This window comes from Anas platyrhynchos, chromosome 5 (genome assembly GCF_047663525.1).
Source record: "Anas platyrhynchos isolate ZD024472 breed Pekin duck chromosome 5, IASCAAS_PekinDuck_T2T, whole genome shotgun sequence".
NCBI lineage: Eukaryota > Metazoa > Chordata > Aves > Anseriformes > Anatidae > Anas > Anas platyrhynchos.
Genome location: NC_092591.1, coordinates 4,365,287 through 4,484,756, shown reverse-complemented (window position 1 = coordinate 4,484,756; position 119,470 = coordinate 4,365,287). Strand labels below are relative to the sequence as shown.

The 119,470-nt window shown below is 47.6% G+C and overlaps 1 protein-coding gene and 1 long non-coding RNA gene across 17 annotated transcripts; both read right to left on the bottom strand.

Moving 5' to 3' along the window:
* Positions 1–20,645: 20,645 nt before the first annotated feature.
* On the bottom strand, positions 20,646–27,816 carry LOC106020016 (uncharacterized). The gene is made up of 4 exons (XR_001195322.5): positions 27,315–27,816; positions 25,820–26,074; positions 23,296–25,131; positions 20,646–22,671 (listed from the first exon to the last, which is right to left on the bottom strand). It is a non-coding gene; the product is annotated as an uncharacterized lncRNA (long non-coding RNA).
* An 18,867-nt stretch (positions 27,817–46,683) lies between these two features.
* On the bottom strand, positions 46,684–119,091 carry KTN1 (kinectin 1). 16 transcript variants are annotated; one of them, XM_072038116.1, is made up of 45 exons: positions 118,955–119,012; positions 114,330–114,408; positions 99,122–99,676; positions 97,454–97,591; positions 95,286–95,453; positions 92,739–92,869; positions 90,305–90,421; positions 87,793–87,933; positions 85,803–85,909; positions 84,149–84,281; positions 83,059–83,146; positions 82,589–82,755; positions 82,086–82,154; positions 80,134–80,171; positions 79,445–79,535; positions 79,053–79,121; positions 78,259–78,296; positions 78,058–78,148; positions 75,551–75,640; positions 74,417–74,451; positions 74,188–74,278; positions 73,228–73,296; positions 72,315–72,352; positions 71,548–71,638; positions 71,310–71,378; positions 69,657–69,694; positions 68,948–69,038; positions 68,763–68,840; positions 67,813–67,850; positions 66,711–66,801; positions 66,519–66,587; positions 66,071–66,108; positions 65,020–65,110; positions 62,931–63,017; positions 61,018–61,107; positions 59,849–59,929; positions 59,328–59,417; positions 59,148–59,240; positions 57,989–58,060; positions 57,418–57,501; positions 57,136–57,219; positions 54,657–54,740; positions 52,918–53,010; positions 48,260–48,383; positions 46,684–47,191 (listed from the first exon to the last, which is right to left on the bottom strand). In XM_072038116.1, the coding sequence occupies exons 3-45, from the start codon at positions 99,642–99,644 to the stop codon at positions 47,187–47,189; spliced, it is 4,113 nt and encodes a 1,370-aa protein (XP_071894217.1). In that variant the 5' UTR covers positions 99,645–99,676; positions 114,330–114,408; positions 118,955–119,012; the 3' UTR covers positions 46,684–47,186. The 16 variants fall into 16 exon arrangements, with proteins under 16 accessions (XP_071894217.1, XP_038035778.2, XP_071894218.1 ...); XM_038179850.2 differs by lacking the exon at positions 114,330–114,408 and having other exon boundaries at positions 118,955–119,091; XM_072038117.1 differs by lacking the exon at positions 114,330–114,408 and having other exon boundaries at positions 99,128–99,676; positions 118,955–119,091.
* Between the last annotated feature and the right edge of the window lie 379 nt (positions 119,092–119,470).

Below are 119,470 nucleotides of genomic sequence, written 5' to 3'. Positions count from 1 at the left end.
TAGGACGCAGGCTGGGCTGCGTTACCTTGGATCCACATCCACGATCCCACCGTGGAGCCAGCGGGGTGCCACCTAAGGACCCTCCTGTGATGCTCAGGGGTCTGTCCTTGTCAAATACAGCTTAAAAAACCACTAATGCATATTGCAATTACTGTATAAAAATGATTTTAGAATCCAAACTAGACCTTATATAGGACACAGCCCACGTAGAGCACGTGGACCATATACAGCACCTGGGCCACATATAGCACCCGGCCCCTATGCAGCACATTTCTGTGGCAGGGAAGCAACACGAAGGCAAGAGGACTGCAAAAGCAGCAAACGAGGCTGGAAAAAGTACCTGTGGCACAACAAAGCTGACCAGATACACGGATCGTAATTTAAGCTGAAGGCTTTGCAGAATGCAAATGTGGTTTGCAATTTCTTACGTTCACAGCCAGAAGCAGGAGTCACGGCAAGAGGGAGGAAGAGGAGGGCACCAGGGATCCCAGCTCACCTCCAGGTTCAGTGCCGTTGGGTCTCTTTTCATGAAGTGCACCTGAAGCAAAAGGGATGCTGGTTTTGCAGTCCCAGAAGCTAATTAGCATTTTTCAACCTTTGTTTTTTTCTCAATTTTCCAATACCTTTTCTTCCTTGCTGCAACTGGGCTTGGCTTGCTGTTCCAGGACCAACTGAAACTCTTCGACTAAAGAAATAATTATTAACTAAAGAGTTGATTTTATTGAACGAATGCACTTCACCATTCGAATTGAGTCATTTTTGACCAGCCTGTTGACAGTTTCTGTTGGAGCACCGCTGTTTTACTCATGTATGTGTGTGCACACATACACGAACCCTTTCCATCTGGGAACAGCATCTTACTACGGTAGGTTTATCACGCAGAGAAGTAAACACAGTTGTCAACCTTTGTAATACAGATGAGGGCTCTGGTGCGGATCCAGGCACAAAATACTGCCCCAGATCCCCTGCTAAGCTGAATACTGTCAGGTTTCTCATGTGCATATCTTTCTGCTCCCTTTCCCAAGCCCTGATGAAAAAGAAGCTGCAAGGATGAAGGAGAAGGAATAATGCTGCTTCGCCTACAAAGAAAACAGATTTTTTTTTTGCAAGCAAAGCCAAGCAGCGGTGGATTTTGGAGATGCTCTCAACCAGGGAGCTGCTCAATCCAGAGCTCAGCCCCCATGGGGCCATACAGGATCCTCTCCATTGCTGGAATTATTCAGGATTTGGGGTCCAGAAGAGCATTTTCTTGCTATTTCTGAGTAGCTCTGAGTGCAGACTGAGCTACTTAGTTCTGGGCTCCACATTCACACCTGTACTCCCAATGGACTTGTAACCACAGGAGAGCCCTAAAGATTTCAGGTGAGAGCTGGAAGCACTGGGCTTGCCCAAGCGCCCCTTGTCCCCTGTATTTTCCAAGACTGCAAATGCTGAATGGGAATGGTGAATTTATTTATATTGCAGTGGGCAGCTGTATTCCTTCTGGTTTGCTGCACACAAGTGTTATTCTTCCAACAGAGCCTCTCCCTTCGCCTTGGCCCTTTGGATTACCCAAGCCCTGAAACGCTCCCTCCTGTTTCCCACAGCCCTGTGCAAACAGGACAGCAAGGCAAACACCGTGTCGCGAGGGCGCTTATCAACGTTGCCAGCTCTTAAAAATGCTGGAAAAGTGCTTTCTGTGCACTTTCCTGTCCTGCTGTGCTAATGCAGGGTGTGCCCCCAGCCCAGGCGTCTGCCCTCGGGAGGGGAGCATCGTCTGGTGGTTGCGCACGGTCGGATCCTGAGCTCCCCGCCTGCCCTTTTCAGACAGCACGCCGTGCCAGGAAGGGCATTATAAATTCAATTTAATAATTTAATCTTCTCTCTCTTCGAATTCGGAAGGGCTTCCTTGAACTCCCCGATGATTTTGCTGCGCCGTGGTCAGCCTGCTGTCCCGGTGTCTCGCCGGCCGCTGGCTTCAAACGCGGCACAGCCAAATGGGAGATGACATCTCAGCACTGCACATGACCAGAGGCACAGCTATTTAATGTATTTATTTTAAAGCCCTTTTTACTGGTCCATTAGTCACACGCACGTAAACCAAGCACGTTTCTTGGGACTGGCTGGCGGCACGGACAGGCAATTATCTGCCCTTGGCTACCAGCAGCAGCGCTTGCTGCCCAAATTTGTGCCAAATTGGCAAACCGTCCCGGGATTATTTGATTTGTTGAGTGGTTGTGGCTGAAAACACAAGGAATTTTGTGAAATAGAGACACCATGGGCACAATGTAGGATCTTGGGAGCCCTCCAGGTCAACTTTGGAGACCTCACCAGAGGTCCCAGGATAAACCCTAGCCCAAGGGACATGGCCAAAAACTCCTCTTTAACCTCAGCAGGGCTGGGGCATCATTTCACAACCCTTAAGAAGGTTTCACTCTCTTCCTGAATCCTGGATCAGCTTGACTGGGGATTCCCGTGACAGTCCCAAAGCTGAACTGTAGGTCCTGCTATGGAAACACGCTGGGAGGTTTTCCAAGGAGGAGGAATCCCATTTGGCACGGGTTCTCCAGGAGGCTCAGGCACCCACGGAAAGGCTGCTGCTCAAGAGGGCTCAGCAGCAGCAACACCAGGCTCAGCCCTGGTTATTTGGGGATGGCTGCAAACTTTCTTATCCCCCCCTAAACCTGGGAAAGGCCATGACAAGCAGAAGTGAGTCTGCTTCTGGGTGCATTTGGAGCTTGTCACCGGGCACAGGAGAGAAGCAGCAGAGCACTTGCTGGTGCACGCAGCCAGCTTGCCAGCCGAGCTCATCCATGGCAGCCAACAGACAGAGAGATGGAGATCTGCAGTAATTGAATGGAATAATATCCTGTGCAGGGATTTTAAATATTTTTCATTCAGGGATAAATTAGGCTTTAATTAAACGGTGTCATTTAATGCACTGCCCAATAGATATGGTAATTGCTTTCTTTCTTTTTTTTAAGAGGCAGCGTGGTTATAGTTACTCATTCGTAAAGTGCCAGCGATGCTAATTCAGCCTGGTGGATGTACAGACAGCCACGCTGAGCATCACACCCCGGTGAGACCAAACCCCAGAGCTGCCTTTGATCACCACCGCTGCAGCTTGTGCACCCTCTAATCCCCTCCTGTTCCCATCCAAACCTGCCAGGAATGAGCACGGGCCTCAAGGGGAGAGATGTGGCTCCTCGCTCCTTTTTGGCACCAAAAGTAGACTGTGCTCATGCTGGGGACACCCTTCTCGTGGGGCTTGTCTTTAAGGATGCAGAAGGGAAAGGGGATGCCTTGCCCTTAGCTGCCTGCTGCCTGTATGTGTAGGAGCACCAGTTACACCAGTGTAACTGCTGGAAATTCAGTGCTGGAGCTGGTGAGGAGCCCTTTGGTTTGGTGCTTTATGTGAGGCACATTGCACTTACCCAGAGTTGCTCACAGGTATCTCCCTCCCTGGAAAACCCTGGTTAGAACAGCATTTCACAACATTTTAAGGATTACCCAAAAATGCCTTTTACCACTCCACTCCCAGAGCCCCCCGTGCTGGATGTCACATCTCCCTCCATCTGCTCCCTGCTGGGTTAATTCCCCTCGCTCCGAGCTGCCCTGCCTTTCATCCCTGCTTTAATGAGCTAAGTCGTGGTTAATGATGCTCCTCTCTAAAGCAACAAAAGAAACCGGGTTAATATTCGGGGCTGTTCTCTCAGGCTCCCTGCAAACTCAGTCTGGATGGACGGCGTAAATCTGCCAGGCGAAGTGGCAGGTGAGGTGATTTATGGCACGGCTGCGCCCTCCGCACCAGCAAAAGGAGAGCCAGAAATATTTTGATTGTGCAGCCAGCACCACTTCACACCAAGAGCTTCCAGGTTTAGCACTGCTGATTTTTCTCCTTTTTTTTTTTTTTTTTAATTTCAGATTGAACGTTTATTTTGCAAAGAGGGCAGCTAGGGACTTGGGAATAAATTACTATAGACACACACCAGGATGGGTAGCTGGGGAGTTTTTGCAGCTCCAAGAGTTTTTTGTTTGTTTTTTGTACCTCCGGCACAAGGTTCAGGACAACAGGACCAAAGCTTGCACAAGGTGAACCCAAAACAAGCCCCAGCTTGGAGAGGAGCCGTGGTGTTTACTGCGGCGGCGGCGGAGGAAGGATGGAGAGCAGCCCTCACCAGTTACTTTTAACAAAGCGCGCATTTTCCTGGCTCTACAAGGCACTCGCATATTTTAGCTCCTATCTTCTGTTCAGCAGCTAAAAAGAGACTTTTCATGCCAGTTTTGGCTGCCGCGCCGCGTTCCCCATTCACAGGCTGCTCCACAGCACAGCCGGCAAGGGGAAAGTCAGGGTGTGGGGATGTGGGGACACCCCAAAATCTCCTCCGCAGGCAGCTGGGCTTTTCGGGCACGGCGCTGCACAAACCCTCACTGTGATGCCTGCAGCGAGGCAGGAATGCCAAGCAGCACCCGGGCTGAATTAGCTTTCTGCCCACAGCTCGTCCCAGGAATCCTCCCCAACAGAGATATATTTGTATTGAACAACAAAAAAAAGATTATAGGAAACCACATAAACGCAATCCATCACCCACAATTAGAAATAAATGAGGGCAGAATCAAGAGAAACTTTCTTTTTGCATGTCCTCTTACAGCAGCATGCTGATGTATATGTATATATTCATATATTCAAGGACTTTCGTTAAAGATAAAGCGAAGAGAGTACATATACATTTACATAGAGAGTGTGCATGCATATACATTTATATGTATATCTATATCTGCATATAAATATAGAGCCATAGAATATCCCGAGTTAGAAGGGACCCGCAAATGTGAAGAGATATATAGAGATGATATAGATAGAAATATAGGTATATAGAGATGATATAGATAAAAATATAGGTGTATATATCAATAGAGATACAGATGATGGTATCTAGCTATAGCTAAATATAGATATATAGATAATTATAGATATAGATAGACAGACATACACATTATAGATATACACAAGCAGCCCAAAGATACAGACCTTCCTGGCCTTGCTAAAGCCCAGGCACATCAACACCCAAAGTCAATTTTATCCCAGCAATTCACCTATTTTACCCTTTTTTTTTTTCTTCTATACTTTTTTTTTTCCTGCCAATAAAGACCCAGCTCCAGGAGGCAGGTGAGCCTTTCATAACCACGGCATTCTTCGGGAAAGCAACCAGAAAAGATTATTCAACCAAAAATACCTCCCGTCAGAGCACGGGATCCTTAATCCCCCGTTATTGCCTGTGGGTAAAAACTGGTGAAAAGTAGAAATTACTCTCGCTTTAATGAGGGGCAGACCCCTGCAAAGCCCAAATAGCCAGCACAAGGCCCCAGCAGCCCTCTCACTGCCTCTCCCACTTGCTGCAGAAGGCACTTTCAGGAGCACTAAACTTACCAAAACCCCTTTATAAGATAATAAAAAAACTTATTTACTTGAAGAGAGTGGGAGGTGAAAGGTTTCTTTAAGTAGATTTAAAGTGAAAACCATTAGAGGTGCATTGTTCATTGAGTTCCTTTGCCCATGACATGAGAACAAAATGATCTGATCTAAGCAAAACTTCTGGTTTCATAGCAACAACGAATATATATTTTTTGTGGGGAAATTTAATGCAAATCAGCGCTTAGGTGCATAACTTGTGACTACTTTATTTCCTGTAGTCAAGTCTGTTGAATCTCTATTAAAATATAATTTAACTAAATGGTTTCCTGGAAAACAGTAATAATAAAAAAACTCTTGTTTTAAAGTCAAAAAAATGTCGACAAAAAAAAAAGCTTCTGAGGTTCAGTTGTTAAAAATAATGCTATTTAGGTCTTTTAGCTCACTTTGCATGAGATCTCAGAAAACTTTTGGGAGATATCTGGGTGCCTTAGCCCTCTCCTAGTGCCGGGAGGCAGCAGGAGGGCAGCATCCCTGAGGTCTGTAAGCATGCTGCGAGTTCACCACTGATGCTACACATCTTCAATGAGACACAGGAGCTGGGAAATGCACCTTTTCTGGGTTTATTCCCATAACTCTCACAATATATGGCCCAGAACATGTCCCCTTGCTCCACAGACACAGCCACCATCATCCCGTCCATGCCATCCCTCTCCAATGGCCACCTCACTTTGGAAACCAAAATCAGGTTCCTGCAGGATGCAAAGCATCTTCTGTGCTGAAGAACAGACATCTCCACCAAATTTTCTATCTCCAGGTTATGATACAAATACGAGTGGTAGCAGCTCCTCCTGGACCCAAAATTTGGGTGAAAGTGTCCACATCTCCCATGCTGAGCTGGAGCTCGGTGCTCCGGACACAGACAGCCAGGACACCATGTATAGAGGCAAAAATATAAGTTTCTTTTGCAGTTTTTTAGCCTCAGTCTTCAGATACAAACCATCAGACTCTTTCGTACACATGGTCTTCAGTCCAACCAGGGAGATGATGGTTAAAATATAGGGGAGTGGGAGCAAGAGAAACTGGACTGTGATTTCTGGGCAGCTCATGTGTAAGCTACATAAAGAACCTAACGTCCTAATCAAAGCAGAATTTAGCCAGTCTATGTTTTGCCTTTAATCTTCTTCATTTTCTGCAAAAGAAAGGAAATAGTTCCTTCAGGGCAATCAAATCTATGAGTTTTCAGGGCTGTTTTATCAGAAATTTCTCCCACAGGCTGCTGCTTCTGGAGTTTCCCTTCCCTGAGGGGAAAATGGGGACTGAAGGGAGTTTTGCTGCCCTCCCCATAAAAAAAAAATAAAATAAAATAAATGCTCCTGGCATTTAATTTAAACTCCCCTGCTGCAATTTAAAACCTTTATTTCTTTTCCCGTCCCTGATGAACAATAACAGAGAAATATTATCACACAATATAAAATATTAAACACCTGTTGTAAATATTAAATTATACACAAATACAGCCTGCAAAGATAATGCTCAATACATTGTTTACATTGCTACTGATTAATATTGGAGATTAAAATTAATACTCACATAATATAAACATCAACATGCTTTTAGTGTGCAATTAAACTGACTGATTTCATCAGCACAGAATGTTCTCATCCTTGCAAAACAAGACACAGTAAAACCAAAACCGAAAAGCAGGTCTGAAAATATTGCCAAAACCAAACTCCCCGCTACAACAGCTTTGGATTGCAGATTTTTTTTTTAATTTTTTTTTTTTTCCACTTTGGAAAATAATTTTCTCAACCTGGCAGGCGTTTGGTCTCCTCCACGTCAGGGTCCATCCCTGGCTATGGATGGGGTATCCCAGGGGCCGGGAGAGCCACTGATGTTTTCTTTCCTGAAGAAGCCTCTAAAATGGGATGTGTTAACACAGCTGCTGGGTGTAAGGCACGCTGAGAAGCTCACGTCTAACAAGGTCTCACCTGGAGAGCACCACCAAGGGAGGATGGAGACAAAGAGGGCAGAGCCCCAGGCGGTGAGGGAAGGGGGATCAGAGGAAGGGAAAGCAGAACCCGGTGAGCAAGGTCTGAAGGAAAAAGGGAGAGAAATCAGTGGGAAGGCTTCTCAACAGTCCTCAGGGGTGTGAGGTCCCCTGGAGAAAGGAGCACACAGCCCTCCTCTGTCTGTGATGGGCAGATTGAAGCACAGCACACTTGGGTGAGACGTGAGGAAGCCTTTCTAATGACAAGGCTAATTAGGCACCTGTATAGATTAGCTGGGGAAACAAAAGACTAAATCATTGGAAATCTTTGCAAACAAGTTAAGCAGACACGTAGGAATGCTGCAGAAAGGCAGGTTTCTTTTCCAGCCGGGGAGAAACCTGGCGCTGTGTTAAATGGCCATCTATTTTCTCCGACTGCTCCTACCCTTGGATTTTTATCTCCCCGGGAGCCCATCCTGCTGGATCTCAGCAACAGGAGCTGAGAAGCCGTGCATTAGCTCCTCTTCAGGCTCCCAGACACCAACCAGCATGAGGGGAGACCGAACCCAGCAGAGGTCTGTAGGAAAACCCCTTCTTGCTGTCACCACGCCGAGATGCAGCAGCGCTCCGTGTGCCTGCTGCCTCCGCAGGGGCGAGCAGGATGAAGAAAAAATGAGGCTGTGCCATTAGGTAATGGCACACATCTTGGCAGATGACTGCGGTGATAAAGCACGCCGTATGTCCCAGCTCCTGTGTAAATCTTCCTCACCTGACGTTGCTGTGGAGCGTTTGAGAACACGCTCTGGATGTTTTCTTTGTCCCCACTACGTGCCACACACCTAAAGGCAGTTAACCTCTGACGTGGCCTGGAAAGGATCTGCTGCATCCTCAAAGTGCAGGCTGGTCCTCCCAAATCTCCTGCTTCAATGCCTCCAGGGAATGTTGCCCTCAAGAGCCAGAACAAGTCCATGTAACACATGGTGCACAACGCAGGCGATATTGGCTGCTCTCTGCCAGGCTGCGAGGGCTCTGGAGGAGCAACCAGTGCCTGGGCATCCAAAATTTGCATTAGCAACCCTGCTGACAGACTGCAGAGCGTGTTACAGAGCGTGCAGATAACTCTGGGCTAGGAGGACTGCAAGGTTTTTGGAAGGCAGCTGGCTAGAAATGATCTGAATAAATTCGGAGCGATTATTTTAAATGAGCTAGACAACATTCGGAGAGGCTAAGAGCTGTGCTTGGGATGGGTAACTGAGACACCCAGATCCAAGCTGGAAAGCAGCTTTTGGAGAGGCTGATAACCCAAAATAAAGGCGGAGGCAGTGGTGATGGCCCAGGCTGGGATGCTGAAGAGCAGCCAGATGTGGTCAGCCCACGTGGGATGGATTAAAGGACGGGAGGCTGCAGGCCCGTTCACCATCTGCTATTAAAAAATAACAACCAAAGCTCAGGTTTTAATTTGCCAGAGGAAAAAAAAAAAAAAAAAAAAACAATAATTGGATACATCCAGCTGTGGATTTCCCAATAAGCAGCCTCATGTCAGTGGTTAGGCCCCCAAAAAGGGGCTCTGCCCCGCAGAGAGCTCCTGGCCAAGGTTTCCTTCTCAGCAATCCAGCACCAAGCTTGGTCACAATCCTGTTGCTGGTTGCCCTCAGGTGCTTGCACACTCCTGCAGCTTGCAGAAATGCCAGCAATGAGATTCCTTCATTTTATTCATTTTATTCAATTTGTACTGTGGGCACAGGCACGTCACCGTACCTTGCCTGGAACAGCTGCTTGACCTTTTCCTTCATTCTGTTGCTGCTCGCCATGAATTTTTGTGAAGTCCTTTTCAAAATCACTTCTCTGGTGAGATTTTTTCCCTCGTTTGGGCTCCCTGAAGTTGATTTATTCCCGGCTGAGGCCTGAGCATCAGCACTAGGGAAGCAGGATAGGTCCCTGCAGCACAGGGTGGCTGGAGCAGGCATCGTAGCTATTGTTCTCCGCATCCGCTGCTGCTACGAGGGGAGGAAATCAGCTCTACCTAAAGCAAAGAAAGACATCAATTAAGAAAATCATTAGAAAAAAAAAAATGTCTGGCAGTAGCGTAGCAATGCACGGGAATAGGCAATGCAGGCAGCCACAGAAAGCAGATGTAAGGGGGTGAGGGTGGGCACCCCTGCAGGGTGTCGGGGGGCAGGGGGTGAGGGTGGGCATCCTGATACCTTTCCTGAGTGACTCTCGGATGGGGCAGGCACACGGTGGCTCTCACGGTGAGCTCTGGAGCCCACCCAAGCACCACCCGCGTGCAGGGAGTCCTCGCTAATGGGAAAGCCACCTGTTATTCCCTTACAAGGGGAAAAAAAAAATGTTTTCCTTCTGCTAGCCCTAGCAAAGCAAACAAGCCAACGACCCAACAAGGCTCTTTTGACCTAATCTCCCCCTCTGAATAAAATCTCGGGGAGAAAGCGGGGTGCTGTGCTAAGCCCCGTGCTGCTGGAACGCCTGCTGCTGCAGAGCAAGCCTGGGCAGCCGAGGGGACCCCTAAAAAAGGGGGCTGCCAAAGCTCCTGGCACTGCCCCCAAAATCCCCATCTATTTCCTAGCAATCCCGTAGCCGTGCTGACAGCACAAATGCTCCTGGATAGAGATATTTAGGGGAGCGTCTTTTCCCCTGAGCCTGTTGGGCCCTGATACCCCCTGCCTCGCCTCCGCGTCTCTCCATCTCCACCTAATGAATTTGCACTGCTGGGATCCCACTCCTGAAATAAATATCGCACACCCCGGGCTCCCTGGGCTCTGTCAGGGTTGGGGCGGCTCGTGTCAGGGAAAAGCCAGCGCCTGCCAGGGAAGGAAGCTCCGGAGGGGAGATGTATTTTTGTTACTGTGGCTGTGTTTGAAGTTTCTATAGCTACCAGAAGCGAGCTGTTGGGAAATGCTGCTGCGCCCTTCCCCACGCGACGCTTCGGAGCGGAAAAGCAGGAAACGGGACCCATCGAAATTGGGGTTTGATTTCCCTTCTTTAAGCATCTCTCATCTCCGTGCCCCCTTTCTGGCTGGGCCATTTGGCCGCGTGTTAGCCATGCTCCACAGAGCCCGGCAGTCAGATTGCAGGGGCAGATGTCTCGCAGCTTCCCCACAGAGCTGCAAGCCACGGTGGCCAAGGACCCCAAAACCAGGTAGGGAGCAGCCTGCCAGGCTGAGCGGGGGCTGCCCAGCCCTCAGCATCTCCTCATCCCAGCCATCAGCATCACATGCTGCTGGGCAACCCCGTCGGGATCCTGCATTTCTATTTTTCCTCCTTTTCCCCGTTTCCATCAGTCCTTCAGCATTTACACACCCACCCACAGGCGCACGCAGCACGCAGCAGCAGATAACCTTTAACGAAGCTGTAATTCTGCTTTCTGATGCTGGCGACTCCAGCCCTGAGACCAGAAGGAAAAGAGACCAGATAAAAGAGGCAAAACCTTTGGAAAGCCAAAAGCACTGCCCCGAGCCCACGCCAAGCCCCGAGACCACCTTTGCATCCCCAGCTCACTGCTGGGATGGTTAAATCCACCTTCCCTCGTAAAACAACGAGCCAGTCTTTCACATGTGCTGGGGAATAATGCTCACTCTGTTATATGCGGAGCCGAAATTGCTCCGGGGGGACAGAGGGGTACTCAGTTACACGATGATAAATGGGGTGTAAGGCCCATTGCCTCAAAGGGGTTCAGGTATTCGAGTCCTGGCGGTAACAGGACTCGTTTTGTTCGCGGGCGGAGGCGTTTCTGGAGGCTTTATCTAGACCCGAGGCGTTTCTCCTCCTGCTGCCAAGTGTTGGGACGCAGCAATCCAGAACATTGCACTCGCCTCCCTGTTATTTTACGTTACCGAAACAATTCGGTCGCCTTTCCACAGTGCAGACACGCACGTACAGCGAGGGGCTGGTCCCTCGGCGCTGATGAATTTCTAAAACGCGCTGCTCGGGAGGTCAGGGGTCGGGTGCGTGCAAACATCCTCAAGTTCAAATGTTTCCCCAAAGCTGGCCTGAACTTCGCACGACCTTCCTTGGTCTGGAAACGCGAAGCAGCCGGCGCTGCTCGTGAGATTACCAACACATCGTGAATCCAGCACCCCCGGCACAAGTTGCTTTTCCTGGAGCATCCGGCCCTCGGCCCCAGCTGCTGACCAAGACCTGGAGAGCTGGGCTGGAGGTCGTGGCCGAATGCCAGGAATTGCTTCAGATGGCTCCCAGGTGGTCTCTGACGGCGTGGACGCGGCCTTCAGACGTTTCTCCACCTGCTGTCAAGATCCAGGGACCAGAAACAGAGGGGAGAGATTTTGTTATCGAGCAGGAGCTGCCTGCCCTCGGCTCGGGTCAGTGTTTTAGTTATAATTTGCCTAACGGCACGAACTATTTCTGCTGTTGCTTCTAACAAGCAATTTGCCACTTTGGCTGTTGCCTGGAATGCCAGAAGATTAACAATCTCTCTCCTGGGCCCACAAAATCTCCTTTTACTGCTGAAACTAATTATGCTGTTAACCACTAATGCTGCCGAAGGAGAGCTAATGAGTTGCTAGACGGTGGGCGTTTTATCTCCCGTGCACAAGGAGCTGCAGCGACGCAAGGAGCGGCACCACCAGGAACCTTGTGCAGGGCCCGCAGGCTGTCTTGAAAAAGAGAAAACCGGGGAGGAGAAAAAGCCACAGCTCCTCTCACCGTCCCCATCACCTGCGACGCTCGGAAGAACAGCCGTGGAGATGGAAATGAAAGGACATCCCGCTGCTTTTACACCCCCAGGGCGCTGTCAGCCTTAATGAGTTAATATCGTTAAGCCCTTCTGCTATCATCAGCTGGGAAGTAGTGGAAGGGAGGCTTTTCTGAAAACAACCCCCCCAAGACAGCGTTTGTATGTTCTTGAAACAATTTTTCCTCCAGCCGTCTGCTGCCTCTCCGCCTTCCCCCAGGAGGTGTGACCTGCACCTTGCACCGCTGCCAGCGCTGCTGGTTTTATTACTACTGCCATCACCATTCCTTAATATTAATATTAATATTAAGTGGCTTGGAGTGCTAATCATGGTCCTGACCCCCTCGTGCTTTGTTTTGCACAAGTGTTGGCACAGCTGTGAGCTGTCCTGGTCTCGGGCACTCTCCGGTGCACACCAAGTAAAGCCACGGCTTTGCTGTGCTCAGTGCTGCCTAAAAATCCCCTACACCCATCCATAAAGCTCCCGTGGGTTTGCAGCCACAGAGCAGGGCAGAAGCGGTGTGCAAGGGGGTGAGTGAGATGTCCCCTTTGGGGGGCTGAGCAGGAGGATGCCCAGGAGAACCTGCACGATTTGGCCCCCCCATCGCAGCAGCTCTCCAAATTACTAATTTAGGAACTGAATTACCACTGCACTGGAGTTCAGAGGTGAAAAATCATCACAGGTGTTGGCGATACTGCAAATTTTACATTGGGCCTTCCTCCCCATTTTTTCCATATGAATTCTTCCTTGTCCCCACAGCAGCACCGGTGAGGAGATGCTCCTGGGAGCAGACCCACAGCTGGGGAAGGTCTCCAGCACCCTAAACCTGCCCTCACACCTCCACCTTACCGAGCATCCCACCCAGCCCCACAGCAGCTGATTTCCCTGCACATCACCCGTTTTCAACCTCCACATTCAAGGCATTAATTACACCCAGCACAATTATTCTCGCCCTCACACAACAGCCTCCACACCCGCCTGCCCTCCTGCCCCGCTCACGAAACTCCAAATCCTCTGCGCCCAAATTTCCTCTCCATGCAGCCTTTCCCCATTTTGAGCACATTTTTATTTTTCTTTCTTTGATGGATCATTCAAAGGCTTCAACAGCCGTGTTTGGGTTTTTTTTGTAACCTTTTCTGAGCACTGCCTACTGCTCGTGTTTACAGCTGGGGCTTTCGGCTGCTCAACAGTTCCTCCATAAAAGCATTAGCTCCTCGCACTTGGGTTGAATGCTTGGCTTGAAATCGGGGCTTTCTATACCTTTGTATGCATTTTCTGCACCTGACTTGGCTAGACGGCAGCTCGCCGCGTCCTGGGGAGAAATTGCCTCTTCAAGAACATCCGCTGCATTGTTATGATGAATTTTGAAGGAAGAAAATAAAGCGTGCAGAGCCAGCAAGGTAGGAAAAAAGGAGGTCGAAACACTTCAGGGACTCGCACAGCCCTCGCAAGCTCCTGGATGTGGAGTGGGGAGCATTTGCAAGGTGGGCATTGCTTAGGGGAACTCGTTTTCCCCTAATTTACCCTTCCTCGTTGCCTTGCCCACGTTCCCAAGGGACCTGCAGGGTGCCTCCCCTTGGGAAAGGGGCTGGTCCCATCGCACCAAACCAGCAGCCTGTTTCCCATCTTTACCAAGCCCCACAGCCGATTTCTGGCCCTCGGGCTGATTTCTCCCCTTCTCCTCCTCCTCATTTGCTTTCTCATCATGTTTCCCCTTTCGCCTCCATCCTCCCAGCTGCTGCTGTTAGTGCTATTGCCCTCTTCCCTCTGAGCCTTGTTAGGTGCTTACACGAGAGCCGAACTCTCCCAAAATGTCAGGGAGCACCACGCGCTTGAAAACCCAGCCCTGCAGTGCCCTGGAAATCTCACTGATTACTGCAGAGGTTATAAAAACAGGGGAAAATACAGCGAGCCTGGCCTCGGGTGATTCCCAGCTTCCTACAACAGCAAGCAACAGGCAGCAAGGGAGGAGGGAAGCCACATGGGAAGCCAGGATGGGAACATTGCAGGCAATCCTTGGTGCCAGGGGACAAATCCTGCTGTGTAGATGTGAGGATGGCAGCCAGGGAATGGGTCCCAGTAAGCCCTTTCAGCAGGCTGGCCACGATGTTCCCCAGGGCCAAGGGTTTTCTGGGTGCTGCAGCTCCCCTCTGCTGTTGCACAGCATCCCCTGTCCATAAAAAATACCCATCCTAGAAAATGCCCAAGTGGTCCTCCCCTTCTCCTTGCTCCTTGGTCTCTCTTTGCCCCTCTCTCCCTGCTGTTTGCACTCCTATTTTCCCATATCTCCAGAGCAAGCAACCGAGTTCTTCATTTGGGATAGAGGAAGGAGCCTCCATGCAACCCCATCCATAGCCAGAGCTCTCCACCAGCCTTATTAGAGATGAAAAATTAATGACCTTAATCCCAAAAAAAGCCAGATTTCTCCTGTTTTTCCACAACAGCCAACAAGAGAAACAGCCCCTGAAACTTCAGGGCTTTCTTGCAGTAGCTCTTGTTACTGCTGGGGAAAATGGCAGGGGCTGGGGTCTGCGTTTTAAGTGTGTGGACGCACATTGAGAGAGCCCGTGCCACCCCAAGAGAGATTTTGGTCCAAACAGACAAAGAGGAAGAGGGACCTGAAGCGCTGGAGAAGAAGCAGGACCAAATCTTCTGTTTGCCAGCCCGGTGACCTGCTCATCTTTAGTGCTTCTTCTGAATTTTCCCCCTATGTGGGCTGTATGGCCACAAATTGTTGACTTTGCCCCTCTTCAGGACACGTGAGGTTTGAGTTTTATGGACTTGCAGGACAGAGCTCTGCTCACAGCGGGTTTGCTGCCTCCTGAGGAGTTATATTTGCTCTTCCTTTCCCTGCTGTTTCCTTAACCTAAAATAAAACGTCCCAGACTGAAAAAGAAAGAAAAAAAAAGGAGCATGTTTTGCTCCCAGTGTCTGGACAAACATCTCACTTCCCAAGCCCTAAATAGAGCTAATGGGAGCTGACATGAGCTGGTGGGAGCTCGCTGAGATGCTGCAGCTTCAGAGGGTCACGAGAAACGTGGGGCAATGCAGCCCATGGGTCCCCTCCACCCACCCTGCCAGACCCACAGGAGAGGGCAGCCTGGCCGTACCCCATGCCGTGAGCCTTGAAAAAACAGAAAATCAGCCCCCTTGAAAAATCAGCCTTCCCCTGGCTGTCCTTCTGTGCTTCTCATTACGATTGTGTGGCTTTAATTAGCGCAGCCCATGCTGCTCACAGCCCCTCCTCGGGGACAGCTGTGGCTGTAGATATTTATTTCTTCCCACCAAAACCCAACATTTGTGTGCCAGCAACTCTTCTGCTGGGCAAGAGGGCTCCACACTTTGCCTCGGGTGAGAAGCAATGGTCTGGTTCAGCATTTTTGGAGGAGTTTGTAGTTTTTTGTTGGGTTGATGGAGAGGAGCCACCTGCACCATCCTGCACGGGGATGGCACAGCTCCTGTGCCATTTACCGCTTATTTACCACCAGGATTTAAGTTACACACTCAGGGATGGACGTGAAGGGTGCCCAAATTGCACTGACTCAGCTCTGTCCAGCGGGGCTTTCACCTGGGAAGAACAGGCATCATATCCATCAGCCCCAGGGCAAAAGTATTTAAGGGCAAGCTCTTACCCAAGGAGAACCCCACAGTGCTTTCCAAGCTGTCCTTGCAGCCAGCTGGCTGGAAAACAACCCGCACCGAGTGATACCAAGGCTCAGGAGCATTCGGTCCCTGCTCCATTCTGTTTCTCAAGGCAGAGGCCCCTGGGCTGCCCACATGCTCCATGTGCTAAGCCAGGTGCCTGAGCTGCCCAGCGTGCTCTTGTATTTGGGAAAGCCTCGTGATGTTGTCCTAAAATACAGCGATCTGTTTTCGAACCTTTCCTTTGCACAGCTCTTGTCATATAAAGCTTTAAAGGCAGGCTGTAAAAGCAGGGCAATACACCCCCCGATCATTAATGCACTTCCAAAAGGTGTTCTCACTTCTCTGCTTTGCTTTTCACAGCCCAGACGACAAAACGGCTGATGTGAGCAAATCTAAAATTAATCACCTGAGTGTCTTACAGGCTTCCAGGTAACGAGGGCAACTGCAAATTGCTGTCTTTGCGAGATGCACAGACCCTCACAGATTGCTCATCTCCTTGCTCCTCCTGTTTCTGCCGTGGGTTTGTTGCTCTAGGACTAGAGCAAACCTCCTGTCCTTATGTGCGGGTGTGAGAGGCAGAAACTGGGCGGCTTCTCTGCCTCACATGGACAGGAAGAAGCTCGTTAATTAATTAATTAAGAATATTAACACTGTTCTTCTGAAGCAGGTTCTGCACCAGCCAATTCTGCTCCAGCCCTGTTCTTTCTCCAGCAGCCAGGGTGCTCCAGAAACAACCCCAGAGCCAGACAGAGGTGATGAAGCTGAAGAGCTTAGAGGATCACTACTGTGATGAGCATCATTTACACAACAAAATAAAGTGTTTAGATGTGACAGACCAGACAGAAGGGTGCACGGAACTGGAGCCTAACAGGGTGCAGAGCCGCTCTCAGGAGCACGCACCCAGGCTGTCAGAGCTGAGCTATGCGAGGGAAGGAAGAGATTTAAAAATCAAGCATGCATTAAATGGTGAGCAGGCTGGACATCAGACTGCTCTGCCAGCAAGCTCAAAGTCAAAGGTTTCACCTACAAAACTGTCCATGGGTGAAGAATGTCCTGGCGAGAGACCTGCCTCAGACCCAGCCGATGGAGAATTACCGTCTGCAAGCGCACCGCCACTGACTGCTTTGGGAATGAGGGAGGGATTTAAGGGTTTTGTGCGAACCTGAGCACTGGGACGGGCGTGATCCAAACCTCTTGGAGTTCAGAGACACCTTGAACCAGACCCCAGACCAGTCGATCTCCAGAAATCCTTACTGGATTGCGAAGTCCTTTGGGCTGCCAGGGATGTTTGAGCTCACAGGAAGCCTTTGCGAGCAGGGATTAATTTGCGAGAGGAACTGAGAGCTGGAGCTGTAAGCCAGGGCCCTGACCCAGCATGCCAGGCTTCTTTCATTGCCACTGTTCCATAATTATTTGAGCAATGGCTGCGTTTTCCCAGATACTGCCTTGAAAACTGGGGAGAATTTGATCTACGGCTTGGCAGAGGGTGCGCCTGCTGCCTACCTGCAGCAAAGGCAACACTCGCCTGCCAAGAGCATGGTCTGGATTCACTGGGATTCGGGCTGGAATTTGCAATATCCCGTCTGCCAAGCACATATTCAGCTTTATGTGTGCTTTGATTAAAGAGGGGGGAGAAGCCTTTGCCGTAGCTGATGTCTTCTGTTGCCCTGAGAACACCTTTCTGGAGGCTCTTTCCCCGTTTCATCCAGCCTCTTCGTTCTGGCAAGGTTTTCCACCCTGCTGGGTTTCCCAGAGCTGTAAATCAGTGTGGCGTTGGCAGATTTCATGAATCCATCGTGCCCAGCTTTCTCCTGCCTGACTACAAGCAGAGCTCATCTTTTACAGACCACTCCGAGAAACACCGGCAGGGTGAGGACAGGCACCTCGCCACATCTGGAGCTCCTTCCACCCATCCCCGAGGCATTAAGGTTAAACTTTGCAAGCTTCTCCTTGCCTTTCCTTTTTTTTTTTTGCCACAGAACAGGTAAATCTGTATTGCTCCGACTTCTCACAGCACCTCCGGGCTGTGAAAACCATCCACCAGGAAGCATTTGCCAAAGCTCTCCATCTCCAGCATCCCGGCCGCGTGCCGTAAGCACTTGTAATCCTGGATACTGGAAACAAGGGTCTGTACGTGGTGCCTCTGCAAACCAGATGTCTGTAAATTTAAAATCAGTTACAGGATGTTGTTCCTCATTTATCCCATATATTTTCAGTGGAGACAAGAGGACAGGCACTCCGCAGGTGCCCTGAGGAGTCGGCTCCCCATCAGACTGCACATTCTCCTAGAGAATATGCCCTTACTAGCAGTTACTTATTGGCTTCAGGAGATAAATGCAGACACCAGGAGCGCCGTATTTTCTTGCCTTTCCAACAAAACATGTAAGGAAGCAGCAGTGTAAAAGACTCCTGTGCAAAGCTTACCTTAGGGCAGCACCTGGGGCTATGACGTGTCCCAGCTGGGTCCTTTCCTACCAAACCCACTCCCGATGTTTCCCTTTTCCTGTCATCACCCCCTTTCTATTCAAAGGCTGGAGGCTTTCCAGACCAGCTTGGGGTCACTTTTTGTGGCCATCCAGGAGGCAGGAGAGGGGCAGCTTTGCCTGGGACAACTTGTGGCCTCCCTGGCCCCAGCACCACTCAGTCCCTGTGCAACCCTGTCCCATCAGTGCAGTGCCTTACAACAAAATCATAAAAACACAGACTCACAGGCTGGTTTGGGCTGGCAGGGACCTCACAGCCCATCTAATCCCAGCCCCTGCCATGGGTAGAGACCCCTCCCACCAGCCCAGGCTGCCCCCAGCCCCATCCAGCCTGGCCTTGGGCACTGCCAGGGATGGGGCAGCCACAGCTCCTGGGGGCAGCCTGCGCCAGGGCCTCACCACCCTCTGAGGGAAGAATTTCTTCCTCAGATCTAACCTAAACCTACCCACTTTTAGCTGAAAACCATTGCTCCTTGTCCCACCAAGGGGATTCTCTCACACACGGGATGCTGCAGATGGCATCCATTCAGGGCCAGCACAGGCAGCATCCCCCTGCTTTTGGCATCCCCTCTTTTCTGGAGCTGAGCAGAGGTCGGTTTCCAATCGGTTCCCCAAGTGTCTTCATTAGAGGCTTCTCAGAGGCTCCAGGCTGCTGCAGCACGGCCTCTGCCAGCTCCACGGTGGACAGGAGAACCCTGCAGGCTCGGTGTGCTTGGTCTGAGAGCAGGGAGACTGGCTTAGAGCTCTCCAGTCTGGACACCATTTATCATAAACTCCTAAAGCTCCTTTTTTCCCCAGCCTAACCCAATCCAGCACATTTGTTACTCGGCTAAGATCCAGCAAAGAGTTTTATTTTGAATGCCAACAGCAAATTTTTATGACCACAAAATAAACCTTGAAATATGATATGTTTAGATAAGCAATGGGAATGCTAAGAGACTCTCGGCAAATTGAATCAAGAGGTGTGAACAGCTCTGCTTAAAGGACATTCAAAAATAATGGCACCGGGGCTGTGCTGCGAGTTCCAGGAGGAAATATGCTGGAGGCAACAGTCAGCAGACCATAATAATGCTCTTTGAATTATGGCTCTGCAAAGATGAGCTATAAAGGAGCAAGAGGAGACGCATAACGAGCAGTCCTGAAGCGAGGGCGAGGTCCCAGAAGTTCAGGCCCCAAAGAGATGCCCCAAACCTGCCTCCCAAAGGCTCCTTCCAGAGCTCCTGAGTGGCACAACCAGATTGGAAGAGACACGACGAATCCCAAGGGGCATGAACATGAGCTATAGCCTCTGCTCTCTTATCCAGGGCTCCTCAAAAGGCTGCGGTGGCCACAGCATTGGTCTTCTTCCCTAGGTGCTACACAGCCCAAGAAATCCCAGATGTGGTTTCAAGACATTCAGCAGCCCTTGACAAAGCTGCAGGGCTGTTGTGGGTTCTCACTGCTAATGCAGAACAACACAAATGCTGAAGATTATTATGGTTGAGCATTTAGCAAAGCTCAACATCTGCCCAGAAAAGAAAACAGGAGACACTTTCAGGACATCACCTGGCTCCTGAGTTCCCCCTGACGCCAGGCTCAGGCACCAGGGCGGCACCCCCTGATGTTCAGACAATGCTGAGTGGGCAAACACCCTGCCCAGACGATGACCTGCCCTCAAGCAGGCTTTTTGCCATCCCAGGGCTGAATTGCAGCTGCGGCACAGCCCCAAGCCCAAACCATTGTCAATCCGGATACCCCAGGGGGTGAGGATGCTGCGGCTCACGTCCTCCATCCCCGCCTGTCCTCCCCTCTCTCTGCCTTCTTCCCCTGGGGATTTGGGGTCACCGGCTTTATTTCTGAAGCAACCTCGTGGTTGGGCTTCAGCCCAGCTGAGCAAACCAGTAACAAGCTCAGCCAGTGGTGTTTGTGCAGGGGGCAGAGCTCAGCTGTGCATTAGCAGAGCCTTCTCGGGGGGGTCGTTGGCGACGGGGATGAACTCCCCCAGGAGCCGTCGCAGACCTCCCCATCGCGTGCAGAGGCCGTTCTGCTCACGTCGGGAAGCCAAAACAACACGTTCTCAAATTAACAGGGAGCAAACCACACAAACACTGCCCCGGAGGGGAGAACGAGGCGGCACACACCTACCAGATGCCGGCCACTTGGCTCCAGGCGCAACTCGGGGGCACTCGGTGCTGCAGCGAGGAGCGAGGAGCTGTAAAATAAATCTGGGCTTCGACTGCCCGATGCTTTGCTGTAACAGTGATGTTGCCAAAGGGAACAGGAATCAGTGTGGCTTACCCCCAAATTCAGGTGCACCGCTCGGCAGGGTTAATATTTCAATTAAAGCCCCGGGTTCTGGAGTCAGCGCGGTGATGGAGAGGGCTCCACTCTTCATTTTATAACCAAGTTCAGCCCCTGAAGCCTGAACTGGAGCTGGAAACACAGAGTCTTAAATATTTTAACAAATCCATATTTTGAAGCCAGACCCAAGGGCAAAGTTAAAGCCACCCCAAATTGCCCCGTGCACACCTCCAAGGCACAGAAATATTCTGGCACTGAGACCCTGCCCGGGTGTCCTGAGCCTTGCGTTGGCTTTCACTGTGAATTTTGTGAAGGAATGAGCCCGAGCCTGGGACTCCTCTCTATTTTAATCCTGTTCCATCACTCCCAGCAAGAACCAGACAAGCAGCCCCAAGAAATGCCTCAGAAAGTCTGGAGGACAAAAATAAATGCCCAGACTGTGGTTAGAGGGGCTGAGCTTGGCCAAGCCAGCTTGGGCTGGAAAACAAGCGGGCTGTTTTCTTTTAAAATAACTCCGGTGCCCCAAGACACAGAAATGCTGTCCCGTGAAAGTGTGGCTACAAAAGGCAAGGGAGGAGGACAGGGATGGACAACCCTGGCCTGGATGCACCCAAAACTGAAGCTGCCATAATCCCGGGTGCTACATCAAAGTGCTTCCTTCTTTCCCTTCTGCATCCTCCTTGCCCTCCTCCTCCCTCGAAGTCTGTACCTGGATGAGCCAAAAATAAGCTCGGAAATTCTGCTTTTGCCAAACTTGAGCCACCCACAGGTTCTTTGCTCCCCTTATCCCCCAGATGCTTAAATCGTGCAGGTTAAAATGAACCAGATGGATATGATAAAAGCTGACAAAGCAAAACTTGTGGCATCTCCAGTCCCAGTGGAGGTAAAAACTGACCCCATCGATGCTCTCCAAGCCAACACACGGAATTAAGCAACCCATGGCCAGATTTGGGCCAGGCTGTACCTCCAGCTGGCCTTGCTGGCAAAGCAACCTCCTCCTGCTCTTTGTCTACTACAAATAAAGCCACAGCCCACCTAAACTCTTCCAAACTCTTGGTGGCTCTTAAGAAATTCATGCAACCCTTAGTAGTCAAAATAATGAGATTGTCTCCTAATGTGAGATTTCCTTTGCAGGATAAAGTACACCTAAGGGCTGCTGCTGTAATTCTCTCATACTAAGCTGATTAAATGCTGAGGAGTTAGAGCCTTTTACAATTTTATTACATTAGATTCCAGAGATGAAATGAATAGAAATGACCAGACACTGAAGGAGGCAGAAATCTGTGTCCGCAGATTTTCGAGGCTATAAATTACATTCAGCCAGTATAGCTAGGTGTCTGCAAGAACAAATCTAATAATAGAGTGTCCGTCTGTTCGACAATATGGATAAACTTGGGCTATCGGTATCGTACAGCATTAAAAGGGGAATTACAAGCAGGACCACAGAGAACAAGTAAAGGTCGCCGGATCCCAAGGATTCGTGCCATCCACCCGAGGAAGATCAGCAGCCATAAGTACTGCTTAGCAACTGACTGCAGGCTCTTATTACCACCGCTAATTACTTGTGGTGAGAGATGAAGGCTGGCTGGGCTGGACAGGGGAATCGACATTACAAATCCATCGTCCCTGCCCAAAAGCTCTGAGCTGGATCCAGCTGGAGCACATCTGTATATACAGGCTTGTTACGTCCTAGATTTGGCTGAGATTGGAGAGAAATGAGGATTGCAGCCCCCCTGAAGGAGCCTGGATGCCTCTCAAAATCAAGGCAGGAACAGCAATATGCTTCTAGACATGGATTGAGACGAGGTTTTGACTTTGGGTGATTTGTCTCCTTTCAATAGGCTCTGACCTACATGAGGCAGCTGGGGAGGGCGATTAGCACCAAGGCTCCTGATTCTTGAGCTCCTTCCCGTCTCCCTTCTCAAAGAAAGATGGATTCAAAAACCACTTCCAGCCATCTTTCGTGCACGCTTTTGGTTCAGTATTGGCCACACGACCTGGTTTGTAGTCACCAGACGGGGTAATTTATGCAAGTGATCAACAAAGCAGCCAGTGTGAGTCGTGCGACCTAATGTACAATGTGAAATTCGAGGGATATTCATGCACCGATGCTTTACATTTTTTCTCTGGGCACTGCCGTCAGCAAAACGCTCCGGTATTCAGATGAGGGTCCTACGAAAGGTCAAATTGAAATTTGCTTGCATATCTGAACAAATATTTGTGAACAATTTTCCCCATTATTCTCTAAGCTTTACATATGGCCCATTCAGCTGAGAAGAGTGGTCCTTTTCAGGCTGTCAGGAGGGATTGCAATGACTTAAAAGCAGCCTGAAAGCAATTAAGAAGCCGACTATTCAAATGCATTTTCTGCAAACAAAAGTTTATTTGCTATATATAGATAAATGCTGCCAGTGGGCTAATTTGGAAGCATTGTTGATTACCCATTGTAATGAGGCCTATTACATAATTAAAAGAGTTTTCTCCTAACTGCATTTTGCTGCTAATTAACATTTTATGCCATCTACAATGGACACTTTGGGCTGCATCAAAGACATTATTATGCAATTTTATCCTACGAGCAGCCTATGAATTATTAATTAATATTAAATCTGTTGATTAAAGGGTAATTTGTAAGTAAGCCAGTCATAACTACGAACATGCTTGGCCCATAAGTATTCCCCTGAAATCAGCTCCAAAATTACACGGACTAAACAAAAGGTTAACCAAAAAAAATAAACAACAACATCCAAAAGGTTTGAGAGTGTGAAACATGGGATACCGGGAGAATTTATTTACAAGGACCTCTGATGTTTCTCCAGAAATTCCAGTTGCTGGCGTTTTAATTAAATAGAGTCTTCTGAGATGCTCCGTCATGTCCCGGCAGGATGCACGACGTGAAGGCAATGCAGTCCTCACTCACAGCCCTTGCTCTTCGTGCACATCAAATAACGACAAAGCCACACTGCACAGGTTCACCACAACCTGGAATTTTGGGTCAGGAAATGCCCATCCCTGGGGCATGGCTGGGATCGGGAAGTATCTAAAGAGATGCCTTTGCTGCAGCATCACCTTAAAAATTAAATGTGGGCCAGACCAGGGCTGAACATGGGGACATATTCAAAATAGGAAAATGGAGCAAGTCACCCTGAAATGTCACACTCAGGGCATCACCAAAGGCCAGCACCCTGCAGCCAGGGCTCATCCATCATACTCCGAGGCACGGCACTGTCCCGTGGCTCCAAGGCAAAGCCACAGCCCCACGCGTCCTCCCCAGCCCCAGCATCTGCTCAGCGCTGCTGCAGCCCCTTTGTGCTCAGGCTCACCCCGGGTGCACCCCGTCTCGAGGTCGGGAACACTATAATAGCGATAGCAATAGCAATAACAGCACTGATAATAACAGCAATAATCAAAATAATCATTGTCATCATCACCGCCATCATCCAGCAGCCTGCTGATGCGCATGCTGTACCGCAGGGAGAGGCAGCCAGGCTGCTTTTTCTCCAGCCTGGCAGGAGAAACGACCCGCAGCTCTCTTGTTTACCACCACGAGCAGGCTGCGGGAGTGCCACGTGTTACCAGGATGCAATCAAGCCCTGTGTTTTAATTATAATGGGGGGAACATGGTGGGAAGCACGCCGGGGGTGTTTGCAGCACGGCGCAGTCCTGACTCTGTGCAGTGGCTCGTGATGCATCTCACACCCAGTGTGAGCAGAGCGGCACATGACTCGGGTGAGAAAAGTAGCAAAATAGGTCAAAAATAGAAAAATAGGTCAAGCAGACAGCCACGCTTCAGCTCTCGGACATACGCAGATGTCTTGGATGGAAAGGGCATTCTGAAGGCTAACAGGGGACCCATGACATCCCTGCCTCAAAACCAAATCTAGCATATTCCCACTCTCAAAAAAAAAGGTGAAAATGACCCAAATTTCTGGCTGAAACAGATCCCAGTGCTGAAGGTCACTGCCCTGTCCATCCTCACTGCAGTAGCTGCTCTCATGGACTCACCCCCCTGCGAGCCTGCATCAATTAGTCGCTGCCTTCCTCCCAAGAAATGTACACAGAGGAAATAATAGTTTGAATTCATAAGCCCTTGGATACCGAGATAATTAACGAGAGCGTTAACTATAGAGACGTGCAGGAAGATACAGCTATGTTTACATCAGCCTTTCCCATTGTGTTTTCCTCGCATTGCCTTCTCCCATTACCCTGGAAGACCTGATGCGGAGCTCCTCGCAGTTATGCAGAAATGAAGCCAGACAGTTCCCGAGGTTTACAGCTCATAGAGGACCTGGAAGGCTTTTCTTTACAAGACTTAAAGTAATTTTGAAGAAGGCAGACTGGAGGAAAGGGGTGATTGCATCATTTCTTTGCGCTGTGTGGAGTCATCTCACCTTTGGCTAGACGTTTTGCACTTTGGATTAACCGACAGCTCCGTGGGAAGCAGAAGGTATCAGCGACACAGTCTCTCACTGCTTTGGGTGCTTTTCTTTGGTCCCCAGCACCTTCAGCCCTGCCAGACCCCAAAATCAAGGAGTTGCTTCCCAAAACTGCAGGGACACTCATGCGGCAGTCCATGGGAGCTGCGCCGTCCAGAGGCCATCTTCTTCCCTGGCACACTTCTGGCCATCAGGGCTGCAGAGGGAAGCAGGAAAACATCAACTGGTTGCACAACCAGAAGAAAAAGAGCCTATTAAATGCTGTTTTTCAGATTTTAGAAGCAGTCTCTCCTGGCTAATTTCTGCTTTGTGACTGTAGGAAAGTGGAGAGCATTGGGGTCACCCATCCACCACCCGACGCGGCTCCAGCCTCAGCATTTCCACTCCTCCCTGATAGCTCTCCCAACGAGACTGACCCCTTCATTTTCAAAGCCACAAAAACACGGACAGCAGCCTCCTCTCCCACCCCTGCAGGCTCTCCGGGTGGTGAAAGCCATGCCATATTTCCTCCTTCTGCCAGACGAGGCTGTGCACTTTCTGACCCGGGCCACTGGCAGAAAGCCAGGCCAGCCCGTGGACTGCAGCATTTATTTTTTTTTTAAATAAACATTTCGCTATGTGAAGGCCTATAAATACCCGGGCGGTTCACTGCAGATTTACCACTCTCCATTTTTCTGATCTCAGCGCTGACGCTCAAAGTTCAGCCCCCCCCCTCCAAATTAATACACAGCAGTAGCTTTGCATGTCAATTAGAGCGAGAAGGTTATTCTCGGGCCCGACCTCGGAGATCAAGTGCTAATGCACTACAGGAAAACGCGGTGATTTATCACCCAAACTCCAGCAAGGAGCACTTTTCCCTACGAGGAGGGCTCGCCATAACTTACGTGGCACGATCAGTCATTTCTTGGCCTTCATCGCGGGGGCACTCATGGTATTGCGTCCGTGTGCAGGAGCATTGAGCCCCCCGATGATGATTGAATGCAGCGTGTTGTTATTCATTTTATGGTCATAGCTTCGCGCCCCGGTCATGGAGCCAGACCCAGTCGTGGAGAACAACAGACCTTGTGCACGGAGACTTTGTGGCTGGAGGATGTGCTGCGTTTTCATGGCAAATTGTTACAGGGCTGCTGGATAGGGCACTGGGTAAAGGAAGAGAAAGTGAAGTGGTGAACAGTTATGGCTGGAAGTGGTCAAAATGCAATGTTTTTAAGCCATCCTGCTGCCACGTGTCGTGCTTATTGGTAATCCCAGGGGGGTCAGGCTATGGCACAGAGCAGGAGTTGCCACCATCAGCCTCTCCTGAGCTGTAAAAGCAGCCCCACGCACGGCTGTGTCACAAATTGGTGGCTGGGCTCCCTAAGGGCCAGGACGAGCAGGCTGGGCGCATGTCCCACAGCTGCAAGGACAAGATTCGGAAAGCCCTGCTGGAGCCAAGCTTAGCTGAGAATGGTCTTTATAGGGAATATTTGGAGGTGAAAAGGAAAACTTAAAAAAATATATCTTAATTTACCATCTTGGCTTTCCTGCTCTTTCGCTTTTTTCCCTCCTTTCCTCCTGCTTCCCAGTGAAGCAGAGCAATTTGCTCTGGAAGCAGCAGTGGGAGAGGACTCACGGGCAGGCAGGGCTCTCTGGCCAGAGAGCTCTCCACGTGCCGCTGCGCTTTGAGGAGCACGGCACCATCCCAGGTGCCCGTCAGGGTGGCTCAGAGCCTTGTTTGCCTTTTCTCCCCAATTGCATATTCATCTGCTTCATCTGTAAATCCCCGGAGCCTCGTTTGTCCAATTAGTGCTCGCTGAGTCTCTCGCTGCTGGCAAATAATAGGCTCTTCCATGCGCTATTGCATTACCCGAAAGAAAATTACTCAGTGGCTCAGAGCTGAGCATCTCGGTGCCACGAGTCATGGAAGGGAGGGGAGGCAGCTCCTGCCCTTCAGCCCGCCCTGGCACGAGCCCTGATGGGGTCATTTCAGTGCTGGTTTGGTATTCTGGGAACTGGGCTGGGAGAAAACCCTGCCATGAACAAACTGCGTTGGCTCCATCCCTCCCCATCACCCCGTTGCAGGGGCTGTAGCATCCCGCAGCTCCTCGGCAGCATTTTTGCTTTGCTCCCCATCACTGCTGCTGAAAGTTAATCTGCGCCTCCCCTCCAGCCAGACCTTTTGCAGAAGAATAAATCATTTGAGTGGGTTAAAAAAGACTCCCAAGCATTTGAAGAATGAGGACGCATTTGGGGCCAAAAAAAAAAAAAAAAAAAAAAAAACATAATGAAAACTTATTTTTTTCCTCCTCCGCCTGCTGGTGCGGTGACTCCAGCAGCGAGAAGGCTGTTAGCACCACCAGCATCAATATTGGAGGTACAGGTGGAAATTAAGCTACTGACCTTGACTTTTTGGGGCTGGGGTACCTAACTCCACAGCAGGGCATCTTGCTGGGGACCCATTACGTGGCCAAAAACTCAGCATCCAGATTCAGGAGCAAGGAGAGTGATATAACTGATGAAATCACCCGTGCTGGGACATAGCAGGACCACAGAGCTCTGGTTTTCTTTCCTCCAGCCTGACATTCAGGCAAGGCTTATATATATTCCTTGACAGAGGTTTGTGAGCAATTTGACCTGTGCTAATTCCTCACCCTGGCTGGGAGCGTGCTGCACACCAGAAATCAATCTGCCCGCTCGATTCCCTGTCCAGCTGCATGCAGTTCCTTCAGAGGAGGCGAGCGAGTCCTTCCCTGATTTATCATACAACTCTAATAAGTGCATTTTATAGTTTAGGTCATATCCTTTCACGACTGCCGTTATTTTAGACTGGCTTTATAGCCAAAAAAATGTGTCGTAAAAGTGTCTTTCTGGAGTGGAGTCAATTAGCCCTCAGCTCAAGCCCCCCTCAAGACTTGGAAAGAAGGAATTTTGTTTGTCAGTGGCAAACGAGGCACCCAGGTGACGATGTAAGTGCCTGCAAGAGGTGTCTAATGCAATTACAGCTGCAGCTGGAGTGTGTTGAGCCCAACATTGCTCGCTCCCCAGGATGGGATGGGTGTGCTGCCCATTTGCAGCTTGCCAAATCACATCCCTGGTGAGGGTCCTGTGCCCACAGGCCTGCCCTTGGCTTGATTTCAGCTTTACACGGGTGTAAAGGAGAACAGAACAGGGCTCAGACCTGCTGGAAGATCATCCATCCACCAGTCAGCTTGGTATCAAGAAAATTCAAAGTTTCATCAAATATTTCAGTGGACGTCAGCTCGAAGCCTTTGTTCTTCTCCGGAACTGGAAATAAGCCAGAGTCAGAAATACCCACCCAAATTTCGGAATAATCTGACCTAAAACCAGGAGTTCAACCTAAAGCAGAGATTGATCCAAGTATAACCTCCAGATCCAAACCCACCTGGCCTTTCGGGACAGCCTGGCACAGGAGCTAACAGCATTTTGGGAGACCTTTTTGACACGATGCCGGTCTGTACCCTGGTGCGAGGACCAGGGACCTTTCCAGCAGGAGACCAGAGGGTGATATGGGGACAAGCCCATCCTCTAGCTTTTAAAACTGTGTTTCCAGCTGGTACAGACGGGGAAGAAGGAGCTCTATATTTAAAAGCCATCTCAAATTAGCGAACATGAGCCAAGCCAGACTGAAGGATTAAATAAGCCAAAGGCTGACGGTGCCTGTTAACCTGCTCTAAGTGGTTGCACGCTAGGTCTGTTCTGCTCTTCCAGCAAACATCTCCCTGTCAGATCCGAAGCCAGGAGATTTCACCACTCCGACGTGCTCTGAGGTCTGCCTTCACCACGAGGATCCCATCTCCCTCTTCCCTTTGCTTTAGCACAGAAAGAAGCAGAGACCCACCTACAGAGGACGCGTTTCCCTGCTTTTCTGTACCCCAGAGGCACGGTAAGGAAGAGCTATGAGCCACCAGTGTTCCCAACCCTCCCAGCCACCCACAGATCTCCTCCAGCTGGGAAATACTCGGTCCTCACCAGCCCACGCACCCAACGATCCTTTTGCAAGCAGGAGCCGAAGCCCACGGGGAGGTGCATTTGCTCCATCGCATTTTAAGGTTCCCATCTCTCTTCCTCACAAGCATTAAAGGCTGGAAAACCACTCCCCTACTCAACCACCACCCCAAGCTCTCCAGCAAGGGACTGAGGCCATGGGCTCCCCGTTTAATTAAAAAGCAGGTGAGCGTGGAATAAAAATAATTCGGCTCCACGCGACTTTCCCTGCGGAGGCTGCACCCGTCGGCTGCACACCTCCCCCAGAGGCAGGCAGAGGAGCGCCCAGCATCAAAGTGGTTTAAGGCACTTTTCAGAAGCATTGGGTGGAGATGCTCTGCTCCATTTCTGCTGTTAGTAGTGAAAAGAGGCCATCAAATATCCCCATGCAGACTAACAGGGTATAGATAAATCCATTCCCAAATACTCTCCCTTCAGCAAAAACCAAGACATCTGCTTTTGAACCACGAACTCAGCACCATGCAGCAATTATTCCTCGTGAGCCTCAACAGGTACCGAGTGAGTCACAGCTCCGTTGTTGAGCCGTTTTGGCTGTATTTTGCAAATATTTGCTCTCGAGCAAAAACTTTATGCTTGTCGCACCAGGAGACTGGTTCCTTTGTGGAAGGAGCCTCACCGTGCACGAGGAGACACACAGGAGACACACAAAAGACCTCGACGAGCAAATGCACACATACGGAGAGGGCTCCGGGGTGAGCTGCTTGCAAATCCAGCGTTGTGTCCCGGCACAGGGCGGCCACAAGAAAAGCTCCCCAGAGCCACCACTCTCCCTCCAGGCTTCTTCCAGATAAAGCTGTTAATTAGGTGGGTTAAACGCCATCGTCTTCGCAGCCCTCATTACTGTCAGCCTCCGTTTGGCAGCGGAGAAGGAGGAGAGGCTGAGTCTGCCTGAGTTGGATCTGATCGTTGGTGGATGTCATGAGGTTGTGGACACGGAGCCAGGGATGTCAGGCACTGCTTTGGGCTTCACGTGCACCAAAATGCTCGGGGAAGCAGCAGCTCTGAGAAACTGGGGGCTTTCGGGGTGTCTGTGTGTGGTGGGTGTCAGAGCGTGGTGTTCTCAGCCCCCAGATTTCAGGAGGATGAGCTGAAGCTGGGCTGGAGTGGCACAAATAAAATAAAATGCCAAAACTCCACACCAAAAAGCAGCAGTCTCCTCCCCAGCAATGCTCAGACTTCAATGCATAAATCCCAACCCAAAACCTGAGCCACGGGGACCAGGGAAGGACCCGCAGAGGATCCCAATGCCGCTGCCATCAACCCTATGTTTGGGCACGTACCCAGCCACTGCAAACAGCCACAAAGCCCAAAATAACGATGCAGGTTGTGCTGGGAACAGAGAGCCCCTGTTCCTAACGCTGCGTGAAAGCGCCGAGCGTAGTGCTGTAACAGGTTTTTCAAACATTTCTGGCTCTGCTCTAATATTTTAATAGCGCTGATAGTGTTTCTCATGCGGCTGGGGATGGTTGGGCTGGGACAAGCCATGACTCCAGCTGGCAGCCACACCAGGAGGCAAGAAGCGACTCTCACTCCTCCGCTCATGCACCCCAAATCATCCCTGGGATGAGAGCAGCACAGAGCCCTTTGGGATGAGCTTTTTAAATGTCCCCGATGACCTGAGCACATAATTCAATATAAAATCAAGGAGGCTGAAAGCCAGAATTTTTTCAAAGCATTTCCAGGACTGCAGCAATCAGGTTCCCGTTCCAAAAAGCTCTGTATTAATCAACTTTTTCCGAAGAGGGCTCTTTCCACCAGGCAGCTCCGAGGAGGCGTCGATCCGGCGGCAGCGGTGCTTGTCTCAACGTGCAGCTCGCCTCGGGGAAGCCGGGGTTACGTTTGCAGGATATTCCCCACGGGCAGCACTTGCATTTACATCCCGGTGCGGGCAGGAACGAGGCAGGATCCCAGAGAGGAGGATTTTCCACAGAGGTGGACGGAGCCCGGGGCCGTGCTTTTCCTGTTATGCAAACAAAGTTTTAGGTGGGTTTCTTTGTGTTTTGTTTTGTTTTGTTTTCCATTCCTCTCCGACATTCCAGAGTTATTTGGTTGATTCAGGCTCTGTAGTCAAACATCTGAGTGCACCACGCCTCTCTATCGGGTTTCGCCCTGGCTTCGGGATGTTTAATGTGCATACATTTGCTTGCGCACATGCATCAGCCCAGGAAAATTTTCACGCTGCTCAGAAAGTTCTCACTGGCTGGAAAGGACTCCTCCAGAGACACCACCACGAGAAGGAGCAAACAGCATCAAGCAGAAAATTATGAGCTATGACACGAGCACGGAGCATCGCTCGGGCTCCTGCTTGCATGGTCCACCTGCCCCACCAGCAGCTCCGGGGCAGGCACACAACCCCTGACCACCATGGGCTTGCAGGAGATAAATCCAGGCCCACCACCAGGTCTCCTTGGAGGTGCTGCAGCATCTTAACCATGCAGGAGACCACGCACGGGGTAATTGAGCTGTATTCAGCAAACAGAATGTGCTCACCAGCAGATGATCGCTCTCCCAGGACCTGCAGCATCCACCCAGGGGGACCCAGATCCTTGGGGAAGGTGATTTGCAGCTGATAAACAGGCTGGCTGCAATTTGCCTTTTTACATCAGGAACTGAGCCGGGAGGGCACAGAGTCAACATCTGAGTGGGAGAAATCGACCTTTGTCACCTCCTTTGGCCATGCACACAATACGTTTGGAACATCTCCTGGTGCAGCACAGGCACACCGGGAGGCCTGGGTTAAACATTGCCTTTTTTTTTTTTTTTTGTCATAATAAAAGCAGGAATGTTCCATGATGGATTATAGGGTTTTAATGAACGTGTACCTTTGTCGTTGGAAAGAATTAATGCAGCAGGAAGCAGCGAGGTGGGAGGTTGAGCACTGGGAGTCAGAGCCTCGGCTGGCGTAGCAGGAGCTTGGTGAGGATGGGCTGGGTTATTGGGGCAGGAAACCCAGCCTGCCAGGGGAAGGAGCAGCCAGCAGGGAAGCGTGGAAAAACCTTTTTAACTAGAGGGTATGAGGCTTCCGAGCAGGGACCCCACAGTCCCCCAGGAAGTCCTGTTGTGAGCATTGCTCCCTGAGCACAAACTTTTAACAATGACAAAACCAGCAAGTGCAAGGTTTATCAAGTGTCCTTCACCCCTCTTTTGGTGGCACGAGGAGTTGGGTTGGGGTCTGGTGGGGTCTGCAGGCATTTGGTGTTCACAGCTGGCTTCAGAAAGCTCGTTGTTCAGCTCCCCAACCTCTGGGCTCTGTTTTTTGGGATCGCAGCTCACAAGCAAGTGCCTGGGGCTGCAATATCGAAAGGAATCCAGAGCAGCAATGAATTTCGCTGGGATCTGAGCGCCGCCTCCGTCAGGTCCCTTTCCAAGCCCCACCCCGGCAGAAGCAGGGTTTTGGGAACCAGAACAGCCCCGGGGGAGCATCGCTTCGTCACCTGCACACGCACGCTTCGTACGCAGATCTGCTGGCCCCAAAATGTGCTGCTGACGGGGCAGCCAGCTCCGCAGGACAGACAGCAACCACAGGTCTCTGCACCGATGGACGCACACATCACTGACCTGCCGCCGCTAATTACCCTTGATATTAATGCTGTGGAGAGCTCGTAAGGCTGTAATTAGAAGGAAAAGGAGGAGATGGATGGGTGGAGGGGGGAAGAGTGGGAAGCGTGCGAGGCGGCGGGTCAGCTGGGCAGGCTGGAGAACATTTGCAACAAGAGACCTCCACGGGCGTCGTTAATCCAGATCTTCTAATTGGGAGTTTGGAAGAAGCCTCTTCCATCTGTTCTCAAGGAGGGAGGGCCAGGGCTGCCCAAGCTGGCCGGAGCAGCGTGCGAGGGATGGCTGCCGGCCCCTGCGAGGCTGACATCAGCTCTCCTGCGAGGATTTCCACCTTCTCTCACCTCCAGCAGCTCCAGGATGAGGGACACACGACATGGCACATCCCCAGCCTGCTCCATCTCCCCACATCCCCAGGGGAGGATGAATTTCTAACGCTGCTTTCAAGTCTTGCTGCTGGTTATTGGTTACCGCCGTATCAGCCATCAAAGTTCCCATGAAGCCAGTGAATAGGACACAAATTGCAAATTAGGCTTTAATTAGAAGCTGGCACCTGCTTTCTGACCAAGAAATACAATGAAGATGTCTATATGTTGCTATGGCAGTCCAGCAACATAGATTTCTCTTTCAGGACCCTTTGAAGACAAATTTACTCAGCACTATAAACTTGTATGCCAAAGTGATTAACACTTTAATGCTAATATCAAGCTGGACCAGTTACACACATTTTATTCATTAGAAGGCATCATTTTTCAACTGTGTCTTATCAGTATGTAAATGAGATTTTGACTCGGTCGTTGTCTGCTCCCAAAAGCACAGCCAAAGTGAATTCAATTAATGCGATTTACATCCCAATGTGACACGCGAGGCTGCGCGGGGCTTGATAAGGCAGCCCAGATGGGAGCTGGGCCCCCGGCACCGCCGTGCCATCACCCCCAGCTCCCCCAGCTCCACGGGGCTGAGGACGTAAGGAAGGGAGTGGGGAAAGAAGCTCGGCTTGGCCAACCCGAACCCAAACCTTATGTCCTCGTCGGTGCCCCCACTGGCATCCTAATGTGTCAATAACCACGAATATCTGGTTATGGTCCCTACAAGTCAGCAAATTCACAGGCTGACAGAAGAGGGTCCAAAGGCTGAAGGAGCGAGGTATTTTCACCCTGGAGAAGAAAAGGCTCAGGAGGGACCTCGTTGCATTATTCCAGCACTTCACGGGCAGCTACAAAGAGGATGGAGGCTCTCTCCTGCTGCAGCAGGAGAGGTTTCATCTTGATACAAGACATTTTTTACTGTGAGAACAATCAACAACGTGGTACAACCCCCATCCCTGGAGGCTTTCGAGATGTAAATGGACAGGGTGCTGGAAAATCTCACCTAGGGTCCCTTTTCCCATGAAAGGTTGGACCTGATGATCTTCTGAAGTCGCTCTACAATTTCATGCTACATCCCACCTCCCCACCACCGCCCTGCTGCCCAAACCACCGAAATGGCACTGAAAGCACCAGTGCCATCACGGGTCACACTGGGGTAACTGAGGACAGATTTACCCTTTTTCCAACAGGCTCTGCAGGTAGGGAACATGACTGGAGGAGCAGCTGGAACAGCACAGCCAGGTCCCCATGAGATCCTGGCTCTCCTTTTTTTGCTCAGTTGGCTCCAGCAGGGGCTGTGATGGGTGATGCTGCTGGGCCATCATGTGCCCGACCACCGGGACATGTCCGTCATCATTGGTGAGGTGGGAAACCACAGGCAGTCACCTGTTGGGAATGGTCTCATGGGCCCCATGAAAACAGGAATGAGGTTGGTTCTGAGCATCCAGAACCCCTAAATGGTGTTTGGTGCCTGCTCGTGGCAGCCTGGGCTGGGGGCATGAGGCCGAGAGCCACCGTCCCGCTGCTCACCGGGACGATTTGTGCACCATGCAATGAATTTTCTTGTGCCGGAATGAGCCCTTGCTAATATTTCTCAAGCAGGCAGTATTTACAGCTTTGTTTGTGCAATGCTGCTCGTGTCCAGGTAAATCACCGGTGTCTCACCCGACCTTGGGAATAAATACGAGGGAAAGGTCCCTGTCTGTGGGAGAAGCCACTGATTTAGGGCTGGGTTCGGGCAGCACCCAAACACCTGCTGTCCCGATCTGGGGACAAAATGAGGGCACGGACAGAGCCCAGAGCCTGCCCCCAGCCCACCTGCCCCTTGTCCACCCTGTGTGGATGCTCATGTCTGGGCGCTCCCCTCTTCTTTGTGCAAAGCAGGAAAGCTTTTTCCAGCCTCAGCAGGCAGCGAGCAGTTTGTTATCACAGCTGGGAGTGGGTTTAACCTTTTTTAAAGACAGACAGAAACTTTCCACAATAATTATTCACCTTAACAGTCTGATTGTGGAGAGGAACAAAGAGGAAAACATGTTTCTACAGAGCTAAAAATCCTCCTTGGCGGGGTATAAAGGACAGGCAATATGCGAGCTCAAATTATTGTCGTGCATTAATGAAGTTTTACATGGTCAGAGCAGAATTACCTGCTTATTCACGTGAATTCACTGCGACCAGCTGAAGTGCATCAGCACCAATTTCCATGTCTCCTTCCCACACCACTGCAAACTTTAAAAGCAAAGCCTCTGTTGCTTGTGTCACCTCAGGGAAGGATCTACTGCCACTGGCTTTTTAGGGCAGTCTCAAAGCAGGGCCAGGGCATTCCCAGAGCACGTGGTGTGGCTAACAAAAGAGACGAGCACCGTCAGCTCTCGTGTGCAGAGCGATTAGTGCACAGCTTCAGGAAAGAGGGGCTCCTTTGCAAAAATGTGATTTTTCCATTTGTTGTTTTCCTATGTGACGAGGCTGTTGCAGGAAGACAAATATCACCTTCCTTTTCCCTTATCAGCTGGGGCAAATAAAACCAACACGCTGCTGACCCCGGCCAACCCCGGCCCACCTCAGCCAGCGGCAGTGATGCTGTGTGCACGTGCGCTGCTCCCCGTGGCATCAGCAGCCTGCTGATTTATTGCAGAGCCAAAAACATCCCCACTGACACAAAACAGCAACTGAGAGGAGAAGGGGGCTTGTTTGTAATGAAATGTGTTCGAATTTTCGGGTGCCAAGAAAGTGAGGAAGAGCGGAATAATTCCAAGCCAGCTTTGAGGGTCTAATAACTCAGAAAGGGCTCAGGGCTGGGTTGTTTTAGGGCTTGGTGCCCAGCTGGAAGAGGCTTTGAAGTGTCAGTTCAGGCACTTTCCAGGGTTTGGGGAGATTTTTATTGCATGGGAGTGCAGGGCCAACTCACAGGTTCTTCATCATTTTGGCCAAATGATGACATTGGTGCAAAATGTGTATTGAAGTTAAATTTGAAATTTCACTCCCGTCCCTAAAAAAATAACAAAACACAACCTATTTCAGAATATTTCTAAAGCCTACCTTATTTCTGCTGAGCCTCACATCAGGCCATCACCAACTTCAGTGAAGGTATTTGGCAGCACAGCCAAGGCTCACAGTGAGACTTTCCTTCACCAGAGCACTGCTCCAGGGTGGTGGCACCTCCATCCTGGATGGTTTCATGTTTTCAGGACCCTAAAATGTTTTGTTCCCATTGAATTCACATTGTTCCTTGGGGAGATGTGTCGGTCACAAGGTTTGCAGCTCACCGTGCCTGCTAAGGAAGCCACGGCTGAAGAGCAACCTGCCCTTTCAAGCTCTTGGGATTTTATCCTTGGCAAGCTCCAAGGACAAACCCAACAGCAAATGGGGCTGGGAAGCCAAGAGCTGGGACATCACCATGGCCTGTCCACACATCCCACGGGCAGCTGCTGCCCCATTTCCTCTACAGGGGTTATTTTTAAGATGATTTGTCCCTTATCACCCCTGTCCCCAGCAGGGACTGGTGGTCGGGGTGCCCCCGACCCACTGTGTGCAGGGTGTGCCCCCATCCAAAAACCCCTGCTGCAGAAAGGTTGCTCCGGCTTTTTTTTAATATTATCATTATTATTTTTTCTCTGACTTCCTTCCATGCATTCCATTCAAAAATAAAAGCAACAGCAGCTCCCTTTAGGAGCAGAGAACAAAAGAGCTGTAAAATTAGGCGGCTGCATCTGAAAAGCTGCTGTCTGTGCTGCTCGGGAGTTCGTGGTGCCCTTGCTTCCCTTTTGAAGTCTTCTTGTAAAATCCCATTATTCTTCACTCAAACACACAAAACAACTGCAGTTGGGCCCCTGTTAAAGGAATAATATCTTTGCCTCAGTGCCAGCACTCTGCCATTAATGTTTTATTGCTTTTAAAGCAGTTTACAGCCTCCCTTTCCTCCTTCCCCAAGAGGTTTTACACCTTGGAGACACGGGAGATGTTTCTACCAAGCTGCCCTCCAGCCCTTCATCCTCCCCAGCCGGTGCCTTTCACAGGACCAGGGCTTTAACGGATAAAAGCCCAAAAGCTTCTGGGAACATCAGTCCCCTGATTGCTGTGGTCTCCTGGGTCGAATCCAGCTGTCCTGCTCTGTGCTGGCCAGCTGAGCTGTTGTGAGAACCATCCCATGGGGAAGGTGATGCTCAGGGATGAGTAGGGCCTGGGATGGGCAAGCACCACTGTCACTTCTGCTCTGCTTGTTAAGCAATTAACAGCTGCTATAATCAACCTGCAGCAGCAATACTGTAACAGCACCACTAAGCCCTGACCTCGCTCACCCCACCGCCCCGGAGATGGCAGGATGACATTGTCTTGTGTTTATTCCCCATCTATTTTCTGAGCTTTTCCAAAGGCCAGGGCAATCTTTTAATTCTCTACACCTTTCTACGGTGACTCCGTAACTTCTACTACAGCCCGTGACTGGTGGGCATGCAGCCACGTCGCCGGATGGATGGCAGAGCAGGAGGGTGCTGAGGAACCAGGCTGCTCCTGTGGGCATGAGCATTGCTGGCCAAGAAGGGAAGGGAATGCCTTATCCATGCCAGCACATGCTGAAGGTGTTTTTTGGAAGCCCGTTTCGACCTGGAGGAAGGTTTTGTTTCATAGCAGCAGTCCACCAGGCCAGGTGAGGCCATAGCAGACAGGGGACGAGCATTGCATCTGGTTCCTGCCACGATCATCCCATAGGTGGTCTTCTGGTGGGGGGCAGGATGGCTGTCCCCTCACCTGGGCCAGACCCTGGCCTGTGAAGAAGTCACCAAGAGCAGAACAGCCACCCCCAACCCATTTATAAGTCAATGATATCGCTAGCAGCATCATGTCCTGTGTCCCCAGACCGCGCCGGTCACGTGCGGGGCAGAAAAATGCAAAGCACAGTAATTATCTGTTGCAGAGCCCTGTTAATGATTAAGTTTGGGAGCTGCTAACAATCAAGCCTATTGAAATGACTACAAGGGTTTCAAAGTGTTTCCTCCGAACCATGTGACGGCAAATTGTTCTGGGTAGACGGCTCTTAATTCAAATGCTGGTTGTCATGGGGACGGGATAACACCCCTCCTATTCAAGGATGCCACACAAGAAGCCTACTATTTGCTACAATAGGCTTTTTAGTTCGGGCTACCCTGTATAAATAGCCAAAAAAAAAAAAAAAATCCAGAGAGTGATATCGGCGCTGACCTTCCCTAACACGGCAGAGCCCAAGGGCCAGCAGGCACCGGGCCTGGAGGAGTTGCTGCGAGCACACGGACAGACAGACGGATGGACGGCGACATCCCGTGCTCTCCCCATGCTGATCAGGCTCAGCCATGTGAGCGTGGGCGAGCAGTTTCTTTTTAATTCCCAAATGTCACCGGCAAGGTTGCCTCCTACTCGCGCTGGGGCCAAAAAGCCACCCAGATCCTGTCAGGCACCGCTCCTGCAGCCCTGGTTGGGAAACCCAGCGGTCACAGAGACCCCCATTTAGAGCAACCACACCTGAAAACCTCTTCTCTCACCAATTTTATGGACAACAACAGAGGCCCGATGGCAGAAGACGGCAGCCCTGTGGCCCAGGAGGAGGCCTGGATGCCCACCTCAATGTACCGAAGCAGACACCAACCCCAGGACCCCCGGGGCCGCTGCTCCAGCCCCTCCATGGGCACATCACCACAGGACTGAGCCCACCGCTCATGTCCAACATCCACAAGTTCCCTCAAGCCCACCTCACCCCATTCCTGGGCCTCATAAGACACCAGGAGACACATTGGCCTACGCTCATGCCCGCCACACACGGATCTGCCCCCACTGCAGATGAGGCCAGTGATGAAGGCCTCAATATCGCCTTTCCCCTTGGGAAACTCCTATGGGACTTTTTTGGTACATAAATGGGGCTCCAGCAAAGTAGCCCCAAAGAGAAAAATGTGGAAAAACAACAGCCAAAAGCATCTCTTATGTTATCCTGAGCAAAAAGACAACGGGCCTACTAGAGTTGTGTGTGACGTTTCCACCAAAGCACAGCCCTGGTCCCCTCTGCAGTGCTCCCCCTGCCCTGGGCCACGTTCACGGCCCCTCCTGGGAACCCATTTTGTGTCTACAACACGCCAGGAATTTCTAGAACAAGGCTCCCAGGCTTAAAGAGCTTTGTTCACAGCTGGGGTTACAAATGCAGGACCATTTGTGCAGGACTTCACGATGAATCCCTTCAAGGGCAGGTGTTTGATGGGCAGAGCTCCTTGCTGCAGGACACCGCTTATATGGGCTCCAGGGGGGCAGGAGAAGTTTAGGGGTGGTCACTAAACACACCGATACCCCATGCAGCCCAGGAAATCCCATGTCGCAGCTCACTGGCAGCTGGAAAGCATCACTACAGCCCTGCCTCTCAGCTCTGCCCTGCACTGGCAGCTGTGGGAAGTGGGGTAAGGGGTTTGGGGGGGCTCATCCCCCAAAGCAGCTGGGGCTTCAGGCTGCAGGAGAAGGCACGGCAGATTTATCGCTTCCCCTGCTCGGGAAGGAGGAAAACCACCCTCCTGCGTGGGAGCAGCGCTGAAGGGCAGAAGCGACCTGCGAGACGGATGACTCATTTCCATTGCCACCTCCTCCTCCAGAGCCTAGCACCCTCGGAAGAGGAGCACTAGAGGCAACTCTTCCCTTTCAGGCTCCTGCTTTGCCTTCAGGAGGACACAGCGCAGAGCTGCAGCCCCCAAGCCCCATCCCTGCAGCCCCCAGGGCAGCAGCTTCACTGTGAGGGGGTGAAAACCCTCAGAGCATCACCCTCACCCATCAGCATTGCCCACAGCAGCAGGCTTGGACCAGGCTTTGCCCACAGCAGCAGCCAGGCAGCAACCCCACGGAGGTGATTTCCCAGCCGAGGGCTTCCCACACTGCCTGCAGCAGTGTCCCAAACCAAGAGGACATGGGGATAACCCTGCCTGTGACCAGCAGCAGGCCCCAGCCCCAAAATCCCCTCCAGCTTCTCCCAACACGCAGCAGGGGCTGCAGGCAGGGGGCTGCTGCAGAGCCAACGCTGCCCTCGCTGCTCACAGCTGGTGACCGGGCAAATTTAATGGGGTAGGAAGAGAAAAGAATCTTCCAAACCATCTTAAAATTAGGAGGATGGACAAAACTGGCCACAGCTTTGTTCCACGCAACTGCAAGCACTCCAAATGCAAGAGGAAAATGAACCAAGGGGCTCTTGGCAAAGCATTGGTGCTGCTGCTCTGGGAGATGACATGGGGTAGGAAACACAGGGTGCAATCGTGCTGCTGCATTTTCAGCCACCAGCACATGGGATCTATCGTCTGCCAGCACGGGAAGAGAAATTGCACACACTGAGTCAGGAACATCGCCTTCTGTCAAGTAACAAAGCATTTTTAGTCTTCCTACCTCCAGGATACCTCATCCTCACCAGTCAGCAGCAGCAAGAAGAGACCCCAGGGTTTCACATTAAAGAGTTTTGGGGCTGTGTTTTTTATTGTGGAAGAAAAGTAATGGAAGGGGGAGAAAAATAAATGAGTGGAAAACACTGAATAATGTCAGGATGCAGCATTTCAAAGTCTCTGTGGCTGTTGATCCATGTAAGCTTAGCTGCTTTAATCTGATCCATCATCTCACTTTCATAAGATGCCCGTTGCTCTGCTCACGAGGTACACAGTGTGTTTGTTATGCAGCCGGTGAGCAAATGGTAATGGAATATTTTAATTAGGTTTAAACAAAATTCACGTCCATGCACCCAAGCGGGAGAGTAAGGCAAACACCAGAAAGGAAGGCTTAGCTTGACTTTCTGTCTCGTGAACCTCAGAGCTGCTACGGGGATGAGTGGCGTTCATCCTGGTCCAGCACAGACGGCAGTGCCACATTGGTCTGAGCTTCAGCTCTCAGCAGGGTTTGATGCCAAGGATGGCTGAGGACGGGCAGAAACCATCCTGGGGAAAAGATGCTGTCCCTGAGGACAGCCTTCTCCACCCCTACTGACAGCCCCACCGCAGGGGTACCAACCTAGCTACTGGGCTGGGCTCACTGAGCCACACTCCGGGATGATTGCATGGGGGAAGCAGCGATTTTCCAGCCGAAAAGTAGGAATAAAGTTATAATATGAGCAGGATACGAGGAGAGGGGTTGGCCAGGGGCCGATGGCCATCACAGCTCTTGGGTGTCCACTAGGAGAGCAACTCCAGCAACACCCACCAGGCCTTCCAGCTGGGGAAGGAGACATCACCTGCATCCCCACTGTCACATCCATCCTGGCTCCAAGCCTCGTGCCACCCCCTCTCTACCTGCTGTTCCTCCCCGCTGAACGCATCTGCCTGGTGGTGGGGGACACAGGGACACGGAGGAGGAGGCTCCCATCTCCAGAGGGACAGATTAAGGCAGGATCTCCCTGTTACCGGGTTAGCGCTCCCTGCTTTTCCTAATTGACGCGACGCACCTCCATCCTCAAAACTTCAAGGATGGCAGTAATTAGCACAGCGAGCCTTCATTACCGCAATCATCTCTCCCCTTCAGGAAGTACAAGATCTAACACACCAGCCACGAGCATGAAGAGCGACGTTGCAAGGCGGGCATCGGTGAACCTCGCGAGCCGCCCTGCGATCTTGTAATGAGTGGATTAGCACAGAATACATATGTGTCCCTTTCAGAGCGAATATTTATTAAAAATACATCAATATATCACTGCTGCGGCACACACGCAGCTTATTAGCCAGAGACCCCCTCCTGAGCTGGCTTTTGGCAGCAGCAGAGCCGCAGAGATGAGCGGTGGCTCCTGTAATTAAAAGTAGCCCTTGCATTAATGCTGATTGCTCGTAGGGCAGCACCTTGTTCCTGCTTTGATTTATCCATCCTTGGGCAACGTTAACTCAAAGCATGAACCTAACACCCGTAGTTATGGGTTAAATATATATACACACACACAAATAGATGCACACACGTAGAAATGTGTTGTATACGCGTGTGTGATATATTTCAGAGCCCCCGCTGGGACAAGCTGTGCCCCACACCGTAGCGGTGGGGCTGCCTTTGGGATCAGCCCTTCAGGACTCGTCCCTGCACCTTCAGCTGCCGAAAGAAGCCGTGACACTGGTTGCACAACCCCACCGAGAGACTTGCCAAAAGCTGTTGAACGCCGCAAGATTTACGATAAACTTGCCGAGACCGGCAGCAAGAGGAATTCAAGAGGAAGGGAAGCTCTGGGACGATTTCATGTCACGTATTTATGGCTATGCACACGGAGAAGTACACCTGTGCGGCTCACTTTCCCCAGGAGTCACGTTTTTAGGCTCTTTTATTTCCTTACAAACACTTGTGAAACCAAGGAGCTGGCTTCCCCCCTGCAACAATAACAGGTTGATCTCGCTGGCTTTCCCCATCAGGTTGCAAAGTGGCTTGAGAGGGGAGAAGTGTCACCATCACCGCCCTCCAGGTGGGAATTGTGATGATGGTGTCCATAAAATGCCCGCACACCGCTGCTACTCAGTCTTTTCACCCAGTGCTATCACTGCTACACGAGGCCAGGAGCTGGAAAAACACCACGCAGGAGCTATGTTACCATCCAGGAGTCAAGTCCTGCTGCACGAGGCTTTAAAAAGCCAGGGATAAAAGCAGACAACCTACAAACCAGCTCCTTTTTTTGCATCTTGCTGAAGGCTGCCGGTCCCATTAAGCCTCGCTGAAGAGCCAGCAAAGCCATGCTTTTCCCCAAACCCCTTCCCTATGCAGAGAAAAACATCTTTGGGCCAAGCAGTGCTTGGAAAGAGCAGAAAAAAAGAGGAAAACCCAACAAATGAGAGCCAACAATTCCCCTGCAAAGCATCTCAGCGAGGCTGCGGGGAAGCAGCAGTTGTAATTTCGGCTGCTGTGCGTCCTCAGCCTATTTACAACCACATCCATTGAATTAATAATGATCAGCTGGGACTAGCGTCGCTGCTACGAAGCCGCTCGCACGGCTCCTGAAATATTTATTGATTTTAGAGAACAACAGCCCAGCGCCCCGCGCAGCTCAGGTTGGTCTCAGTAGGGTTGGATTAGGACAAGTCTATTTGCTTAAGCAAGAGATCAGAGCTCCGAGGCTGTCCCCAGGCAGCCCAAATGTACCACGGAAAAGCAGCTGGCCCTGAATGAGAGCTCCGAAATGGGCTCGAGCTGCTTTTTCTCTAGGCTTTAAGCTTGGCTGAGGATGGGATGGGTGTTTTAACCCAACAAGAGAGCAGCCCAAGGGCAGAGTCCCTGAAAAACCTCCCCAGGTCCCCGTCCATCTCCTGGCTTTGGTCCCATGGCTGTTTGTGTTGGCAAAGTCACCCCTGCGTTTGATTGCTGGTGGGCAGCCTGGAGAGAAAACAGCCACCAGGTCCCTCAGCACATCCAAGGGGGATGTTAACTCCAGATGCCCACATTAATAGGATGCCCTTTTTCAGCCCCAGCCCACCAGGAATAGGGCTGCAGCAAACTGGGGCTGAAGCTTCAACAGGGAAAAATTGCAAAAAGGAGGAAAGAAGCAGCTCCAGCACTAGGGAACAGGCCCAGTGACAAAGCCTGCCTTTCCCCCCTGTTTAATTAGTGCTTCATCGACACAAAGGCAGAGTCTGCCTTCCCCCGGAGCCTCAAAATGTATTTTTAGGTGCGAAGGCTCCAAAAATAGAAGCAGCCCTGCAGGAAAGCCAAGAAAAGGCTGCGAGGAGCCCACGCACAGGTTGTGCTGCAGAGGCACGAGCCAAGAACAAACCTGGGAGCACCCGAGCAGGGGGGAGACCAAAGCACACGGCCTCTGAGCAGGGGCCAGGGGGGCATCCCACACAGGGCTAGGCCTGAAAATAAAAACAAAAATAATTTTAAAAGCCTTTTTCCCAGCTCCAGGTGCCACCATGCCTGGTGGTGTTTCTCCCAGGGAGGAGATGGGCAAAACCAGGCCCAAGCTCTTATAAATCATGGTCGGAAGCATTTCAGAAGGGAGGTATTTTGTTTTCTTTCCTAGAAAGAATATCAGATGGGGAGGAGGAAAATAAAACAATAACTTTTTCCCTCCTCTTCCAACTGAAACACAGGAATTCAATTTTTTTGAAGGGCAGGGGCGGTTTTGTTGTTTTGGCAGAGTCATTTTTCATTTACTATTGTTTTCCATTGACTTTTTTTTTTTTTTTAAACCAAAAAAAAGAGCCTCATCCTGGTGTAAAAAACACAAAGGCAAGTTCCTCAGTGCTGGCTTTGGCTCTGGCTGCAGGAGGCACCACAAGGGCTGCAGAAAGGGGCCAAGGCCACACGCTGAGCGAGGGGGACGCAGGGGACCCTGGTGGCACCAGCACCCCCGTGGCACCAGCAGCCTTGGGGAGAGACGGCAGCAGCACCACTGCGAAACTGCTTTTACAGCAAAATTATTTGGGCTTGAATTAAAGTTGCATGAGATTTCTTTTTTTAATCACGATGACAAAACGCTGAGTGAGTCACGGCCCGGGAGAAGCCAGCGGCGGCTACGAGACGAAGGGGGCTGCTCACGGCTGGGCAAGGGGAGGAAGAGGAGGCAGCACAGCTCCAGAGCTGCTGTGAGATCAGGCAGGGGAAGGTTTGGAGCTGCTTTTCAGCTGCTTTTCTCGTTTCCATTTGGAGGAGCAGAGCGAGGGATGCCGCTCGCTGCGGATCCAGCTCGAAGCTGGGGAGCGCTCAGCGCCGCACGTGGCTGGCGGCGTGCGGCTTCTCCGGGAGCAAATCGCCCCGGCACCGCAATTATTAAAAAAAAAATAAAAAAATCTATTGCTAACATCTGAACACCCAATGCTTGGCCTTTTTCCAACAAAAGCATCTCTGCATCCATTAGCTATTGTCTCCCTCTAGCGCGGGCACGCACCAGTGGCTCCGCTCGGGGCCAGGGGTGCTCGGCCCTGGGGAGAGGGCTGGGAACGTGGGCAAAGCGTCAGCTGCCCCTGCACCCCCTGATTTTTCAGCTTCATCCTCCAGAGAGGGGAATGGGGTTTGCTCAGCAGGGCTTCCAGCTGCCTTTAACACCTCTGTACATCTCCTAAAGCAAAACAGAAAGCCTGTACTGGAATTTGAAGAAAAAAAGATGTCCTGCATCCTCTCCTGGGAGGATTTCTGCCAAGAGAGATGTGAATGATGCTGCAATTGTCTCTCCTTTTAAACCAAGCTCTGCAGCACCACTGAACCCCCTGCAGCTTAACCCAACAGAACTGAGGACCTAGAGACAGCACCAGGTTTCAATTTGGTTTCCATTTCCATTGGTGTTTTACTCCTAATGCTGCACACAGAGGCCCTCCAGGCACCACCATCACTTCCAGGAACATTTCTTCCTTACCTGAGGCACCATGAGCACCTGCAAAGCAATCTTTGAGAAAGAGGAGCCCTCACATCACCTAGAGACCTGTTTTCAGTGGGACAGTGCCTGTGCCAAGCTCCAGCCAAGCTGTTGGAGATGGAGGAGACCAGGAGGCTCCTCAACCCGCTCTGAATTCATGGCTCAGCACCTGGGAGGAGCAGGCTGTCTCCTGAGAGATGCAGGCAAATCAACCCTGCTCCACTTGCTGTCTGTGCAACCTGCTTCTTTCTTACCATCAGTTTTTCCACATCCAACAGGCTCTTGCAAAGCAGCTGCCCTGACCTGAAGACAGAGAAGACCACGATGGAAGGAATTCACTGGTGCCCATCCACATGGGCATCCACAGGGAGAGGAGCAAAGAAAGCCAAGACCCAGACCAGCCAAAGGAGAGCATCTAACCCAGATTTCCATCCCAATGCATGCTAGAAAGCAAACAGGACAGCCAGGAGGATAACCAAGGCCACAAATCAATTGTTCCATGATGGAGAGGCCCCCGATTCCTTCCTTGCCCTGGAAGGATTTGTACCACAGACCCCAGGCCAACACTGCCCTGAGAAACCACCGAGTGGGTGCATGTCCCAGCCCCACTTCTCTGTCTCAGTGCCACAAAATGCAGGTCTGCAGACCTGCACAAACACTCCAACCAGTATCTGCCTCCTTATGATGTGTTTTATCACATGAAACTGCTTTAAAGTGGAGCTGGGGTGCTCATGGGGATTCTGGCTGGGTAAAGCCAAAGCACAACACCCCCAGCTCTGAATAACCCCACTGACACTCACGGAATACATCCAGAAGTAGTTTCAGATCAAGCCTGCGTGGATCCACTAAGCTGCTGCCCACCAACAAAACAGGCACCCCGATACCTGCTGAAGGACCAGCACCTGACCATAACCTGGGCAACCAAGGAGCACTGCAGGCCTTGGGTTTCCCTTAGGTCAAGTTGTAAGGGATGGCCCTGGCACCAGAAGTGCTTTTATTGCTGCAAAACACCCATGAAACAGTTTGGCTAAAGGTCTTTGTGTTTTACTTGGTGAAATAACATCTCTAAGGAACTGACTGTTCACTTAAGTTTCAGCTGCAGTCAATGAAAAGTAGCTTTTGTACATGTTTTTTGTACAAAACCATGTTTTAGAGTTCTCTTTCCCTCTTCTGAGCTGTTCCTTAGCTCTCAACAGGATTTGCATCATCCAGGAAACCACCGAGTCCTTGTCAGGATGAAACATCTCAAGCCTTCTGTCTGGTCAAGGGGGCTGTGTGCCAGAAGAACAAAATATTAACAAAAAGAACACAAAAGCAAGAGCATGAAAAGCTCAGGGTGAGCAGTTTGAACCGTTCTACCTCTACAATTAATTCGCTTTGGCCCCCAACTGTTTTGTTGCCTTCCCTCAGACAATCACGTCCTCGAGTGTTATCCAAAACTCAGCACGAACATCTCATTCTGCTTATTTAAGAACCTCACGCAGAACCGAAGGCTTCCTCCAAGCTCAATGAAAAGAACAGAAACACCTCGCATAATAGCATCCCTTTATTTGCTGACACCATTACAAAAACTGATTACATTAGCAACCAAAAAAAAAAAAAAAAGAGGAGTGTTTACTTGAGGTTGAAGTCAGAGGCAACTAATCCCAAAAAATGTATTTAAGTAAAACAGTGTACAACATCAGTATTAAAATGTTATAGCCCATTGGTGACTTTACCGTGTTGGAGATTTCTGAACAAGTTTTATTGAGCAAAATAAGATAGAAGATTACGTGTTTACTGTCTCTCCAGGAATGTAACGGTCAAATTATCCAAACAGGTTTTCTTTTTATTATAAAACTAAACTCTGGAGGTGTCTACAGAGTTGGGTTTTTTCTTTAAATCAGTAGTCTAACAAGGATTAGAAAAGACAAAACTCTGTTCAGTGTTTCTGACGAAGTAGAAAGGGTGAAAACATAAATAAGGCTTTAATTTGGCAAAATATAATACAATGCCTTCTGCTATCCTCAAATCAGCGATTCCCCCGTGACTTCATTCTGCAAAAGAAAGAGAGAACACCACGTGAGCCCAGCACTTTCTGGAGGGAGCACTCAAGCAAATCCACACCCAGCCAGCAGTTCAGCAGCTCACACCCACTGCTTCGTTAGCGTTGGTCAGTGATGAGCCTGGCACTGATGGGAGGCTGAACAAAAGCAGCCCCACAGAAGCCAGGATGCAGGCAGCACCTACCTCCCACAACCCCGAGGCAGCCCTACAAAACCAGCCTCATCCACTATGAATGAGCATCCTAGTACTGGCTGCCCATGCTGTATTACAGGCAGGAGCAGAAAAAAAACCCTTAAATTAGGAAAAAAAGCCATCCTCAGTAAGTTTAAGAGGGAGTTCTGACATGTCTTGCACACTCACTGCCAACACTTTGCTGCTTCCCATATTGAGCAGTTCACAACCCGCCTTCAGAGCTGCTTCCAGCTCATCTCGCGGGGCTCGCTCACAGATTCCTGAGGAAGCTCAGTGTCCCAGGAACCACCCTTACCCAACCCTTAGCTAACTTGGGGTCCTTTCAGAAGTTTACCAGCATGATGTAAGTCAACCACTGAGGCACAGGTTTCAAAGCTGGCTGGATATTAAAATAAAAGCCTTGCTCGTGTGCCTGTAATTGGATCAAGAGTTCATGCCAGGCTGCTGCTTTAGATATTCATTATCACCGTGACCACAGCAAGCCACTGCTGCTAACTCAGTGGAGCCCAGTGGGGTTACTTGATATCCTCCATCCCAAAGTGATCACAGCATGGAAGCACAGACACTTTACTCACATAACTGGGAAGGAGGAAACAAGGCACAGGCGTTGTGTTTTGCAGGAGACAAAACTTTGGGAAGCTTGATGCATGGGGTGGTGAGAAGTGGAAAGGGATGGATAAAGAGTTACATGTCCAGAAAGGGACATGGGGTATGAAATTAGTCCCACCTAAATGAAGTCTGGATCTAGAGAGGGATAAATCTGGTGTGTACTGGCAGCTTTAGATGCGGTGCACGTAGGCAGTTTCAGGTTTTAACGCCCGGCTCATTAAACCTGGACAAAGCCATCGCGGACCAGCAGCACCTACCTACTAGCTGGTAGTGTTCCCGTCCCTTTGACAGCATTTGGCTTACTGACACGAGCAGCTTCTTGAGATGACCTACATCCTGGTTAAGATTCACCGCCACATTTAGTCTTTTATCAGTCAATTCCTGGAAGAAGAAAAATCATTAAAAGCTCATTTACAATCTAATTACCAAGAAAGTCTGGAATTAGCTCCTCCATATAAAATTACAACTCCTCGCACAGATGGGAACAATTCGTGTAAGTCAGAGGGTTATGGCCACATTTAAAGAGAACATTGTTCACAGGCAAGAAGCCATTTCCCAATCCAAGGGATTACCTGCACACCGCACACACCGGTAAGAGCATCACTGATCCCCGGCTCCCACCCTACCTAGGGCTGCACTGACTCACTGCTTCCAGGAATTGTGCTCCTAACCACAGCTCACCCAGCCTCAAATCCATGCCAAGTGACCACCACGCGTCCCTGCAAGCCGTGCTCCAAACCCCAGGCTGAGGAGAGCGCGTGGGTTATCAGGCAGGTGGCTGAGAACGGCGGTGGTGGCCCCATAGGGAGGATGGTTGGAGCCCACAGCTGTACCAGCGTGGCTGTAGGACCACCAAAGGTTTGGTTTGGACAGGGAGAGCAGGCAGGCAGCTCAGGGGAGAGGTGGACAGTGGTTATTTCAGCAGGCTGGCGCACGTGTATCACTGGCTGAAGTCAGCAGGAACCACAGCTGGCTGGTGTCCCTGCATTTTGATATTTTTTTTTTTTGTCCTGTGCCCTTTTCAAGGAGCCGAAGGAGCCACTGAAATCTTTCATCTGTAGGTCTACTGCCCTCTGTGGGATCCTGTCCTCAGCAGGACGTAATAACCGAGCACCAGGCAGCTCCAGCTGTGAGTGCTGACAGCTTCCCCTGCCCACACTGCAGCACCAGCGCTCCCGTTCAGGCTCAGACCTTGGACACTGGCTCTGCCCCTTGGCCTCCCACGGGTTCCTGCTCTGCTCCAAGCCCCCAGCAGATTCCTGCTTGCCAGGGGCACCCAGGCTTGGAGAAGGACCTGGCAGAGCAGTGTAGGCACCAGTCAGCATGGAGACACAAAAAAAGGGCTGCCCAGAGCTAGAAGCCTGGTTTCCTGAAATGAAGACACCAAGCTTGCTTTTTTTTTTCCTTTAAAAACAAGGAGCTCATCAGTTTAATATTAATAGGGAGGTACAACTCTAAACAGACTTCCCTTCCTGCCTGCCCTTCTCCCCAAAGCCACTCTTGCTGCGCTAACGCTGATCTAATCCCCGCTTTATTACCCTCATTGATTACCTCCTCCAGAGCCACACAAAGGGCTCCACGTTCACATACACCTGCAGGAGAGCTTCCCTCTGCAATCCAGCAGCCACAGATCAGCAGATCTGCCTCGGTGCCAGCGATGCAGAAGCGCCCAGCTCTCCGTGTGAGCACAGACATTTCTGCAAGCGCTCAGCACCAGCTGAGAGCAGCCTGCCAGAAGGAGACCGATGCAAACGCCGGTGCCAATCTCTCCCTGGGGTTTAAGGGAAATTAGAGGGAGTTCACGGAGAGCCACTTCCCCAGCTCCCACTTTTGCAGAGCTGCTGCAAGGCACAGGGCAGTAAATCAAACCCAAGCACCTGCCCCATTACGGAGACCGCTGCGGGCTCAGGCAGAGCAGAGCGATGCATTGCCAAGCTCTCACTCGCACGCCACTGCCCTAAAAAAATCATTTTTCTGCCCTAAAAATCATTGGGAATCTGTATCAGAGTAGCTTTAACCCATCTCACCCTTATTAAGGTAGGAAATCAGGGCTGTTAAGGCTGAGAATTTGCTTAACGGCCTCCTACAGGTTGATGGAAGCGGAGAGGCAAACGCAATTAGCATCGCAGCAAATGACTGAGTCATGGCACTGGCCGATGGTGCTGGCAATAGGGCTGTGTGTGTGTTAGAGGAACCAGCACGAGCAGAAGCGATGAAGGAGCCTTTCCGTTCACCCTCAGCCCTCCCCTCCTCTCCTTTCCTCGCTCCTTCCTCTTCTCCCCTCTATTTTGTGGCTCTGCTAATACTGCTCGGTGTTTACCCGTGAGTTACAGGCACATCCCCAGCCCTCCTGGGATCCGATCCTGACCAGCAATGGATGAATTTAGGCCAAAAACACACACACAGCAGCTTCTGCTAACCCAGGGCTGTGAGGCTGCCTTATGGGGCCAGTGCTGAAGCATCATTTGCCCTCTCTGGTTAAGCCGCCTGATGTTTGCACGCACTGCCCCAAATCCCCTGGATAAGCAGAGGTCTGGAAGATCTCCTGGGGTCTGGAAGATCTCCTGGGGTCCTCTGCAATTCCCATGTCCCTTCTGCCAGGCATCGAGCTGACAGATTCAGCCCTGCCATGCTCTCCATGTACAGCACCTCCCATTTCCAAGGATGGGGTGTTTCACACAGATTTGGGGAAGAAAGCACGTTAGATGGCACATAATCCTCAAAATAAGTTCGCCACCGAGGAGAGCTGCTGAATATAAACGACCTCCTTACAGCACACTGAAAGGCAGCCTTTAGTCATCATCCAGTCCCACAAGTGACAAGGAGGCTGATTAGAAAACCCAAATGCTCTATTTTTAAATAGAAAGAAAAGGAATCTAAAGAAAACACCGAGTGTCTGAGGGTTTACGCAAGCATCATTTCTGAATTTTGGGGGCTGGGTCTAGTCCCCAGAAGGAACTAATATGCTCGTTTGCAAGCATGTGTTTTCAGGTCCTTCAGGAGGAAAAAAAAGGCACTGTTGCTAGGTGGAAGTGGCTGGAAGACTTTCTTTTTTAATCGGCGAGCTATTTTAAGCTAGGTTTTTAGGCTTCCGGGGAGACAGCTTTCTTTTTTTTATATAAAAAAAAAAGCAGCAAAATGGGTTTAGAGAAGGAGAGAATGTTCTAATTTCAGCCTCTGCCGATGGCTACCTGTTTAGACAATTAAGATTTCTACTAATGAAGGCTTAATTATAGGTTTATTAGGAGTGTTTTTTCCACATTTCCCAGAATAAAGCAATAGATATTCTGGAGGGAGCCTGGATGGGGCTCCCACGCTGCTATAGGGGAGCAATCCACGAACCAGAGGGGTTGTGCAAGGCTCAAGGGATTAAAACCAGCTCCAGCCACAGAAGGGCAGATCTAACAGCACCTAGCTGAGGGTCTGCCAGCACCTCCAGCTGTGAAATGCCGTGGCTGAGGCTGTACCACCACGCTCCTGGCGGTTTATTTCCAGCTGTGGCAGTTGTTGGGGGACAGCCCAGGGATGTTTGAGGAGCTTTGAGATGTGCTCGCTGCTTGTTTACGGTGGGTGAGCATCCAAAGAGGTTGCACTGAGCTGGGAGAGCTCCACGAAGAGGGAAAATGGGCAGGACAAGGGATTTCCACCATGGTTGGTTGTATTATTACCCTGCCCCAAACCTTGCACCTGCCTTTTTAGCACCTCCATCCATCCGTAGCACCAGTCCCAAAGGCAGGCCACCAGGAAGGCAGAGCAGAGGGCAAGCAGTTTGTCACCGACGTGAGGAGGTGACAAACTCCTCTCCGTCCTGCTGCAGCCAGACCCAGAGCACCCACCTGGCACCGTCTGGCCTTCTGCTGGCCACAAATACCTCACCTCCCTTCCAGGAAACCAGCTCACAGGGCTGGGCCGTGAGCGGTTTCGCAAGCCCAGCTGCGTCTCTGGCTCTGCTGTGGTCAGCCCACAACACAGAGGTCGATCAGCATCCATGACTGATCGCTCTGGGAAAGACATTTCATTTCTGCTAACGACTACAAAGGCAAAGGCTTTTCTACAGTGCTCCTTAGAGGACTCCTGGCTTCCTCTTCCAGCTGATGAAACTACTTATTTTCAGTGGCTAAAGCAGTCGATATAAATTATTTGTCCTACCAGCAAGCACTCGTCTCCCCCCTCAAATGACAGCGTTTCCTTCCACTCGATCCATCAGAAGGAAACGGGTAATGAGTTCCATTGACACCACTTAGCTGTGCAAAATGTGCTGGGAAGACATCTGCTTCAGCCTCCCCAGCTGCCTTCTGCAAAGCTGTGCTGAAGCTGACGTGAAAGCTCTTGTTTCCAGGGATGGGGAAGCCCTGCTACAAAGCCAGGACTCAGCCGCTCGTACAGGTGGTGTCTTTTTAGGGCCAGCACTCTGGGAGTAACCCACACGGACAGGTGGTTACCCACTAGCATGAGGAAGAAACCACCGTAGACAGAGTTCCCGCAGTTCCAGATCCTACAACCCCTTTACACATGCCAACCCATCAGTTAAAATTTTTAGCTTAGTTAGTAATCAGATTTATTTTTAGCCTCCTTTCTTGAAGGAAGGAGTCTGGGTATCTTCCCTGAACTCTTCCCACTTTTGCCCAAACCAAACCAACAACCCTTGGCAGTGCAGATCTCATGTCCAGAACCTCTCCCCCTCCTCCTTGCAAATTTGAGCCATGGCAGGAAGTCACAATCCAGATGACAGCAAAACTCCTGGTGCTTAGAACAAGGTCAGCATCCCTGGGATACAGCTCCAGGACAGAAAACTTCATCAAGCCTCAATCTTCCCATCAGCAGCACATTTCTAAGCAAGACGTGACTTCCCAAAGCTCACTCTTAGCAGGAAATTTGTGCTGCCCCTGAGTACGGTCTCAAGAGAAACACTCACCGAGTCTGTGCGAACGTCGCTGTTTTCAATAACGTTGGCATCCCCAACCACTTTGCCAATTTCTCTCTCAAGAGACGCCAAGGACTCCTGGGCCTGTAGGGTGGGAAAAGAGAAAAAGAACAAGGGAGAGAACAATTAGCAAAGGCTGAGAAGCGAACCCTCAACTCTCTAGGAGCAATGCTAGAGACAGGAAATCATTGTTCAGTAGGAAATGTGTTTTATGCCAAATTTGCTCAGGGGACCAACACATTTGCCAAGATTGACATGTCTCCTTACAATCAGTGCGCTGAGTGTCAGCCTGCCTGCATTTTAAAAGCAATTCTGTGGGGAAGCTCTAATAGTCTCGTGTCAAGTTATTAGGTAAAAAATTGCACTTTTTTTTTTTCCCACGTGAGAGCAGCAGCACAGGCAGGTCTCTAGAAGCCGGATTGCAGATCTTCATTTACACACAGCACACCCTGAACCAGGGACATCAGCACTGCTCGCTTCATATGTCAACATCCAGCATAACTGTCCTGAGCAAAGTGTTTTCAATGCTATCACAGCAGATCTCCTTTGTCTTCACTTCCTGCAGAGCTTGTGATCATCTGTCCCTGTCCTATTAGACAGCCAGCCTACCCCAGCAACAGCTCTCCCCCTCCAGCCCTGCAAGAACCCAGCCCCATTTCCTTGCAGTGCATCTGCTTCCCCCTTTTTTTGTCCCCCTGCCTTGCTGAGCTACACAGCCGAATTTCTCATCCAGCCATTGTTTTAGATGAACACAAACTAACCTTGTGGAATCACATCTCAAAGCACTACGGGAAAACCTCCCCCTTGCTTGACAGTTTGGTCAGAGCAAACCTTGTTTTGCTTTCTTCCTCTGCTTCCCATCACAAGCAGAGTGCTCTCCTCTTTCCAGGCCTTTATTCTCACCTTTAAGGAGAAACTCACCTCCATCCTCTGCTTCTCAACCTCTTCTCATCTCCAAATACCAATAGATAGACCAGGAGATGGCAACAGAGGTGTTTTATATCCCACTAACCATTCTCCAAGCTGCCCCGTGACAACAGCCCAGCTTCCACAAGCAAACACATTGCCAGGGCACCAAGAAGACCACTGATCCTGCCAACCATCCCACTGGCCCACTGATTCCTTCCCAGTTTCACATTATACTTGTGGCTGAGAAAGCAGCCTCACTGAAGGAACAAGGTGTTGTAGAGGCTAGAGTCAGACCTCAGTTTCTCTGCAGCCTATTCTTGTCTCTGCATATCAATTCTCCCATGAGAGGCTCATTTATGGGGTGACAGCACTGAGACCTCGTATGCCTAAAGATTTCCCACTCCATTCCATTTTGCAAGAGCAGTCGTTGAGGAAAAGCAGAGGTAACCCCACATGCTTGTCCCACCAAGCTTCCTTAGAGCTAACGTTAAAGATCTCCCAACTGGCTGTAGCCCAGGAGATGGCAACCATGTGCAAATGGGCAGGTGGTTTGTTAGCCAACTTGTAACCACTGCCATTCCAGTTGGGATTTAAAAGCTTCAGGCTCTGATGTGGGTGGAGGGCTGTGGGACGGGATATTTATTAGGCTGGGTTTCTTTAAAGAATTATTTGTCAGCCCCAAATCACCACTTGTTCCTGCTGGCATACAAGTATCACAGACAAGAGGCATTTTCAAGAAGTTTCCCAGCATTTTAAAAACCAGAGATCCTGATGACTCGAGTAACACTGAAGATCCGCATCTCATAAGGGTCTCTGCTTACCTTTGGCAAGTCACCAGCCACCTTCTGTCTCTCATTTTGATCAACTTTGAGTTTTGATAGTGTTTCATTTAACTGTGTTTTCAGCTGCAAAATAGTAACAAAAAATCAGTTTTACACACATGCAGATTTAATTCATCTTTCCCCTGGATTAACCCAGTGCACATGGACTGCAAAGGGAGCGAGATTACTAAAAATTACTGCACGCACTTGATTAGTCAACATATATGATGAGGTTTACAAGGACAGTCAAGGAAGAGAGATTCCATCTGTGAAGACAAATGTAAAGAATGGAAACTACAGAAAAAAAAGACAAAAAGTTGGAATCAGCTTGATTACAACTGGTCTCAACTTTGAGGCTATATTGCCAGGAAGACTATTAGCAATACTGAGTGTATGTAAGCCTCTCCAAGCACTCCTATCACAAGTCAGTCAAGACTTCAACTTAATTCTTGGTAAATATGCCAAAACGTAGACTGTCATCTTATTAATTTAAGCTAAACAGTCACCTTACTGCCAAATAAATTAAAAACAACAACAACAACAACCACCCCTCTACTTGTCATCTTAATGAAGCACCACTTGTTACAACTCCGTTGACTTAACCAGTCTGCTAATGTCACATCAAGGAATGAATCACTGACAGGGGTATATTAAGTTGTCGATCGTGTTTAGATTCAGCCCAAGAAGTGAAACTATTTCAGTCAAGTGGGACGAATACTTTCTACCGGCTGCCCTTAAAATACAGCTTTCCAAAGAAAGGATGTAAACATATTTTTTTTTTAAAGAATATTTCGATTGCTCTTCAACACAGCACACAGAATGAGCCACAGCACTTAAGGCGTGAGCCTCAAATAGGAACACTAACAAGAAGCTTGAGTGCCAATTCTGTTGGATTTGTGACTCTGAAGTGCACTGTGCTAATGTTCACTCTTCCTGCTGTCAATCTTCTCGGGAGCCAGCAGGGGATTAAAGAAGTGAACAATAGGCTACTCAGAGTACCAAATTCTCACTAGTTCCCAACCTCTGCATTACATTTGTCTCATGCACAGAAGGTTTCCCCTTCTGGAGCACCTGTACTAACGAGTGCTGGTTTGCTACGTTTGGAGAAGCACCGTTGAGCTCCTCTGCAGCATCTGTTTCTCTCTCCTTGCTCACTTCATAAATTAGATGGGATTTCAAAATATATTTCCCAAATTTCTATCTCCCAGCCTCCTGCCTACTGAAAAAAAAAAAAAACTCATACACTGGACAGCATTCCCAAGCCATTTGCACCGAGGTACTCGTTTGCCACCTCCTCACTCTCCAGCCAGCGCAGCAGCATCAGATTGCAGAGTCAAGCTGCCCTAGCAGGGAGCTCAGCTTTTTAAGCTTTTGTTGTTACAGGCATAATAGATTGTTGCCTCTTATATTCGAGAGGTTGGCGTTTACTGATTAACTTTAAGATATGCATTCAATTCCCATTTCCCTTGCTTTCAAAACGAGAGGCTTTGGTTGCTGAGGAAGGATGCTAATCAGTGCTGTACTAGACTTGCCAAGCATACGATTAAACTTAAGTAGATCGTGTTAGGGTTGTGGTTTTTTTTTTTTTATATCAACTATTTTAACCCAGTTACATTAGCAGCGGTACCCTGGTGAGATCAGCAGCTCAGCCTGCAGTGACAGGTTATCCCATCAACTACCCTAAAACCCAAAGACACGGTGACAAACAACCTTCCCTGATTCCGGCTCAAAAGCACAATGAAAGCACTGTTCAAGCACAAGCAGAGGAAGGACCTGACTGCTGCAGCCTCGGAAAAAAAGCCACTGAAGCAAATGAGAAGTGAAAAGACTCAAATTGGAAAACCATGCATTTGGGGGCCTATAGGTCTGGCCTCAGTTAATCCAACTGCTTCTTGAGAAAACCTGGAGCATGAGCGTTATTGGCTGGAGAGCATTTCTAGCCAAGCATGCTTACGTGGTGCATGCCACAAGCCAGAACAGCTATTCAGCCACAGCAGAATGCCAGCTGCCAAATGGCTGGGTACTCTGAATTAATCTAATGTTTTGGACCCATTGCTGCATGTACAGAGAAGGATGGAAAAGCCTCCATGCAGTCAGAGCACGGTTATCACTGGTGCATCCTCCAAAGCTTTGGGAAGAACAACCAGAGAATAATCCTCAAATTCAACTGATGAGAGCACAACTTTTGCTGCTCCGAGGGCATTACATTTGCAGTTCCTTACGCCTACACTGTTGATTCTCAAGAAGTTTCAGGTATGAAAGTCCTGAAGACTTTTTTCAAAGTCTTAAGAACCAGACATGCTATTGTTAGGAGCAGAGAAAGAGACAAATTGTAAAAGTCAGACTACATAAATGATTGCAATGGACAAAAATATCAAGCTGAAGAGGTTAGCAGAACAGACAGGATTTGGAATAAAGTCTCCGCTTCGTAAGTATGCTGGGTGTCTAGTTTTTGCCCAGCGGAGAACAAGCTTCTTACCAAATTTAACTCTTCATTCTGTCTTACTGCTTCAGAATATGAATCATCAAGTTTTTTCTGCAACTCAGTCAACAGATCTTTGAGCTGAAATGAAGTTTAGAGTTTTAGGATTTGTCTCCTTAGGATGCCCGCTTTTCTTCTGCTCAGTTATTAGTGTGTTGGTCTACCCTAAGGTCACAAGCATATAAACCCCTCAGCCGCAGGGGCTAAGCGTTAGATTAGTTTGCCAGCCAACTGGTAACCAAACGAAAGAAAAAGGACAGTCTGGTCAATCATGTTTACCTCTCTGACTTCTGAAACATAAGTAGATCGCTCTATTTCTGCCTTTTCTAGTTCACTTTCCAAATGTTCTCTCTCTTTTTTAAGCTAGAAACAGAAAAACAGAGTTAAAACAGACATTTTCAATGTCTTCCTTGCAGTACCATTTTCTTTGTTTATTATTAGCTGTGAATTTCTATCAAATAATAGATGACTTTTAAAGAACTTTTCAAACCTGATTGCACAACACCAATTTAAACTGTTAGACTTCAAAAGATAAAAATAAAAAGAATCAAGCCCCAAATTACTTTGATATATCTGCTTGTTGGTAAACTGCTTGGTCTCATCCCAAAGAAAGGGCCCCACTTTCCAGAAATAGCAATCCAGTGGATGAGTACTGAAGTAAAAACAGGATGATTTCCAGTACTCTGCATCTATGCTTCTTAAAAACACGGGCCAAAAGGCTCAGCTTGACCTACAACACAAGCTGCGCTACTTGCATGAGAGAAGGCCCAGTAAGTGCAGATTCACAGCCCAAGATTAAATCATGTTTTGAATAACAAAAAGCTTCAAAGAGAAAAACACCTGCACGTACAGTTTCAACTTCTTTGATTTCTTCTCTTAACCTCTCTACCTCGTGCTCCAAGGAAAGGACTGAAGAGCGCATCTGCAGTTTTCAAGAAAGATAAAGACATCATTTAGTTGGTATAAAACAAACTCTCCATATACACACAGATTTGCTTCTATGATTCAAAAAATATTAGGGATGATAAAAACCAGTGACTGAATAAAATAAGATGCTCACTCAAATAATTTAATGTACTGAGTCTCCATTATGACGCTTTCCTACTTCATCTCAACATGAGAAGTTCTGACATATATTTAGAGCCTAGATGCCCAAAAAATTTGGGATATAAGGACTAAAGCCAGCTGTCCTTCAGTCATGGTAGGAAATAGCCTTCCCTGTTAAATGACTAGGAAAGATATTTCCATTCATGAACTACACGTAGCTAAAACCAGCATATTTTGCCTTATTACAGACTGTGCAAGTACAGCAGATGGTAGCACATCTATAGTTCACGAGCTGAGAGACTTTTATAAGACCCTCAAACAAGAGGTTTATAAATCATCTGTATGTTCGCTTCGGGCTCATGCTCCAGCAATCAAATTTGCTAAGCAGAAGTACTTTAGAAATATTTTTTTTCAAAAACACAGTTTGACCTACTTTAACTCCAGATGAGGAAAGAAACATAAAAGTCTTTTTTCTTGCTACTTGTGCTAGCAATGGAGCCCTCCTAAAAAGGAAAGCTTTGCAAGCAATTTCAAGTGTAATTAGTTGACCATAATGGATTAAGTGCTATTTTAACAGCTTCAAAAAAAATAGTTATGATTATATGATACTTAAACCTTAGTACAAAGAATCTGTATCTGTTCAAAAATGGACTTGAAAAAAAACAGATGCCTAACAGAAATATAATTTGAGCTGCCAGGATGATAAAATTATATTTTTGGGCACATTAATGGACACTCTTAGCATGAAACAAAGCATTGCAGCAGAAAAATTCTTCTGCTATAAGGAGGAGTAGTTCCTATTATACTGGTTCCAGACTTCACCTTTTTCATCCGCTGGTCATGCACACATCAAACCAGGCAGCCAGCACTGTTCTACACCAGCCTTTGTGGCTCTCAAACACCTTCTGCTACTTCAAGCAGAAACTGCCTGGCTACTGAAAAAAACAGGTCTTCAGAAATACCTGTTTAAGTTCCTTCTGTGATTCTTCAACTTTTATCTTCCATTTGCTTTCTTCCTCTTCCACACTCCTCTGTAGCCTTTGTAAAATCCCCTCCTAAAAAGAGTGTGGTTTGAAAGCTTACAGCAGAATAAAGGCAGCTTACAACATCACAAGGCACAGGTGACCAGGCATTCTGCTTACCGTCTCTGCCAGAACTGATTTGTATTTCTCACACTCCAGTTGCAACAGTATGTGCATCTCCTCAGCCTCCTTCAACTTCTGCTCCATAGCCTGCAAAAGCAGAAAGGAGACCAGAAGAGTTCAATCTCAGCTGAAGATTTAAATCCTATTATTTATTTCAAATACCAAGCTGATGGCATTTCCACAGGCAGGTCTTTCTTTCCAGCCTGTACAAGGATGCCAAAAGCAAGCGCAATGTTCACCACAAGTTACTGCAGTAACTCCACATTGCCTAAAACCAACCCAGTTACTTGAAAGAGGGAACAGGCATTTGGAATGTGATTAATGTTTTCACAACTCCACAAGGTCCTTTTCAAAAACGCAAATGTATTTCCAATATACATTATGCAAGTAGCTGTAAAACAATTGTCTCATCGCCTGTTCACCAATTTGAACTTCACAATCCTGAGCACAATTTGTGAGATTTGTACCAGAAAACACCGATGCCATGCACAAGGAAGTCACCCACTGTTTGTGCTTACCTTGACATCTTCAGATCCCGAAGCCCCTCGCAAATACTCCTTAGCCATCTTTTCAAATCCACATATCCATTCACTGTGACTCTGTTGGGAAACGCATTCAGTTAGAGCTCCAAGTAACCTCAATCAGTTTTTCTCGAGGACATTTGTCTCCCAGCTGCAGGCTTACGGAGTAGTGTTTCAGTCCCCCAGTTCCCATGAGCTAAGCAGCAGCCTGACAGCAGTTGTTCAGCTATTACCGTACGCAGCAGACAGTCAACGGGCAACAATCCAAGAGCACAGAGTTACGAGGCAGACACAGTTCACAGGGGCCTGGAAGCACTAAAATCCAGCTGGGTCACTGAGGTCTCCCTGCAATTGTCAGGGCTCTCTGATAACTATTTCAACACTCAAGGAAAGTTTTTCCAAAAGTCTCTGAACCATTAAAACAGACACTTGCCGTGTAATTCTGGAGACCTCACTATGGAGACTGCTTTATAACCTTACACAAACAGCCATTTTAAAGGACTTTCTAGTTCATCACAAGACTAACTTCAGGATATAAAAGTATTCATTTGATAATACTTTTAAAAATGAATATTTAAAACCTCTAGATGTTACAAATCACGTGGATCCCCACTTTCTAGCCTTGCTTTACATTATTCACACAGTCTAACCCACTGCACTTTCTTTGCAAACAACTGAAAGCCACTGAGAGCATAAAATTGGAACATAGTGGCTTTCAAAGGAACTCTGGGAACAACACAAAGCCTTCTGAATTCTATCAGCTGGCAGCAAGGCAGAGCAGCCCCTCAGAAAAGAGAGGCCACCAAAGATCTGCCTGTCAGGCAAAGAAGACTGATACCCAACCCATCAGACAGCGAGCAAACACACAGCAGACTTTATCTGCCCTGAAAATTTACCATCTCAGTTAGAGACACAGTAACACAGGCAGGTGAAATAGTTGTTAAGGAGGTTAAAGGGAAAAAAAAAGAAAGCAAACCTAACACTTTTCTCAAAATAGTTAAGCTCTGCCTCTCTTCTGCTGGCAGTTATGGGTATCAGCAGCAGAAAGCATTTGCCTCCCACTGTAAAACCCTTGGGGAGCAGCAGACCACAGGGATGTGGTGCAGGCTGCCAGCACAGTGGGACCCCAGCTCCCCAGCTGCATGGGATGAAGAGACTTCTCTTACCACATTAGTAGGAAGCGAGACGTTCGGGAACAGCTTCTGGAGTAGTTCTCTGGTCTCCACTTCGGCAGCTTCCAGATGCTGCTGCTTCTCCTAAAGCAAGAAAACAGCTCACATGAAACTGGGCAACACGCTCCACTGACAAGGCAACAGCCTCTTCTACACCTACAGCAAACTTGTTTAACCCAGAAAGGTGGTTTGAACTGAGGAAAGGCTCTATAGGCTCTAAAATTGCCATTAAATTACTTCCAAAATTGACAGCAAATTGCTTCAGAATTTGGCCTTCACATTTGTTCACGCTTTTAAGCTTTTTTTCATTAAGATCTCCTCCAATCTAGCCTGCTCGTGGAGCACTTACACCATCGTTCATTTGTTCACAGCACAACACAAACTACACAGTGCTGAGTGACTGAATCCACAGATCACACCAACACTTCCACTTTGGTCGGGCAACCTCAAAAACAAGTTGGGTCAATCAGGTTTTTTTTAAAAACACACTTTTAGGAACTATTTTCGGAGGAAAAGTCACCATAAATTAACATCACCACATAAAAGATGGAGAATTACTAAGTCAAAAGTAAACTTTGTGTTAATGCACATTTGAACCAGGCCAAGAAAGCAAGACTATCTTCTAAATATTACTTCTAATTAAGTGCTTAACAGGGAGACCCTTACATCCTCCTCCTCCAAGTTGGATGACATGGGAAATAATTATTAGAGCTGTGTGAAAATCTTCTGGTTTTTTGTCATTGCTCTGCAAATGGACATACACAGAGCCAAGGGGCACCACTTATCCCTTGCTCCTTTACAATTTGTCTAGCATTAAGAGCAGAGCAGCCACAGGACACTTGCTTGCTGTGCGTGTGGCAGGTGGGTTTATTTAGGCATACCCCACTGCTCAGCCAGGCTCCTGCATGAGTTTAAGTGCAGAAAACCTAACCCCTGCTCAAAGGCAGCTTCCAGCAAGCATCCATTGCTAGTGTTTGTTTTTTTCCTTTGACTGTGTTACTGCTCTGAGTTCCTCTGCTGCAAGAGATCGGTGGCATTAGTAGGTTGGGATCCAGAGACAAAAACGGACAGGAGACACATTAGGTTGTGACGCTGTGCGAGGTGCGTTAGTTTTCAGCAATTCAGAAGCCACCAGTAAGTGGCAAATGGCTGCTTAATGAAGTCTTCGGACTGCAAGAGAAAGCAGGCAAGCGTTAACACACAGCAAAAGCAGGTACACAAACTCCCCGAACACAGGGCTGAGCAAAGAGCAGAGACGTCTCCCAAACACAGACACGCAGCCCCAAACTAGAGCTCGTCTGCTCCTGGCTACCTGCCTCCTGTTTTTAAACTTATTTTGATGCACAGTGAATTCTGCACGGTGACAATTAGCACAAAGTCATGCTCATAACAAATGCAAGCTCCTTCCAGAGCAATCCATGCCCCGTGTCATTTTAAGCATTGGGTTTGACGGGACCTGTCAAGCTTCAAATAGTTTCAAGGAGGAAATTCGCAACTGCGGTGACATAGGTTTCCTGAGGAGTTCCCAGGTTTTGAAATAATAATCTAGTTCTAATTCTACGTGGGGCCAATAAATTTATTCAAGCACAGAGAAAGCCCAACAGATGAAAGCAGGCTGCTCACCAGCGGTTTTTATTCCAGAACTCCTCACAAAGTGATTCACGACAGCTCTAACAATTATGCAAACAAATCAAAAGTCAGCATGCCCACAAATTAAGGATTAAAAAAAAATAAAAGAAACCTGAAGACGACAGGGAGAAGCAGAGGTGAGAGTATATGAATGATCACTCAGAACAGACTGTATTTAAACTGCAGTAAAAGTTAAAATGCCTCCATTCCACTTAAAAAAAACAGCTGCAGATCTGCTTCTAGCTTAACGTATTGTTTCTAGCAGTTAACATTACAACCTTGGCAGTCTTGTTCACTTTGTCCTGCAGCAATTTTTCAGTTGATGCCAATGCCTCCATTGCTTTCCAGTTTTTCTCCCGAAGGTCCTAATCATTTTTAGAAAGAATGATTTCAGTTCAGCCAATATTGAAACCGTTTCCACTTTTACTTCAGAGATATATTTTGCATCACACTCCACCATTTGCATTTAAATGCTGGTTACTGCGGGATGATTTTGCTGGGTAGGATGACATACACGAGCAAAAAACAAGTGTCATGTTCAAAGAGGTCCAATGAAATAGTGCCAATTTCTCCCCAACCTGCCCCCACATCCAAAATTGATCCCAGTGCTACTGGGCTGCAGAGCTACCGTGCTAGTGACCCCACACTTTGACTGCACTTGTAAGAAGAGAGAGGGAAGTTTCCAAAAGTAGTGAGAAACACAGACACCAAACCACAGATTACACGACAGAGTGTTAGGCATGTCGCATTGCAGAACCCAGCGTGAACCCGAATACACATGGAGGTGTACACATTTATGCCCCTGATGGTGCAGCCGGATCTGCTCGTGCAGATCCTGATGCCTGAGCACGAACCTACTAAGCCAGGGCTGACTGCAGGAACACAAAGCTCAGGGCCCTCTGCTCGCAGCACCTACCCACACAGCTGTGCCCAGAGAAAACCCCGGGTGGCTCACCAGTGCCCTCCTGGAAGGCTTTGGGTTTTTCACCAGACCAGCAGGGAAGCAAGGCAGCGCCGTGCTGCGTCTTTCTTGGCAAGGTCATCAAACGTGTACTCCACAAGGCAACGCAGTTACAGGGCTGAGAGCTCTCACAAAAAGTTAATGCCTTACAGCTCTTCTCTAGGAAGGACTGTGGGCCTCGTGGGGAGGAGATTACAGCGCTTGGGACTTGGATTTTTTTTTTTTTCCTCTTCCTCCAAACCCTCAGAGCAACCTGCCTCAGCAAAGGACTGTTTCTGAAAGGCATCCGAATGCTAGCACATACCTACGCTGGCTTTTCTTAACCACTTCCTTGTACTACCTGCCTGTCCTAAGAGCTGTTTCACAGCCTAAAAAAAAAACAAAATTGGATAAAATTGCAGTGTGGCAAGCTGGGACCTATAAACATGGTGTGCCTTTGTCAGTTACCAGGTTTGTGCTTGCACCACAAAGGGCACTGTAACCTTGCAGCTCCTCTGGAAAGGAGCCCATAGGAAGCACACAAGTTCTACCTTTCCAGCTCACCTCTTTTCTAAGGCCCAGCCACCTTCCCCCTACTTTCTTTCAGCTCTTAAGCAATGCTATTTGCTCAAAAGCAACAACAATCTCAGTGTTTTCCTCGTGTGCATTACTTATATCATCTCACTTTTAAGCAATAAGGCACATTGCGTGGTATTCAGCGGGTTTTATAGGCTATCGAGGAGGGAGAGAAGGGAGCCAAACCCCTGTATTCTAACAGCTTTCTTCCATCAAATTTAAAGATGCCATTCTCCTGCCCTCCACATGTGTTACATGGAGGTACTTCAGAGATCTCAAGTGGAAGATACCCTCTCTATTTCACCCACCAACTTGTATCACACTGTCAGTGGCTGCTGCAAAGGAAGGCTGACTGCCCGCTGCCTCCCACAGAAGAGCAGGATTATCCGCTCCCAGGAGTGGGGAGAGGCAGATCTGAGAGCCCTGAAGGTAGTGCCTCCTCCCTTGTACCCGCACGACAAACACAAGTCGGGCAGAGCACAGCCCTTTCATCCTCCCACCCTCCCTCCCCTAACCCCCTCTCCTTCCCCTGGGAAAGGACACGTTTCTGAACAGGGCTGACAAGGCAGAATCCAAGGCTGAGAACTTGCTGCAGGATGTGTCCTCCAGCCAGTCCCCTCCCTCTCATCAATTCAGCAAGTCATGGAGCTGGCACAACTTGGAGCGCTACGGGATGCTTATTCACTCCCAAGAAAACCAAGGAGTGTCCAGAGGACACAGCATGGCACACAATCATCAGAAATTTCTTAGTAGAGCACCCTAGGCATTGAGAGAAGTGTTGTGCATGAAACTTTGGGGGAAGGTTGCCGTTTTCTTTTCTGAAAGGAAAGGGGGGGGAAGAGTTTTCTTACGTTGTTCTTCTTCCTCTGTTGCTCAAAAGCATTTCTCTGACAGGCGAGCTCGTTTTGCAGACTGGTGATTTCCTTCTCTTTCCCTGCAACTCTGAATTGGCAAAAAAGAATCAAACAAGTCAGGAGACATTTCAGACACTTCAAGCGAAGCAGCGCTGCCCTTTCACATATGCTAACTTGCCTTCTCTTCTAGCAATATACCCCCTTTGAAAAACTGCTCTCACCACTTAGCAACACTGTTTGCTTCCTACTGCTCTGTGAACTGTGGGCTGTCGGAGCAAAGCCCATTGTAAACCTGTTGTTTGCTTACAACAGGCATCTGCGCACATTTATCAAGGCCATGGAAAGGCAACACATTAGACGAGGATAACTCAGCCAGCCCACGCTAACACAATGCCACAAAACAGGCATTGCCTGCTGAATAAAAGCATTCCTTTTCAAGCACCTAGTCCGCAATTTATAAGTCACTTAACTTAAAAGAAAAATAATTCAGCCAGCAAAGAAAGCATGACAGTGGCAATTTGTGTAGCACAGTATAAGCTGGCGTGGTATTAGCTTCCACACAGTGCTTTAATGCACTTCATCTTGATGTTATAGCATCCTTTTACCCCAAGACCTTCCTTGGGAAGAAATTTCTACCAGGTGATTTCACGATATGAACAAGAAACCTCTCCATGGCTGAGGGTCTAACAAAAAAAGCTTGTCACTTACTTGAAACAGCAACATTTAACTCTTCAGACATACAGCTGAGTTAGCATGCATCTAAAATTAAATCAATCGTGGCTTGCTTACATTGTGACCGTAACACATACAGGAAGCACTGCTTGCAGAAGACTCCAGCCGCAGATTATTAACATGAGCAGAATCTTTATGTTCATTTTTTATTAGATGTTAAAGACATGAGCTGATTTTTGCTCGTTTTTGTTTGTTTAGCTTGCCACTTCTCACCTAAGTCTATCATATATTTGGCATGTATTTCATACTCTAAATTCTCCACGCAGTAAGTGAAATGAAGCACTAATTATTGTATTCAACTTCTGGCAGTACTCACACTTGCAGAAGCTCCTCGCTTTGGACAGCCAGAGATGCCTACAAACAGATCAGAAACTCATTAGGAGCAGATCAGCAGCAAAGAGTGATGCAGAGAGTATGCCCTCGTTAATCAAGCACTGCTGCAGCATTCAGCTCCCCTTCAAGGGAGTCCTGCCCAGCCTCCTTTGGCCAGGAGAACCCTGGCTGTGCTACAGTGTGTAAAGACAGGGTAGAAAGCTAGACAAGAACACAGGAGGCATAAGAAACAGCACAAGGCTGCAAACCCACACATTAAAGGGAAGCAGGGACAGATATGCAACAGCCAGAAAAGCTGGCTTACTGCAAGTCAACACTGCAGTTGTCCCTGGATTTGCATGGTTAATGCAACTACTGGTTTTCCATGAATCCACGCAGGCTACCGCAGCCCGCTGGCTTCACTCAATTAACAATGCAATTAGAAGCTGTACCTGTTTGCAGTTCTCCTGTTTTAATTCTTGAATTTGTGTTTTGAAAGATTCATTTTCCTTTTGCACGTCCTATTTAAAGAAGAGACACAATGTTTTATATATTTACGTATACAGATAGCTATACACACACACACACACACAGAGTACATGCAGTCCCCCTTACATCACAAGGTACTTCCACTGAAGCTTTACCTGCAATTGTTTTACTTGGCTTGCAATTTCTCTCTCTTTTTCTTCCAGTACGGCTTTCAATTTCTGCATTTGTTCTTTTTCCTCTTTCAAACTACAGAGTTGTTTTGGGAAGAAAGAAAAAAAAGAGTTAAAATACAAATTGATACTAAGAAGAGACAGAGGCTAGCTGGGACAAAGTTTTCATCAGCAGAAAACAAGTAAGCTTCATGTGCTATGTATAATAAGCTGCCACATGGAGAAGCAGCGACTGGAGTATGGCTCTAAATCAAGAAAACTATCCAAAATAGGTGCCAGCTGCAGGAACGTGTATGGCAAACACTTACCTGCTAAGAACTGGAGTGAAGCAAGCCAGTCATTTCATGCGTCAATCAGCAAATGGGCTTAGTCATGACTGATCTCAGTCGGAGCAGTAGTGGGAGAGGATCAATTGATCCCCCAGGCAAGTCCTCCAAGCCAGTTGGCTCTGAAGGAGGTGCTAGGCACAGGCTCCCAAAGGTGAGGCTGCCTCGGGCACCACACGCAGGCTGTATAGGAGCCCTGCTTGGAGGGCAGTGCTTTACAAGAGCTGCTCTGAAGACAGAGTCTCTTTTGGCACAATCACATACAAGCTCTCTGCAACTTAGAGCAGCTGGACAAAGCAGAGTCAAAACAGAGGGAACTCGTGCTGCATTTCTTTTTAAAACAGGAGCTGGAAAGCTGGTCACCGCATCTCAGACTGAAACCAGCAAACCATTCATTGCTTTTACCAACTCTCAGGTACTTAAATCCACACTCTTTTTAAAAACTTGCTAAACAGAAGGAGAAATTATTGCTGGACGCAAAAAGGAGCAGCAGTTTCACTGGCCAGTAGAGTCCTGAGCAATCACTCACTTTTACAAAGCGTATGAACACTGCTACTTACACCAGGCAGGGACGCCAGACGCTTGCTCTAATACACAGCAGCAGATGTGCTGGCTAGTGTGCGTCCATAAGCACTAACACCTCATTTTAGCAAAGCCCATAAAATTCTTGAAACTCTCGTACATTCCAATTTAATACAAATGCCAGCACTGCGTGCATGTTATCGATAGGTGCTTGAGGAACTGCTACTAAGCATACTCACAGACTCTCCAGGTCCTGGACGTGGGATGCAGCAGGTACCTGAAAAACAAAGCAATTCCCAATCTCATTTTGACTGCACAAACAGCGCCAGTGAAGTCTTCAAATTAACAGCAACGCTTTGCAGGGGCGCCACACAGCTTGCAAGACACTTGCCAAGGAAATACTGGCAAATTTGCGTCATAACAAAACACACGTTGCTCCAAGAATATCTAAACACATGGATTTCGGAAGCACAGCTTACACCAAGCATCACAAACTTTGCACCAGCCAGTTTCTTTCCATTCCACCTTTCCCCTGGGATAAAGGCCTGTCTAGACATCCACGCAGAATAAGAGTGTAGCTCAGCTTCTCCCCTGTATCACCACCAAAATCCAAACTGAGTGGGAATACCGCCTTATTGGAAGGATTTCTTCAATTACACCTGGCTTTGAGAACATCCAATCAACTGTTCTCAAGTCCAGTGCAGAAAGTCAAAAGCCAAAATATCCCAGCCAATTGCAACTTCTGGAACAGGCAAAGGCAGGAAGAAATCAGAGCAAAGCTTAGCCACTTCCATGTAAGCTGCTATGCACACAAACAGCAAGAGATCCACCATGACCCATACCCCTGCAGGGACACTACTTCAGTGTGTCAAGAAGGTACCTAGGACACAGCTATGCCTACATCTATGAGCTTTAATGTCTCCAGACCAGGGCTACTCTTTAAGGACAGCATCATCCAAGTTAAAGAAAAGCTCTCAGAACTCAGTAACTGTGCAACACCTGCTTTGGATAAGCACAGTTGAACTATTAGGCTTTCTATGCTGGAGACTCTACCAATTTAGTCAAGTAGAATTTAATATAGCTCTGTACAATTACCACAAACCCTATAAGAAAGGTAGAGGATAAAAAACAAGCATCTTCCCGTTCAACCAAGCAGCCCCCTCAATCCCATCCCCTCTGCAGGCCATACCTGTTGGAGCTGTTGCAGGTTCTGTTGTTCTAATTCCTGAACTTTACTGGTTAACTGTGCAATTGTATCTTGTTGACCCTTTGGACAAAAAAAAAAAAAAAAAAGCAAGAAGTGTAAACGTAGTCCTTCCACAAGAAGAAATACTGCAACAGAATTTATTTCCCTAAGATACCAAGAAAGTTTACCTTCAGCCATTCTCCTTTCTTAACGATCTCTTTCTCCTTCTCTTCCAGTAAGGCCTCCATGGTTTTCACCTGATTTTCCTTCCCCTTCAACCTGTACCAATACATACACACAGACACAGAATAAACCCCTGCTCTTTTACTCATTGCAGCTTGTAACAAACCACAGCAGCCTGTGTGATCAAAGGTACAACCACAATTCGCCTGCAGAAAATGAATGTGAGGCTTTCACTTCAGTTTTAGCAGGAGATGCCATTAATCAATGGTACTGATCAGTGAAAGCAGACAGATTTTGCACCAACATACAATGCAGGGATCTTACATGTGCTCTCTTCACCTAAAAATAATTCCATCCTCCTCCCCAGCTAGGGACGTGAGGGACTGATGACCCTGGCAATTCAATTCTTATTTATCCACCCAGCTACAGTACAGGCATTACTAAAGCAAGCTTGCCACAGTACCTTGCCAATATGCTTCTATTCTGACTTGAATTTAATCCCACATAGGTTAATTTGGGCCCAGAAAGCCACGCAATCCTTCACCTTGTTAGCTGTCTCAGACAGGATCAGGCAAATGTACTAAGGATGCATGTCTACTAAAATTGGTGTGACCAGCCTGGCTCATTTCCTGAACATTTTAACTTTAAAATAGACTGGAGCAGGGAAGTGAGGGGTGCACATAGGGCAGATGAAACGTTAACAACTGTACTTACAGAGTCTGAAGTTCTTTAACTTGTGATGTAATCGACACCTAAAGAAAACAATCAGTACTTCAGTTCAATATACATTGAAAGAGACACAAATGCTACAAACTGCTTTAGACAGAAATAGGGGAAGAACGATAAATATTACTGAAATAGGCACAATTCACTGCAGTAATGTAAGCATAAACACACATTCTTTGTGGAAAAATAAATCATGAGAAGCCAAACGTCTCCACTATTTACTTTCATCACATTTAAAACGGGAATTCCACAGCAGAAAGGAAAACAGTGCAAATGGGAACGCAAGCAGGCCAACCATAGCACCGCTCCACTACAGGCAACAAAGGAAAAAGTGGACACTGGTGACAACCATCTCACTACAAACTGCAGCTCAAGTCAGAGATCACCTCTGGTCATTTAGATCTTTATAGAAGCAAGAGCTTTTTAGACACACTCTGCAATGTCAGTGCCCGTTTTAAGTTTCTTCGATTCACATTCAATCTTAAAATGGAAACAAGATTGAGTGGGAATATTCCCTCTGAATTTTGTTCAGAAGCCTAACAAACTGGAGACTGGCTATCTGTGTGGATACTGATGATGCAAACAAGCACATTTAGTTTAGTCCTCTTCTACAAGCTCTAGACATTCCCAGAAAACACTGTTCTGCTCACAGAACACCCAGAGGTGCGTATACACCACCTCTGGAGGAGACATCCCTTATATGCAGCTTTCCAGGGACAGCAACTCCAAAATGCATTTTGTTTTGGGCTCTGAGTCAGTTCCAGGGAAGGAAAAAAAACACACAAATAATTCCTCCAGTTCCTGGGAATCTGTCTTAAAAAAGAGGCCCAAGACGGAAACACTTTCTATGAAACTTTGCCTAAAAAGGACAAAACTTTAACGCTAAGGAAAACAGAAAGTGGGTGACATGTTGGAATGTAGCTAGAAAAAATGAAAAAAGCACAGACCAAAAAAGCCACGCACCCCCGGACAAACAAGCAAGCAAGCAAGCTTCCTGCCAGCACGATGGATTAAGCTGCCTGCAGAATGGGCTCCCTAAGGAAACATGGCTTCCTGTAGCTTCAGATGCTAGACAGCAGGCATGCCAAAAAAGCCAATAGTCCTCCATTTCTGAATTCCTGATAGCTAGAGTAAAAACTCCCTCTGCCAAGACAGGCTTTCTTTGGACACTGGAAAGATAATGGGCTTAGGTTTACCCAGAAACCAAATAAAATTTAGGTCAGTAGTATTCTAGCAACAGAGAAAAGACCAACAAGAGGGGAAGCACTGTTAGTAGTGGAAATTTCTAAAGTCTCAGCCCCAAAGGATGTCCTGGGGTTTCGTGTTTACTGCTGGGACACCATACCCAGACAGAGCTAATGCTACAGTGTTTTAAGTGCTTTGTCAATTATTTGGCAAGAATAGCCAAATCTCACAATAAAAGTCCAAAAAGCTCGGGCATCCATAGGAAGGTGGTTTCTGCAGGGCAGTAGCAGTTACACTACATATTTACAGCTTCATGTCCAAGGAAAAGTATAGCTCTACATTAAAAAGTTCCCGTATCCAATGACATTCACCAGTGAAACAAAACTAGAACAGAAATGAGTGAGCAGTGCATCCAAGGCAAGTCTGTTTCACGCTTCTGGCACTAAGGCATTTTACCTGTTTTTCCATCTCAAGCTGGGAATTTCCTACTTCTTCTTTCAGAGCCTCTATTTTCTGTGTCAAAGCCTTTTCAATGACAAAACAGACAGGATTGGACAATGGAAACAAAACCACCAAAAAAAAATGGACGCTACAAGTTCGTCACTACAGAATGCCATGCAGTAACGAATAAATGGTAGTTAATGGCATAGACACAGAAAGGAGGAAAAGTGTTGCAAGGTATTGAGACAGATACCTGAACAGTCTTCTCCTTGCTTGCTACTTTAAGGATTTCAGCTTGTAGTAGTTCTTCCACCGATTTTATTTTTCCATCCTTCTCATGGATCCTGAACAAGAACAGAGGAACAACATTAGGTGGCTGAACAAGTGTGCTACGTGAGCAAAAAACACTGGATTTGGTTCTGCCATCACATCACACTGCCAGCCTCTGGAAACCATCATGGGACTTCCCACTATTGCAGTTACATCTCACTGCAGTCCCAAAACCAGAAGCAAGAAGCAGGAGAAACAAGCAAGGGGAATAAGACTGGAAATAGCACAGAACATACTAGATTACGTAACTAGTAGCTTGCATACTAATAGATACCTTAATCTGCATTTTTAGACAAAAATTTGATAGTCTCTGGAATGACACGCACACAAGCTTCAGCCTTCACTCGATGTTCCAGCAATTTATTAACTTCAAATGCACACACACAAAGCACAAACAAGCTCAGTCCTTTTAGAGTACCTACTGCAGAAAAACAATTATCTGACAATTCAGAGCAATCCCTTGCCTAGTCTAAGTTAGACTTATGAATTTAATTGCTTAGCAGAGGAACAACTGGATTTTCAGAAGGTATTGATCTGACTTGACATGTTTCCAAAGCCCTGATGCTTCCTGCTGCATACACGCACACTTCACCCAGTTAAAAGCAAATTCTTTCAGGAAAGCAAAACACAGTCATGAAATAAAACCAGACAGAAGTAACGATCAGAAAGTAAATTGGTGCAGTAACTTACACTTTCTGGAGTTCTTCCACCAGTGACTGGAAGGAAACCTGTTTGAAACAGATCTTTAACTTAGAAAAACCGAAGAGAGCAAAACAATGCACAAGTGCTAAGGCATAAAGCATTAAAGAGCCTGGGCTCTTTGGCACCAGGTAAACTACACAGCAGCCAAAAGATTTTATCTACCTTTTATCCTACAAAATTAGCTGTTGGTCTCCAGTATCTGACAAGCCAATACTTTTGGGTCTGCGACAAGTTCCAGCAAAACAGAACAAAAAGCCCACCCCATCTTTTCCAGGAGAGGCTGAGGTTCAGGACCTGCATCTGACCAGCTAACCTTTTCTTGCTGGCATTGTACAACTCTCCATAGGTATTCATTCACACTTTTTTTTTTTTTGCTCTCTCAAAATGATTTTCTAGAAGTGCTCTTCTGAGCTGTCCAAGCACAGCTGGACATCAAGGAAAAGCACTTCCTGATAAGTGTTGAGTGCATATCAAAAAATGTAATACTATGATAGTCACTGAACACAAAGAGAAGTGGGTTAAGTCACATCCATACAACTACAGACAGACATTAGAAAGCCCAAATATACAAACACAACGCAGCATGAGCTTCCTACCAGCCATGCTTGTTGCACTAGGCTTCTGGAAAAACACAGCCTACAGCCTTTCAGTACGTAGCACAAAATCAACTGAGAGCCGCCGCTGAACTGGAACTTTTGGATCCACCACACTTCTGACACTTATGCAAAGGAAGCGTTTGACAGAAATACCAGCTTGCAGGCCAACACTAGAGGAAAACAGGATGCTTTGCCAACAGGCTTCAAAGACATCTTCACCTTTTTCCCTTGACTTTTGCAACCACAGCAAGATCCTTTTAGATTTAAGTTTAGGTGTAATCAAAGTTTTAGATGAAAAGTATTACCTGCTCTGATAGCTGAATTTGCAGACTTTGAAGTTCTTTTCTCAAGGATGAATTTTCTGTATGCAGTGCCTTTGAAAGCAGACACACAGATAATGAACGACTCATTTATTGGGGAAAAAAGTGTTAAGCTTGACAGAAAAATAATTTATTTTGGAGCAAGTGAAAGACTATTTGAAAGCCTGAAAGAGACCCCCCTCTGCAGCAGTTGGAGCCAAATTATTCAGTGGAATAATTATTCAATTATTCTTCAATCTATAGGAACACTTCAACCTATAGCAAGTGGAGGGAAACATCTAGATGATGTGCTCGTGTTTTTGGCTGTTTGGTAGCCTGACAGTTTGCTAGCATGCAACTTCTCCCAGGGGCCTCAGCAATGCACCTGGAATTTAGGGACACTAAGAGAAAATTGTATTACTGTGTCCAGACAGACAGGACATAGCATTCCAGCAAAAACACTGCTGAAAACAAACAGGGATTTTTGTACTGCTTCCCAGATTTCTCATCACTAGCTTTTTTGTTTTTTAACAAATAAGAGTATGGAAACACCTTCAGCATCATCCCAAATTGCCACTTGTTTGCAATTCGTTTAGCCCTTCAAATTATTCAGCAAAAAGATGCAATAGTCCCACAGTGCCAAGTTTTATAAATACCCCTTTTCTAAGGACAGATTTGTTACAGGTTACATCAAACTGTTCTGGAGATGCAGGGCAAAATTTATTCCAAAAGACATCAGGTAAAGACACCAGTAAAATCTACTCTAGACTAGGCAGAGACAAACACTTACTGTATACCATCAGCTTAGCTTCTGTTACCAAATAGATTTTAACCTTGTCTCTGGGATATGCCTCTCCTGCTCACAGGGAATGATCTCAGACTGCGCTATGAATGCTCAAACATGCAGATTAAGAGCTCTTGTGCAAAGTGTATTTCCCCATAAAAAGATAATATGAGGGATTTTACCTTCAGATCCTCCTCTTTATTAGCCACCTGTATGAGTCCTGCCTCAAGCAGCTCTTCAACTGTCTTGATTTTATCATCCTTCTCTCTCATGCTGAGAAATCAAAAGTGAGTATTAGGAAAATAGAGTTAACCTCTAAAGGCAGTTTAGCTATCAATAGTAACCTTGCTGCCAGCAGAGATGGATCCCTGTTTTATCCTCTGATTCAAAAGAAAAAAAATAGTTTCTTACCTTCTCTCCATCTGCTCTATCAAGTCCTTGTTTGCCTATTAAACAAAAATAGAAGGGTGATCACTAATTGGACCATTTGGTTTGGGATTTTAACAACAAAAAGAACTACAAGTATCAACTTCCCCATAAATTTAGTTATGGAACTGCAATCCGGCAGGGAAAACAGAATAGTGGGAGGATATCATCATAGCATGGGGGTCTAATACTAAGGTTGGAAAGAGGTCAGTCTTTCACGAGAGGCACAGATCCAGCCCAAACAAGCACCCAGAAGATCTACCTCCTTTAAGCATTTCCCAAAGTCACAAGCTCCACTTGGGGCTCACCCAACAGAGCATTTATGACTTCTCAGAGACCAACAGCAATGCATTGCAAGAGACCACACAAGAAATGTAGACCAGCTCCCAGAAAAAAAAAAAAAAAAAAAATCAGCTTTCAGACATGACACTAAGTCAGCCAGTCCTAGGGGAATAAGGGCTGCAAATCTGGTTATCTGCCAGAAAACAGGGAAGCACTCCAGACAGGTTACTGCTGAGTGGCAGATACCAGCATGGGGCTGAAAAGGAAACAAGTCTCCTGCCCTGCAAGTCTTTCTACTGTGTTTCAGGAAGCTCATTCCACAGTGGTATGAAGTCATGGGTGTTCAGAGCTCTCCCAAGCACTATGGGTAAAAAGATGGAAGACAAGGCAGGGGGGTGGAATACACCACAGTGAGTTTTCTTCCATTCCATGGGTCCATTCTTTGGTTACTACTAGTTTGAGAATTCAGTCTGGGATGGAAGAACACAGACAGTGTTATGACCTTACTCTGGTCTTCTTACAGACCAAGAACACTTCTTCCTAGGAGGGTTGGTTGCTCATGGGGTTTTTGTATTCCACAAAATTGACATTAAAACTGGGAGAGGCTGCAGAAAGAAGTTCGTCCTTATTTTAAGCTAGCATTCTTCAGGGGAGGGAAAAGTCCACATTTTGTTTGCTTACTCTTGACTAGATTTAGAAGACAGCCACAGCTGTCCAACGTGGACTTCCCATGCATGTCTAAAATGCAGACTTTGCACATCAACCAGCTCACCCTATGGCCAGCTTAGCAAGAAAACATTTAAGAACTTGAAAAGAACCGAGGATATTTGATACAACCTCAGCATGCACTGGCTGTACAGGCTCAGACAGGAGAGTCTGCAGCTTCTGAACTTCAGCTTGCAGAGTTTGGTTTTGATCCTTGAGAACCTGAAATTTAAACATATCAGTTCAGAACTGCATGCCCAAGCTACATTTTCATAATGGCAACGAGGTAATTAAATAACACAGAAGTTGTTACAGTGAGTTCTTTGGAAGCTACAAGACTACAAAGAGTCCTTTCCCCATCTTCCTTGCCTTTCTGTATTAATACTTCTGTCCTTATGTTCCCATAAGGAATTCAGCTGTTACCATCTTTATTCCCTGGCAGAGGATCAGACAGTACCAAGCGCAAGAGACAAGAGAAACTGCATTTTCCTCCTGAAACAGCATCAGCAGCATCTCCAGATTTGATAGCTGCTTTTTACAAAGCACTCAACCAGCAAATCCAACAGTCTAGGATCACCTCCCTGGTTCTCTTCAGCTGCCTTAACATTTATGAAGCACAGCAAAGAACTGGCAGCAGAGATTTGCACAGCTCCCACACTTCAGTTTGAGCGTGAGCTCAGGAAGAGGAGCAGCTGTACCACAGCCCTTGCGTCCCTGCAGCATCCCCTCTCAGAGCAACAAATGAAGCAACCCTTAGCAAAGAGGCTGACAACTCAGATGTACAATCGCTGCTCCTGGGAAAAGGGGTTCCAGGAACCAGCGTGGCTCTCTGCAGCAATTCACCCAGAGGACATCATATAACTTGCAACACTCTGTGGCACCAGCTGATCACTGCACAAGGTGCCAAAAGGAAAATCAGCCTCTAGTACACAAAACACCGGAGAGGTCATGCCATTTAATATCACCGGTCAGTGCTCTCATCAGGAGCCTTCTTGTGAAGAATTCATTCAGCCTGCAGTAAAACCCTCTGCTCATAAGAGGAAACGCGCAGACCCAAAGCCTTACAAGGACAACACATGCAGGAAGGGACAGCAAAGGTGAGGATTAACAAATTGCTGTTTTGAGCTCGTTTTTTCCACTTTTGTGTATGTGGAAAGAAACAAACACTTGCTCAGGCAGAAGTGTTCAGGACAGGCTTCTGTTTAGGATCAAAGACAGGAAGAAGAGACTAGAAGTACACAGAACATTCACACGGAGTACACTATAGGTTTCCAGAGTATCCTAAAAACAACCATCTGCACTCAGGTCCCTGCTCGCTTCCTAAGAAGTGACTGAATTGCTGCCAGCTGATTTTTGGCCATGACAGAGCACCAAGCTCATTTCAGCACATAACCACCCACAACACCTCTCAGGTCTTTTTCCACGAGGAAAGTTCAGATTATTCCTCATCGTATTCATTTTCAGCACTTCACCTGCCATCTTGAAACACTGCACGACCTTGAAAGCCCCCTGCAATTCCTGGTAGTCAACACAAGGTAATCAAACATTATTAATAAACCTGCCACTTCTTCCCACTCCCCTTTCTCAATTGCTTATACATCCAGCACACATCTCCCTGAAGCTCCAGATGATAGCTTTATCGTGAAAACCAACCATCTGAAGTCCTATTTTGTTACCTATTCTTTGACCAGATATTAAGTGTGGAAACAGTTTCCCCTCTTAGTCTCTGACAACCTAGAGAAACTACACGCCTTGCAAGGGACTCACATCAAAACATCTTCAAAAATGCAACTTCGATATGTGAACCAAGTTCACTACTTGCCTGCTAACAGCTTCAGAGACCTCTAGGAGATCCATGAGGCACAACTTCTCCTAAAAAAGCCTTGCTCCCTTGGCCCCTATCCACCTGCTCTGTTCATCACCAGCAAACCTCTCAACATGGTATGAAACTCAGTGACCTTTTTCACCAAAAGCAGCAGAAAAACAGCACTACCAACGTGGGTTTTAAAGGAGTTAAGACAACTGAGGCACCAACTTTCACAGGAAGTGGGTCTAAAGCTAAAGTTCAGAAGAAAAAGCCTGAGGTGCCAGAGAGCAAGGAAGAGTTAAGTTGATCTTTGTGTACACTGCTTAGAAACAAGTAGCAGCTCTGCTTTGCAGACCCCAGATGGCAGAACTAAAAGCTTTGGCAATTTAGCTGCTACCTTATGAGAAACAATTTGGAAACCGGCAGGAGGAAAATAAGCATTTTTACACCTACCTTGACAGAAAAAAAATTACAAAAAAAAAGATCTGACAGCACGATAACCCAAGCAATAAAAGCTCCCACCAAGGACTTGGAAGTTGCATTAGGGGGTAGAATGCAGAAAAAATGCAATAGTTTTTATTGAACATTTCTAAGACCTCACTTCACAACTACATTTGACTTGAATTACATCTCTCACTCAGCTGCACAGTCTGTTGCTACTACTCTGATATCCCACAGTGCTCCTGCCATGTAAAAACAATGCTGTAACACAGCTTAACACCTGAAAGTCAGCTCTGTGTCACAAATCAACATCGTATGAACTGCTCCACAACCTCACAAGTCTGGAAAACTTGCTGTCAATAAGCACAAGGGTAGTTACTCTGCAGCTTACCTTGAATTCTTCTTTTGTGTTTGCAGTCTGCGCAAGTTCTTCTCGAAGCTGCTCTTCAAGAGTTCTTATTTTGTCATCTTTGATGTGAATGCTGAGACACAGCAGAACAGTTAAATACATCTTACAGAAAGCATCAATTCAAAAGAATATAAAAAAAAACAGATAAAAATTGTTTATCAAATGCCAGAGCCATTTATTTACCTTTTCTGCATCCTTTCTAGCTCATGTGCAGCAGCAGCCTAGATATAAAGAGGATTAACACAGACTTAGGATACATCACATGATTCAATCAACCTTTCATTCCACAGTATTAAAAAGCTAGAACAAGTCATTTGGCCTCTCAGCACATGACTCACCAGCAAGTGAAAGGGGTAAGCTTGTCGTTACGCACTTTCACACCACCAATACATACCAGGCAAGCATGCAATTATGAAAGGGGAGAAGATCTGGAAAGGATTCGTTTAACAGCCAGGATTTTCTCTAATTAAACACAGCATTTCCACCTCCGTAATGCACAGGCCACACAGCAGTAGCTGGGGAAAGGCATTTTGTTTGGTTCTAAAAATGCTTGTTGTCAGGGAAGGTTTTCATTGTATAGTCTTGGTTTTTGCCTTTTCAGATGGATGCTTACGAGCCCTTCATGCAATTGCCATGTTTGTGTAATCAACCACACTTGTCTCTGCTCCTGTGCAACATCCTGCACTTTGCACACCTGCAAATCTTGATAAACCTAACAAGCAAAATGCTTCCCTAACTTGGCTGTCCAAGCACGAAACAGATGTAGCTGGTAAAGAAGGAAGGACAAGAAGCATGCCTCTGACCAGCTACAAGAACTCCGGGAAATCACGTATTGACCCTATTCTGTAACTTCACACCCTTAATGGGTGTAAGCACAGCTCACTCAGAACAGCAGATCTGCCCTTGCTTTTATGACAAAGTAGACAGCGGGAAGAGACTTCAATTGAAGTCTTTAATGAATATGGCAGCTATTTTACCTGCTCATTTGTCAGAGCCTGTAACTTCTGTACTTCTGATTTCAAGGACAGGTTCATATTCTGCAATACCTGAAGGAAGAAAGGAAGAAGAAACACTTGCATTTTTCATACAGATGGTCTTTCAAGCATGCCCACTCTTCAGTGCAAAATATCCCTGGTCGCTTTTTGTGATAGTCTAGAGGTAATAACAAGGAAAAGCCTCAACCTTTGTTATGAATGACTTTCCAGCATCATGCATTGGTCTTGCCTGGAAGAGCAAAGATCAGCAGACTTGCAGCCAAAGGAGCTGGTTCTAGATCCAGACAGCAGCAGCCTTGCAGGCTTCATTTCATATGCACATCCAGCGAGCCTGTCCCTCTACCAGCTGGCATTTACACATTCTTTTATTATACCTTGAGCTCTTCCTCCTTGCTGGTTAAATTGGCATGTTCGTTGCCTAATGAGTCCTCCATCTGCTTTAGCTGTTTGTCCTTTTCTGCAATCCTGCACAAATGAGAAATGATGACTTATCAGTACTAAAAGGCCTTGGATGGAAGCTCCGCGTGAAGCATCAGGCTAAACACAAAGTACATGCTGGCCCTTCGGTCCAGCTCCTACTCCCATTCCTGCTGACTGTATACATTTGGTCCAAAAGCTTTTCCATGCTTTTTAAATGCCTTTTGCTTGCCAAAAATTTATGGGATGTTCTCTAGCTCTGAAACACAGCTACCCCATCTCCCAAAGGGAGAAATCTCCTGGCACAGCAATACAGCCCGAACACAAACGTTCTCATGGTCACGCACATTCCTGCTCACTGCAGATCCCTGCACACAGGCAGCAGCAAACAAGAAGAGTCACTGCTTTCCATGCAGCAGGGACACGTACAATGGGCTACAATTCAGAAGCCAGACAGAGAAGGGAAATCCGCAGGAAGCGTTTTCCCAGCTCCTAAGTGAATCTTGCAGCTAGAAAGTTAGAAGCACAGACAACATTTCCTTGGCCAGTCCCTCCTGTATGCACTGAGCACGAGCACACACTGAGGAAAGGGTGTGTGTTAGAAGCCAGTGACACCTTCCAAATACCAGGGGAAATGAATGCTCACACTTTGTGGAGTTCTTCTGCCAGGACTGAAGCTGAGGTCTGCAGAAGGAAAAAAAAAAGAAAGCAACTGAGTAAAGCAAGTCAAAGAATCATCTTTTTCAGTGAGCCAGGAATAGCATTTTTTAAGATTTGCCTTGTTATTTTAAACTGGCACAGGCAGATTTCAAGTATTTCCTGGCTAAGGAACATTGGAAGAATCTCAACACATATTAACATCCTTTCCCTTTCTGCTTAAGGCAACAGAAGAGAAAGATGAACTATCTTATTTGCCATTTTGCTCTTCAGCAGAATCAAAGCAGCACTTGTCTCCCAAGGACTAAACGCTCTATGGGACACTGCTGTCAAACCACTCAAAGAACTAAGAGCAAAAAGCCCTGCACAGTGCATCAAGACTTGTGTTAGGAACAAAAACAGCAGCATAAGAACAGCAAGTGGCATCTTTTCCTCTCTGGTAAGAGCCTAATTCCTATATGGTCACACACACGTGTGGGCACAGTGGTCTGGACAAACCCTCCACTGGATCTGCACTCCAGAACAGGGCAGGAGAGAGTTGGCACACAGGTTATTAGGAGGCATCTAAGAACCCTAAGAACCTCTGCAGGCTGCCTCATGCCCAGTTTGGTAGCAGCTACAGCAGAATTTCCATCCTCTTTGTGCTTCAAACAACTGCTTATCCCTACCCAGCCTCACCTCTGTCCAAAAACCCTGGATCTCACAGAGCTTGTCCCCGTGGCACCCTACAGCACTGGGATTCCTGCACTGCCTCATCCAGCTTGTGCCACAGAACAGCAACAGGCACAGTCAGAAGGGAACAAACAGTTCCAGTCCCAGATCTGTCTCCTGAATGACCTAAACTATTTCATCAGCCCTCACATCCACAGAAGTATCCAGTCCGTCCCCGTTTCCCCAAAGCGGGATTTTCACACACACTGCCCATGGGAGAAAAATAGCTCTGCGTTTTCACAGCCAGACAGGCTACCAGGGGAAAGGCTTGTTCTTCCTTGGGTAACCCAGACCAAAAAAAAGTGAAATTTCCCTAGGGATTCATTTTCAAAATCCTTTAAAAGGACTGGGATAAGGGGACTAGGTCAAGAAGAAGCTGTAAATCTAGAGTGCCTCTTCCTTCACTACTGTACCAACTCAAAAGGTTAAAACCAAGCTCTTCAAACAAACCCAATGACACATTTTCAGCCTGATGTTGAATTTATTCAAACTACATCAAGCGTATCTGTAATTAAAAAGTCAGCACCCGATTGCATATGAACAGGGAGCTTATGACCGTGTCCAGTTGTACCCACAGGAGTTAAGAGTTTTTCTGAGCTGATTTCTGTGATTTAGCTCTACATTGAACTCAACTTCAGAGACTCAGACAAGCTCTCTGAAGTTTTACACATTTATAACAATATTTTCTTAAAGAAATCAGGATAAATAAAATTTTAGAGATTAAAATGAGAAATAAGAGGCTTTGTGCACTGTGTGGGGTTTTTTGTCCTCGTTTGTTTTCTGTCACCACTGGAACCAGCACTGGACTGAACAAAGCTTTATCTAACAGCTGCCATAAGTCACTACTTCTCCACCTGATGCACAAGGGAAAGGCATTATCAGGTGGTTCACACAAGGAGTGCAAAAAAGACCAAAGTACCACATGAGACAGAATACATATACATGCAAAGCTATGGAGAAAAAAAACATTTAAAATGGTATTCCACCCTTGATTATAAATGAAAGCCACGGCAGGAGGATAGGTGGATTTTTTTCCACCCCAGAAAGACAGCAGAAGCTTAAGTTTTAAGCCAGGTTAAGAAGCACTACAAAAAGAGGATGCTAACAAGTCTTCACTTTCATTATTACACATCTTGCATCCAACTACAAAGAAAAAAAGTCTGCCTTTTTACAGAAAGTTTACAATTCAAGACTACAAAAGAAAGGGAAGAGTCCAAGAACAAGCTGTACCTGGGCAGCCATTTGTGAATGAAGCTTCTGAAGCTGAGCGTTCAAAGCATCTTTCTGATCCATCAGTTCCTTTTAAGAAAGCACAAGAAAAAAAAAGCAGGTTGAGATCTGTAGCTAGTCAATTTTGCTAGCATTAGCTCCTAGCTGTGATTATGTTAGTAAGAACAGTTCAACATTTAAATGTCACATTCCTTGGAGATGCTATTTTTCTCCCCACTAGGATCAAGTGGTTTGCAGGGAAGAGTAGCAACCTGCTCTGTGTCACAAGGATTCCCTGCCACCACACACCCACTGGTTTCCCTAAAGCAAAGGCTCCATCTCAGGTCCAAGATGACCCCAGACCTTCTCACAGCACTCCACGCAAGTTCTCATTTCGCGAGCTGCTAGATGACAGACTGGCACACAGGCCTCATTCTTTATTCAGTGGGAAAGCTTTGTGAAAACTTGAAATGCTGCTTTGACAGACACAAAGAGGGGAAAAAAATAAGATCTGTGAGCACTACCTGCACCCGCATTTGCATGGAGTCCTCCTTAGTAGCTCTCTTTTGCTCATTCTCCATCAGCTGCAACATCCTCTGCTCCAGCTGCTGTTTTGACACCATTGTATCAGTAAGTTTACTGTGCAAGCTCTGGATTTCATTGTCTTTGGCCACAAGCTTATTCTGTACATCTGCAGCAGAAACATCAGGGTTTTAATTCAGAAGTCAATATTTGAACTCTGGGGGAAATAACTTTTACTGCCAACAGGGAAGCTGATTAGAAGCCTCGTTCCAGCAAGCCAAAGTTCTGCTCGTCAGCATTTAACTAACTGGTATCAGAGCACACTATTTCCCCAAGGTGCTGAAGCAGTACTGGCTTCACTTGAGCTTTATTCAAGCCATTTACTCAACAATGCCTTTAAAAAAAACAACACACAAATGGGAACAGCCAGATCACTGCAGTTAACATTATCTGGGAATTGTTTCATACATGCCTTGTTGTGCTGCTTCATGTTCTGCTGTTCTTTTCCTGAGATAAGCCTGGATTTCTTCCCATCTTCTTTCTGCTTCCTGCTGCTGGACCTTTACATTGAAGACAGAGTTGATGAAAAGAACCCTAACCTTTAATTTATTTTTGAAATATTCAGAGTTCATCACTTCAGTGCTATTCCCAAAACATATGGCAAGGAAGAAAAGTTGTTCCTTGTTTCCATTAGAGCACATCAGAGAGACAGAGTGCCCTGTAATCCTCCTCCTAGGACAGTTTATCCTATTAATTTGAAAGGCAAATTGTGAACAGGATTTCATCATGGGCTTTTAACAGGATGACTTCTGTAATATGAAAGTGTAGCATTTTTGCTCTGCAAGTTCAGAATTAACACTAGAAGCCAGACTAGCTACGTATCACACAAATCCACATCTTTTAATTAAAAGATGTCTCAGCCACAGATACCAATTCTTCACCTGCAAGGGCAGGTGAGGCAGATAGAACTTCTGGTGACCAAGATTTAATTGCAGATACAAAAAGAAGTAATGAGCTCTGAATCAGCATTCTCAACTGAAGAAGCCCTATTTTTCTTCCGAAAAGAAAAGAAGCATGAATACAAAGAGACTTTTTCTTCCAAAGAAAATGAAGAAGATACATCAAAACATTGGCAGACTGGTTTTTTGAAGTCTTTAGAAATACATTTCTTTAAAAATTTAGAAGTTCATTGAAGCCAAAGACCCTCATTTCAAAAAAAAAAAAAAAAAAATCAAATCTTGCTCAAATTCACACACATAGAAAAAGTTCAATGTCACCAATTACGCTTTTCAAATGTATTTACTTGGGATGGTAAGTTTCACTTCATAGCTTGTAACCACTGAAAATACGTAGTACTGAATGGAAGTGTTAAGTAAGCCCACAGGATAGCTCAGCAATTATCTATTTTCAGGTACTTGTGCATAAAAAGAAAACAGGGAGATTAAGTGACCAGGAAAACAGCTGAAGTGATTCCCACACGCCTCGCATCTGGCTCATCTCAGGACTTGGCTCAGATAAACCCTCAAGCCTAACTCAGCAAGGCAGAGAAAAACCAAAGTCACCTTTAGCTGAGCGACTGCCTGCTCTGCATTCTTCTTCTGGAGCTCTTCTTGCTGCAACTTGCTGCTCTTCTCTCCCAGCTCATTCACCAGCCTGGCATAATCCTGGCGTAGCTTGTTCAGTTCAGCCGACTGCCTAAAAATAAATATTTTTACCGCTTTTTTCAACCTTCCCTCTCTCCAAGAAGCAGGCAATAATCACAGCTACTCAAATACCAGCATTAGGTACATATTTGCAGCCAGAGGGCTGTACTGGGTTTTAATCACACTGCTGCATCCTAGAACGATGAGGGTCGGAAGCACCAGCTATCAGCACACACAGCAGCTACAACCCACTGAGTCAGAAACGAAGGTCAGCAAGAAGCCACAAGCAACCGTTTTAAAGGAACTGATGCAAGCTGATAGGCATAATTTGGACAGCTTTATGTAAAGAGGTTCAGCTGAAGGAAAGGTCTCGCTGAAATTCATGGTCTGTTCCTCTTCCCATGAAGGATTATTGATCTATAATTTACTTGAGACTGTTCCTTCTGGACTGCTAACTGCATGCACCTCTTCGGATTACACACCGCCTTGTAAGCTTGGCTCATTATCAACTTGTGAAGGTGTACAAGGTATATAATGCACTCTCCCACTTCAGGAGAGACGATGCATTTGTATAGCCCAAGATAAGAGTTTTGAAAGGCTCCCCTTTGTATATATGCAAATAAAATGCATTTTATTTTTATACTTGCCTAAATTAAGAGTTTTTCAAGGTAATTTAGTGATCACAACACTTCATTTCTACAAAAAGGGTACTTCTAAAACTAGGTACCCTCTCCTAGCACTTGTCACATTGCAAGACACAGGCAGGGAGCAGAACATGCCTCCACCGAGTTATGCTCCACAGTTCAGGAAGAGTTAACAAAAAGGTCTGTACAGAAGCAGCATCTTGGTGTGAACACCACGGCCAGAAAATGAAGTTACAGTGCCATTTCCAAGTCCTGACACTGTTTTGACACTTGAGTCCCCAGATGTTACAAATCACTTATCTGAGAGCCTGCAGAGAGTGGTTTTTGCTTTCCATAGGCAGGAGCCCACCAGCAGCAGTTCACCTGTCTGGCTACATCTCTTGCTGGGCACTCAGATTTATCACAACACATTGTGAGTTTGTCCTCTGTCAGCTCAAGAAGAACCAGAGATGAAACCTTGAGATGTTTTTCTGATTTCTGTTTCTCCAAACACCAGTGGATAAATCCAGCTGCCACCCAGTCACACCATTAACTGACGAGTGTTGTTTTGTGTTTTTTTTTTCTTATTACAAGACTGACTTATAAGTTCAGAGCTGCTGTCCTCCCAGGAGCCCAGCAATAGCTCCTCCCCTAAAGCTACATGGAGAAGAACAGACACTCTACAAAACAGGCTGAACACTTGTGCTATCCTTCCTGTTGGACCTCAGCACCTGCTCTGCCTTCAAACTGATAGGAGACACTGATTAGTTTTGAAAGTCCTGGCTCGACGCAAATACAAACAGGTACCTCCCCAGTCCAAAACAGCTGTGCTTCCTAGTTTAACCACAAATTCAGAGACAGCCAAGAAAATGGAAACAGAAGGAGCAGAAGCCAGAACTCTACAGGGAAAACTTAAAAACACACAGAGCTCCAAGTAGCTGCTAACATACTTGCTCTCCATTTGATTGGTAGAAGTACTGACAGCATCTCTCAGGATACCATTTTCCTGCTTCAGGTGGCTTATTTCTGCCTCCATCTGCTCACGGAGTTGCTGGAACTGAAGGGAAGAAAGATCAATTCACTGAAGGAGAAAAAAACATGAACATTTAACTACACAGTACTTTAAGTAAATAACACCAAGTGTTTTTTGGGGAGAGGGACAGTTTTACCTCCTTCCACACACACCCACTCCTCAATTAAACGATGCAAATCAGCCCCTCTTGCTTGACTAAAAGCAGTTTTCTTTTATACCAGTGTATCGAGACATTTGTTTTAAGTGGTACACAAACATTACTTAGGGTACTGATTACTTGACTGTGTAACTTTAGATATTATAACTGGTTATCAGTTTCCCTTTTCCTGAGGGAAATAAAATAAAACCACTGTGAATTAACATTAGAAGTCAACATCTTGAAATAAATCAGAAAAGTTTTAAGTAACTAAAAATACGCAGGTTATAGCATGTAAACTACAAAAGGCAAGTCTTCAACTAATACCCTGAAGTCAAGACTGTGAAATAGATCTTTAGGCAATATGCTTCGACTGCATTTTTCTAGCCCAATTTGAGGCAGGGAGAAGCCCCAATAACCTAAAGCTGCTTCAGAATAGTTCAAACACGATTAAAAGACAGGGTACAAAGGAAAAAAGAACGGACTTTGCATATGCAGATGACAACACAGCTGGTCTTAAAACCCAACAGCCTGCTCTGAAAATCCTCAAGCACATGTAGCATGTAATACTTTGTTCTTCTACCAGTGCCAATTTGCAGATAGAGCTGACATCATTTCCAAGACCTAGTTTCTTCATGACTGACTCATCAACGAGGATCTCGTACACAAAGAAGTCCAAACAAACGTTTGCATAACAACCACAGCGGGAGACAGCAGGCCCTTGTAGGGCAGCCACATCCAGTTCAGCACCAACACATGTAAAAAGCTGTCCCTTGGGCATCTACAGGCTTTTGAATGTTTGGTTTGTGGGTTTAAAAAACAGCCACACATATACAGATGATCCCAACAGAAGCAGGGGTGAATGCCCTGCATAACTGGAAGCTTTGATAATTAAGGTTCAGCTTCTCTGCAACGCTACAAAGCGGCAGCAGGGGGAGCAGAACCAGGACACCAATTCCTCTGCACGTCCTTCTCCAGCTTTGAGCGCTGCAGACGCATTTACAGAAGTCACACCTTGGTGCACAGACCTCCTTCAAACAGTATCTGCTCTGGAGATTGTGGTTCTGCTCCAAAACTGCAGAGATGGCACTCTCCGGGTTGCCGAGATGCAACAGAAGAAACAGTATTGAGGCTGGAAAGCTCACATGCTAGGCTTGACGCTGTGACATTTATGTAGAAAAAAATACTAAAATGTCAGATCTAAGCTCCTGTCAGTAGGTATAGGAAGGGACATTTTTCTTAGAAAAAGAAGTCAAATTTTTTAATCTAGTGAAAAACTCTGGTGAGGTTACTCTGTTATAATGCAACTTCAGGAGAGGGTAACAAGGGTCTAAAACCAAAAAGAATACAAGAGCATGCCCTGCAAATGTTTTCAGCAAAGCACTTTCCCAATCAATAGTATTTCTTGTATATTGACTTGTCTAATCACTCTGTACTACGATTTTAAAGTAAGATTTATCAGCTGCTGTACAATCATCAGGATTAGTGTCTCTCTGGAGTTGAATATTTCAATGAGATTTCACACTTAATTGCTTAACATTTCAGCAGAAAGAACTGGACCAGAGACAGGCTGACTAGCAGTGGTCTTTCACAGACTATGATACAGTCACCTACAAAAAGACCTTTTCTTTCCTTTAAGCCATGAAACTGCCATGAATTTTTCTACCCTCTTGCAGGTGGGTCACACCACCAGCTAGCAGCACTCTGCATCCAAGGCTTGGGGTAACAAGTGAAGCCAGTTTCTGTGGAAGCGTTTTGGAAAAGCTTTTACCTTCATCTTCATCTGCTGGGATTCTTGGTAGCTAACATGGATTTTACTTTGAAATGTGCCATGCTCCTTTTCCAGAGTGTTGATGCGTTCCCTCATTTTTGCTGTAAGCAAGCCATTCCTTTCCTTTTCTGCAACCAGCTCCTTGGGTGGGAAATCAAAGGAAAAGGGTAAGAAGTCACCTACTCCAACAGACATGATGTTTTATGTTTAGAAATGTATCAAGTATACAAACCACAGTCAGCATCATTTAATCTGAAATTACAGCATCACCCCTGACAAAGCTTTCAGTACCTTCACGAGGATTTCAGGTCAGCATAATTTTACATTAAAAGAGGTTTGCCAATTTAAACAGCAGTCTTCTGTTGTCTTGTATCTACTGAGTTTGGCGAGTTTATACACGCAGAGTCCTAAGAATTAAAGCCAGAGATACTACACAGAGCAAACCTTAGATTTTCCTCCCAAGTACTGCAAAATGGAACAAGTCGGATAAACTGCAGTGAAACTACAAAGCATTTCAGAGCACGATTGCTTTGTAGCAGGTTGAAAGGCAACGTTGGAAACAGTTTTGCCAGAGGAGAGGGGCTATTAGTGCCCAGCAATAGCCAAACAGAAGTCCTGAATCCCACCAGCATGACGCCACATTACAGCTTTCAAAATGAAAATACACATTTCCATCTGGATTAATCATTTATTAGCCAGGAATTCAACCTGGACACCTGAGAAGCCCATAGAGCTGCTGCTCTGTGATGTAAGTGCACTTGCTGTAGTAAGCAAAAACATTAAATGCAGCTTTCAGCAAGCCCCAATCACTGAATGAGGGATTTGCAGCACCTCAGTTTCAGGTGCCTCCAGCTCCACGCAGCACCAGATGTTTTTCCAGAGGAGATTCAAAGTGCCTGCATTAGGAGTCAGCCTTTCTTCTCACAGCACATGGAGAAACGCTAACAATTTCAAGCACTTAAATGATGCCTGAATACCTCCCATCTCTTCACAGCTTTTTACACATTTTTATTTAAATAAAAGCTTTTTTTTTTTTTTTTTTTTTTTTTAGAATCAACAAGCTAGGTTCAGAAAGCCGTTTCTCCCAGAATGAAATAAGCAAGATGAGTTCCCATGCCCATGTTCACAGAGGTATTTAGGAACTTAAAGTCACCCCAACAGTTTCAAGTCACTTCTGAAGATACGCCTTTAACATCTGAGCAGGCTTTGTGTCAAGCTGTTTGTGTCGTGGTATTTGCACCCACTAAGATGCAACAAGAGGAAGGGCACCAGGGCATTTTCTAGCTTTCTTCTCCACCAGTTTCCACCATCCATCTACAGTCCTCAGAAATCCATGCAACCTGCCAAGGCGGTGCCAGAGATGCTGGCAAGATTAGCTTTCACCTAGCTCATGTTTTACCAAATACTGCAGAAGCCAGGCACCTCTTGCTCTCATTCATCCTCTCCAGTTTTCATTTGTATCAACACCCCTCAAGAACACCTCTGCACCTTCCCCTCAAAGTCCCTCTGTAGCTTTTGAGTGTGTTCAGAGGAATGTGTTGATTAGAAAATAAGAGCTTTGTGTCACTTGAGCTGAGCTTTGTCCCTTGTTTACCCTCACGATTTAGCACTGCAGCAGCTTTGCTTTTACCTGCTTCCTCCCAGCTTCCAGGAATGCTCATTTATTTCTCCTTCTCCCTTCCCTCCCACAGCCCAAATTGCAAAAGCTAACAACGTTCCCTACTTGTCTGCAGGTCCTGCCTTGCCTTCACAAGCACCACTTTGCAGATTTTCCCCCCCACACCTTTCTTCATCAGCTTCTCCCACACCCAGGCTCCTTCTCACACTCCCTCTGCTTCTCAGCCAGCTTTCCGTGCTTCGCTTCTGTCCCACAACCTTCCTGGTTCCAGGTTACCCAAAACATAAGGATCTTTACCCCAACAAGTCTGATTTACTACAACATCTGCACAACTATCCCATTCTACACTAACTACTTCCCTTTGAAGTCTTCACAATCAAAATAAAGTTTCATAAACTGGTCTGGACAGCAGTGCATCTGTAAGTAAGTCTAAAATTAGCAGAGCTGCAACTCTGCTAAGCAGAATTTAAACTTTATGCAGCTTCCTTCATGAAGAAACTGATGAGTATTGTGCCTAGAAACACACAAGCATGCAAATACTAGAACACATACCAAATTAAAAACTGCACTGCAAAGGGGTGGTTTCTATTTGTGTCCACAAAACCATGTTATGCTCACGAAGGAAGCGTTTGCTTTTAGTAATCTTTTGAGAAGGAAAATAATCTCAGCTCAAGAGTCTGTGAATGACCTATCTGGAAAAAACTACTGGAAGACAACTCTGCCTAAATACATTAACAGCATCATAAAAACAAGCAGTCTTGGTAAGTTTTCCCAATATAAGAGATTTTATCTTTTAATATTTAAACTCAGCAAGCCAGCATCTGCCTGCTGCTCATTCTCCAAGCCCCTGCTCCTATCCTGTGGCTCTGTACGCAAGAACCTCTTCACATTTACCTGGGAGAGCTGCTTGCACTGTTCCTTTGCGACGGCTGCCTCCTCCTTCACCGCAGCGAGCATTTTCTCTTTGTCTTGCAGCTGATGTATGGCTGCAGCCGACTCTGCCTTGCTAGCCTGCAGAAGAAGCACAAACAAATGGTCATACATGCCAGGAGTACCTGCACAGCACCCCAGCAGGCAGCAGAATGAGCCCGAGAGGAAGAAACACCCTCTCCTGCCCCCAAACAGTTCATCCGCACGGCATACATGGCACGGGCACCCAACCCTGCTGCTAATGGATCCTGCAGCACCGATTTCATGAGACCAGGAAATGCATTTGCCACTGCACTGAAACCAATTAAGAGGATAAATGGGCTCTTAAGGTGCTTCCGCGTTGGAAGACAGCCGCTTTGGTGGCACTGGGGAAAACAAAGAAGAGCCATTAAGAGAAATAAAGGAGAACAACACCGAGATGCTGAATCATTCAATAATTGAGCTTGGAAAGGACTTCCAAGATCACCTGGTCCAACCCACACTTAAAGCAGATATAATCCAACTGGATTAGGACTACAAACAATCTCCTGAAGCCTCACTACAAAGGGAAGAGGGAACATTGATCTGCTCTCCTTCCTCTTAGCAGGAGAGCCTCCAGTTGACGTGATCACATCTCTGCTGGGGAGAACTGCAGTGAGTTTAGAGATGCTGCAGGAAACTGAAGCAAGGGAATGATCCCTGCAGCCCTGCCATTTGTTCTCCACCCTGAAAATGGACTGACTGCCATGGGGGGCAAACCCAAGTGTTTGCACTCAGACTCCACTCAAAGTCTGGTCATGGAAGAAGCAGAGAGGAGCCTCAGTCCCACAAACCCACCCTGAATTTACTTGGAAGCTCTCCTTTAACGGCACTGTTTCTGCTGCGTACTTGTATTGGAAGAGAAAGGTTAAATAAATACTGAGAAAATTGTTTTATCCAAGCTCAGTTCATGAACTAGTCAAGTGTTTTCCTCAGTGTACAGGGAAAACTCTGAACTTAGCCTTCTTTCCACAAAGTCTGAGGGGTCAGGCAATAACCTAGATAGGAGGTACCTGAAACCATGCACTGCAAAAACCTTCTGCACTGTATACATACACAAAACACACTGAAAATGCCTTGCATAAGCTAGAGAGAGGAAAATATTCACATTTCCACCTACAGAAATTAACGTTTATTGGTTTTATACAAAACAAGGAACCCATTTGGGTCATAAAGGTTTATCTTTAACATTAAACCTTTCTTTAAAGGAAATAAAAGCAGCAAGCAAGCTGTCTGCTTTTCCAAATAAAACAGGTGATTCCACTACAAGCAGATTTTCAGATAAGCAATGAAACAGGGGGCTAAAGAAACTGAAGTATTCATCCCTAAAGGTTTCCAGGACCCAGCTGGACAAACCCCTGAAGAACTTGGTAAGAACACAGCGTTGATCTTGTTTTGAACGGGAGGTTGGACAGATTACATGAGACTACATTCCTAAATTCCCTTCCAACCTGAGTTACTCTGTGATACGCTACTGCATTGCCTTAATTGAACTGACACATCCAGTTCTGCATTTCTCTCCTGGCACCACATCTGCAGAAGAACAGAAGTGCAAGGCCAAGAGTGACAAACAGGATATTACAAGCACAAAGTGACAGCGCAGGAACGTGTCATGGAAGAGAGGAGTAGATATATGCAAGGTATTGGTGGTCACTGTTCTCTTCTGTCTTGATAGATACAAAGATTATGAAAGCCAAAAAATAAAGAACCACCAAGTACAGCAACAGGTTGCCCGGAGAAATTGTTCAATCCCAGTCCTCGAGGGTTTAAGGGTAGACTGGATAAAGCCTTGAGCAGCCCAGGCTGACCTTGGGGATGGCCCTGCTTTGAGCACAAGGCTGGACTGCAGACCTAGCGAGGTCCTTTCTAATCTGAAGCATCCTAAAATCCTATGAAAAATATCCAGAGTCAGAGTACTAGAATATATAAGCTTACAAGATGAAATCCTACAAAACACAGAATTAGCTGGTACAATGCCCAGTCACACTTTTTTTTCCCTTAATTTCTACTATAGTTTATCCTGTTTACACATTTGGGAAAGATTTCTCGTAAAGTCACCAGATAGCCTTTCCCAATGTCAACACATGAGAGCGAGCATCAACAGCAGCCCTATGCTATCCACCCTACACTTCATGGCTGTGCCTACCCTCTAGGAGCAGCCAGAAGCCACCAGCCTGGCGAGGCAGCCCATGGGATGGCAGCATGCAGCTATCCCACAACTGCTTTCCACCCGTAAAGCAAGCTCAGACCAACTGGAAAACAGTCCTCCAACAACAACACAGAAGTCACAATGAAATCACCAATACAGCTAATTTCACAGCATCTCTCCAATTTCTGAACACTTCACAGCTTTCTCCCCCCCACGCCCGGGGACATTCACCTTTTGTAAGACATCGTGAATCGCACCGGACTTTTCCTTCAACACCTCTACTACACAACGGGCCTCGTCTTCAGTGAAGATCATGTTCTTCATGGCCATTACGAAGTCTTTAAATTTCACTTCAGCATTTTCTGCAACACAGAAGGGAGGATATGTTTACTTTGGACTCCGTAGCGAATTATTTATTTTGCCTTGAAACAGCATGTGATGGGGTATCATTACACATTATATTTAATTTCAGTCTGAAATGCCAAGAAGCAAAAGGTCACGAGCATTCAGCAAAAACAACATCTCCCATTTAAATCTGATAACAATCTGCCAGCTGACAGTTTTGGGAAAAGAATCCCACCGCTTTGTTTGTTCAGTTGGTAACATTTATAGTGTCACTACCAGGAAGACAAAGCATAACACAGATTTTGGGGGGAAAAAAATAGCACGAATGTGAGAACTTGTAGAGTTCTTCCCAGTGTATTATGACAGTAATTCAAACTGAGCTCCCAATTTAGAGGGCAGCCTGGCTCCAAAAGCAACATGCAGATGACAGCGTAATGAATTTAAGAAGCGGCATATTTCTGATTACAATGCATGGAAACCAGAGAAATATTCCATCGGTCTAAGTTTGGAAATGAACTTGTGCAGCAGCAGACAAGCCAGTAAGATCCATCTTAATCGCAGATTCCAGAAGTGTTTAAAAAGACACAAGCAGGCAAGCGTATTTCAAATCACTTACGCTCTTCCAGAAACAAAATCATTTTTCATTAACAAGGAGGATGCACACACAGAAGTCATTAGGTGGCCCCCTAACTTAAGGAAATGGAAGTACAAGACTGAGGCACCCAGGATCTGTCAAGTGTTCACTGCTGCACTGAAGCCTGTCAAGGGATTGGCAGGAAAAAAAAGCACCAGAAAAAGCCTACAAATAGTGCTTGGTTCAGAGAACATCCCACAGAGCACGGAGAAGGGTCCAGCTTCCTCACCACAGGTACTGCTAAATGTGCCACTGAAACCAAGCCACAAGGCAAACCCAAACCTCTCCAGAGATTAAAATATGAATGAAAAAAAAATCAGGAAACAAAATACTGATGATACGAAGCCCCTAAGAGAAATTATTGAGCATGAACTATTGAACAGCAGTCCAGAGAGGTGGGGAGAAGCCCTGAGGAATTCTAGCACATCTTCTCCTAGTTGTAAATCCAACCTAGCCTTGGCCAGAGACTTCAGACCACGTCCCTGCTGCATTGACACCAATGACACCGTTGCCAGGAATATGCCAAAACCCTGAGAGCAGAGCTTGGTTTGCTGGGAGCCTGCTTGGCTTGGAGCAGGCTGAGCCCCACGCTCCCTGAACACAGCAGGAGCCTTGCCCTTGCACCCAAGAAGCTTACAGTTAAAATACAGGAAGATTTCTATATCGGGAGGGCAAATCCCAGCTGACACAGAAGAATTAGAAGCTCACATAGAAGGTTACAGCTTGCGAAGGAAATGAGAAGGGACGGGTGCACACAAGAGGCTCTGATGCCCCACAGCGATTAATATGCAGCCGCTGAGCTGGAAGCACAAGAGGAGCCTCAGGCAAGTGGGAATCCAACATAGGTACCAGAGAGAGCTGCCAGGAAGTTTTCAAGTGTGCATTTTAGAATTTAAGTCTAAAAACAGAGAGTGCAGTGAATCACCAAGCAGACAATGTGAAGAGCCAGCCCTCTGAACAGACCCAAACAGGGGAATCGCTGCTCAGTCACTTGCCTGTCTCTGCCTGCCTACAAATTGAAGGATCTCACCCCGTAGCTCAGGAGGCCTGGCATCCTTGGAGCAGGTCAGTGACCTATTTTGAGGTCTCAGGTTGGGACACTGCGCTCAGAAGTCACATCAGGCCTCCTCAGGAAAGTAGGAAGGAAGCTTCCCTCTCCTAACTAATTCCAACTGCATTAAAAGGAAAATTCAGCATCTTGGTGGAAGCCACCAGACTCAAACTCCAGGGGCAATTTCCATCAGGTAACCCCGTGCTGCACACATACTTGCTAGCTGACTAGCCCAAGGCAGATTTAGAACAGCACTGGAGCATGCAGGCTGCACCCCCAGGCACAAGCAGACTCCCGTGCTTGGGATTCCAGCACTGATACCAATACCTGACCCAGCCACTGTACAGCTAGGGAACAGGAAACAAAATGCTGGCAGTACTAAACCCCTAAGAGAAATCACTGAACATAAATTAGAGAATAGTCCAGGGAGATGGGGGGAAAGCACTGAGAAATTCTAGCACACCCTCTCATGCATCTGTGTGGTCTGTGATCACCCGTTTGCTCACTGTTCGGACACAAAAGCCTACAGTCAGCACTAAAAGGGTTCAGATGAAGCAAAGCCCTTTCAGCAGTGCCAAAAACAGGGCATAAGTGAGCACAGACAAGAGCAGTGTCCTGCAGCCACGAATGTTCTCCTCAAATCCTTTCTTCCTAACAAAATAAAAGATTCCCCTCCCCACATGCACAGCATGCTCCCTCCCTGCTCACAGTTTGATGCCCAAAGCAGTTATCTGTGTTATTTTCTTACCTTTATCAGTTTCATTCTTCATTTTCTTGCCACTGCTCTTCTGGATCCCCTCATTCATGTTTTGTTTCACCACTTCAACCACTTCTCTCTTCTCTAAAGTGCCAGCATCAGAATTATCCATCAAAGGAATATACGTGGTTGCTTGAATAAGAGGTTCATCCACCAAAACTGTAACCAAAAGTCCACAGGGTGGGTTAAAGCTTTTTAATAATTAACTTCAATATACAGAAAAGGTGTGTAACACTTTAGTGAGATGGATTACAGCATCTCTAATCTCAATAGTTAGTTATATTAATAACCTTCAAAGCTTAACTCATTAAAGCTCTTCAGGTAAATTCGTTAAATAAAGGTCTCTAATGCATAAGAATTGAATAGCTCCAATTAAACATATTTTCAAAGCTGCCTTTTAGCATTTTAAGAAGTAGGAGAGAAGAACCTTTACATTTTGATTTCAATTTCACTTTTTTCATTGAAGTTGCATACAGCATCAGTGGGACTGGTTTACTTTGGGCTGTGTATGAAATGCATGCAGCATCCCTGAAATACACGTGCAGTAAGTATTTTGTTCCTGTTCTGTTAAAGGCTGGTACCTTACTGCCAACATTTGCACCCAGATTACATCACCAGCAACCTAAACCACTTCGGCAGAACATGTGGTAAGGGCAGCAACCCAGCTTATTCCGCAGGCAGACTCAGCTGCACTTAATAAAGACCTCTCATCTGTCAGAGCAGGCTTCAGGCACCATTAATATTCAGAGAGACACCCAGAGGTGCTGGCCGACCTCAGCCTCTGTTCACACAGCACTGAATCCACATGGTGAGAAACAGCCTCTGCCCAAGGAACTGCTCGCTCTGTGCTGCTGAGGTAAAAGCAGGGGTGGGGAGAGGAAGAACGACAGAGCAGGGACGACAGAAGCAGTCAGTGACAGAGGTGGATTTGGGGGTTTGCCCAGTGCACGCTGCCTGAAGCATGCAAGACATCCTGCACAGAGCCACCACGCAGCAGGGAAGCTCCTGACCCACCCAGCCCAGCTGAAGGGCTGATGGGGAACAGATGCCATGCAGTGGGCTGGAGAGCAAAGGGAAACGGGTGGGAGAGAAGATTTCAGGCATCAGTGCAACACAAACGTGGCTTCCTGGCTGCCAGAGCCAGCTGGAAAATGCTTCCACATTCTGCCTGCCCTTAAGGAGGAAAACAGGCCAGATGGACCTTCCACGTAACCTGCCAGAGCCTCTCATCTTAAGCAGCAAGCAAACACCTGCACATGCATGGCAAGCACTGAAGTGAAGAGAGGTTTCCTCTAGAAGAAATACCCAACATTAATTCTGTTAGCATCCTCATTTTTTATCTTACTTCCTCTCCTTATCTTCCCCTTGTTTCATTCCCTTCCTCTCAAAAAGCCTGTTTAAGATCTGTGAGACACTCTGCTGCCAGTCTGACCTGACCAAAACGTAAAGGAAGCACAGAGACCAACACCATCTACTCCAAGAGCAGTCCAGCAGCTTCTTCCTCGCTTTTCCCAGCGAGGAAGAGTTTTGAGAAGCTAACAAGGTGGCCTCAGAGGACTCCGTGGTCACGCTCTTCCCAAACGCCACAAACACAACAGCACTCATTGTAAAAAAAACTGAAACACAAGAGGCAGACTGAGCCAAGAGACGAGAACCAGCGTCTTGGCAGGGAGCGAGGGATGACGAACAGTAAAGGCCTTGACAGCGAAGATGAGCAGTTTATGTTGGAGCAACAGCTAGCTAACAAAAGGACAATAAGAGAGGAAAAAGCAATTGGCTAAAAAAAAAAAATAAAAAATAAAATAAAAAAAATGCAGTCTTGTTTGGGGCAGATGACTGCAGCCGTTAGAGACGTGCCCTGCTCAGAGTCTGGGCAGCTTATACTCTATGTCAATACTTTGCTCCTCAATTCAAGTAGGGATGTGTGGATCCAAAAGGCTCAGAAAGGTGAAAGGTTCACAGATGCATGCCATGTTCAGTGGTACTTGTTGTTCATAAAATAAAGAGCAGTCTATAGGATTTTTCCTACCTTTAATCCCTGCTTTTTCAAATTAAGAAAGTTAATCTACAGGTTTCTTTCCCAAAAATAAGGTGAAAGAAAGAAAAAGGTTGAGTTGTCAGGCATGTCTGAGCTAAGAAGAAACACTTGGTATTCTCACCATTATCAACTTTCTGCTTCTTTGCAGAGACTTTCTTCTTTCCTGATACATTTTCTGGCTTTATCTCTTGGTGGAGCAGGACAGGGTCTTGCTTTTTGGCAGGAGATGCAACAGAATCAGTCTTAGAATCTTGATCATCTGTAACAGACAATTGAGACAATGAAGAGCATATTCTCATTTTTAAATCAGTGACTCTAATCACTGAGATCTAAGCCCAGAAGAAAAAAATAAATGATGTATTTGAAATGAGAAGTTACGAAGTTATACACACAGACAAAAACGCATTTCCCAGACCAGATGAGACCCCAAAGCAAGAGGAAGGTTTAGCAGAGTGAAGGGCCACAGCACCAAGTGTTTTGACAGACAGGACTTTCAACTGCGAGCAGAACACAGGCGATTAAAGTGACCTTTTCACAAATCCAATGCAGCTTTTACTGCAACAGAGCACACAGCATGTGTTACCGTACCAGGTTCTCGTTTGTAGGATGTATTCCCCCAACCCCATCCCCACCGTGAACCCCCTCGTGCCTTTTACACACACACACCCAACAGCTACTGGGACTGTCAGAAGCAGAAAATAAGTGTTTTGCATTAGGGAACTGTTCTTTGTAAAAGTTGTTTCTAGAGAGGGGTGCTTTTTTTTGTTGTTTTTGTGGTTTTTAATCTTTTGGGACAGCTTGTGCTACAGGATATGCTTGTCAGAGCTGACACACCACGCAGGGTTACGGTGTTAGCTCATGCAAGCAAGGATAAAAGTTAGTTGTGGCTGCCCTCAGAACAGCCTTTGCAGACCACATTTTCATCACGCCACAGAGATTTTCAGAGAGCACCCACAAATAAGATTTGATGCTGTTTTTGCTGGTAGTGGGCAGGTCTTCCTTCTCCCTTTTTCAGGAAAAAAATCACATCAAGCAGCAGTGTCGTTCTTTTTCCTCCCTCCCTGTAGCAAACCTGTTAACTACTTGTTATATTATCTGCAAACACTTTGGTTTTGACTTGTTTCTGAAACTGGATTTTTTTTTTTAAGCTTCCATGAACGGCCATCCACATATTTGCAAATAACTTTACCTACAATTTTTCAGTCTGGATCAGTATTTTTGTTTCTATTCCATTCCAATATAAAGCTGTAACGGGTGGGAAGCGACTTTACGCACTTCTTTCTTCCCACGAATCAGCCACCAAACACCTTCTGGTACATTAGGCCTGCACTTAAGCAGTGATTTATTTTGCACACTCAGCTACGGGGGTTCCCTAGACGTCCTTCCCTATTAGAGCAAGTGCTCTTAGGGCTCTGCTTTTTCATGGCTTGACATCAGAGTGCACGCAGCAAACACTTAATGACTTCTTTCAGGTAATTAAAATTTTGACAGGTTGAGAGCAAAGGAGCCAAGCCATAGAGCAAAGCAGAGACACAGGCTACTCCGTTTCCCTCAACGATCTCTAATAGAGGAAAGCAAGGATGGGAGGAGGAAAACCAGAGCATTGCCACCAGATGGAAAACAAGGGGGGGAAAAAAAAGCAATAGCTCGTAAAAAGGAAAAGGTTAGAAGTGAGCTTTGCCCCACAGAGATCAGGCAGAACAGTTCTGAGAGAGACGCTCTGTGGCCTCGCAAGAAGCAGAGCACAGTTTTGGCGTTCTGTGCAAGAAGCATATGCAACGTAAGGTACCCATGCCATTTTTCTGCTTCTTCTGCCCAGGCTTCTTCTTAGATGCTGCTGATTCAGATGGTGGAGTGGGCTGTTTTGTAACAGGGACTGGTTCTACTTTCTTGCCTGAAGACTTGGATCCTTCCGACTCCTTAGTTACATGATCATCTTGAGATGCCTTCTGCTTCTTCTCCTTCTTCTTCCGTTCCCTGACGCCGCTCGATGCTTCGGCCATGCTCAAGGGAACAGGAACGACGTGCTCCTCATCCGTACCCAGGGCATCAGAGAGCTTGAAGTCCCGAGGGGTACTTTCAGAGTCAGATTCATGGATGTTCCCGTTCTGAGCTTCTTTCTTCTTGTTCTTCTTCTTCTCTGTTTTCTTTTTATCGCTCTTGGCAGGCGGAAACTTTAGGTCCCTTTTCTGTTTTGCAAGCACTTCATCATATAATGTTTCTTTCATGAAAAGCCAGAAGAAGAGGAAGATAACCGTAATAACCACAGAAGGAATGAGGATGATGAAGTAGGTAGACTCGTAAAACTCCATTGTGCTTCTTCTTAGCTGTATTTATAAAAAATCTATAGGGGAAAGAAAAAGAAACAAGAATTAGTTTTTTGACCAGGTTTTGACACTTTTTTCCTCCTGCCAATAATATTGATAAAAAGCTTTGACATTGCCCTAGAGAAGCCTTAGAATTGCTTTTAATAAAGTTACCAAACTAATATCAAGCATGGAAGAACTCTGAAGGCTTTCATCGTTTGCTTCAAAGCTGCTAACCTGCATAGAAAGGAACTGCAGCTGCTGGGCTGAGCCTGGACAAGAGCAGTTCTCTTTCCTTATTTTCACTCATCTTCCTCGTTCTCCCTTCTGAAGTGAAATTCAGTAAGTGAAAGCTTTTGACATCAGAACTACATGAGACAGCAGCTCCAGAGGCTGTGAAATACAGACCCATACATGTAGAGGAACTCTTTTTTTTAAACCTTTTTTCTCCCCCATAAAAAAAACTGACATCACCATGTTTGATTTATCTTGTCAAGAGGGAGTTAAATTTCAACTTTTGCTCCCAGTTTTATGAAACTCTCAGAAGCAGAGCAAGGAGAAGGGAGAAAGGCCTAAATGCTAGTCAACCATAAAGAATCAGTTGTTTTTTTTCAGAACTGCTTTTTGAAGTCTAAACCAGCTTTAAACTCATGAAAATTCCACACGTTTATGGGAAAACAGCGAGATCTGTTACTTATTTTGTGCATGTAACAGCACAGCTCCGAGCATTAAATGAATAAAACAAAAAATCAGGAACCACAGAATTTAAAAGAAAGTTATAATTAAGGTTTATTTAGAAAAACATTAGTTTTAGGGCCAAGATAAGACCGATTTCCCCACTTCACAACTCTGGTCACTATGAACACACCCGGATTTTTGCAGGAAGAATTCAAACCAGACTGTTCCAAGGAAAAAAAAAGGCATTGATCCTTGAAAAACACAATCAAAATTCCAACTAAGCACACACAATTGCTGATTCACCAACTCAGTTTGAAAACTGCCACAGCAAACACGCTTCAACCACATTTTCCTCTACACCAAGAAGAGGATGCTTCGACTCAAGTGCCCTTTGGGAAACCCATTCCCTTGGGAACGGAAGGCAAGGGATGTAACCCGACTTGTGTCTCCCATCACAGGAGTTCACACAGCAGGATGACCCCAAAAAAGGGTGGGGGGAACTGCCCTACACTTCTAAATTATATTCATTGAAATGTTCGGGTTGGAAGGGATCTTAAAGCCCACCCAGTTCCAACCCCCTGCCACGAGCTGGGACACCTCCCACCAGCCCAGGTTGCCCAAAGCCCCATCCAGCCTGGCCTTGAGCACCTCCAGGGATGGGGCAGCCACAGCTCCTCCGGGCAGCTCATTCCAGTGCCTCACCAGCCTCTGAGCAAAGAATTTCCTCCTTATATTGCTTGGGGTATTGCCACCATTGCTTAGAAGAAGAAAATAGATGTATACACTGAATGCCCAGGGACTGCAGTCGGCAGAGACATTGTGCAGCACAAGGAAAGGACAGGTTCTTGCTTCTGAGCAGAGGGTTACTCTTTAAATACCTTCAAGTATCACACTTCAGCCTCAAAAAAGAAAAAAAAATCATCTCATGGCTGTGCTAGAAGCTGCTCTTTAAGTCAGCTTGCCATCCTGCCCTGTTGGGAGACAATTTATTTGTACAGGGCACTGAGCAGTACAAAGAGCAAGGAGTGGGAACTCTAATTTGGCTATTAATTTATCAAAATAAACGGCTAACCTTTCAATGCACTAATTATTCATCAGTTGTCTTAATGCTAAGTCTCTTCCCAGGTTGTGTTTTATTTTCCATGTGCCCAGCTCGCTGGAAGGGCTCGCAGCTGGAATCAGGCACGGGGTTTTGCAAGGGCTGCGAGGGAGGGAAAGCCCAGCTTTTGGGGAGAAAAAGCACAGATGCATGAAACTGAGCTGGAGCTTTCAAAGTGATTCATAAAACCAGCCTGGTGTACGAAGTGATCTAATATTAGTTATCGCTTGAAGGAAACAGATCTGGAAAATTTGCCGCAGCCAAAGTCAATATTGAGTGCTTACAGGAGAAGCTAAGCCCCAAAGAAAACGTGTAACGAAGCAGATTTCTCACAAACGTGATGAGGTTGATCATTACAGCACGTTACTGCCCCAATTACAACACCGAACCACAAGGAGCCCCCAGCGTGCCCAGCTCTGCCCCACCGACACTGGGGCACGCAGCCGGCCATGCACTGACCCTTTTACACGTTGTAAAGGACGGAGGCACTGAGTGATGGGATGGCCACCAAGGCAGGACCGAGACGTACCCAGCGACTGTCATTTTGACGTGGAAAAGCACGAGACACAGCATCAGGCACAATCACAGCCCGACCACTCGACAAGATCAGGTTCCTGGTTGCTTAAGCTCTGAAATACCTCCCATCACCCCGTTAAGAAAACGAAGGCAAGAGAGTTTGTCTTTATGTTTTAACCAGAACCCAAAAAGTCTTTCAAAGTTGGAATTAAAGCAAGCCTGTTCCCGGAAAACCTGTGTTTTGTTTGTCGAAGGGGTGTGCATGAAGCTGGGGAAAGCTCCAATCTTTCTGATGATCTGAACGCAAACACAAAAAGCTACAGAAAGGTTTGTAGTGTGGCTGAGTCATCCCCAAAGGGAGCATCAGGTATGGGATGGCTGGGATAAAGCTGTGACCTGGTGCAAATACTGAAGTTTCCCAGCCCAGCATGAACAAGGGAGTTTAGGCATCACCCCTGGGGTCCATGAGGTCTGCTTCACACAGGGCTGTCCTCTGACAACCTGCAGTTACTCAAGGAATTTCTCCATTCCCATTTATCCTCCTGGATTGCCTTGAGAAGCCATCTAGGAAGAGAGAAGCAGTCTATAGGGGAAAAAAAATCATACACTGCCCTATGAGAAGCAGGACAGAGAAGCTCCTCCTATTAAACCAGAAGAAAGAGAACACTACATGAAGTTGAAAACCTTCCCACGTGAGTTTAAATGCTCGCCAGGACTCGGTTCCACCACTCCCCATATTCCTGCTAGCTGCAGACACACGAGATGCCCTCACACCTCTCATGCCACACAGGACTGGTCCCTTGGGAACAAGCCACATCTGTCCCTGTACACAGACAGACTCTGTTCACGTTCAGTCCAACACTTTAAAAGAATTGCACTTTTGTTCCCCCAAACAGAGCCCATGCCACAAAAACTGCTTCTGATCTCCAGCGCAGCATCAGTGCGTGCACCTGACTGCCCCTGCTAGTCAATGCTGCCCTGGGTTTCCCCACACACCCCCAGCTTTCTGCATTTACCTCTCGAGTTTCACTCGGCACAGAAAGCACATTTCACGGGATATTCATTCAGTTTGGGTCCAGGGGATTAACTTACTTGAGAAGACAGAAATAAATTAGGGCTCCATCTGGCTAATGAGTCACTCGGAGCTTAGCCCCAGCACGTTACCAGCACCGCTTCTCTAAACGCCTGGCTCTCGAGATGCGTGTAACCGCCGGGGATGTGTGCTTCTGAAATAAAATAATGTTAAATCAGGGGAAAAAAAACAGGTATTGGAGCAGCCCCTGCACAGCCTTCCCCGTGATACTGGGCTTAACACCCAGCTCACAGCACAGGCATCTGGCCGGCAAGGGGACTAAATAAAACTCCTCATGTTCAAATCACTGGGAGCACAGCAAAAAGCCTCAGAGGAGTATTTGCATTGAATAAATTCCTCGAGGAGACAACACGAACACTGTTTTCCCCTTAATCTGCACTGTTAGCAGCACAGCTCCTGCTAGTCAGATGCATGAGAGGGTCATCTCGGGAACAGCTTCGCTCCCAAACTGATCTCCCTGCAGGGCTCCTGGTGAAGACATCCAGCAACTTCGGCACTATACGAGGGAACCTGCAGGAAATGAGGGTTTGGTAACAAAATGGAACAAGATTTTAAAATCCAACAAGTTCAGCCACTGCACAGCAGCTCTGCATCCACACGGCGGCTGGAACCAGCTCCAGGAACCCCTGAGCACCAACCTAAAGCGCTGCAGTGCTCAAGCCCTAGGACAAAGGGCTGCCAGAAACCCCAAAGATGGGGTTAACCCCATTTAATAACAGCATTGCTACGATATTAGCAAAATCTGCAGAATTAGACCTTAATAATTAAGAGACACTATTTAAAGCTGTGCTATGATGGCACAGAAAAACTCAAGGTGTGCTCCTCATGCCCCGAGACGAGATGCTGAAGGCAGCAGAGCCTCTGCAATGTGACTTTCTGAGAGGCAGGGAGTGAAAGCTGTCACAGCAGGCAGGGATTTCAGCTCATCAAACCTGCTCCAAGCTCGTTAACACCTGGCCAACCCCTGCAGGTAATCAGCGATGGGAACAGAGGGAGCCAGCAGGACCCAACCACCTCCACCTTCCTGTGCAAGGGTCACACGTTCCCAAAAACTGCCCTGCAAAGGACGGACTGCACCTGAACCCCATTTTAAGACAGGGCACTGAGATATCGCACACATCTCACCTGTGGCAGGAGGAGCACAGCTCCCAGGAAGCTCACACCACCTGCTTACAGCTCACTGTTAAAGCCAGCATAATTTAGAGGCACGCACGAGGCACCCACAACCGAGATCTCCGTCGCCCTGCCAGTTTTGACCCAGATGGCAAACTCTAACCCACTTTTTTTGTACGTTTTTGTGTGCTTTTCAGACACCTTTGGAGCTACCCTCCCATGCTCTGCTGGCAGAAGTCCTCCCAAAACTCCCACCTGGGGGGGAGCACAGCGACCAGCAATGCAAGGTGAGGTCTGTGATTAAACCCTCGCCCCAACAGCACGATTTGTACAGCAAGAGAGGAAAGCTTCAGCCACTTGAATTTACAAGCTAAACCTTCCACATCCTAAAGTAACCCTGATCTGGGAAGGAGACCTGTTCAAGTCAAGCTTAACAGTGCTCAAAACCCCCTCTAAAGTGTTCGCAGCAAGAGGGGGAGGCTTGTCAATAAATCTTTCCACTCTTCACTTGATTAGGCTGATACAATTAAGCCATTTGCAGAGCACAATCTCGACGCTGCAAATACCCTCTAGGTAAATATTTTCCATTCCAAACGTGCCGCTGTTTGTACCATCTGTTGGGCTCTGCTTGATGTTAGTTAACAGAGACACACTATTTATTATACTCCAGAAAAGAGTAACTTTGCTTCAACAGAAGCCTTTGCTTTCCCCCCCCCTTCCCTTTTTAAATACATTTTTAGAGGCAACACCTTGGAAAAACGCAGCAGCTGCCGATGGGATACAACCCAGAGCCAGAATTAACTTCAGCAAAAGCAGAGCGTGCAACCTTGCATTTACCTGGGGATAAAAACTCCCTCCTCCATCCTTGCAGCTCACCCCAAAACCACACCACACAGATCCCTTCAGTGAAGCCTCCTGGGGCTGTTGGTGCAAAGAAACAAGAGCATAAAGATATCGGCTTCACTCAGGACTGAAGAATCTTCAGAAAATGAAACATTTCTTGCAAGAGGAAGTTATTTTGGATCAAAAACAGCTCCAAGAAATGCCACCAGGGCCAGAGCAAAGCGTCCTCACCCCCACCAGACTGCAGGCTTCCCCCTGAAACCACTACATCCTAACACACACACCCAGCAACGCGCTGTCCTCTGCCTTCGGAAATCTCTTTACCTCCTCCCCAGCTGCCCGTACGGGACCAAATGTTGTGGCTTCCACCTGGAGCAGGCTCTGGGCATCACCCAGCACGTCTGCTTCTTCCCATAACTGCTTCCAGGGAGCCCCTGAGGCTTCCTTCCCTCCCAGCTCCTGCCGGGACGTGCTGTGCCCACCGCCTGAGCTGTGCTGTGCACACCCAGCACGAGCAGGCAGGCTTTGGGGCACGCGCTTCCTTCTGCTGCAAGCCAGGACCAGATCCTCACCAGCTCTTCGTCTTCTTGCTCACATCTCTGCACGGGGAACTGGGAAGTGAAACTTCTCAAGCTAAGGAGGAAAAATACTCACTGCGATCACACAGACGGAGAAACCTGCAAGTGGAGATTAACAGACTCCGATTTGGTCCGCTGGCAGCGATAGCCGCCAAGGTCACTACAGCAAGAAGCTCCCAACAGCCAAAATATCCCCTGCTGTGTCTCTCGCTCTCTGTCTGCCGTGTTACATCAGAAGGTACGGCTTAACAGCAAAAGAAAACAAAAAAACAGCCACACGAATGCAGCAGCAGGAGCTGCTCTGCTGATGTTAAGGCAAGAGGAGCCGTCTGCGCACCGCTCAGCCCCACGGACCAGCAGCATCTTTTAACCACATTTTAGGAAATGCTCAAGTTTGCATTTCTAACGCTCTCAAAATACCGATTTGCTCAAAAATAAACCTCACTATTCTCACCACGGCGCTGCTCAGCTGACTTGCAATGGGCAGCCACCATGAAGTCACTCCCTTGTAACTCTGCGGTAACACCGAGCCATGGGGTTGCCTTTTCTCCCGTGCTGGCACATCGCACAAGGCCATAGCAGGATTACCTCCTAAAAATAAGAGACAAAGCTAGCGGATTAATAGCTGGCTGAGTTTGGATTACCAGCCTGAAGAGCAGCTTTGCGTGCCATGTGGCTGCTCAACATCCAGGGGTCCCCTGCAGCCCCAAGCTGCCCAGCAGCGCGAGCCAGGCACAGGTTTCGGCCAAGATTTGGAGGTCAGCAAGGCAGAAACACCCAAATTATGTGTCTGGATGGGAGGCAAGAACCAGGCCACACCTGGTTTTATTGTGGTTAATCACCTGGGAAGTTCACTGTGGTCTGTACAAGCCACTTCCACAGGTTAAAGCCACTAGGAGCCCCAAGAAAGGCCTTTTGATACCTGCCTGGTGAATAAATCGGTGTCTGACTCCCTGTTCCCAGCCTGCTCTCACCTGGGCTGCACAGGCAGCCCTGGAGCACAGCTCTGCCAAAAAAAAAAAAGGCAGGGGAATGCTCAGCCAGGAGGGCAGCTCTTCTGATGAATTTGGGTTTGCTACACCCCTGTCATCCCTAGGCACAATTCGGCCTCCACAAGGACAGCAAAGCAGGTACAAGCAGCAGCTTCTCAGTACTCAAATTCCACTCGTGCTTTCACAGTGAGCTGCAAAGAAAAACAGCTGGAACCAAAGCTTTTCCCCTTTCCAGTGTATACAGTAAATACGGCTACACAAACATACATTTCTCTATTATATTCTCTTGTTTATATTTAAAAAAATAAATGTAAGACGAGGAGACAGAAACAAAAGAGGAAAAGGTCTTAGCCCAGCTTTTTTTTTTTTTTTTTTTTTTGCCTCTGCAGATTGCTGTGAAACTATGAATGGAATCCAAGAACTGGGAGGCTCATTTAAAAAACAAAACAGGTTTTTTATACACGAGAGCTGCAACCAGTCAAGGAAAAGCCCCAAGTGTGTTATCGGCCTCTCCATCAGGCTGCCACGTCCCAGCAGAGCCTCCTGCACCCCACTTTCTGGCTGGGACAAACTCCTCGTGGTCACAGCACCGCAGCCTGTGCCTGCTGAGTGGTGCCAGGAGTTGAACTTGATGATCCTTCCTAATGGGTCCCTTCCAAGTTGGGATATTCTAGGATTTTATGCTCCTGGGAGGCACAAACCAGCCTTCGGTTTGAAGTGAGGGCAAGGCAGACGTCCTCAGAGACAGGAAAACCACGACAGATTGCTAACGAGGAAGCTCTACATAGCAGCAGTTAGTTTTGGGGACACATTGCTGAAGTTTGCACATACCTGCACAAAATTGTCCTCATTTGCTGCTTGCTTCTCCGAGCGGCTTCCTAACCCAGCCCTCAGCCAGCTCGGTCAGTGATGCGTTCGCCTGCTCCCTAGGATCCCTCCAGAAGCGCAAGAAATGCCATTTTAAACCTACCACATGTCCTGCACGTCTCCAGCAGCACAGCGTTTCGCCAAATTCCTCGCCAAAGCACCAGAAAAGAAATCCTGCGAGCACTGGGGACAACTGAGAAGCAGAAAGGCTCCGACCTTGAAGGGCTGGCAGGCGGCTCGGGGCAATGCAGAATTGATTAACCTTCGTACCTCCACGCCCCAAAGGCGCAGGGACTGCCAGGGCAGTCCCACAATCGAGCCTGTACGCCCTAACAGTGTCCCATTAGGGCTTTTTGCAAAGCTTCCACCCACGGTGAACGTGGGGAGGGGGAGGCAACGCGATAGGAGGCAGACAACGAGCCAATCTGTTTTCCTCTAACAACCCAACCCAACACCATTTTCCTGCGAGAATAAATCACGTTCCTAGTAAAAAGTATCAACTTGGTTCATCCTAGAATTTCTTTTCCCTATAAAAATAAATCAAAAGACATTTTTCGTGTGAATACCGTTAAAAACAACTTCATCCAGACTTATTTTTAAGCGTGTGTTTGATGGATGAGAGCAGAAATCATCCTCTGCCAAGGCAGGTATTAGCCCAGGAGAATCTATTCAGCACAAGATTTCCTAACCATACAAAGATTTCACTCAAGCATGTGCCTGCAGTCCTCTGCCCCGTTGCAAGAGGAACAAAGGAAAAAGGAAATGACTAATCAAAGCACCAGCACATTAATATATTTTGGTATGTGGAAAGGGAAAATTGTAGCGTGTATTTTTAACATTCCCAACAGGAGAATGTGCTCCCATCCCATGTGTATGCCAGCCACCACGTAGCCTCAGCAGCTCTAGGGAAGAGGAAAAAAAAAAAAAACGAAGCAAGCCTCAGGCGAGCAGAGGAGTTTTGGATTTTCCACCTCCCTTCCAGCAGCCCACAGCTCCGGGCGCGTAGCTCAGCCCCAGCTCCATCCTGCAGAACCCAAACACCCACCTGGGGCCCTGCCTTGGAGCATGGCGATGTGAAATACACCCACCTGCTGCTGCATAGCAAATGCCTCGGCGATTTGGGGACCTGAGCTGGCTGCAAAGGCAGGGAGAGCCCCGCAGGAAGGTGGCTGAGAAGGGACGAGGCGAAGATGCCGGGCTTCACCAAAGCACTCCACCTTCAAACCTTCCCTCATGGTTATTTTGCCACAGCACCTGCACAAACTGGTGCCCCAATACAGAGAGATTTAATTTTAATTTTTTTCTTCTTCATGCTACGTTCCCCACACTCCCTGCCTCCACTGGAGGCTCTTTGGGGCAAGCATGGGGACGGATTTGCTCAGCGTTTGCTCAAGGAGCCTGAAGGACTCTTGTGATGAACTCAAAACGAGAACTTTCCAACCCTTACCTAAAGCAACCCCAAATAATCAGCTCAGCAACAGCCCGCGATGGTCATTTGTGCACTGGGATGGCCCAGCACAAACGTTGCTGGAGCACTGCCTGGCCGTCCGACCGCAATTTGTTCCCCTGTTTCGTAATTAAGGACTACAATCCGCCCTTCTTCTGATGCCAAAGCCCAAAAGGCTCATTATAATAAAAACCATTTCAAGCCCTAAATGGGAAGCCACTGTCGGACCAGCTGCAATAGTTCAGCTGCCCCCAGCTCTGATACTTAAATGTAAAAGACGCAGAGAAACTGATATTTAACCTTCCTGCAACGAGCTTTGCCATCAGCCACCCTACAGGCAGCTGGAAGCACGAAGCTGCAGCAGGTCTTTACCCTGGCGTTGCAAAATGACAGCCCCAGTCACTCCCCCACCAAGATTTCCCCATTATTTCTGTTCAGTCTGCTGCTCGGCACGGCTCTGCAAAGCGACTGGACCACTGACAAAAAGAAAAAAGTGCTTCGTTAAACTTTCTGTAACTCAACAATCCCTTTGTTAAGCGGCAGAGGATGAGAGGAGAAGCGACAGCAGAGCGATGCTCCCTCTGGATTCCTGCAGCAGGCTGACTGCCCTGCCTTGGGAAGAGGCAACAAGTTAAAGGAGAGCTGTGAACAACTCATACAGGGAAATCAAGACTTCTAAGTGATTGTGAATCATATCAGATACAGCTGCTTTCATGTGGTTTCTCCTAACTACCTCGAGTTAGAAGATATTATTATTTATGGCACAGATTATGGCGAAGCAGCTGAGTGATTTCAGTTTTCTCTAAAGGGAAACCAAGTGTGACTGCTGCATCAAAGTTACTGTAAACCTGGCACGGATTTAGCTAAATTAGAGCATCACAAAGCAGCACATGAAACAAGACCACTATACCTCAGTCCCAGGCTAAATCTCCAGCTCAAGCCTTGATAATTCTTCACCTCAAAAGGCAGAGGAAATCAGCAGTGAAGATTTTTTGCCCTTCTCACTACTTAAAGCATAATGAGAAAACTGGGAAAAAAGTTTCCGTCGCTTGAACAAAGTTCAGAATGGTAAAAAGTTTTCAGATGAGTCAAGGGTTTGACACTCAGGGGTGTACAGTAGGTTCTCAACCCCAGGATTGTAAAAGGGCGACTTCAGCTGAGGCTAGACGAGAGGAGGAACGCGGACCTGCCATAGAGAAGTCAAAGTTCCTCTGGGTTGACACAGGCATCATAAATAGAGATCTCCTCAACGTGCACAGCTACCAAGTAGGGTTTGTCAGCCTCCCCAGCCCGCCGGTGCCCCTCTGCTGCCCACACAGCTGGGTAAGCACTCCATCAGCACGGCTATTTTTGCCCTCAGTGCTATCCACCCTAGTCATGGTTCAGGAAGAGGCAAAAAAAAGATCCAAGGAGCCGTGGCCGAGCTGGCACCGCTCGCTCTCGTGGCGTTCCCCTGCTCTGAACTCCTCACCCCAGTAAAAAGGGGCCGTACCCAGCCCATCAGCTTCCTCCAGCTCGTACCTTGCAGGGTGGAGTTGAGGCCAGAGGACAATGCTGGCATGGGAACAACCACGTACTAACAGGCCACGAATGCGTTTTTGACTGCAAGTTGGAAAAAAACACTCAGCCCTCAACACAACAAGCTGCTCGATGTGGCCGTGGGGTACCTACAGCCACCCTGCAGAGCTCCGTGGTTGAATTCACCTGGCCACATGGCTGCTCACAGCTCCTGCCGCTCAGCTACGGGGCAAACCTGAGCCCTGGGATCACAGGGAACACGTTGGGACTGATGCAAGTCTTGTGCCAGCAGCAATCAGGGGGTTTTAAGTCTCGGTCACACTGTTAAGAACAACACCTGCAAGAGAGGGTTGGATTTTATTACACCTGCATTACATTTATAATCAACTGCCAGGTTAAAGCACTGCTCTTGCTACCTTTCTAAAACCCTTCAAAGACAGGGGATGGGTGGAGATACGGTCAGGACAAAACCTGGACCACAGAAGCTGCTGGACTTCCTACAGCACCGACCTGATGACTTTGATTCAGCAGAAATTTGCAGGAATTTGCCCAAAGGATGAACAGGATCCCATCACCAGGACTTCCACATTAGATATGAGGCAGTGGCAAAGCTGTAATTCCAAATTTATCCTGAAGTAAGGCATTACACAGCAAACAAGAAAGTACTTCCATAGCCATGCTACATCCTTTAATGCTGTCGATAATCTTAGAAATATTAGCTAAAAGTTTCAGGATGGCTGGTGAACAGAAGAGGCTTCAGAAGCAATCCCTGCACACCGCACTGGCAGCATGAGTCTCTCCAGCACAGCTCCTCCGAAGTGTTTCCTAACGCAGTTTAATTACACCTGAGCTGTGCTGTGAAGGAGCTTTCATTAACCACTTTCCTCCTGTAGCTGCTGGTTCCCCAGGTGAGCCGTGCTGAGGCTCACTGCCATTCCCCTGAGCCCAGCACACCCTGAGCAGCCCTCAGACAGCCCTACTGGTCCTAATCCTACACTCAGCATAACGTCGGGGACTTGGTGACAACAAATTCCCCAAAAGATGCGTGCAAAGTGCATCTCTGAGGGCTTTCTGGCTTCTTCCACTTGTGGCCCTAACAGCGAGCCCCATAAAAGTTTCTTACAGTGTCTTCAAAGACACATTTAGTTGTTTTCAGAGTATTGAATTCAAATCAATACCCCAACATCCTTGGGTTGTCTCCCCCAAAACAAGCAGCACATCCACATTTGAACCACAGCTTTGCTTAAAGCATAGGCTTAAGACCATGGCAGGTTGCTTTAAAACCACCTAAAAACGCTCAGCAAAAGGAATGCGGAGTAATTTAGGTCACTTCTTTCATGCTTCCCTGCGTTCTCCCTCCCCTCGCTTTACTGTCCCACACTCTGCTCCTCCTCTGGCATGCGAGGATTTAACATTTCATTGCAACCACCCAGATGTAAGTGATTGGAAGCAATTCTGCTTGCACCTCTCTTGCTCCTGTAGCCTGCAACGGAGAGGGGAGATTAAGAAATCACCTTAGAAATAGGCACACCAGAAACCAAGAAATTCTTTTTTTGACACGCAAACAGCAGGGAAAAAAAGGGGAAGCCAGGGGGTCGAGGCAGGGAAACACCTCCCCCACAACCTTCACAAGGTTTTAAAACTTTTGAGTAACTCATCAGTGACCCCATAAATGGCTCAGCCTGCATTAGGCAAGGTGTAATCGTGCCTCAGGAACCCTCAGCTCACCAAATCCACGTGCTGAAATGCACCGAGGTGGGGAAAACAAGTTTACCTGTTCACCCCACAACTGCTCCGGTGCTCTGCCGGCCGTGCCGGGGCAGCCTCGCTTTGTACCAGGCTGTAACCCATTAGGAGCTGCTTAAAAAAAAAAAATCCATTTTTGCATACTCACTAAGCTGTAAAGAGGTTTACTAAATTTAGCAGGCAACCCAATCCTGGCAGCGGTGCAGCGCAGGCTGTAGACGGGGAAGTGACCTTAAGTGGAGGTAACAAGCGAGGATCAGAAGTGCTCCCCTGCAGCTGATCCTGGAAAGCCCACGGCACCCAACACAACCCCAACACGCCCTCCATAAAACCTCCCTGAAACTCGGTAGTCCCAGGACTTTCAGCTGCTACCTGGACAATGCTTTTCATTGTCCACGCTTGGCGAGGACACCTTCTCAGCAAACATTTTTAGGGTAAACTCCTCCCCTCCGGTCCCAGTCTGAACATGGAGAAGCGCGGCTTTGAAGGACCTTGGCCATCAGTGCTGGGGACACAAAACGAGGCAGTGCAGGTGATGCAAAGCAGCAGCAGAGCTTTCAAGAAATCAAATCAGCAGCCAAAGCCACACCTGCTCCCAGCAGGTACTCACACAAGCAAAGGTCAGGAGGTGTGACACAGGACACTGCTCACCAACTCTGTTTTTCCCCAGCTTCCCAGCATCACACCCACCAGGAGACCTCCTGGTCCCAGGGAAGGACGTGCTGAGCCCTCCTCCCCACATACATCGAGTTAAACGAGGCAGAAGAGGCCCCTCCTGGCCCTGGTGGAGGCTTTTACCAGAGCACTGCTAAACCCAGAGCATTTCTCAGGTTTGGAGCTGCTCCTTGAGAGGCTGGGGGTCACCCTCGAGCTGCTCTCAGCTGGGACAGAGAAGGGCAAAAGCAATGATGCAGCTGGTTCACGAACCTGTCTGTGGGTCTCTGCTCCTTGTACCATTAAAAAAAAGATAATCCTCAAATAAAAGCCACGCTGGGATTCATTTTCAGCTTAAAACACACACCTGCCTCAGCTTTCCCTTCAGTGAAATGGGAAGGGAGGCACCTCCACCCTCCTCACATGCCAGGGCGCACAGATAACGCCCCGGAGAGCTGGCAGCGGTACGGAGGGGGCAGAGGGCAGGTTCCCAGCAGGAAGAAATCCACCCGACCCGAAAACGAGGAGAGCCGACGTGCAGCAGGGCTGAGTCAGAGCCTTGAAATACCTCTGCCACCGGGCGCTCGCCACGAGAGGCTTGGGAGCTGCTCACTTCCTCCGACAAACTGGGTTGGTCCCTTTTTTTTTTTGTTGTTGTTCTCTCTGAATGAAGGTTTTTCAACTCGAAACTCCCCAGCAAACGGGCTGAGGGGGGGGAAAAAAAAAGTCATAGCCAGTGGTCAGATTATACCAGGAACAATACAATTATCAGCTGCCTCGCGTTACAGGCTCCCTTATCAGTCAGTCATGATTTGGTCCAATCCTGGCACTCTCCCCAAAGAGCTGAACCTTGTGCAAGAGCTTAGTCATCATCTGCCTCGACAGCCACGCACTTGCAAATGGATTACGAGGCCACTCATCTTTTCCTGCGAGCAGCAGCATCCCTGCAACACCCCCCGGGGAGGGCCGGCAGCAGGACTGCATGGCACGGGGGAGGCAGCTTTTCCCCGTGGCTGGATGAGGGCTAGAGGGGAGGATGCTTTTTATCTCTTCAGCTCGACAGCTTCCTTCCTATGTGGTCGCAGGAAGACAAAAAGACACCTCTGAGCATCGCAAAAAGCAGTAGGAAGTGCTAAATTTGTCCCTCCCCCAAAATAAAACACCCCACTAAGTCCACGTGGGAGAGAGTAAATGCTATCAACCACCAATGCAGAATTAAACAAGAAGAATTTGGAAGTGAAAGAATGAGCCCAAAATTAGGCAGGCTGAGCTCATGCTGCTCTGCTGGGTGGCACCGCTAAGCGAGAGGCTACGCACACGGCCACTCACTTCCCCTCCACAGGACGAGGGCTGGAGAGGTTTTGGAAGCACCATGAATCACGGGCATAAATACGCCAGCCCTTAAACGCCTTCAACACCCGGGGGATCCTGCAGGCAGGCGTCATTCTCCCTAGGTCAGCCAGTAAACGCTCAGCGAGCCAGCCAGCAGCCAGCCCGAGAAGGTCAGCTCGTCGGTTAACACCTGCGATCCGAAAACAAGGACTCACGTTTTGCTGGGCACCTCCTCCTGACACAGCAATAAAAAAATAAGCCCTCCTCGATGCTCAAGTCCTCAGTCAGCTACACCTTGAAGAAAATGAGAAGTTTTGCTCTGTATCCTCGGTTCTAGAGCACAAGAGGGCACGGAGCTCTCAGGCAGCAGGCTCCGTCCCCTCCCAGGGGGTTAGCACGGGGCATTTTTCCCATCCTGTAATCTTAAATTTTAGATCAGCAGCTCAGGAGCACGGAAATCCCTGCACGCCTGACAGTGAGAGCAGCAGTTAGCTGCTAACGCTGGCGGAGGGCAACGCTACTTGTAACAGGGCTGATTAGGGCGAGGAAATGAGCAGCTCGAGCAGCTCAACAGCTCGCCACCACTAATTTACAGATACTTTCCCCGAGTCCTAACGCAGCCTCAGAGCAAGCCGGGATGAGGCTGAGTCGGAAAAGAAAGCTGCTATTTGTAAGTCTTCTCGGGAAGAAAAGGGGAAGGAGCTTCACCTACTTCTGTCCGGTAACAGGAATGTAGAGCTGTGAATTTTGATACAAAGCACCAAGGAAAACAAAGCGTGTTACAGAAAACAAGGGGGAGAGCTGCAGGAAAGTCTTTTCCTCCTGATTAACCCCACACCTTGCTGTTCCTGTCCCTCCCCCACACATTGCACAGCAAAATTTCAGGCTTGGCATTCCTGAAGTAGTTTTTGGCATCAGGCAGAACCAATATCCTTCAGATTTCTGCTAGAAAGAGTTAGAAGAAACCTTCCAGAGTCTCCACAGGCATAGTTACTGCAGAAAGTTTTTCCTTTTTCCCTGTTTTTCACAGTATAAGAGCCTTACTAAAAAAATCACCTTTAGTAAGCCGGGAAGCATTAAAAAGGATCATGAGATTTGCATTCTTTAGCACCTCAGATGATTACAGTTTCCACAGCCATAGTTTTCCCCTTCCGACATCCCACCAAGCTTCGACTAAAGAACACCCAAATTTCAGGGCCTTTTGACATTTCTCAGACCAACAAGACACCGCGGCACCCTGGCCAAAGAGACAGCAAGGCAGCAGAATTTCTGCATTGACAGGCAATCTCCATTCAATTTTGCTGTACCGACAGACACTGCACCAAGCCTGTCCTGCGCTCAGTACCTATTTTTAGGGCCGCAGCTGACCTGACAGTGCCCCCATAAGCTCATTTGTTCAGATTCACTTATTCATTCTAATATAATCTAATTAGGGTGCAGCACTCCCACACGCGGGCGGTAGCAGCAACCAGGAGAGGACGAGCTCAGAGGCAGGGAACCTGGGACAGGAGCTGCTTCTGTTCTCGTGTGAAGGAAAAAAAAAGCTTGTGGAACAATTGCAGATGCCTGCACCCTGCCTCACCTCATCCAGCAACACCCGGATCTGCTCTCCGAGCCCCCTGGGCTGCTAAATCCTGGCTCTTCGATTTGCAGGAAGAAGCAGGAGCCCGGTTCAGCACGCAGCACATATCGACGCAGCCGCTGCTGCTCCTGCTCCAAACTAATTGGAAATAAAAGCCACAATTAAGCATCGTGGGGGGAAGCCTCCCGTGCTCAGACAATGCCCGCACTGGCAGGCAGAGAAGCGTTCCCAAATCAGGGAGCACAGACAACCTTCAGAAAGCGTCAACAAGTCTGCATCTTGTAAGAATTACTGTGAAGGCCTCATTCTGGTGAGAAATGGAAAGCTTTCAAAGCTCAGGAGCAGCCACCTCTCTGCAACCAGCTGTAGTTCAGGCACATGAACAGGAAGAAGCATTTAAGCTTCTAAAAATATAAATAAATAGTTGTGTTTTGTTTTTGTTTTTTTTTTAAAGGCATGGTGTGTTTCATTCTTTTGGACATCTTGTATAATGACGAGAGGAGAAACAGCTTCCCAAGCGTCACGGCCTGGTAATTCTCCAGTCTCTCACCTCTGTAGTTTATGCAGAGTCATTAGCAAGAGCTGATTTGCCTGGGACAGATTTTGCCCAGCACCTGCCTGTCTCATTGGTCTGAAGCCTTCACCTGGAGAACATTAAGGAGTCGGAGAGGTTAGTACAGGGAGCAGAGCCCCCAAACCATTCATTTTGAAGAAAAGTCCAATCCTGCTGAGTTGCCAACATAACCGAGGAGGAAGCTTAAGAAATAAACAGAGATCCGTAAAACTCCCTTTTCTAGTAAAAAGGTTTTGAATGGTAAAAGTAAACGAGGAGAGCACCGAGGGAACAGCAGGAGGAGATATAAAGACTTTGACTTGTTTAACCTATCAAAACAAGTGGCTGCAAGGGGATACAACTGCTCCCTCTAATTACCTTGGGGAGGGAAAACAACTGCTTAAACCAAACAGCAATGCTAGAACACACACAGATTATACAAACTGGCCATAAACTACGTTAGGCTGGAAACGCCGTGATTGTTCTGAGACCTGGAGGAGGCTCTGGAGCAGCTTTCCTGCAGCGACGGCAGCAAGGAATAAACTGATCACGTTGCCCCTTAGAAGCAGTTATGTTACAAGCGGCGCTCACAACACGGATGTTTGCTGTAAACTCAGAAACTAAACTCAATCAGGGGCTTTCTTCTGCTCCCAGCTTCGTGCCCGGCTGCCTGCTGGCTCCATTTTTGGAGCAGATAGCAGGGATTACCCTCCTCCTGCAATTTTATCTCGTTTCTCCCCCAGATCACTCCAGGGGATGGCACTCGACCTACCAGGCACATCATCTGGGTACGGCCAGGGAATGAAACTTGGGAGCTGGAGCTCTCAGCGCAGTCGATGGCGAGAGGTGGGTGTCTTGGCAGCGAAGGGGGAAGGGATTAGGAGCAACCAAGCTCGATGCTTAAAATAAAACAAATGTCCTCTCCCCCCATGTCCTTATGAGTAAGGGTCTCAGCCAGCAACACACTTAATCTGTGTCCAAAAACCTCTGAAATTCGCAGGGAATTTCGGTTCCTGAAGGATTCAGTTAACCCTTTGGTTTACAGTACTGATGTTCACACAATGATTAGACAATTTTGAGCCAGAATCATCTCATCTCAGACAGAAAGATGATGCAAGTGAAAGCTGTTCCACACTCAACCAAGTAACACCACAGTTTTTACACAGGCTTAATCAAGCCTTTCCTTTTCCTTTAAGGTGTTGGAGAAACAAAGTCATTAGCAAGCTAATTTAGCTGAAATAGGGGTTTTATGACAGCGGGGTATAAAGGATCAAATTAAAAACTAATTGTATACTTCAAATCCTCCTACTCCTGCTATTTCTGACAGCAGAAAGCATCTCCTTGAGACTGGCTAGATAAGGAAGGGGGGGAAAAATCTAACAAAAAAAAAAAAAGGCTTTTCTGTAATAACTCTAACAGAGCATTAGCATTTCCATCCAAAACCCCAACGTTTCCCCACTGCAGCGACACACAAAAGTTATTTTAATCACAGGACACAGAAAGCAGCATCAGCACATGAGGCAAGAGAAAAAATATGTGGCAAAGCGAGTTGCATAGCCTGCTCGTGGACGGGAATTGCAGCGCAGTTACAGGCAGCAGGGCCGCACAGCACAGGGGTGCTTCCAGCCCAAAGCAGGCACCAGGACGCTCGCCAGCCCCCCAGAAAAAGGGGTAAGAGAAGTATCTACGAGAATGTGGAGTGCACGAACCAAAAAACCCCTCTTTGCTTCCCCAGCACTCCAAGTTTCTAGCCAGGGATTTCTGCCTTGTCATACACGAGGAGATGTTAAATGGGACCTGTCAGTTATGTCTGCTAAACACCATATGGGCATTGTTGGGCAGAGGCGGCAACGGAGATACTAAAAAGAAAGGGAAAAAAAGAGGATTTTAAACAGCAAATGACTACAGCGAAGTAGCAACTCAACTCCTCTCCCGCTACTCACTTCCAGAGAGCAAGAAATGCTTTTCTTGAGGTTTTTCCATCTGTAATCTCGAACAGCACAGCCTTGAAAAAAAGGTTAAACCGAGAAGCCAGAAGCAGATCTCTAGAAAGTAGCACTTAAAATCGCCTCACACGGAACAGGCCTGACACTACGTTATTCCTAATAGGCACCGAGTTAATTAAAGCATTTACCCGGCTGGAATTACTGCCATAAAAGAGGAGTGTGGGGCTGTGGGGTAGCCCCACCACCCATGGCTGGGACCAACGGGGGAGAGCCTGGGGAGCACCTCAAGCACCTCGGTGGGCCATGGGCACCCCGAGGACCATTGCAGCGGGGATAATTTCGGATGCCTGATGGAAAACAGGCTTTGCAGGGCTGCCTCCCTTCCAGCTTCGGTGCCTGATATCACAGCAGGGACATGGGGGGCGACCCCCGGAGCGGGTTTTTGAGGCAAATCTCTGCACCCAGAGCCCTGGGTGGGTCACGGTGATTTAGTGCAAACACTGACAGACAGAAGAACAGCCGGACAGATGATAACCGCTCTCCTTCCCTCCCACCCTGCCGCAGTCACACCCCAAACCCCCCCCTCACCCCTCCCCGGCTCCCTGAGGCCTCAGCCCGGCCTCGCACCTGCCCCGCAGCCCCTGCCTAGGCCTAGGCCCGCCCTGCAGGCCGCGGGCAGGGCCCAGCCCCGGCCATGTTCCCAGCCCCGAGCAGCCGGGGCCGGGTTCCCCCTTCCTCACCCCCCAGCCCCGGACTCACCGTCAGGCCGGGACCGTGGAGCCGGGGCCGGGCCTGAGCCGGGGCGGTGGAGCCGGGGCCGGTGCCTGCGCGGCGCTGGCTGGCAGGAAGGGAGCGGGCGGGGAACGAGGAGGAGGAGGAGGAGGAGGAGGAGGCGGTGCCGCACGTCCTCAGCATTTCCCGGCTCCCCTCCTGTTAAAGGAGCGGCATCGCCGCTCCCCTTCCATTCCTAGGGGTTCCCAAATGCATCCCAGTGCCCCCCCCATGGGGTCCCCCACTCGTGTGGGGCGCGCTGAGGAGCCCCCCACGCTGAGGGTCCCCTCATGCAGATCCCCTCACGCAGACACCCCTAGGTTGGGGATGGCATAGGGCACAAAAAAAACTCCTCTTGTGGACAGCAGGCTCCAAAAAGGGCTTTTTGTGCCCATTTTACAGATGGGGAAAGCAGGGAAGGTGCAGGGGAAGCCGGGCTCTGACACCCTCCAGCCTTGGTGCTTGTGGAGAGCGGCCAACACATCAGTGTGTAGTCTGGCCGTA

Excerpts from the sequence above, each read along its gene's own strand:
- KTN1 (XM_038179850.2), bottom strand. The coding sequence starts at position 99,644 with ATGGAGTTTTACGAGTCTACCTACTTCATCATCCTCATTCCTTCTGTG. Across the intron at positions 85,910-87,792 it reads CCCAGCAGATGAAGATGAAG|TTCCAGCAACTCCGTGAGCA; the intron begins GTAAAAGCTTTT and ends TCTTCCCTTCAG. Across the intron at positions 67,851-68,762 it reads ACCTGCAACAGCTCCAACAG|GTACCTGCTGCATCCCACGT; the intron begins GTATGGCCTGCA and ends TTTGTTTTTCAG.